The sequence below is a fragment of the Rhinolophus sinicus genome, chromosome 18, assembly GCF_057876585.1.
Source record: "Rhinolophus sinicus isolate RSI-liver-muscle chromosome 18, RSI-T2T, whole genome shotgun sequence".
Taxonomy (NCBI): domain Eukaryota; kingdom Metazoa; phylum Chordata; class Mammalia; order Chiroptera; family Rhinolophidae; genus Rhinolophus; species Rhinolophus sinicus.
This window is the reverse complement of record NC_142518.1, coordinates 81097913-81219808: the sequence shown is the minus strand read 5'-3', so window position 1 is coordinate 81219808 and position 121896 is coordinate 81097913. Positions and strand designations below refer to the sequence as shown.

Here is a 121896-nt window from a genome sequence, read left to right as displayed (position 1 = left end):
TATATATATATATATATATATATATAATTTAATGTTCATAACAACTTATATGCTGTATTTATCAATACCATTTGCTAGATGAGGAAACTGGGTCTCAGAAAAAGTTAATTCACAAAACTAACACATCTAGCAAGCAGAGACACTTATGACCCTTTTTTGGATTGCATTTATACTAGATAATAGGAACCTCTTGTACTAGGAATGTGTTATGACCACATAGTTGGGCACCAAGTCGGAGGAGGGAGCCTTTAATTTCCTGCTCCCTGTGTCTTGTAGAGTTTGCTTGGGCAGTAACCACACCTATCCTTCCATTCTTCATTGGCCCAGTCTGGCTCCAAACATCAAACCTGGTAACATAATGCTCTGACAACATGGCATCCATTACAAAAGTTGAGAAAAGATAATCTGATTTCTGCTGCCCTTAATCTCTCATGTTTCCTGGATCATCTCATTCTGCCTTTTCTGTTTCTGGCCATAGGTGGTAATGGAAGAAGTCAGACTGATTACTTGAGGCATTAACCTCTCACCTTAACAGAGTGGTCAGGGTGCGAGTGTGCAGAATCACGGGGTGGGGTGGGAGCAGTTTGCATAAAGGTGCAAATGGCACAATTCACTTTTTCCCTGCCTTAATCTTTTCACTCTGTCTTATGATACTCCCATACTCACCAAAATATAGTTTTTTTAAAAGTGTACTACCTTTTCTATTGTTTTTTTGATATTTTTCATAACAAACAGTCCTTCAGCAAGTGTTTTCACACATGCTGGCCAGGCTGTGATCCTCAGAACCCTGAGAAGAGGAGGCTAGCTGGGCCTGGCTGTGATGTGCCAAACTGAAAACCATTTCTTCTGAAGGGCTAAATATTATCCTGCCTAAAATTCCAATTCCTAATTGCACTGGGGCAAATTAGAAACACTTATAATTAGATTGCTGAAATGACCACCTATAATAGATTGCAATAAAGGACACTCCTCTGATTCATCAATTTGTTCCAGAAAAATAATTCCTTCAGCCTTGTTCTATGTAACACATAGAAAACGGATTATTTTACTTTACCCTGGCTTATTCCATAATCTATGCCAAATTCCTTAAGTATTTTATACTGTTGAATTCAAACTAAAAGTAAAATGCAATCTGTGAAGATAGATGATCTTACCATGATTCTAAACTTCCTTTAGACATCCAATTGGATAGATACAAAAATGGTTCATGAACTGGCATCAAATGTAATAAAAAATGGTTAAAACAAAAATGGCACTAGTATTGTTACTTCCCCCTAAGTACATAGTAAACTACACCAATAAATAAAGCAACTAACTTCAGTAATGTAACTTAGTTACAAACATACATGTAGAAAAAAAAGTATACAGTAGTGCAAAAAAATAAATTATTAAAATGGAAAGAAGTATGAACATTATTTTACATAATGCCATATAAAACCTGAACCATTTGGAATGAGGCCTCAAGTAAGTGAAATAATGCAGTAACATTATTAGTATCTTTGTTTCACATTTCAACCATACAGTCATTCATAGATGAAAGAGAAAATTAAAGCAAAACCACTTTAAACTTTCAGAAAATTTTATGTCAAAAACAAAAAAAATTCTGGGCTCTCAAATACCTCTGCTGTGCATGTAGTTGTGCAGCACGTCAAGAAGCAGGTCACATTCTTTTCGTCTTTCTACTCAGTTTCTGTGATCAACAGCAGGGTAATAATACCTCTGTTTGACACTTCCTGCTGTTAAGATGTTATTGCAACTAGACATATTTACAAGACGACTCCTGTAGGCAGTGGGGAGGGTGGGACTTCCTCTTCAGCAATCCACTCTAACTAGTTTTGGTTTCGGGATATGAAGGCCAGGACACGCCGAATACCATTCAGTCTATCCTTTAAGGACTTCATTGCTAGGAACGGGAGCTGAGCTCGGCCTTCTAATGGAAGAACTGCTAATGTCCACCAGCACCAGGCTGGACCATTTGGGTTAATCTGCAACAGAGAAACAGAATGGGTCCATCCTATTCCCATGGAAGCGATATCAGTCTGTACGTTTCCAAAGCCACAAGGTAAACATCCCAGGTGGAACTGCTTCTGTGTGTGGCAGAGACTGCTAATTTCCCTTGTATCTATTTCCCCTTATCTTAGCTGGGCATATAGCTACCCAGAAAAAGACTACATTTCTCAGCCTCCCTTGCAGCTAGGTAAGGCCATGAGACAAAGTTCTGGCTAATGAGACGTAAAGGGAAATGGTATGTGCGACTTTTGGTTCATGCCTTGGGAAAGAGGCATGTGCCCTCCACCATCCTCTTTCTCTCCCTTCCCTCTAGCTATAATATGGATATGGTGACAATCAGCCTTCTTTAATCAGGAGGACAAGGGCAACATTCAAAGGATGGTAGAACTTTGTGAGGAAGGAACCTGGCTCTCTGAATGATCTCATGGAATGGAACTGCCCTAGGCCTCCAGGACATATGCCTGCTATCTTGTTTAATTAAGCTAGTTATTTTTGGTAGTTGTTAAAGCAAGCAAATCAATATCCTAACAGATACATTATACTTCTTATCCAGTGTGACTTTATGAGCTGAAATATCTACTACTCAGTCTCTTCCACTTCTAAGGTTCTATTTAAGGCCCTTCGGACTGATGCATACAACATGTGGGCCTTCAATTTCCATGACACCCTTAGGCTTTGCTTGTCTCTTAACTCCATTTCCCTGCTTCTGACTCAAGGCAATATAGTCCACATATGCCATGTCACTATATAGGGCCACAGCTAGCTTCTCCCCTGACACCAAGCCTATGATTCTCAGCCCAAAGCCCAGCAATCCCACTTGGCAAAAATTCCAATTCAAAAACATATTCACATGAGAAATATATTTTGTGTCCAGGTATCCTTTTAATAAAGAGCTTTCCCCTCCCACACAAACCTTCACCAAAATTCTGTCAGCAGCTGCCCAGACACACATTTTAGACATTGGTGACTTATTTCCTGCTAAGCCCAGAATGAGTTTTCTGCCCACAACTTCCCAAAGGTTGGTTTTAGGACTATAGAGAACCACATTCTGGTCAGACCTCCTACATGTGGAATTATTTGCCTCCAAATTGGTTCACCTGATTCTCCCTCAAACCTCATTACCTGCATTGCTTCTTTGTGTCTCTAGCTTCCTTTGGATTCATTTTTGTCCCTCACTTTAGTCTGTAACATGCTCTCCCTCCTATTAGCAGTTCTGAATATTAGATTGACATATTTTGAACTTTCTTTCCCAGAATCATTAACAAAGATATTTAAGCTGATGTTAATATTTGTAGTTGTTTCTAAGACTTCTCCTCCTGAGGCTTAGCACATTCTCATTAATAGGACCACTGGAACTGCAGCATTGAATGGATCAAACTGGATGGAATTTGGGCGGGGGTTGTTTGTTTGCTTGCTTGCTTGCTTGTTTGTTTTGCTGATGCTGCCAAAGCAACATGATAAAAACCTTAATAAAAAAGGAAATGAAACCCAAAATTTCAGCTTTCTGTTACTGAAACTTATGAATCACTCTGTGGCATCTGTGTTTTCTCTTATAGAAGATGCTGTTATCATGGCTGATTGCTATCTTTTGCCTGACTGAGGCAGAATGCTTTCCAGAAGGTGAAGGGGTACATTAAGCTTGATCATGAGCTTGCTCAGAGCTCTGCTGTAGTCCTGAGTCACCATGGCCCAGAGCCAGGAGCTGTGTCACACTGGGAAGCACTAACTGGCCTTTCTTTCTCCTTTCAACATTCACTATGCCTTTGCATGAGGGAAGGAGCCACTTTTGTGGTCTGGAGAAAGCAAGACATTTCAGCCCACTAGGGAACAGACTGGTGTTTTACAGCCTCAGAATGCAAGAGGAAGAGGGGACTTTAGTGAGTACCTCATATACCTACCTGCCTCATTTCAGAGATTGGAGAAAAGTGGAGAAAGGGGAAGGGACTTACCCAAGGTCACACAGCTAGATAGGGTAAGCAGAACAGTCTTTTGGGCAAGGAAGTCAGAATATACATATTCTATTTTACTATTGTGACAGAGTCACAAATGACTGTAAGTAAAGAATCTAGAAAGTTATAGAGTGATGATATAAGAGAGCCAGCTCAGAATGTGGGAAAAGTGATAGTGGGGAAATATTTGACTAGGATATCTCCAGCCTTGTCCTAGTAAGAATGTGTTCTCTGATTTATACCAGGCAAGCAAAGCTTGGTGAAACTTAACTATCTCCACTTTCCTGGAGCCTGATCTCTCAAAGGGACCTGTTACCCCAAGCAATAGACTGATCCAGTAGAACCCAATGAACTGCTTTGTAGTGTAACTCAACCAAAGGTAAATTTAACTATTGGGTCAGTTTTCTCAAGACCCACTCACCCCTGATGAGGACAATGACAAGGGTCGAGAACTACAGGGCTACGCATAGAGGAACTCAGGTGTGAAATATTTCTGTGGTCTTGCAGTTGGAAAACTTTAAGGTAGCTGGCCCTATGTCCTAGCTTCCACAGTAATGGGGGAGAGCATTATGAAGCTCTCTGGAAGTCGCAGCCTTTGGTCTCAGCTCCCAGGATACTTTCTCTTAAGCCTGGACTTCATGTAAATCTTGTCACCCTAACACATTACCATGGTATGAATCTGGACTCCCACTGAAGCTGCTCCTGTTGATGGTATCTGTGTTTCCTTTTCTCACCTGACTTATCTCTCAAAACCTGTCTTGGATCCAAGTTCCTACTGTTGCACTTTAGTTCCTCCAATTCTGACCTTGGATCCTTTTGGTCTTAGCCCTGATGCCCACTGCCCAGACCAACAATACCATATTAGCTCCATATTGTTCTCTGAACCTGATTTGCTAGATGGCAACCATGCACCCATCTAATCACAAACCCTATGCTCTCTCATGTGCTGGGGGCAACCGATTACAAAGAGACATCTTTATATACCTGGGGATCCACATCTTTCTCTGGCATTGGACCAAAGTGATTGAGTATCCGATTCTTCAGAGATGATTTGAGTGAATGAAACCATGATGATGCTTGCTCATAGACACAGTTATGCAATCCCATGAGCTCAGCACAATCCTCTCCTTGAACCTGAAAGTATCAAAGTGGAAGTGAAGCATTCTGTACCTTCTCCATTACTCCAAGAGCCACTGTTGGCACTTGACTCTCTTTGAGCATTCATCCTATCTCCCTACAGGAAAGCTAATCTACTCAGATTTCTCTTGTGTGGTATGTGAAAGGCTCCTTAACCAGATAATGGATTTTGTGTAAATACTGGTGAGGGTGGAGGAAGGAGAAAGATTCAGCTGGGTAAATTAGCTGAAACGAGTCATATATAAAACCAGAGCTATAAACTGGACTGAGTGGAAGTATGCTGTTAAACTGGTTATGCTGGTTTATGCCTCTCAACTTTTCATTTTTTTACATCTGTTTTCTAATTGCTCACTGGGAAGAAAGACATGAATGTATCTGTGTCTCAGTGTATAACTCTATCTTCCAAGTTGAATACATTTTTTCATTGATCAAATACTTATTAATCATGTACTACATAGTAAACATAAATATAAGTGAACATGGAATTATTTACCTGTTCTTCTGTCCATTGGTTCAGAAAAACAAGGATTAACTGGACATGTTATCTTTCTGACTCATGGGATAATGGATTTTGGGGAAGGGCTTTTAGTCAGGATGCCCATTTAAAAATGCAAATGCACATGTGAATTTACAATTATCTCAAAAGTTTTTAAATCTAAATAAATTGATAAGTTCAATACACATGTGTAGACCTCACTCGAGCTCTATCCCTTGGTACCCCTGGCAGAGAACTAAATCCTAGCTGAATGGGCGCCCCAAGATTGGTCTGGCTTGGCATTTTTTATGCATGAATATAACTCAGCAACTAAGCAGGGAGACCAGGATACTGGGAGCTGTCATTGCCATTCTATAATCCAATAGCAGTCGGGCAGCATTCAATGTTGTTGCACCAATTTGATGACAAATCCCAAGCCCTCCAAAAGTGAGGAGAAATCCTTTTGCAATCATCTCCATCTGCCAAGTTACAGGGACTGCCTGGCTTTGAGATTCTTGGCACTGGCCACCCTCACCTTTTGGTCTTCAATGTATTCAATGTCGGCTGTGTTGTAACCATCCCGTTGGCCCTGATGGAGGACCTTGAAGCGCCTCTTGCCTATGCTGTCGACCACTGAACGGCCATCGGCAAAGAACTGAACATTTCTGATCTCTAGGATGCAGCCATATTCTGCAAAACTGTTTAAAGGAAATGGAGTAAAAAAAAAGTGAATTCTTGGTAAGTTGTTTCCCTGGCCTTGCCCCCAGCTGTCTCTGTAACCCCATGTTGTGCCTCGAGGAAATTCTTCCTATTTGCCTGCCCCAGGGTCTACAGCTAAAACTATACAACAGGCAGTGCTTATGTGAAAAAAAAATCTTAATGTATTAGTATAACTGCTACCATTTAGTGAGCACATACTATGTGTTAGGTACTGTGCTCAGTGTTTTGCGTGCATTATTAACTCACCATTCCTCCCAACAAACCCAATGAGGTAGGCATTCTTATTGTACCCACTTTACAGATAAGGAAACTGAGTGACAGAAAGGTTAAGTAACTTTCCCAGAGTCAAACTTGCTCCAATGCTGGAGCCAGAATATGAACCCAGACAGTTTGACTCCAGGGTCCACACTCTTATAAAACAAGTTTTACACTATATACCACCCAATTAATAAAAGATTAACCCTGGGGTTTCTTTATATAGGCTGCTTCTCACATGATAAACAAGGGGTCAGAGGGACCCTGATCATTACAAATGCTCATGTTCATGAGCTGGCTAAGTCTCATGAGCTGTGCCTCCTCATCTTCTGGGAGAGCCCTAAAGTAAAACAAAAATCCTCTCCACTTCCCTTGACTCACATAGCCCCTCACTTACCCTTTGATGGGATCTCCAAGGCACATACCAAATTGTCTTGTGCCTGTCTCAATGCATCTACGAATCATCAGACGGTAACAAGGCTCAAAGATGTGCAGGGGACAAGGAACGGTGGGATAGGCCATAGTACACACGAAAATAGGCACGTTCTTATTTAAGCTGTCAGGAAGAGCAAATGACATGGATCTCAATACAATAAAACACAAGACAGAAAGGTTGGTCAAATGTCATCATATGGTTCCCCCACAGGAAGGCAAGGAGACATCAAGATTTGATGGCTGATAAAAAATATTGAAACATATAAGCTTTCCAGTCAAGAAGGCAGCATAGGTAAATGCTGTGCTTGCCTTCTCTCATGACCACATCAAAATTACAACTAAACTACAAAAAAACTATCATTGAGAATCACTTGAATTCTAACTGAACAGAAGCCCCACAACTAAGGACATACAGAATAAGCCACCTTGAGACTGGTAGGAGAGGGGGAGACAATGAACGGCCTGGTCCCACACCCATGTGTGGCAGTGAGAAATTGGGAGGGATAACTTGGATGTGGAGCTCTCTCCCTGAGGAGCAAGGGGTCCCAGCCCTACACCAGATCTTCAGCCCAGATTTCTAGTTCTGGGAAGGGCAGCCCCCACAACTTCTGGCTGTGAAAACAAGCACAGAGTGTCACTGAGTGAGACTGAGGGCAGCTGGAATCCCGGGCACTCCTCTTAAAGGGCCCATGCATGGACTTACTTGCTGATGAACTCACTTGCTCTGAGCTTCAGCGCTGGGGCACCAGCTCAAAAGGCGCCAGGGACATATGGGGCAGAACTGAGTTATCTAGCTTAAGAGTGATGGTTGGAGGGGCAGCTTTCTCCCAGACAGAAGTATTGGCATAATCCATAATTTTTGTTGAGCCCTCCTCCTTCCCACCTGCATATGCAGGGAGCCACCATATATGAGTCTCCATCAACCTGGCTAACACTCTTTGTGTCATCCTAGTGATTCCCTGACAGCCAGCCCCACCCAACTTGTGGACCTACCCAAGATGCTTCCAGTGACTTTTCCATATAAATGGTCTGACTTGGCTCATGCTGCGGACTTTCCTAACATCTCTTAAAGGTTCACAAAACCCAAACAAGCAGCATCTGGCCTCAGTGTGCCCTTCACCTAGTTCTGAGTAAGTCCAAGCCCAGCACTAGTAGCAGCGAGCCTCGGTTTGTGGCTTGGCCTCTTCTAGGCACCTCGAAGCCCAGTGCGAGTAGCTGCCATCTGTGGATTGCATTGTATCTTGTGCCAGGTGGCTCCGGGTATAACACAGGCTGTGGCTGAACTTCGCCTTAGGCTCCAGGGCCAGCACACCCAGTGGTGGCCAGATTTGGACCAAGCTGGAGCCCCACCCAGCTGCATCCATGGGAGACGCACCCAAAGGGCCAACTGGGCAGCCACTAGAGCCCCACTGAAGCAAATCCTTCTCCATAGGGTCAGATCATGCACAATAGCTCCTCCACTGTGGTCACAGAAAGTCCTCACAACCCACGAGATGAGGGTCAATCCCTCCTATTGATGTGCAAACAGCAACCAAGCCTCAACTACAACTGGATGGCACACACAACCCATACAAGGGACATATCTGGAGCACCCGGCTCAGATGACCAGAAAGACTGGGCCACTGTGCCCCAAAGAACATCTACTACATAAGGCCACTCTACTAAAACTGGGAGATATAGCAGCTCTACTTAATACAGAGAAACAAACACAGGGAGGCAGTCAAAATGGCGAAACAAAGAAACATGTCCCAAATGAAAAACAGAACAAAGCTCCAGAAAAAGAACTAAGCAAAATGGAGGCAAGCAATCTACCAGATGCAGAGATCAAAACACTGGTTATAAGGATGTTCAATGATCTCAGGATCAAAGAGATAGGAAACATAAAAATAGAGATAGAAAACAAAAAGAACCAGTCAGAAATGAAGTATAAAATAACTGAAATGAAGACTACATTAGAAGGAATCAACAGTTGATTAGATGAAACAGAGGATCAAATCAGCTGTTTAGAAGATAAGGTAGGAGAAAACACCCAATACGAACAGCAAAAAGGAAAATAAATCCAAAAAAAATGAGGACAGTTTAAAGGGCCTCTGAGACAATATCAAGTGTACCAACAATCTCATCACTGGGGTACCAGAAGGAGAAAAGAGAACTGAAAACCCCTCTCTTTTAATGACAAAAAAATGAGAGAATGACAGAAAACTTTCTTAACCTGATGAACAAAATAGATGTACAAGTCCAGAAAGCACAGAGAGTCCCAAAACAGATGAACCCAAGGTTGAAGGGAAAAAGAGAATCTTAAAAGCAGCAAGAGAAAAGCAGTTAGTTACTTCCAAGGGAGATCCCATAAGACTGTCAGTTGATTTCTCAAGAGAAATTTTGCAGGCTAGAAGAAGTTGGCACAAAATATTCAAAGTGAAGAAATATGAGGACTTAGAACCAAGATTACTCTACCCAACAAAGCTATCATTTAGAATTGAAGAATAGTGAAAGAGCTTCCCAAAGAAGTAAAAGCTACAGGAGTTTATAATCACCAAACCAGTACTACAAGAAATGTTATAGGGACTTCTTTAAGAAGAAAAAGAAAAAAGAAGATAAAAAATATGAACAGGACGTCATAGAAATGGCAGTGTGAGGTGAGCCTCTTGAAATCTCCCTTGGAATTTACAACAAATTGAACAACTATAATTGCACAAAGGACTCCCTGTGCAGCAAGCAGGCAAGACTAACAGACGTGCAAGTGAAATCATCTAAAGGTGGTCAAATGGGGCAAGCAGGGTAGGAGAGAAGCGGGAAGCGTGGAGACACGGGCCACGCTGGCACAGGACACAGACCTAGCTCAGAGTTCCGAGCTCCCTGCATTCCGGAGCTCAGCAGCCGTGGGAGAGGGAAGAATTCGGACTGCTAGCGGTCCCCTTATGCCCACAGTCCTACCTGAGGGATCAGCATATAACACAGCTGAACCCAACGCTCACAGCAGAAACCTTGGAGCAAAGACTGAGGGAAGAAGGGTGAAAATGACAGTTTAAGACCTCACTGCCTTTTGGTGGAGTCTTTAGGGTTTTCTATATATAGCATCATGTCATCTGCAAAGAGTGATAATTTAACTTCTTCATTCCCAATTTGGATGCCTTTTATTTCTTTCTCTTGCCTGATTGCTCTGGCAAGGACTTCCAACACTATGATGAAAAGCAGAGGTGATAGGGGACATCCCTGTCGTGTTCCTGAACGTAGAGCACAGGGCTTCAGTTTTTCTCCATTAATTATGAGATTAGCAGAGGGCTTGTCATATATGGCCTTTATTATGTTGAGGTATTTTCCTTCTATACCCATTTTATTAAGTGTTTTAATCATAAATGGATGTTGTATCTTGTCAAATGCTTTTTCTGCATCAATTGATATAATCATATGATTTTTGTCCTTTATTTTGTTTATGTGATGTATCACATTGATGGATTTGCGTATGTTGAACCATCCTTGTGCCCCGGGGTTTCTCAAAGAATTACGAATAGAATTGCCATATGACCCAGCAATCCCTCTTCTGGGTATCTACCCAAAAAATCTGAAAACATTTAGAGATAAAGACACGTGTGCTCCAATGTTCATTGCAGCTTTGTTTACGGTGGCCAAGACATGGAAACAACCAAAATGTCCTTCGATAGATGAATGGATAAAGAAGTTGTGGTATATATACACAATGGAATACTATTCGGCAGTAAGAAAAGATGATATAGGAACATTTGTGACAACATGGATGGATCTTGAGAGAGTAATGCTGAGCGAAACAAGTCAGACAGAAAAAGCAGAGAACCATGTGATTTCACTGATATGTGGTATATAAACCAAGAACAACAAAAGAACAAGACAAACAAATGAGAAACAGAAACTCATAGACACAGACAATAGTTTAGTGGTTGCCAGAGGGTAACGGGGGCGGGGGGTGGGGGGTGGGAGATGAGGGTAAGGGGGATCGAATATATGGTGATGGAAAGAGAACTGACTCTGGGTGGTGAACACACAATGGGATTTATAGATGATGTAATACAGAATTGTACACCTGAAATCTATGTAATTTTACTAACAATTGTCACCCCAATAAATTTAATTAAAAAAAAAAAAAAAAAAAAGACCTCACTGCCAAGCAGAGGACAGAAGGAGTAGGTATGTAGCCTAGCCGCCCCCTCCCACCCTCTGCGATCTCGCCCCTCCCATACCCTCCTACCTTTAGAAGCAGAATGCCAATAGCAGTGTCAGATCAAAACAACAGAATATTTGCAGTTCTTAAAATTGCGGCCTGCAGCCACGGACTTACAGCCCAACCAGTTCCAGTGAAGGGGAGAGCGCCCTGGGTGCAGGACGGCCTGTGCTGATGATTGCCCCCGTAGCTCACAGCAAACTCTCACAACTCACACTGCCCACCCCCACCTATCTGGGCGGATCCCTGCAAGGATAAATGGAGACACTGAAACACACAGGCCCTGAACCTGGTGCAGGAAGAGCTTTAGAACTTCAGAAGTTCTCAACATTCCCCAAAGGACGTGGTGCCCTATATCCCAGGTGACCTGTTCACCCAGCATAAGTCCAATTTCCAGGGAATCCCCACAGTGTGTGAGAAGCTAGAACACTGCAGAGAAAATATAACACTACAGTTTGAGAGAGAATAAAAGGTTGCAGTCGGTGAGAAAATAAAATGTTCTACCAACACCTACTGGAAAACAAAACAAAGACCTCTTCCTATCAACCTGTCACAGAACCCACTGCTGAAGACGCCTAGGGAGAGAAATAATAATTTACTAATTGCCATGAATAACCCAGGTAACAAGGCAGCTCAGAAAGAAAATGAAAAGTCTCCAGAAAATGAACTTAAAGACACGGAAATATGTGGCTTAAATGACAGAGAATTCAAGATTGCAGTCCGGAAAAAACTCGACGAGATGCAAGAAAACACAGACAGGTAGTTTAACGAACTCAGAAACACAATCAAAGAACAAAATGAGCATTTTACCAAAGAGATTGAAATTTTAAAAAGAACCAAATAGAATTTCTGGAGATTAAGAACTCAATAAAAGAAATGAAGAATGAAATAGTCAGCTTAGGTAATATAGCTGACCAGACGAAGGAAAGAGTCAGTGACATCGAAAATAGAAATCTGGAAATGACACAGATGGAAAAAGAGAGAGACTTGAGAGTTAAAAGAAATGAAAGAACTTGACAAGAACTTTCTGATTCCATCAGAAAGAGCAATATAAGAATAATGGGCATACCAGAAGTAGAAGAAAGAGAGAAGGGAACAGAGAATATATTCAAACAAATACTCGGGCAGAACTTCCCAAAGTTGTGGAAAGAGCTGGATCCTCGAATCCATGAACTAAATAGAGTACCTAACTACCTTAACCCCAACAGGACTTCTCCAAGGCACATTGTATTGAAGGTGTCAAAAATTAACCACAAAGAAAGAATCCACAAGGCAGCCAGGGAAAAGAAGACGGTAACCTACAAAGGAAAGCCCATTATGCTATCATCAGATTTTTCAGCAGAAACTGTACAAGCCAGGAGAGAGCGGACTCAAATATTCAAACTATAGAAAGAGAGAAATTTGAGCCAAGAATAATATATTCAGCAAAGATATCCTTGAGGTATGAAGGAGGAATAAAGACTTATCCAGACATACAGAAGCTGAGGGAATTTTCTAATACACGACCTGCACTACAGGAAATACTGAAGGAGGCTATTTGACCTGAAACAAAAACAAACAAACAAAAAAGAATACAAAACCATGAGAAGTGTGATGAACAGACAGAAGCAGGAAATGGCAACCCCTGCACAAAATAGGGCACTATACACTTAAACATAACATACATGATAAAGAAGAAAAATGAAATCATTAAAGAAAAGGAGGAAAAGGACACCTTGCTACTGCAGTGCAGGAATCAACTCACAACATAAATACGGATGATTTGTGACAACAAAAACTTAAAAGGGAAGAGGGTAAGTTCTGAACTGGCATAAAGGAATGGAGAAGGTAAGCATGCTGAAGAAAATAGAATACTCTAAATATGAATCATTCCATTACATAAAAATAATGGTAACCAACAACAACAACAGCAAAAATCCAGAACTGAAATACATAACATAATAAAAGAAGAAAAACTGGGGAAAATCACAGAATACCACCACACTGAAATAACAGACAGCAATAAAAGCCAAACAAACAATGGAGATGCAGTCCTAACATAAAACCAAAGTTAGAATGATAGGAAATCCTCATAGGTCAATAATCACCCTAAATGTAAATTGACTGAACTTACCAATAGAATCGCACAGAGTAGCAGATAGGATCAAAAAACTAAACCCAACCATATGTGGCCTCCAAGAGACACAACTACAAGGACAAACATAGACTCAAAGTGAAAGGGTGGAAATTTACACTCCAAGCAAATGGTATCCAGAGAAAACCAGGCGTAGCCATACTGATATCAGATGAAACAGACTTCATAATACAAAAGGTAACAAGAGACAAAGATGGACATTTTATACTGATAAAGGGGACTATACAACAAGAAGACATAACAGTCATTAATATTTATGCCCCCAATCAGGGAAAACCAAAATACGCAACGCCACTATGAACAGAACTAAAGGGAGAAATTGACCAAAACACAATTATAGTAGGGGACCTAAATATATCACTGACAGCTATGGATAGATCATCCAAACAGAAAATAATAAAGGAAAAGCAGCCCTAAGCAACACATTAGATGAAATGGACATGATTGACATTTATAGAGCACTTCATCCTAGAACATCAGACTATACATTCTTTTCTAGTGTACACGGAACATTCTCAAGGATAGACCATATATTGGAACATAAAACAAGCCTCAACAAATTTAAGAAAATTGAAATCATACCAAGCATATTCTCTGATCACAAGGCTTTGAAATTGGATATAACTGCAAAAAGAAAGCAGGAAAAAACACAAATATGAGCAGATTAAAGACATACTTTTAAAGAATGACTTGGTGAAAGAAGAAATAACAGGAGAGATCAAAATGTACGTGAAACACATGAGAATGAAAATACATCCTACAAAAATTGGGGGGATGCAGTGAAAGCAGTTTTAAGAGGGAAATTCATATCATTAAATGCCTAGCACAAGAAATAAGAAAATTCCCAGATAAGTCACCTCATGCAACAACTTAGAGAACTAGAAAAAGAACAAATGAAAACCAAAGTCAGCAGAAGGAAGGAAATAATGAAAATCAGAGCAGAACTAAATAAAATAGAGAACAAAAAGACAATAGAAAAAATGAATGTGACCAAGAGCTCGTTCTTTGAAAAAGGTAATAAATTGATAAACTCACTAAAAAAGAGAAGACACAAATAAACAAAATCAGAAAAGAAAGAGGGAAGTTCTCACGGATGCCACAGAAATACAAACCATTATCCAAGAATACTATGAAGGACTATAGGCCACAAAATTCAATAACCTAGAAGAAATGAACATGTTCTTAGAACCACATGGCCTTCCTAGGCTGAATCACGAATAATTAGAAAATCTAAATAGACCAATCACCAGTAAGGAAATTGAATCAGTCATCCAAAACCTTCTCAAAAGCAAAAGTCCAGGACCAAAACCCTCCCAAAAGCAAAAATCCAGGACTAGTGAATTCTACCAACATTCAAAGAGCATCTAATACCTTTCCTACTCAAACTCTTCCAAAAAGTTGAAGAAGAGACAATAATCCCTAACGTATTTTATGAGGCCAACATTACCCTGACACCAAACCCTTGTAAGGATAAGACGAAAAAAGAAAACTACAGACCAATATCTCTGATGAATACAGACACAAAAATTCTAAACAAAATTGTAGCAAATCATATGCAGCAATGCATTAAAAAGACCATCACGACCAAGTCCGTTCATCCTAGGGCACAAGGATTGTTCGACATACGCAAATGGATCAATGTGATACACCACATAAACAAAATAAAGGACAAAAATCATATGATTATATCAATTTATTCAGTAAAAGCATTTGACAAGATACAACATCCATTTATGATTAAAACACTTAATAAAATGGGTATAGAAGAAAACACCTGAACATAATAAAGTCCATATATGAAAAACCCTCAGCTAATATCACAATTAATGGTGACAAACTGAAGCCCATTGCTCCACATTCAAGAACACAACAGGGCTATTCCCTATCACCTCTGCTTTTCAACATAGTATTGGAAATCCTAGCTGGAGCAATCAGGCAAAAGAAAGAAATAAAAGGCATCCAAGTTGGAAATGAGGAAGTTAAATTGTCACTCTTTGCAGATGACATGATGCTATATATAGAAAACCCTGAAAAGTCATCAAAATGGAAGCGTGAGGTGAGCCTCTGTAAATCTCCCCTGGAATTTACAACTAATAAAACAAACTGAAACTCCACAAAGGACTCCCTGCACAGCAGACAGGCAAGACGAAGAGGCTCACTACTGAATTCACCTAAAGGTGGGCGAATCGTGCAAGCCTAGGACGAGGGAAGGGAGAAGCACAGAGACGGAGCCGCGCGGGCACAGGACGAAGACCTAGCTCAGTGCTCCGAGCTCCCTGCATCCTGGAACTATCACAGCTGTGGGAGAGGGAAGAACTCAGACTGCTAGGGCTCGATTTATGGCCCTCAGGGCTGAGGGGACAGTATATAACACGGCTGAACCCAAGGCTCACGGCAGAGACCTCGGAGAAAATACTGAGGGAAGGAGGCTGAAAACAGTGGTATAAACCCTCACTAACAAACAGAGAATGGAAGCCATAGGAACCGAGATAAGCCCCTCCTTCCTACCCTCCCAGAGCTTACCCTGCCACCACCTGCCCGGTGCTAGAAGCGGAATAGTAGCAGTGTCAGATCAAAAGAACAGAACATTTGCTGTTCTGAGAACTGTGGACCGCAGACACAGATTCACAGCCCAACAAGTTCTGGCAAAGGGGTGGGAGCTGTGGAAACAGAACCGGCTGTGAGGGTGGTCGCTGCAATTGCTCTGGGCCACTTCTCACAACTCACCCCACCCCTGGCCCACCTATCTGGGTGGATCCCTGCAGGAGTAAACAGAACTGCTGAAACATACAGGCTCTGAATCTGGTGCAGGAAGAGCTTTGGAACTTCAAAAGCTCTCCACATACCCACACGGACACTGCGCCCTGAGACCCAGGAGAAATATCAACAGAAGAGAAGCTCGTCTCCAGGGGAATCACCCCATTGTGTGAGAAGCTGGAATAGTGCAGAGAAAACATAGCACTACTGTGTGTGAGAGAAAAAAAGGCTGCAGTCGGAGAGAAAATAAAACAATCTACCAACAAGTATGGGAAAACAAAAGAAAGACCTCTTCCTATCAACCTGTTGCAGAAGCCACTCCTATAGATGTCTACGAAGAGAAATAATAAATCAGTAATTGCCATGAATAACCAAGACAACAAGTCAGCTCAGAAAGAAAGTGAAAACTCTCCAGAAAAGGAACTTAAAGATATGGAAAGATGTGACTTAAATGACAGAGAATTCAAGACTGCAGTTCGGAAAAAAACTCAATGAGAAGTAAGGAAACACAGAAAGGCAGTTTAATGAACTCAGAAACACAATCAAAGAAAAATATGAGCATTTTACCAAAGAGATTGAAATTAAAAAAAAAAAAAAAAAAAAAAAGAAAGAATTTCTGGAGATTAAGAATCCAATAGAAGAAATTAAGAATGAAATAGCCAGCTCAGGTAGTAGAGTTGACCAGATGGTGGAAAGAATCAGTGACATCGAAGACAGAAACCTGGAAATTACACGGATGGAAGAAGAAAGAGACTTGAGACTTAAAAGAAATGAAAGAACTCTACAAGAACATTATGATTCCATAAGAAAGAGCAATATAAGAATAATGGGCATACCAGCAGTAGAAGAAAGAGAGAGGGGAACAGAGAATATATTCAAACAAATTGTTGGTGAGAACTTCGCATACTTGTGGACAGAACTGGATTTTCCAATCCAAGAAGCAAATAGAACCCCTAATTACCTCAATCCCAATAGGCCTTCTCCAAGACACATTGTATTGAAGCTGTCTAAAATCAACGACAAAGAAAGAATCCTCAAGGCAGCCATGGAAAAGAAGATGGCAGCCTACAAAGGAAAGCCCATTAAAGTATCATCGGATTTTTCAGCAAAAACTCTACAAGCCAGGAGGGAGGGGAAACAAATATTCAAACTATTGAAAGAGAGAAATTATGAGCCAAGAATAATATATCCAGCAAAGATATCCTTTAGACATGAAGGAGGAATAAAGACCTTGCCAGACATACAGAAGCTGAGGCAATTTTCTAATACACAACCTGCAGTACAAGAAATACTAAAGGTGGTGATTCGACCACCATCAACAGGGACTATTTGTTGCAATGAAATCATAAAAAGAGGGAGAGTAAAGGCCTGAAGCGGAATATGGGAATGGAGAAAGTAATCGTGCTGAGAAAATGGAATACTCTAAACATCAAAATTTCTTTTACATAAACTTAAGGGTAACTATTCAAAAGACATCCAGAACTGATTTTGTATACATACATACTGTAATAAAAGAAACAGAGGGAAAAATCATAGACTACCACCACACAGAAATAATAGACAACAATAAAAAGGCAAAGAAAAAATGGAGACACACCTCACCAGAAAAGTAAATATAGAATGACAGGAAATCCTCACATATCAGTAATCACCCTAAATGTAAATGGACTGAACTCACCAATAAAAAGGCACAGAGTAGCAGATTGGATCAAAAAACTAAACCCAACCATATGCTGTCTCCTAGCGACACACCTCAGCTACAAGGACAAGCATAGACTCAAAGTGAAAGGGTGGAAATTGACACTCCAAGCAAATGGTACCCAGAGAAAATCAGTTGTAGCCATAATAATATCAGATGAAACAGACTTCAGGGTGAAAAAGGTAAGAAGAGACAAAGATGAACACTTCATAATGGTAAAGGGTACTATAAAACAAGAAGGCATAACAGTCATCAATATTTATGTCCCCAGTCAGGGAGTACCGAAATATACCAAGCAACTACTAACAGAACTAAAGGGAGACATTAACCAAAACACAATTATACTAGGAGACTTAAATGCATCATTGACAGCTATGGATAGATCATCCAAAAAGAAAATAAATAACGAAATAGCTGCCCTAAATGACAAAATAGATGAAATGGACATAATTGACATATATAGAGCACTTCATCCTAAAACATCAGACTATACATTCTTTTCTAGTGTACATGGAACATTCTCAAGGATAGACCATATATTGGGACATAAAATCAGCCTCAGCAAATTTAAGAAGATTGAAATGATACCAAGCATATTCTCTGATCACAAGGCTTTGAATCTGGATATCAACTACTAAAAGAAAGCATGAAAAACCACAAATACATGGAGATTAAACAACATACTTTTAAAGAAGGACTGGGTCAAAGAAGAAATTAGAGGAGAGATCAAAAGATACATAGAAACAAATGACAATGAAAATACATCCTACCAAAATTTTGGGGATGCAGCGAAAGCAGTTTTAAGAGGGAAATTTGTATCATTACAGGCCTATCTCAAGAAACAAGAAAACTCCCAAATAAATAACCTCATGTTACACCTTAAAGAACTAGAAAAAGAAGAACAAGTAAAACCTAAGGTCAGCAGAAGAAAGGAAATAACAAAAATTAGAGCAGAACTAAATGAAATAGAGAACAAAAAGACAACAGAAAAAATTAATGTGACAAAGTGCTGGTTCTTTGAAAAGATTAACAAAATTGACAAACCCTTGGCTAGACTCACTAAGATAAAAAGAGAGAAGACACCAATAAATAAAATCAGAAATGAAAACGGAGTAGGTATAACGGATGCCACAGAAATACAAAGGATCATCCAAGAATACAATGAAGGACTATATGCCACCAAATTCAATAACCTAGAAGAAATGGACAATTTCTTAGAAACATATAGCCTTCCAAGGCTGAACCATGAAGAACCGGAAAATCTAAACAGACCAATCACTAGTAACGAAATTGAATCAGTCATCCAAAACCTTCCCAAAAGCAAAAGTCCGGGACCAGATGGCTTCACTAGTGAATTCTACCAAAACTTCAGAGGATCTAAAACGAATACTGATCAAACTCTTCCAAAAAATTGAAGAAGAGACAGTACTCCCTAACTTATTTTATGAGGCCAACATTACTCTGATACCAAAACCTGGTAAGGACAACACAAAAAAAGAAAACTACAGACCACTATCTCTGATGAATACAGACGCAAAAAAACTAAACAAAATTCTAGCAAATCGAATAAAACAATGCATTAAAAAGATTATTCATCACGACCAAGTGGGGTTCATCCCTGGGGCACAAGGATGGTTCAACATCTGCAAATCCATCAATGTGATACATCAAAAAACAAAAAAACAAAATAAAGTACAAAAATCATATGATTATACAAATTGATGCAGAAATATCATTTGACAAAATACAACATCCATTTGTGATTAAAACACTTAGTAAATAGGTATAGAAGGAAAATACCTTAACATAATAAAGACCATATATGACAAACCCTAAGCTAATCTCATACTTAATGGTGAGAAACTAAAGCCCTTTTTTCTATGTTCAGGAACACGATTGGGCTGTCCCCTATCACCTCTGCTTTTCAACGTAGTGTTGGAAGTCCTCGCCAGAACAACCATGAAAGAGAAAGAAATTAAAGACATTCAAACCGGGAATGAAAAAGTTAAATTGTCACTGTTTGCAGATGACATGATGTTATATATAGAAAACCCTAACGACTCCACCAAAAACCTGTTAGATACAATCAACAAATACAGTAAACTTGCCAGCTACAAAATCAACGTACAAAAGTCCATTGCATTCCTATATGCTAACAATGAAATCTCAGAAAAGGAAATATAGAAAACAATTCCTTTTGTAATTGCAGCAAAAAGAATAAAATACATAGGAATGAACTTAACCAAGGATGTGAAAGACCTATATGCTGAAAAGTATAAGACATTTTTAAAAGAAATTGAAGAAGACACAAAGAAATAGAAAGATATTCCATGCTCATGGATTGGAAGAATCAACATAGTTAAAATGGCCATATTATCCAAAGCAGTATACAGATTTAATGCACTCCCCATAAAAATACCAATGGCATTTTTTAAAGAAATAGAACAAAAAAATCATCAGATTTGTTTGGAACCACAAAATACCCCAAATAGCCAAAGCAATCTTAAGAAAAAAGAACAATACTGGAGGTATCACACTCCCTGACTTTAGCTTGTACTACAGGGCTACAATAATCAAAACAGCATGGTATTGGCAGAAAATCAGACACATAGACCAATGGAATAGAATTGAGCACCAAGAAATAAAACCACATAAATGTGCACAGATAATTTTTGATAAAGAAGCTAAAAACATACAATGGAGGAAAGACAGCCTCTTCAATAAATAGTGCTGGGAGAATTGGATAGCCACGTGCAAAAGAATGAAGCTGCACTGCTATTTGTCACCATGTACCAAAGTTAATTCAAAATGGATCAAAGACTTAAGCATAAGACCTGACACAATAAACTGCATAGAAGAAAACATAGGTACTAAACTTATGGACCTTGGGTTCAAAGAGCATTTTATGAACTTGACTCCAAAGGCAATGGAAGTAAAAGCTAAAATAAACGAATGGGACTATATGAAACTTAAAAGCTTCTGCACAGCAAAAGAAACCATTGACAAAATAAAGAGGCCACCAACTGAATGGGAGAAGATTTTTGCTAACAGTGCCTCCGATAAGGGGCTAGTATCCAGAATATACAAGGAACTCATGCAACTCAACAACAAAAAAACAAACAACCCAATTGAAAAATGGGCAGAGGACTTGAAGAGACATTTCTCCAAAGAGGACATACAAATGGCAAATAAACATATGAAAAAATGCTCAACATCACTAATCATCAGAGAAATGCAAATCAAAACCACAATGAGATATCACCTCACCCCAGTCAGAATGGCTATCATCAACAAGACAAATAGTAACAAATGTTGGAGAGGTTGTGGAGAAAAAGGAACCCTCATACACTGTTGGTGGGAATGCAGACTGGTGCAGCCGTTATGGAAGGCAGTGTGGAGGTTCCTCAAAAAATTACGAATAGAATTGCCGTATGACCCAGCAATCCCTCTCCTGGGTATCTACCCAAAAAATCTGAAAACATTTATACATAAAGACACGTGTGCTCCAATGTTCATTGCAGCTTTGTTTACGGTGGCCAAGACATGGAAACAACCAAAATGTCCTTCGATAGATGAATGGATAAAGAAGTTGTGGTATATATACACAATGGAATACTATTCGGCAGTGAGAAAAGATGATATAGGAACATTTGTGACAACATGGATGGATCTTGAGAGAGTAATGCTGAGCAAAACAAGTCAGACAGAAAAAGCAGAGAACCATGTGATTTCACTGATATGTGGTATATAAACCAAAAACAACAAAAGAACAAGACAAACAAATGAGAAACAGAAACTCATAGATACGGACAATAGTTTAGTGGTTGCCAGAGGGTAAGGGGGGTGGGGGGGGAGGTGTGGGTAAGGGGGATCGAATATATGGTGATGGAAGAACTGACTCTGGGTGATGAACATACAATGGGATTTATAGATGATGTAATACAGAATTGTACACCTGAAATCTATGTAATTTTACTAACAATTGTCACCCCAATAAATTTAATTAAAAAAAAAAAAAAAGAAAAATGGGCAGAGAACCTGAAGAGACATTTCTCCAAAGAGGACATACAAATGGCCAATAGACATATGAAAAAATGCTCACCATCACTAATCATCAGAGAAATGCAAATCAAAACCACAATGAGATTTCACCTCACCCCAATTAGAATGGCTATCATCAACAAGACAAATAGTAACAAGTGTTGGAGAGGCTGTGGAGAAAAAGGAACCCTCATACACTGTTGGTGGGAATGCAGATTGGTGCAGCCGTTATGGAAGGCAGTGTGGAGTTTCCTCAAAGAATTACAAATAGAATTACCATATGACCCAGCAATCTCTCTCCTGGGTATCTACCGAGAAAATCTGAAACATTTATCCATAAATACACGTGTGCTCCAATGTTCATTGCAGCTTTATTTACGGTGGCTAAGACATGGGAATAACCAAAATGTCCTTCCATAGATGAATGGATAAAGAAGTTGTGGTATATATACACAATGGAATACTATTCAGTGATTAGAAAAGATGAAATAGGACCATTTGTTACAACATGGATGGATCTTGAGATTATAATGCTAAGCGAAATAAGTCAGACAGAAAAAGCATAGAACCATATTTAATTGATATGCGGTATATAAACCAATGTGATTTTTGGATGATTTAATACAGAATTGTATACCTGAAATTAATGTAACTTTACTCATAATTGTCACCCCAATACCCTTTAATTAAAAAAAAGATAGAAAACGAGACCTTTGTATATGCTGCCTAAAAGAGACTCACTTCAGATGTCAGAGGGTCTGTAGATTGGGGGAGGTGGCTTATCACTTTGTAAGGGGTGAAATGTCTAACTATTGTATTGTTTTGTACACCTGAAACTAATAAGTAATAAAAAGATGATGACAACCTTAAAAAAGGCACAGAGTGACTCGCTTCATATTGAGAGATAGAAACAGATTGAAAGTAAGTGGATGGAAAAAAATATTTTATGAAAACGAAAAAAAAAAAGTTGGGGAGCAATTCTTATTCCAGACACAATAGACTTTAAAACAAAAGTATAACAAGAAAGAAAGAAGGATGTAGTATTCCCACTTCGTGTATTTATCTGAAGAAACTGAAAGCACTGCTTCAAAGGGACATGTGTATCCATACGTTTGTTGCATCATCATTTACAATAGCCAAGAATTTGAGGTAACCTGTGTGTCCATCAATGGATGAATGAATGAAAAGGTAGTACATACATATAATCGAATATTACTCAGCTGTAAATAAGAATGAAATCTTGCCATCTGCAACAACACTGATGAACCTAGAGGGTATTGTGATGAGTGGAGTACGTCGGACAGAGAAAGATAAATGCCATATGATTTTACTTATATGTGGAACCTAAAGAACAAAATAAACAAAAGAGAAACAGACTCTGTATCTCTTAGATACGGTGTACATTTTGACGGTTACCAGCTAGGAGAGGGTTTGGGGGTGGGTGAAAAAGGGAAGGGATTAAGAAGTAAAAATTCGTAGTCACAAAATAGTCATGGGAATGTAGGGTATAGCATAAGGAATATAGTCAATATTATTGTAATAACTACCATGTTTCCCCGAAAATAAGACCTAGCCAGACAATCAGCTCTAATGTGTCTTTTGGAGCAAAAATTAGTATTTGACTATAAGACCGGGTCAATATAATATAGTATTATATAACATAGTATACTATACTATACTATACTATACTATACTATACTATACTATACTATACTATACTATACTATACTATACTATACTATACTATACTATACTATACTATCATGTAATACCGGGTCTCATTAATTTTTACTCCAAAAGACGCATTAGAGCTGATTGTCTGGCTAGGTCTTATTTTCAGTGAAACACGGTGTGTATGGTGTCAGATCCGTACTAGACTTACTGGTTGATCACTTTGCAAGTTATGTAAATGTCTAATCACTATGTTGTATATCTGAAACAAAGATAATATTGTATGTCAATTGTAATTGAGGAATAAAACAATTATTTAAAAAATATGTATTGAGGAATCAGCAGGATTATTCTAACAGGGAAAAGAATATAAACTTTAAGGAAAACTATAGACCAGTTTTATTTACTCCATAAAGAAACAAAAATTTTATATGTAAGATGTAAAACAGCACAAATTTATATTCATCTATTTAGTTGCTTATGCAATCATTTTCTCTCTAGACCAGTGGTTCTCAATGGGGCAATTTTGCATCTCAGGGGACACTTGGAAATATCTGGATACATTTTTGGTTGTCACAGCTGGTGAGCAGGTGCTACTGGCATTTGGTGGATAGAATTCAGGGATGCTGCTGAACATTCTATGATGCACAGGGCAGCCCCTCTCCTCCACAACAAAAAGTGATCCTGCCCCAGATATCAATAGTGTTGAGTTGGAGAAATCCTGCCCGAGGGGGTGAGGTTGCAATCTAGGTTTTCCTGAAGGCACACACTTCTGGTCGTGCTCCTTTAGGGAAATTGCCATGAGTCTTCTATCTGATGTTTCTCATCTACAGGTAAGGAGTAAATATCACTGGCATATGGAATGTTATGATGTAGAATAATGACCATATGTTTTCACAGCATTTTGAAAATATTAAGGACTATAGAATTGAGAATAATTATGAAAACAATTCTTAAGAGAGTTTGTTCCCATCATAATTTCCAACATTAACACATATTAGAATGAAGGAAATATTAAGTATATGAATGTAAAGATTTCTTAATATTGTTTTATTTATGAAAACCCTAGAAAGTATAGTTTATTGTTAACAACTGAGAGCTTGTCCATGATATACATATAGGGAACAGGGATGGAGTTGCGATGGGGGAAGTGAATCTGTATTGATTCTTATAGGAAATTCTGAGTTTCTTTCAATAACAGTTGTTGATATGAGTGCATGACCATTTAGTTACCAAAAATTCACAGTAAAATTTAGTCATAGTAAAATTCACTTTTACATTTAAGTTGTGTGCCTATTGTTTGTGAAGAAACTTGAGGATCTTAAATATTATAATATAATATATGATTGCATTTCTGATTTTGCAACTTGCTGATTAAACTCTCTACAAGAGTTAAAAATACTAAAATGCAGCTAATGCTGCAGGCTCAGTCCCATTATCAGGTTAGCCTACAGGCTCAAAGATGAAAATTGACATTCTATATCATCTAATTTGGCTCAAGAAGTTCTCTGGTATGTTAACATGGTGGGTGACAGTTATACTTCACTTTTTTTTTTCATGTCTCAACTCAAACAATCTCTACAGGTTTCTTGCTGGCAATATGGCAAGTGTACTGGTAATATAAGTGGACCCAGCTCTCCAGAAGGATGGTGGAAAATTCTCTGCAGAGTCACCCTGAGCATCTCAAATTTGCACAGTCCCTAGAAGATCTGCGTGGCAGGCCCAGCTGGGAAGAGGAGGTAACAATGAAGAGGCGAGAGTAATCTAGCCTCGTGATGCTCAAATATGCCTGTGCATCAGAATTGCCAGGGGCCCTTAAGTCCAGACAACCAGGTTGCAGCACCCCCAGGAACACTGGTGCATTGGTTCTGGAATCAGGCCCGGGCAGCCAGCCCTTCAGCAAGTGCTCATGAAGATTCAGAAACAGACTGAGAGGGAATCAGCAACTTGGCCAGCAACTCCTGGATCCCTGTTCTCTTATTTGTCTAGTAAATCCAATACAGCAACAGCTGAACCTGAAACTACCAATAAATATAAGATCATTTGCCCAAATCTCAAAACGATTAAGTTTAGGATGCCTTTAAATAGAAATCCCTCTAGCATAGTGCAGTGTTTGTTAATGGTTAATGAAACATTAAATTATATTTGAGAGGAGGGCTCAGAGAGATTCAAGGTGAACTTAGGAATCAAAAATAAAGATAAAGGTGACCTGAGCATATTTAATATGAGTCAATAAGGGAAAAAAAAGATTTCATTTCTAGCTTCCCAGGAAAACATGTCCAAAGTAGGAGGCACATTCAGACAAACTGATGGTAGTTTAGAAATAGTTCTCTACAGGGTGGGTACAAAACCAGAACAGCTTTTGCAACCAGGAACCTAGACCTCAGAATGCTGTGAGGATTCCACACCTGGGTTGGGGAGACAGGAGGGCAGCAGTACAAGAGGCAGATATTAGTGATTACCTCCTCCTGCTTTGTCTGCTAAATGAACTGTTCTTCCAGCCAGGCAGAGCTTGGAGCCCTACTTCCATCCCCATCCCTACCTACCCTTCACCTCTCACAATACCTGTGCATGGCAGAGAACGCCTATAACAAGAAGCATTCTTACTATTACCATTATTAAGTGCTTACTATGCACTAGCTCATTTGATCTTCATAGTAAGTCCATAATTATCCCCAAGCTACTGATGAGGAAACCGAGGCCCAGAGAGGTGAAGTGATTTGCCTATGGTCATGAAGTATTCTCACTTTGTGGCAAAACTGGGTCATAAACCCAGGTCTGGCTGACACCAAAGTTCTTAGCACCTCCTTATATATTTGAAAACAGTCTTCTGGACACTTTATCAGTTCCCCTTGATTATGCTACTCCAATTTACTCCTGCCGGTGACACCCAGTTACTAGTGCCAAGATGAGACCTAGTCAGTGGTTTGGCTTAAGCTTCTTCAGTGGTATGCTGACAAATGTTGAACAACTGGCTTTCGGGAGGCGGGTTGTGGGGAGAGAAGCCCTTGTTTATAGCATTTGCAAATTTCCATGGTGTAAATACTCTCACCATGGCCAATTTTAAGCTACCAGCGTGATATCACTGAATGAGGAGTTAGGAAGAAATGTGCACATTCAGCTCTATGAACTGGTATGAGTGAAACTGAAAAGAGAAACATGCATATACATACTTAGAAAGTTCTGCCATTTCCTCTTCATAAAGTTTCCTTCGTTCCTTGAGCTCTTCTGGAAGGAATTTAGCTATTAGCTCTTCCATTATGACATTTTTGCTGTATTTTCTTGATGCCAAGCACTATATGGGAAACAAGGCTATTAGATATTATGCAGTCATCAGAAAAACACAAAGCACTTCTGATGCAATCAGTAAAATAGTCAAATGGCCCACATATTGGAGTAATTTAGACCCATATATTAGCAGCTGATACTATTATAATGTATGTATTCTTTCGATGTTAGACTTTAAAAAATGCAATCAATTACTCTTATAATTAGAAATAAATATTTTAACAAGGAAAAAAGATTTGTATTGATGTTTTAAAAATCTCGTCACTGTCCTAAAACACTTAAATTGAGATCATGTTCCTGTCAAAAAAGGGGTAAAATCCTTTCCTTTCCTATTTCTGATTTTTGTTTACAAGATCACAGAAACTGTCTCCATCTGGGATATGCTGAATGTCTGTGGCCAAAAGGTTCAGGGAACTAAAAAGCAATTTTCAATCATTGATCCTTTCCTTTCCTGCCCAAACTCCACCCCATTCCAATGCTTGGCTTCTGGATATTGCAAGTCTAAATATTTTTCTTCTCTATCTTTAGTTTAAAAAAAGAAGAAAACAAAAACAGCTAAATACTGGTGATGTGTTCATCTATTTGTGTGTTTTTTTTAATATACCATTTAGGTACCACTGAAATTATGTTATAAATCATGATTTCAGAACCGAACTCAGCCTCAACTGTCACTATTACTCTCCTCCCAAACATCCCTAACCCATGCATATCTAGGTATCTGTAAGTAGGGGGCATTTAACCGTGTGGACCAGACAATGGGACTTAAAACATCTGCAGAGAATTGCTTGCTATGGAAGCTACCCACACAGACTCAGCAGGGGAAGCTCCTGAGTATAAAACTGCTGGCTTTAGACAAATTTTCCTTTCCCAGTGTGGGCTATGTCTGTCTATACTGCAGTGAACATGATTGGAATAAGATATTCATTTCTCTGGGAGATGGAGTAAGTGTGACCCTGTGTGAATACAAAGAGATAGATGAGAATATCTTCTAGACCCTGTGTCTGGAACCCCACAGTATCTGCCTCCAGGATGCTTTATAGGACACTGACTGGCTGCCGGAGAACTAACTGCTTTGTCCAGCTGGGGAAAAGCAATGACTCAGGAGGTAGCCAATCCAATAAAGAGATGACTCCTCTGTTGACGCTAAGACAAAAACCCAGGAAAGGCATATACTAAACTGTTAACAGTGATTTTTTCCAGGTGATGAGCAGATTATGGGTAGATTTTTCTTCTTTCTGCTTATCTGAATGTCATAGTGTTAGCACAACACAAATATATTATTTAAGTGTAAAGACTTCTCATCTACAATATGCCAGCAAACCCCACCCCTTTACCTAGGTAAGGTACGGCACTCACCCTCTTCCAACCCAATACACACCCCCAGAGTTATCCTGGATGATTTCACTCCATTCCCTTAGTTTACATTTTGGGGTGTTGGGGAAACTCAACATGTGACTTCTCTGGACTTACATTCACCTAGAGATAGTCTTGCATCTCCAACCTCTAGTCTGGGATGACAGGGGTCAAGTGACCTTAATACTGACTGTAAAATGTGGCACACATGTCCCTGTGGGAGGAAAACAAGATGGATTCCCAGACCCATTGGTGCTAAAGGAAATTCCATTAGGTCCACTTGAAAAAACCAAGGTGGCAATTTGTGTGATTCATTTTAGAAAACCTGAAAGCCTCAGAGCTTTTCAGGTAGCTAAGGATCTGCTAATAAATACAGTGGCTCCTGAGGGGTGGGACAAGGACTACATTGAAAGTCTGTGAGATTTAGCTGAAGCCCTGGGAATGGTCTCTTCAAGTCACAGAATAAACACTGACAAAAAGAGGACACCAATGCTCATCTAGTCCAAGCCCAGAGAGGACACAAGATTCACCCAAGATTACAGTGAATCAGGTGCTATGATGGGATTAGAACCAGGCTACATATTTATCATCAATTTAATATTTTTGTTTCCAACACAAATTAATTTCACTACAAACAGTGCATAAAAAGCTAGCTGTTGCCTCATTTTCTTGAAGGATTTTGTGGAGAGGGGATGGGTGGCTATAAAGTAGGAGAAAGAGATGGATGGTCTGAGGGAGTATTTTGCCCTAGCACAGTGCAGTGGCTTGGAATCCAATAGGACACAATTTCAAATAAGAATTTTATTTAAGAGTCTTAGTACCCAATTCCAAATAAGCTAACCCAACCAAGAAAGAAAAATGTTTTACCTGTGAAAGACCATCTTTGCACAGTGGACACTTCGCGTTGTGATCTAGGCATCTTTCAAGACATTTTAAGCAAAATGTGTGCCCACAAGGTGTTGTGACTGGCTCATAGAATAATCTGAAATTTAGGAATCAAAATGAAAAAAAAACTGCAATAAGACCAAAAAGTAAAAGACAGAGTATTATTTGGAAAATTCTGTGTGTGGGGCAGGATTCTTTTTTAAAAATCCCTGCAGTTGTTTCACTTCAGAAAAGCATTTGTTTTTATTTGTGAACTTGATTTTAAAATAATGCATTTATTAAAGTTTAGGACATAGCTAGATCATTTTGTAACATTAGTTCTAGTCAGTCTTTTCTGGGGCATACCGATTACTTTTACCCTGTCTAGAGATGAATGCCCAGAGTGTCTGATAGATTCCATTCTAAAATATTTTGCCAACCTGCTCACCTGAACACTGTAGTACCTCGGTTTTCAAAAGTCTCAGTTGACGAACATTTTGGTTTATGAACGCCATAAATTCGGAACTAAATGCTTCAGTTTTCGAACACGACTCAGAAGTTGAACATGTCACACGGCTTCCGCTGAGTGCAAGATCCTGAGGCCTAGCTGTCGGCTGTTTTTGAATGTTTCACAACTCGTGGATTACACTCGAAAACCGAGGTACCACACTGTATATGTAAACACACAGATAAACACACATGCGCGTACATACACACACACTCACACATTTACCCATTTAAGTACTTTATATCACATTACAATGGAAACAGACTTGGCTTCTTTGCTAACCTTGAATCCATTTTTCACCTAAGCAATGTGTGATCCTGAAGGATTTTGAAATTGCCCCTGCTTTTTATATGGATAGATCATTTTCCTAGAGGCAATAGAATAATATTGTTAATGTGCTTACTGATACACACGTACATACAAATGTACATATATACATGTATATGCATACATATACTTCATGAGGTCCTATTTTAATTGCTTTGTGGGAACTGGACATTTTCAAAGTAATCTGGGTGTCTTTTTAAAAGCTGTTCTGTACATTCAGAGATTCATGGGTTTACTTTGCTTAAAGGAAGGCTCACCTGCAGAACCACTGGTGGGGGCAGCTGAAGATGATGGTTCAGAAGTGGGGCCTGTACTCACCAAGAGGACAGAAAGAAAGGAAAGATGCTTGACCAGCTTATTTTGACCTCATGAAAGTATTCGTTGAGAGAAAGAGGCTGCCAGCTGCACAGCCTCCCTTGTGTGGCCAGAAGGTGCACAAGCAGCCTGGTCGCACTGCCAGGCTGAGCAGAAGAATCAAAATGTCAGAGTTGAAAAGCACTTGAGAAAAAATGGAACCCACCATCCAGAGTAAAACTGAGGTTCAGAGGGGATGAAGTGGCTTATCTACCTACCTGTATATAGCTAACTGTTGGCAGATGAAAGGCTTTCCAACTTTCACTTTCAGTTGTGTGTTCTTTCTACGAGAACAATGACCCTCAGCCATTGCTGTGCATGAGAATCACCAGGGGAGCTTTTTCTTTAAACAGCTTTATTGATGTGCAATAAACTGCATATACTTCAAGTGTACAATTTGATAAGTTTTAATATATGTGCACACCCATAAAACCATCTCTACAATCAAGTTCATGAACACACCCATCACCCCCAAACATCTCCTCATGCCTTTTGTAAACCCTCCCTCCTGCTCCTGCCCACACCACCCATCACCTGGGGACTTTTAAAAACTACAGATGCCTTGGATCACACCTACAGAGATTCAGATCAGTTGGCCCAGGGTAAGGGCCAGGAATCAGGATTTTTTAAAGCTCCTTGGGTAGTTTTAATGTGCAACCAGGGTTGAGAATTACTGTATTATGCAATCCTACTAATCTCTGCATAGGCAAATCTTCTGCATTTGTCTTCAAACCTAATTGTCAGAGTCACCTGTAGAGCTTTAAAAACATAGACATAGCGAAGCCCCACTGGATAAAGTTTGCGATTCAGCAGGTCAAGGGGAGGGGCAGAGATCTGATATTTTTAACAAGCCAAGGAGGTCTGGAGTAGGAGAGAGACTTCAGATATTCACTTTTGTTCTACTTTTTGAATGTTATAATCCTGTCTTAAAAATAGCTAATTTAACAAAATTAATAAATTTTAGTTATTAAATCAGCCAACAAGTAAAATTAATTAAAAAATATCTTTATGATGGAGGTCCTAACTGGTTCGCTAAGGCAAGAAGAAAAGTAAATAAAAATAAGAGGATTGGAAAGGGAAAAAAAAACCTGCTGTTATTGACAAATGGTATGATGGTAAACTTAGAAAATCTAAAAGAATCTACAGAATGATTATTAGAATTAATAGGAATTGATAGAATTAGCAAGGATGCTTGATAAATATACACACATTTGTATTCTATATATCAGGAACAGACATGAGAAAATACATTTTTGAAAGATGACATTTACAATCGCTTTTATAAATCAAGTACCCAAGAATAAATCTAAACAAAGTTGTACAAGACTTCTTAGTGGAAAAAAAACAAACAAACAAACTATAAACACTTCATTGAAAGTAAAGAAGACCTAAACAAGCACCAATACAAACTCCAACAGGTTATTTCACTTGTTTGTTTTAGTGGAACTTGGAAAGTTGATTTCTACACTTTGTAAGGCAAGGCAAAAGGACTAGAAGAGCTGAGATACTTCTGAAGAGCAACAATGTGGAAGGACTTGCTCTACCAGATGTCAGAACTTATTATAAAGCTGTAGTGATTAAAATAGTGGTAGGACTATCACAAGGGCACACAGATCTGTGGAACAGAATAGAAAGCCCAGCAATAGACCCAGACACAAATTCTTCACTTATGACAACTGTGGTACTTCAAAACAGAAAGGGGATTTTCAGTACATAAGTAGCATTCTCAATAAATGCTATTTGGGATAGTTGGCTAAGCATAGGGGGAAATGAAGTTAAACAATTTCTCACACCATACACAAAAATCAGCTCCATGTGGGCTGTAATAATAAGTGTGAAAAGGAAACAGTAAAGCTTTTAGAAGATAAAATACAATATATTTATGACCTCAGTGTTAAAAGGAAAGATTTCTTAAACAAGACACACACACTAACTATAAATGAAAAGATTGGTAATTTTTACCACGTTAAAATTGGTAAAGTTCATCAAAAGATACCATTAAGAGAGCAAAAAGGCAAGCCACAGAGTGGGAGAGGGTGTTTGCAGCACACATGATTAACAAAAGAAGTCAGTAAGAAAAACAAAGATAACCTAATAGAAAATGGGCAAAGACTCATATGTACCAGTCTACATAAAAATTGGTCATAGCAATGTTGTCCACAGTAGTCCAAACTAGAAACAACCCAAATATCCATCTATAATAGAATTGATAAGTAAACTGTGGTAGATTCATACGATGAGACACTATACACTAATGAAAGTGAACAAACTTCACCTACATGTAATAGCATGGGTACATGTAATACTGAGGGAAAGAAGCCAGAAATGGATATAAATGGATAATTCAATTTATATGAAGTTTTTTAATAGGCAAAATGAAATTACACTGTTTAGAGATGCACACGTGGGTGGTAAAACTATTTTGAAAAGGAAGAGGGAGGTTGAAGAGGGTAGAGGGGGTCAAATATATAGTAACAGAAGGAGACTAGACTTTGGGTGATGAGCACACAATGGAATATACAGATGATGTATTATAGGACTATACTCGAAACATAATCTTATTGACCAATGTCACTCAAAGTAATTTAATTTAAAAAAGAAGAGATAAAAGTCAAGATAGTTGTCTTGGGAAAGGGAGGGAGTCATGATTTGGAAGTGGCATATAGGCAGCTTCTGAGGTTCTGGCACTGTTTTATTTTTTGAACTGAGAGGGGTTGCATGAGTATCCTTTTTACAATAATTTGTTAAGAGATTACATTTATATTTTATGTATTTTTCCACTGTGTATATTTTACAATTTAAAATGCTTTTCAACAGTGTGATTTGCAGCCTGATTTGTGAACCACGACTATGATCTAACTACCATGTTTCCCCAAAAATAAGACCTAACCGGAAAATAAGCCCTAGCATGATTTTTTTCAGGATAACATCCCCTGAACATAAGCCATAATGCATCATTTGGAGCAAAAATTAATATAAGACCCAGTCTTATTTTAGGGGAAACATGGTACACAGCAGCAAAACCAGAATATCTCACTTCCTCAGTAATCTGTGTCCTAGAATCGGAATGCTTTTTATACATTATCTGATGATGCTGAAGATGAAGATGATTAATGAATCTGTATCTGCAAAACTATTTTTCCTGACGATTTCAAAATTGGGCCTTTAGGTCATTTAAGAATGTAATCCACATAAAATAATAATGATATAGCTGGTTAATTAATTGCAATAAATACTGATATTTAATGAGCAGATGAGTAAAACAGACACAAAAGGATACAGCAATTGTTTGCAAGAGTTATGATTAAAATGTCCCTGATCTGAGTGGTCACAAACAAGAATGCTGCCACAGATGCTGCATAATTATTGCTTTCAGCGGTAAGAAAAGATGATATAGGAACATTTGTGACAACATGGATGGATCTTGAGAGTGTAATGCTGAGCAAAATAAGTCAGACAGTAAAAGCGGAGAACCATGTGATTTCACTGATATGTGGTATATAAACCAAAAACAACAAAAGAACAAGGCAAACAAATGAGAAACAGAAACTCATAGACACAGTAAATCGTTTAGTGGTTACCAGAGGGTAAGGGGGTGGGGGGTGGGAGATGAGGGTAAGAGGGATCAAATATATGGTGATGGAAGGAGAACTGACTCTGGGTGGTGAACACACAATGGGATTTATAGATGATGTAATACAGAATTGTACACCTGAAATCTATGTAATTTTACTAACAATTATCACCCCAATAAATTTAAAAATAAATTTAAAAAAAAAGAAATAATTCTGTCTGACTTATTTCGCTCAGCATTACACTCTCAAGATCCATCCATGTTGTCACAAATGTTCCTATATCATCTTTTCTTACCGCCGAATAGTATTTCATTGTGTATATATACCACAACTTCTTCATCCATTCATCTATCAAAGGACATTTTGGTTGTTTCCATGTCTTGGCTACCGTAAACAAAGCTGTAATGAACATTGGAGCACACGTGTCTTTATCTCTAAATGTTTTCAGATTTTTGGGGTAGATACACAGGAGAGGGATTGCTGGGTCATATGGCAATTCTATTCGTAATTTTTTGAGGAACCTGCACACCGCCTTCCATAATGGCTGCACCAGTCTGCATTCCCACCAACAGTGTATGAGGGTTCCTTTTAAAAGCTGAGAACCATGTGATTTCACTGATGTGTGGTATATAAACCGGGAGCAGCAGGGGAATGGGACAGACGGGTGAGAAACAGCAACTCATAGACACAGACAATGGTTTGATGGTTGCCAGAGGGTAAGGGGGGTGGGGGGTTGGGGGTGGGAGATGAGGGTAAGGGGGATCGAATATATGGTGATGGAAGGAGAACTGACTCTGGGTGATGAACACACAATGGGATTTATAGATGATGTAATACAGAATTGTACACCTGAAATCTATGTAATTTTACTAATAATTGTCACCCCAATAAATTTAATAAAATTAAAAAAAAGAAATAATTCAAGGCTCAAATCCTTAGAATATATCACTTTTCAATATTCAATTCACTTCTATATTCTAGGGCTATTCTGCTACTCTCCAAATGCTGACTGAGTAAATTGACTAGAACAGATGGAATATATTTCTCTTGGGTATGTGTAATACTGCTTTTCACATAAGTTAACTTTATATATTAACAGGCAGTAATTATGATTAGATCCATTATACTATTGAGGAAATTAAGACCCGGACAGGTTAAATAACTTGCCTAAGATCATACAGCTAGCTAGTAAATAGCAGGGCTTGGATGTGAAGTCACATCTGATCCCCAAGACCATTTTCCTTCACTATATGACATGGCCACAACTGTGTGTACGTCTATAGTATCTAGAATATCTAGAACAGACATCATCCATCTACATGTAGAAACACACACTCGCACACACACTTTTCCCCCTCCCTCTCTGTTTCCCTCCTCCCCCTCTCCGAGAGAGATGGAGGGAGGTAGGGAGGCAGAGAGAGAGAGAGAGAGAGAGAGAGAGAGAGAGAGAGAGAGAGAGAGAGAGAGACTCTATATAAAGATAGAAATGGATATATACTCAAATTCTTCTCCATTTTATTTACCACTTTAGGTAATAATTTCAGAAAACATTTCAGGGAGGCATTTATAAATCAGAGTAGGGTCAGATTTTTTTCACAAGAAAGCATTTTACATTGTCACAGTGAGGAATTAAACAATAGTAATCATAAATATTTTCAGTTAAATGTCAGCCTGGATACAATGTTTGGCTTATCTGAAAATAGCTATCTTTTGCCAGCAGCTACATCCTTGTATTGTGTTCTTTTGCGCCTATCAAAACGTGAGCAAAGAGAGAGCAAGAAGGAGGGGGACAGATAGAGAGGGGGATAGAATAGAATAGAATAGAATAGAATAGAATAGAATAGAATAGAATAGAATAGAATAGAATGAAATGACTCCTTAACACCCAGGTAGTTGAGTAGCTAAACCTAGGTTAAATGTAAAGCTTTTTATTTCAATTGAAAAAGAGGTCCCTGGGCCATTAGGTAACTGGTTCAAATATCAAACATTCTTGCTCCACATCTCAAAATATCCTTGTCACCCTAATGGTGCTGCTCCATAGCAGTCCCAGAAGTGGCCCCCAATGGCCAGGATATCCATATCAGGTGAATCTCAAAGAAGAATTTCTATTCACTAAAGACTGAGGGGCAGAGTTTTGAGGTGTTGGATTTAGAAGAAACATCCCTCAGTAGATCTCTCCAAATCCAGCAAGGTATACTCGGAGACTGGAAAGTTCCTCATGAATGCACCTGCCAATTATTGTTCCATTCACTCTTTCCACCTTTTCCCTGTGGAATTTATAAGCTGCTCCTGATTTTCTCCCTAGAGTCAGAGTAGATAAATGCACACTCTAACTTGTTTTCTACCAATGCAGCACCACAGGACTGGAGTTCATTCTAGAAACACACAGGAAGTACAACCTGTGTATGTAAAATTTATGACCAGGCAGATTGTTTAAAACTATCTCTACCCTTAGATCCTCTACCCCAAAGACACAAGAGGGTTGTAATAGAATCTAATAATAATGGTAACAATAAAAAGAAGAAAAACACTAAAGAGCAGTGAAAACAGGAACTTTTCAAGACTACAATAATTCAAGCTAAAGCATGTATATGAAATAGCTCCTGTCAACATCCAATTTCTGACTTAGAGACAAACCTTGTTGGAAAGGGAACTACATTTTTCTGACCAAGAGTTACAGTTTTAAGAGCCTTGAGAATTGACTGGGTGGTGAGTACACAATGTGATATATAGGTGATGTATTATAGAAATCTACACTTGAAACCTATGTAATTTTAATTATCATTGTCACCCTAATAAACTTAATTTTTTTAAAAAAGCCTTGAGATCAGAAATGCTCTCTGGACTTGGCAAGGTTCTTTTTGCCAAAAGCAGCTAGTCCTCCTATAACTTCCCAGCCTATATGGTACAACAGCTATTCCAGACAAAGATGGCTTTTTGTTTTGAAGTGTCACTTAGAACAGAGGGGCAGGATAAGGGAAATAATGGCTTTTAAAGTCAGAGTGAGCAAACTAAAAGGGGTCTTATCCTCTTGGTACTTACTTCTTGGACCAAATTTCTAACCCTTCTCTGAAGCCCCCTGTTGAGAGCAGGAACAAACAAGATGAAAGGGAGAAAGCAGAGGAAAGGGAACAAAAGAACTTCAATCTCAGGATTCTTAGTCTTCAGGGAAAACACAACCAGGATGAGTCTGTGTATTTGATTTTGCATCCCCTGGATGTCGAGGGGAATGATAAGTACACCAAAGAGCTGGGCTTTCTGAGCAAGCTGAATCAAGTCTCTCAAAGCCTGACATCTGAAAGACCACAGGTCATGTCACAGACTTAGAGCCACCATGGAGGCCCATTTCTCTGCTGGGAAGCAGACTTTCCTATCTCATACCTTGACTCTGGCATGACCCACCTGCCACTTTGTTGTGGAGGAGTGGGAGGTGGTAAAAGGAGCAAACTCCGTACAGTATATGGAAAGTTTTCCTTGAGTGCTTCTATATCCCATGTGTCAAACTGCTCATTATCAGGCCTGCTGAGCTTATGAGCAAATCTGACAACTAATTTTTTTAAGAGAAAGGAAAAGTACACATTCGGGTAATGGCTGCCTTAGTTATTTTTATTCAGACGACAAGAAAAGTCATCCCAAATACAAATGCATGTGACTGATATGGAAGGCATATGTGCTTGTAAAGGGCAAGAAAATATCTGAGGATCCTCTGCTGGCAGGATCCCAGTGTGTGGTAGACCAAAATATTTTTCTTGATTATCTCTTCTCTTGAATCAACCATCTTAACAACTTTTGTGCAAATATCTGAGCTTCCTTTTAATATTTTTTTTTCGGGGGAAAGAGGCACATTTGAGAATCTACTCAAAGCTGTGGACTTTGTCCTGAAAACACACACACACACACACACACACACACACACACATGTTTTATATACAACATCAGGAGATTCATAGATCTATTAGAATCCATACATGGAACCTCTTCAGGGGTCCACGGACCTAAAATCAAAGAACCTGTGGTCTAGAAGAAAAAAAAAAAGTTAACATTTATTGAGTGCTTACTATATGTCAGAAACAATTCTAAGAGTTAAGTAGATTTTCTCAATTAATCATAACTACCCCAGGGGGTAGAGACTTCTGTACCCTATTTTACTGATGAGAAAACAGTGGCAGAGAAAGTCACTTGCTCCAGGTCAAATAGCCAGTAAGTGACAGAGTCAAGGTTCAAAGCCGGGGCATTTGGAGCTCTTCCTCTCAGCCACAAAGTCACAGCTGTGAACTGAAACAAATGAAAGCTTTTTTTTTTACACAGACCATGATTATAGTTGCTTCCATTTACTTTTTTTGTTGGGGGTGAGCGGGCATATGAATACTTTGCTTCTCCAGAGTTTTGAGAAAGTAAAGATTTGGCACTGGGTGAAGGTGAGATGTTTGGCCAAGAAGTACAAGCCCAGTTTGACGTCATAGGAATGGCGGCAGCGGGGCACACTTTTTGAGTTCTCCTCCGGATCTTATCACAAACGGGACATCTATAACCCATCAAAAGACTCTCTGCTCGTCACGCAAAACAGCTAAGAGACTCATGCAAGGATTACTTGCAGGTGGGCAAATGGGGCAAGCAGGGGAAGAGGGAAGGGAGCGGAGTGGAGACGTGGCCGCACCTGCGGCTGTGGAAACGCAGCCCGCATCTGCGGCTGTGGGGACACGGACCACACCTTTGGCTGTGGAGAGGTGGCCCGCATCTGGGGCTGTGGAAACACGCCCGCATCTGCGATGGTGGAAACCCGGCCGGAATCCGCAGCTGCAGAGACGCAGGGGATCCCAGGACGGAACAGAGAACACAAGAGCCAGGAGGTGGGCTCTTTCCCTGTGTCCCACAGCTGATCTCTCCCACCGAGGGGGCAGCAAATCCATCATTTGAGGCAATAACCTCAGCTGAGACCTCCAGTTGGGCCCTAGGCTAGACAAAGGACACAAGCTCCATACCTGGGCCCCTCCCCCCACTCTTCCAAGCCTACCGCCGCCCTTCCAGAGACCTAAAATGGCCCCTGAACTGAAAAGTAGTATCAGATTACAGAGGAGCCTTAGTGCTCAGGCTCTGGGAAGACTGCAGCTGTGACCCAGGGAAGAGGCTGGGAAGAGTGGGATTTTTGCTGGGCTAGGAGAGAAGGGACTCCTCCACCCCCAGCAACCACCTTTTCTGGCCTGGGGGAAGAGTGTGACACGGCTGGGCTGGGAGAGAGAAGACCCCTCCATCACCAGCCCCCACCCTTTCTGGCCTGCCTAGGGCAGGGCAATTACAACTGCAGAGGCACTCACAGGGATTGCAGCATTAAGTGGCACACACAGCTCTGGGCTTTCAGAAGCTCAGAAATCTCCCGCCAGCCATACACACACACACACACACACACACACACACACAGAAGAAGTGCCCTAAGACTCAGGAGAACTGGACACAGGGCTGGTGGTGCTACTCTCAGTGTGCATATGTGCAGGCAAGAGCAGAAACTGCACTGATTTTGTAGAAACTACCAACCAGACCCCTCAGCACCACACACCTAAATCTGCAGTTCCAACGTCACTCTGGGCACCAGGAGACCGGCTCTGCCTGCACAATACGCAGAGGACTCTTTGGTACAGCAGAGGACAACCTAGAGATTACTTGGTGGGCTTAAGCCAAGACTGGCACTGCTTTTTGTTTTCTTTTGTTTTGTCTTTATATCTTTGATATTTTTGCCTGTGTTGAGTGGGAGTTGTCAGGTTTTTTTACATGTGAAGGTATTTGATTTTTTCTTTGTTGTTGTTGTTGTTGTTGTTGTTGTGCTGGGTGATATGCTTTGTTCTGAAATTGCCCTACCAGGGCCCAGCTTAAGAGGCACAAGATTCAACATACCCAGAGGCCAACTCCAGACCAAACCAGAGTACTACTGGGTTTGACCTACAAGTGACACACCCAGAGGGAATTCTCTATAGGCACAAGAGCCCATAGAGGCCAAACCACATTTAAGTGGTCAACCCTCATGTGACAGAACACCCTGCGGTGGGCAGAGCCAAGACTCACAACTAGTCAGCCTAGGAGTTAACCCCACCTACTCACAAGAGAAAAGCAATTAAAGATCTTCTTTAACAGGACAATATAAAGAACACAAGAGTTGCCTTTGGAGCACACGCAGAGGAGAAGAACGAAGTAGTGCTAGTCAAATATAAAGGACACATACTACATAAGATAACCCAGCAAGAACTAAGAACTCTAGGGGATCTACCTAATACATCGAAGCAAGCACTGAGAGTCAGCCAGAATGGGGAAACAAATAAATATGTCCCAAATAAAAGAACAGAAGAAACTTCCAGAAATAGAACCAAATGAAACAGGTAACCAACTTATCAGAGACAGAGTTCAGAACACTGATGATAAGAATGTTTAAGGAGCTTAGAGATGACATAAAGAAGGATAGAGAAATCATAATGAACAACCAGTTAGAAACAAAGAACACAATTACTGAAATAAAGAACTCACTTGAAGGAATTAACAGCAGGTTAGATGAAGCAGAGGATCGAATCAGCGACTTAGAAGACAAGTTAGCAGAGATCACCCAAACAGAACAACAGAAAGAAAACAGAATAAAAAACAATGAAGAGGGTTTAAGAGACCTCTGGGAAAACATCAAGTGCAACAACATGCACATCATAGGAATACCAGAAGGTGAAGAGAGGAAGCAAGGGATTCAGAACATATTGGAAGTAATAATATCCGAAAACTTCCCTAACCTGATGAAGGAAACCAAAATGCAAGCCCAGGAAGTGCAGAAAGTTCCAACCAGGATAAATCCAAACAGGCCCACACCAAGACATATTATAGTTAAAATGGCAAAGGTTAAAGACAAAGAGAGAATCCTAAAAGCAGCAAGAGAAAGACAGAGGGTTACATACAAGGGAACTCCCATAAGACTATCAAATCACTTTTCTACAGAAAACTTGAAGGCCAGGAGGGAGTGGCAGGAGATACTCAAAGTGATGGAAAACAAAGGCCTACAACCTAGATTGCTTTATCCAGCAAGGCTATCATTTAAGGTTGATGGAGAGATAAAGAGCTTCCCAGAAAAGAATAAGCTAAAGGAATTCATTACCACCAAGCCAGCATTGCAAGAAATACTAAAAGGACTTCTCTAAATAGAAGAAAGATGAAAAAAATCTAACTACAAATTTAAAAATGGCAATAACTATGTACCTATCAATAATCACTTTAAATGTAAACGGATTTCCAATCAAGAGACATAGGGTGGCTGAGTGGATAAGAAAGCAAGACCCTTGTATATGCTCTATACAAGAGACTCACCTCAGAACAAAAGACACACACAGGCTGAAAGTGAAGGATTGGAGTAAGATATTTCATGCAAATGGAAATGAGAAAAAAGCTGGAGTTGCAATACTTATATCTGACAAAATAGACTTTAAAATTAAGAACATATTAAAAGACAAAGATGGGCACTATATAATAATATATGGATCTATCCGACAAGAGGACGTAACCCTAGTAAACATCTATGCACCCCACATAGGAGCACCTAAATATATAAAACAGATATTGACTGACGTAAAGACAGAGATCAACAGTAACATTATCATAGTAGGGGACTTCAACACATCTCTGACAACAAGGGACAGGTCTTCCAGACAGAAAATCAATATGGAAACAACAGTCTTAAATAACACATTGGACCACTTGGATTTAATAGATATTTTCAGAGCATTTCACCACAAAGCTGCAGAATACACGTTCTTCTCAAGCGCACATGGAACATTTTCCAAGATAGACCATATGTTAGGCCAGAAAACAAGTCTTGATAAATTTAAGAAAATTGAAATCATACCAATTGTCTTCTCTGACCACAATGCTATGAAATTAGAAATGAACTACAGGAAAAAAACTGGAAGACACACCAATTCACGGAGGCTGAATTACATGTTACTAAATAATGAATGGGTCAACCAGGAGATGAAGGAAGAAATCAAAAGATATCTCGAGACAAACGAAAATGAAAATACGACGACCCAAAATCTATGGGATGCCGCAAAAGCAGTCCTAAGAGGGAAATTGATAGCATTGCAGGCCTACCTAAAGAAACGAGAAACATCACTAATCAACAGTTTATCTTCACACTTAAGGGGTCTGGAAAAAAACAACAACACAGCAAAATAAACCCAACAGGAGTACAGGGAAGGAGATAATAAAGATCAGAATGGAAATAAATGAAATAGAAACCAGAAAAATAATACAAAAGATCAATGAATCCAAGAGTTGGTTCTTAGAGAAGATAAACAAAATTCACAAACCTTTAGCCAGACTCATTAAAAAAGAGAGAGAGAGAGAGGACTCAAATTAATAAAATCAGAAATGAAAGAGGAGAAGTGACAACAGACACCGTAGAAATACAAAAAATTTTAAGAAATTACTATGAGCAACTGTATGCCAACAAATTTGACAACTTGAAAGAAATGGACAATTTCCTAGATGCATACAACCTTCCAAGGCTAACTCAAGAAGAAAGAGAAAACCTGAATAGACTGATTACCACCAGGGAAATTGGATCAGTAATCAACAATCTCCCAACAAACAAAAGACCTGGACCAGATAGCTTTACAGGTGAATTTTACAAAAAGTTCAAAAAAGAATTATCACCTATTTACCTCAAGCTATTCCAAAAAATCCAGAAGGAGGGAAGACTCCCAAACACTTTTTACGAAGCGACTATCACCCTGATCCCAAAATCAGACAGAGACACCACAAAAAAAGTAAACTAAAGGCCAATGTCTCTAATGAATATAGATGCAAAATCCTCAACAAAATACTAGCGAACAGAATTCAGCAATACATTAAAAAGATCATGCACCATGATCAAGTGGGATTCATCCCTGGTATGCAAGGGTTGTTCAACATCCGCAAATCAATTAATGTGATACACCACATTAAAAAAATGACTCTGGGTGATGAACACACAATGGGATTTATAGATGATGTAATACAGAATTGTACACCTGAAATCTATGTAATTTTACTAACAATTGTCACCCCAATAAATTTAATAGAATAAAAATTAGAAAAAGATCATTCAATAGATGACATTGAAAATCACTTAACTATATAATGACAAATACCAAAAAAAAAGAAAAAGAAAGAGAAAAATCACATGATCATATCAATAGAGGCAGAAAAAGCATTTCATAAAATCCAGCAGCCATTTATGATAAAAATCCTTAAGAAAGTGGGAATAGAGGGATCATATCTCAACATAATAAAGGTCATATATGATAAACCCACAGCTAACATCATACTCAATGGGGAACAGCTAAAGCCATTCCCCTTCAGATCAAGAAAAAGGCAAGGTTGTCCACTTTCTCCACTTCTATTCAAAATAGTGCTGGAACTTCTAGCCACAGCAATCAGACAAGAAAAAAAATAAGACATCCAAAACGGTAAGGAGGAAGTAAAATTGTCATGATATGCAGACGACATGATACTATATAGAGAGAACCCTAAAGACTCCACCAAGAAACTATTAGAGCTGATAGATGAATTTAGTAAAGTAGCAGGATACAAAATTAATATTCAGAAATCAGTTGCATTTGTATATACCAATAATAAAATATCAGAAGGAGAAATTTAAAAAGCAACCCCATTTACAATTGCTCCAAAGTCTATAAAATGCCTGGGAATAAATTTAACCAAAGAAGTAAAAGATCTGTACTCAGAAAATTATAAGACACTGAAGAAAGAAATGAAAGAAGATACAAATAGATGGAAACACATACCATGTTCATGGATAGGAAGAATTAATATAGTTAAAATGTCCATACTGCCTAAGGCAATATACATATTCAACGCAATTCCTATCAAACTACCAACGACGTTTTCACAGAAATAGAACATATAATCCTAAAATTTATGTGGGACCATAAAAGACTCCGGATAGCCTCAGCAATCTTGAGAAATAAGAACAAAGTGGGAAGTATAACAATACCTGACATCAAATTATACTACAAGTCTACAGTAATCAAAACAGCATGGTACTGGCATAAAAACAGACATATAGATCAATGGAACAGAACAGAGAGTCTAGAAATAAATCCATGCCTATATGGCCATTTAATCTATGACAATGGAAGCCAGAATGTACAGTGGGGTAAAGATAGTCTATTCAATAAATGGTGCTGGGAAACCTGGACAGACACATGCAAAAAAATGAAGCTGGACCACCTCCTTACTCCATATAGAAAAATAAATTCAAAATGACTTAAAGACTTAAATGTAAGATCTGAAACCATAAAATTCCTAGAAGAAAATATAGGAAGAAACTTCACAGACATTACCCGGAGTATGATTTTTACTGATATATCACCTCACGCGAGGGAAGTAAGAGAAAAAATAAACATGTGTGATTACATCAAACTAAAAGGTTTTTTCACAGCAAAGGAAACCATCAATAAGGGGGCGGGGGGTGGGGGGTGGGAGATGAGGGTAAGGGGGATCGAATATATGGTGATGGAAGGAGAACTGACTCTGGGTGATGAACACACAATGGGATTTATAGATGATGTAATACAGAATTGTACACCTGAAATCTATGTAAGTTTACTAACAATTGTCACCCCAATAAATTTAATAAAATAAAAATTAAAAAAAGAAAAGAAAAAAAAAAAAAAAAGTAAAAAAAAAAAAGGGATCCTACTGAGTGGGAAAAGATATTTGCCAATGATACATCTGATAAGGGGTTAATATCACAAATTTACAAAAAACTCACTCAACTCAAAAAAAACAAACAACCCAATTAAAAAATGGGCAGAGGACATGAAGAGACATTTTTCTAAAAAGGACATACAGACGGCAAACAGACATATGAAGAAATGTTCAACCTCACTAACCATTAGAGAAATGCAAATAAAAACCACAATGAGATACCACCTCACCCCAGTCAGGATGGCTATCATCAATAAATCAACAAACAACAAGTGCTGGCGAGGATGTGGAGAAAAGGGAACCTTGTGCACTGTTGGTGTGATTGCAGATTGGTGCAGCCACTATGGAAAACAGTTTGGAGGTATCTCAAAAATCTGAAAATGGAACTACCTTATGATCCCCCAATCCCACTCCTAGGTATCTATCCGGAGAAATCCAAAACTCCAATTCAAAAATCTTTATGCACTCCTACGTTTATTGCAGCACTATACACAATAGCCAAGACATGGAAACAACCGAAATGCCCATGGGTAGATGACTGGATTAAGCAACTGTGGTACATTTATACAATGGAGTATTACGCAGCCATAAAGAAGAAAGAAATCTTACCATTTGCAGCAACATGGATGGACCTACAGAACGTTATCTTAAGTGAAATAAGTCAGACAGAGAAAGACAAATACCATATGATCTCACTTATACGCGGAATCTAAAGAAAAATATAAGTGAATGAACTAATCAGAAACAGTTTTGGAGACAGAAAGTTAAAACTGAGGGTTGCTAGATGGGCAGGGGTGTGAGGATAAGGGGAAGGTGAGGGGATTTGAAAACAGTCGGTAACCACAAGATGGCCACGGGGTTTTGAAAATTAATTTGAGGAATGTAATCAATACTGTTTTAAAGATTTTTTAGGGTATCCGATTTACACATGTCCCATTTGGGAAACCACCTCAGGGATGATGTAGATGCCTGATCTCTGCACTGTACACCTGAAGCTGAACAATAATGAATGCCAACTATAATTTTATATATATATATATATATATATATATATATATATATATATACACATATATGTATATATATGTATATATATATGTGTGTGTGTGTGTATGTATGTATACACTTACAAGAATAGGCGTACAGCATTAGGAATAGAGACAGTGGAAATGTAATGGCTCTGTGCGATGTTGGAGGGATAGTGGATGGGGGGAGGGGGGATCACACAGTTTGAGGGATATAAATGATAAATATCTAAGTATTACTTTGTCTTGTGTACCTGAAACTATATATATATAAAAAGAAGTACAGGTCCAGTACTAATCCTGTTCGTGGCACAAAACAAAACCTAGTCAGGCCCTCAGGCTTCCAAAGAATAGGCCTGTGGCATTGACATTAGCCCTTGAGCCAGTATTGATCTTGATCCAGTAGTTGACATTAGTTTCAGGGTAATAAACCTATGTTACCTACAAGGGTCAGGAAAGTAATGGAAATGTGAGACCCTGGCTAGCATAAAGCAATGGGATGGGGGCAGATACCATGACCAGCTGGAGAGTGTGTGTCCTGTCTCAAGACATTCACATTTAACAACAACAACACAAATATCAATAAGGCCAAATATAAGACATTTAGCCTGTGGGCCATCAGTCTGTGACCTTTGAATAGACCGTTTCCTTCCCACTCTCTAGGTATTTCCAAGTCAGGAGTACAGGGAATGCAATCTGTAAACAGGGGACATAAGCTAGCCCATGTGACAATCAACATGATTTCTGTTTTGTTAGAACCATATTTTATGTGCTACCAATCGAGCAGTAGGTCTCTAGCAGAAAGATTCACACACCAGAGATAAAGACCCCCGAGGCAGTAAGTGACAGCATACATCACATACCTCATACATAGGGAGCATTCAAGATCAGATGCGTCAAAAGATGCAAGGGGAACACTGAGAGCAGGTCTGGCCCCCGGATCAGCAGGAGGATCTGTGATTTAGAAAGCAGTAAGTCAGAGCTGGACCAACCTTGGTTTTACAAACAGTATTTCTGAGGCAAAAGAACATAATTACTTTTTCAGTTTGCCACTCTCACCCTCTCCCAGAGAGTTGATTTAGAGACCACCTGACCCACTGAGAGTGGGATACCCTGAAGTAGACACTTGAGGTGTCCAGAAGCCTCATAGAAAGAGAAGCGCAAGTTCAGGAGTCCTGGGGATTTCATTCAAATGCAACAGGCACTTCATTCAGCAGGAGCAGCAGCAGCAACTCCATGGACTGAGCCAGGCTTTCAAAGCTGATACTAAGTCTTGGCACTGCCCACCTCTCTTGGAAAGATATCGAGCTGCAACTGCTGTTTCTCAGATGCCAACCTACAGGAACAGAACTGGGGCCTGATCACAGGGCCCTTGTCCTCCCTTCCTGGAATAAGGGTGGGGTAGGGAGAAGTTGACCTGGCAGGAAGTGACATCATCAAGGGCATCAGATGTCATAACTTGAGACTGTGCTTGATCTTATGGCTTGGCTTTCCATTGTAATTATTATTGAGTACTGGCAGTACACTAGGAACTGTGCATGCTTTCACAGAAACTTCGCAGCAATGCCTGAGGTAGCACAGCTAAGTGCCAGAGCCTGAGGAGCCCTCATATGGAGGTCAAGTAAGTTGCATATATTGGGGAGCCCAGGCATCTCCTCCAAGCCCCTTTCTCCCTGAGTAGAGTAGGTACCTGATTTAGAGGCTTTATTAGGCACCTCTGGGTCTTGGGTTTCAATTTGACAGTGTTTCCTTTTCTTTTCCTGGCATTTGCCAGTCTTGCTGCAGGCAACTTCTGGAGAGGCAGCAGCCCCCTTCTCCTCTTCTCTTTCCTGGTCTTTCATGTTGCCTTGTCGCCCATCCCCCTTTACTTTCGTTGGGTTCATCAGGCTGCTGCAGTCCCCCCTGGCTGCTGCTTCCTCCTGTATAGAACAACGTGGGAGCTCCGTATTTTCCTGGAGGAAGAAAGAGCCAAATATCAGAATCTACTACAGGGGACAGAGAGAGAACTGAACAGCCCTGATCACTCCGTGGACACATAGGTTAACTGGGTGGCATATTTCTCACTTCTGTCCACACAACATCAGCAACAAAAGCATGCCCAGCTTGGGCAGAGTGGGGGGACTTCCCTTGTTAAGGACAGAAGGGTTTGTAGGGGACAGATTCCTTGGGCAATGGTAAAGGGGAGAAAAGTAAAGTGTGGCACCAGTCCCCGCTTCTATGCAGATTATTCCCCAGTCACCACGTTAGGGAAACCAAGTTATGCAGTGATGGTAGATCCTATCAATGCTTCCTCTCACACACCCCACCACTCCAGGCCATCTGCAAGCCTCATAGCCCAGCTCCAAAAGGACTTTTGGTAAGGCTTTGATACAGGTGTGTCCATGGGTCTACAGTTACCTCATGCTCCAGAGGTATATGTCATACTGGTCAAATGAACTAGGGACAAGCTAATCCTTTTACTAGATTTTGAGGAAAAAGTCTGAAAAAGAGACAAAATAATTTGGCAAAACAATCAATAACATCTCTAGCATTTTAAATAATTTTTGTCTAGGAGAGGGATATTTGAAAATGGATCTAGAAACAAATGCAATGACAAGGATTTATGTGAATTTACTTGGGGAACCCCTAACTGCTCTAATTCATAGTCTACATGTTAAAATGCTCATGTTTTTATTCCCCCTCCAGCCCCTACCAAAAAAAAACAAAAAAAAAAACAAAAACAAAGGTAGATAGATGAAAAATGGGAGCATACAGTTGGGAGAAAACAATGAGGTGAGGAGAAAAGTAATGTGGGTTTTCTCATTCTCTAACCTGGGGAGTTCAGGTTTTTTTTCAGCACCATAACGATGCTGCATCCTCAACTTTCCATGAGCCCCAAGCATTGTCTACACAGGACTGCACTGTTTTACAAAGCAAAGTTTGGGTGGAAACCCCATCCCTGTTCCCTAGCTGGCTCTCACTGGAAAGCCAGGGGTGTTCTTCTGCATTTCTGATTGAGCTGCAATTAGAAGTCACTCCAGGCACTTGGGTTCAGTGTTAGTATTCTTGGTCACGTAATCATAATCTCAAACAATTCTGAAATGCACTAGGGCTTCTCTGATTTTAGGAGATCCTCTGAGTTCTACTTACCCCCCTTTTCTTGAATTGGGCACACCTGCATTTTATTCCTTCTCCAAAACAGGGAGAAAAGCTGGGAAAATGTAGGTTTCTACTTGTCAGAGAATCCAACAAGCCGTGGAGAGCCCACAGCTTACAGACAGGAAAGAACATAGGACACACACGGAGGGGGGACTGACTGCTGCCCCAAGGGGCTGAGGTAGTCAGCACTAAACTGCCTTCAGGTCTGGACTTCTGAGCCTCAGCTGCTGCCCACTTGCCCTCTGCTGGGAAAGCCAGGGCCTAGAGACCATCTCTCCGAGATTCTGAGATTCCGTTCCCTTGTTTTCAAAGAAAGGCACAAATACTTGTCTTCCTCCCAGGGACTTAACACTTCCCAAATCGCTTCCCTCTTGTCAGCCTCAAATGTATACCGGAAGTGTACTTATGTGTAAGACATGGTGCAAGAATAGGAAATTACCTCCACTTAGTGATCAAATTGAGCTGTCTTTACTTAAGGAACTCAGCTGCCGCTCAAAGACCAGCAGCTTGAACAAACAAAAACCAGGAAAGGAGGGGCTGTCAGGGGCCCTCTTCCCAGGCTCCACCCCTAGGCTGATAAAGCCACTCTGCTGAATGGCTCCAGGGGAAGTGAGCCAATTTCTTTCTAGTGCTGTCAAATCTCTCTCTCAGCTGGATCTGACCAAGAACGGAAAAATGAATGTAACTAATCATACACACTGAGACCATGCCTGAAATCCAGTTTTATCTTTAAGAAATAACCTTCTAGCAAAGAACACAACCACTAGCAACTACATTTCTTCTTTTTCAGGAACCCCTAGGTTTGCCCACAAAACAGCCAAACAAAGCGTCACGAAGTCACAAACAAACTGGGTGAGTTGAGTTTTACCTGTGACAACTTTGGTAGATTATGGCTGGTGCCTTCAGTAGCCATTGACTTTACATGTTCCTTTAATCTAGGGTGAGGTGCCAACAGCTTCAGGATATCAGGATAATGTTCCTGAGAATCCCCCGGGACTGATGGTGAAAAGAAACTAAGGAGAAGCTGTGACATAAAACAGAAGACTTCACTACTTAAGTTTCTATAGGTGCTCAGGTAAAGGGAGAGGGGTAGGAAGGGGCAGGGGACAGAGCTTTCAGGGCAAAGCTCCAGGGAGGAAGCCCAACACACGGCAGGGGGCCTCACTTCAGCATGAACCAGAATCACCTGGGAGCTTATGAAAACTCCAGGTTCTGAGTACCCACACCCGGCTGCCTAGGTCTGAAGTGTGGCCCAGGAATCTGCATTTTAAAAAGATACCACAGATACCTTTTTCACCCTGGCCAAAGTTAAGAAATCCAATCTAGTGCTACAATTCCGTAGAAATATCTGCAGTATGACTTGAAAACCTATCTAGGAGGAAGGAGACAGAGATGAAAGCAGGGGACAAACATCAGCTGAGGGACCTGGACTCATGCCCATAACACTGCAGTGGGTAGAAGTCCACAACTGTCTTCCAGGTTCCTTGATATTTCTTTCCTCTGCCTGCCCATTTTGCTCCCTCTTCCCCCAAGCATCATCCCTGGATCTTTATTCCCTTCTGCAGTGAAGTGTTATAAAAAGCAGAAGCCAACCTTCCTCCCTCTTTTCCCAGCTTCTCTTCCCTCATGTGACCTTCACTTTCCAGAGAACGTCAGGTAACTTCAAGTACCAGTACTGGGGCTGGCAGGTCCAAGTGTATGGCTGGTTCCCTTGCAATTAGATAAGCCAGTTGAGTGAGAAGATCCAGAAGGAACTGGGAATCAAAGATATGTGTTCCAGTGCAGGCTGCACCATTAGCTGCCCACATTCTTGCTTCAATTCTCCCCTGTGCCAGCAGGAATTATGAACACATGTGTATATCTTGTATGTAACATGTAACACAGGAGCACAGGTCACTTGGCTTCTAAAACACATTCAAGTGTTTATCACCGAGTGGCCCTGTAGTGTTCAGAGACCCACTAAGGGATGCTACACCCCCTTGCTCAGAGTACATAGTCAGGGTATTAATTGATCAAGGGAACCTGACAGAAACTGTGACCAAACTCTCTCCAGTTTGATTTGTTCCCTTGCTAGACCTCGGCAGTTCCTTCATGACGTTCCTTTGGATGCCAGCACTTGCTACATAACCAAACCCTGCTCAGCCTTCAAGGCTCAGCTCCAGTGCTGCCTTCTACTACCCTAGCCTTCCTGATCTCACCTGTCCTTTCATGTTCTTCACTGCACCATAATATAGCACCGTACACTACATAGTCTTGTGTTAGCCTCAAATCGTGTCACAGATGTAAGTCTTTCTCTCTAACCAGATGGCCAACTTTTGGAGGGCACATGACAGAAGTCCAATACATACTCATCACACTGGATGGAATGGAATTAAGACACTAATCCATCCCAGGGCCCACAGAGAGGGTTTGGGTTCAGGCCCAAAGTCCTCAGACAGATCCTTATGTTTCCTTCTAGCTCTGGGAAACCCACTTCCCAGGTCTAAGTTGGTAAAGGACTGAGGTAGGGAGGCACTCACAGTGACCTGGGCCATGAATGCCAGCTTTCAGAGGCCCCTCCTCTACAGGAGCTAAAGTTGGCCCTCAGGAGCCAGTCCCCTTGAGTGGCCCAACAGGCCAACCCATTTCTGAAGCAGTCTCCCTGGAATTCTCCCAAAAAGAGCATGATGCTCTTCAGCAGCAGGCACACAGAATCCTAAGGTACAAGGATAAAATATCAGAGTGTGGAGGGAGGGAAAGTGAGGCAGAAGGGAAAAATCGAAGAAAACAAGGCAGAAACAAATGCAGTATTCTGCTTCTCCCCTTTACTAGCTAAGATCTCATTCTAGGCCTTTCCAATGGCTGGCTTTGGAAAATAGAAGTTGGGGTCAACTCTCAGTGACAGTAATCACTTCACATGAAGGAAAATCAATTTCACTCCATGCCATCCTTAGAAAGGCCCAAATGGGTCAAAAAAAAGGGTTAAAAAAAAGAATCTGAGGTCTGTGGGTATGCAAGGCAGCTAACTAATGTCAAATGAGCCTGGACCATCTCTGTCAAATCTTTAGTCCTGAAAATGGAACAATCCAGTAAATAAGCACTGCTGAGGATGCTGGTCCCCATACATGGCTGCCATGCCCTTATCACACTCAGTAGAATTTTACCTCTAAATTGCCCCAGCTTCAGAACTCCAGACCACTCGTCACGAGCATATGCTTGCATGTATTGTCTGACATTTATATTGTACTGTATAACACATGTAGGATTGTAAGGTCCTTGAGGACTGAGATTGTGGCTTATGCCTCTTTGGGTCTCCAGAGCTTAGCATGATGCCATGTCCCTTCCGGTTAGGCAGTTGTATAAATGACACTAGATGGTCTATAAAAGCAGCTGGAAAGAGAGGTCAACCCAACTGATGATACCAGAGTCTATCAGGCCACCTGGGAAATAAGCAAAAGGTAGTAAAGTAACCACTCACTGCTGGACCCAACACCTGCCTCTTGGCCTTTGCACACTGTCCCCAAAGTCAAGGTTCTTCTAACTTCCTTTGTCCATCCACCCCAGAACTTGATGGTCCCATTGCCACTCTCCACCCAGCCCCAGCGGTGAGTGCTGAGACTCCCAGCATGTCCTCCCTGGACAACAGGATGGTGGAGCAGCTAAGAAGGCAAACTCTGAAAGCAGGAGTTGGGTTTGAATGCTCTTCCACCAATCACTAGCTGTGTGGCCTTGGGGAGCCTCAGCTTCTTAATCCATCTCATCTGTAACATGGGAATAAATAATAGCACTTACCTCCATAAGGATGTTGTGGGCATTAAATTACATCTTCCACAGAGAGCCCTAGCCTGCCTGGTGCTAAGGAAACGCTCAATAAATGTTAGCTATTATTATTATTCACACCATGGACTACATTTAAAGTATGGGGAAGGGTCCAGAGTTTAGAGCAATTCTCTGCCACGAGTGCTCCTTTCAAGAACACCTTGTCAATATTCTCAAACCAGGTCAAAGCAGCTTCCCAGAAAAGAAATCTTCTGTCAGAGGCAGAACCTCCAGAGTTCCACTTCCCCTAGTTCAGTGATTTTGTTAGATTCCTTTCTGGAGCCTTCAGAAACCAGTCCTGTCTCTTGCTCCCTTTCTTCACCTGCCACTGTGCTGAACCACACTGGGACAGAAGCACCTGGGGTGTGGTGGTGACTTGGGGGTGGGGCACAAGGAGAGCACAGGCCACCACTGACTGTCAGCATCCAACTTCGGGCCAATTAGCCAGACACCCTGAGTACACTGCAGGAGAGTAAGCAATGAAGTCCGCGAAGTGCAGGTGCTTGAGCTAATGCTCTCAGTGTATCATGCAACTTTTTTAAATAACCGCTTTCTCCTGGGACTCAAGAGTTGGAATGACTATTTCGATTATATTATGATGGCCTCTGACTTACATTTGTGAGACAGTGTATGTGTTTTATTTCTAGCAAAGGAGCTAACAGCTGGAGTTCTGCATATGGCAGGGGAGATTGGGACCAGCATCCTTTCTGAGGACCTGGCTTCCCAGTGTGGTTGGTGAAGCCGTGACTCAGTCCAAAAAAAGTTCTACAACTGCAGGCAGCTCCACACTCCTGACCTCTCGTCAACAGCCAGAATATTCCTAGTGAGCCTCCATCCCCATGTTATCTTGTTTGGTTTTTATTTTATTTTGTTTTTTGTCCCACTGACAACCCAGACTCTGCGTGAAAGAAGCAAGAACATTCCTCACAGAGTCCTACAGAAATGCAGGAACTACTCAATCTGATTGTATACGCCAAGAGAACAGTGTTTGGTGGCAATCAGTTAGCACTTTTGCCTCCTTCCTGTCCCCTTAACCAAGAGAACTGCCCACTCAAGACCCTAAATGCCAGGGAGGGCAGTTCTCTCACTCCCCTCCCTGGAGAAGACAGAGGGGTGGGAACCCATTGGTCAGCTGGACCTGCTGTCATCTCAACTCACCTGTTCGGCTTCAGATCTTGCTCTTTTGTTCTTTCCATCCAGGGACACACAATATAGAAATTCCCTTAGTGCATCCTCCACTTTGCCTAGAGTGGCTAAGGCTTGTGCTTTTCTGAAGTGTGCCTGGAAGAAAACATTAGCATTCAATCCCATTCTTATTCACCTTCTTATCTATAGCCCTATAATGCAGGCAACTGTTTCAAAGCCCGTTTTAAACAAAACTGAGACCCAGAAAAGTGACTTGCCCAAAGTAACACAGCTGGCAAATTCTGGAATCAGGGTTTGAGCCTGGGACTGACTGATACCAAAGTCCAAATTCTTAACCACTGGCCAATACTACTTCCCCCCATCCCACCCCACCATTGTATTGGAGAGATCACCAAGTAACAAGAACCCTCATTTGAGCACATACTAACCAGCTTTCAGGACCCGCCCAGATATGCCTTCCTATTAACTAGTCTGTCAAGCAGAGGCCTCGTCTACTTTATTGACTTGAGTGACCATTTGTAATTACTGATCATTTCTCAGAGAAGCCCAAGGGAAGGGGCATGACCTCTCCAAGACCCCAAAGGCATAGCTGGAACTAGAACTGTGGTCTAGGACCCCCAGAAAACTCTTCCCCACAAAGCAGACTACTTTTCAGAAGGCTAACCAGGGGCTGAGCAAATGCTTTCGCTCCTGTAGGCTCAGCTCACTTCTGCTCCCTCACCACATCTTTAAGAACAAGAAAGAAATTTTGGGGCTCCTCAAGGCCCAAGTCCAACTTCTCAGGGAGAGAAACTCTAGGGGTAGAAGAGGAGCATACTAGGGAAGAGGGAGGAAGAAGAACAGAGGTGGGAAGAGGGCTGCCCTCTCTCTCTGCCATGGGACAGATGGCCCCTGCAATTCCGCTTGGAGAGCATTCCTCTTGAGTCATCTAGGCTGCCCTTCAGGGCCTGCTCCCCACTCCCTTGCCTCCGCAGCTGGTCCAACATAGTGAAAGAAATGATTCAGGTGGCCGCTGCTGAGCAGTCTCCTGCCTCCCCTTTTAACATGACTCTACAGGCCTGGAGCTTCAGACTCCCTGCCTTGGCTACAGAAGCCGGCTGGAATCTGTCTTCTTGAGCAATGCCTCCTGCTCTAAACCTCTTGGGGACCTCTCCTTGTGTCCCCTACCATCCTCCTGTAGCCTAATCTCAGAAGCTAGTGGATGCCAATAACTTATTGCTCCTCCCACAAGTGTTTACCAGGGGCCCTCTGGAGAAAGGCTTGTGTGACATTACAGGGCAGTTAGAGGGGAATTTTGTTGGAAGACTGGAGAGGCCTCTGGGATCCTACCAATCCTACCAAGTAGCAACCCACACACTCCATCTGCTCAGGGCAGCCAGCTCACCCCACTGAAAGCTGTACCACCTACAGGACACTTTGAGTACAACTGAGCCCTGGCTGGATGGCTGGAATAGGGCTTCAAAGGTGAACCCCTCCCACAGGGACATTTGACATAGAAATTGTGGAAACTATGCAAATCAGGCGGTGAGGTGGTTTTGAATTATATGCATCAGTTCAAGTCTTCTCAACTCCTAAGACAACAGAATTCTCTCATCACTGCCTCTCTGCTTACATTTGGGAAAATGAAACTCCTGTTTAATACTTCCATTGACTCTTCCTTCACTGGGGGAGTCACTTTTCCCATTTCACCCCAAAAGTTCTGCTGCTTACTCAGCCCTGCTTCCCACTGCACTATCCAGGCCCCCAATCTTAGTCCCTAGGTTTAGGGTGGGAGCAGAAAAAGTTGCAAGAGAAGTCCTCTTACTCCCCAGGCAGCTACCTGACCTCCACTGCTACAAGGCCTGAAATGCTCCCACTGAAGCTCCTTTGAATTAAGACATTGGTAACTTTTAGCAAACTATGTGTTCCCTAGGAAAGAGAACACACTAATCCATCATCACCCATGAAAACCTTCTCATGAAAGAACATACGAGATTCACTCTGACATTAATGGCCCAGTATACATGTCCACAAAGCTTTATCTTAAGTTCCCAGATCCCCAAAAGTCTGATAATCCAATATTTTCATAAAATTGACATCAAAAGTTACAAGGTGGCAAAACCTGACTTAAAATGACATAAAGTGTGTTATATTCTTTATCCCACTTAGTGTGAATTCTCATGTAATATGCTGCAGTAATATTAGTGTGCTTGATTATGGGGAGCTGTCCAGAGCTCACTGAAGGTGTTACTTCATATAAGGTCTTTCTGAAATCGGAAACATTCTGGATTCTGAACACACCTGGCCCTACGGGATTCAGATAAGAGATCATGGACCTGGACTTGGATTAGTTGGGTTTCCAAGGAAAACATCCTGGGGTTGTGTAGAGAGAGCACTATACCAAAACCCAGCAAGTGTTATATAGCTCACAGAATGGCCATGCTCGATGGTGACTCTCACTGAATCCCTGTGAGGCGATCAGGGCAGATAACAATAGCTCTGTTTTGCAAACAAGGACACTTGGGGTCCAGAGAGTGAAGAGACTTTCCCATGGCCACTTAGCTGGAAGTAGTAGAGCCCAGGCTCAAATCTAATCTTATAAACCAAATATTGACATGTGGCAAAGGGCCAGTTCTGAGGCCAGACAGAGATGGAGAAGGTGACACTTTGCCTCCTGGCATCCTGAGAGATGCCTAGCTTGTCTTTCTCCCCACCCCTCCATGTGACCTAGATGTTTGTGGATACTGGCAGGCTGACTGACTATATTAAGGACTCGAAATGGCACAACCAGCCAGCGATACTTCCCTTACTCTCTTCTTTCTACTGTCCCTGGAAAATAATGGTGATGTTGATGACAGCAAACACTTATATAATGCTATGTGCTAGGCATTGTTCCAAGCATCTTACATGTATTAGCTCATGTAATTCCCACAACAAATTCTGTTGAGTAGGTGCTTTTAATATCTCTATTTTATAGATGAGGAGATGAGGCATGGGGAGGTTAAGTAATTTGCCCAAGGTCACACAGCTTGTAAAAGTAACAGAGCTGGGACATAAACTTAGGCAGTTGGGCTCCCAAGTCCATGTCCTGGAGTCACAAAGCCCAGGCTGCTCTGTAGATCATCAATTAGAGATCAAATTGGGGAAGAGTCCAGTACCTTTCCAGACCCCTGAATCACCCTTTGTCAAGGGTCCCCCAGCTCCCTTGCAAACCCTCCCAGTTCTGCTTGAGTTCTAGTGCCCCTACCCCCCAGGGTGGAGCCCTCTCTGCCAATTCCTGTCTACAGTACAACCCCTTCCCATCCCTCCCATCCCACACTCACCTTAAAACCCATTGGGCGGAGCTTACATGCTATTTCTGCATCATGCAGTGCATCCTCATGAGACTCCAAGGTGAAATAAATTTGAGATCGGTTGCTATAAAGCAAGTGGTCATTTGGAGCTGCCAAAATGAGGGGGGAAAAAAGCCCTCATTAATGCCCCCAGAACAAACACATGATAAGTCCTGTATGAGGATGGAGCTTGAGCAAATGGCAAGTTTAAAAGTTATCTAGGACTTTTCTACTGGGGATCTAAAGGATTAGGCTCAATTTCTAGCACTCATATTGCCCTGACTACCATGCTCCCAGCCACTCTGGGTCTAAGCTTCCTCAGCTATAAAGAAGTATTTTTGCCGCTCTCTGAAGCAGTTCCTTTAGAGGGCCTGTGGTGTCCGTGTGACTGACATAGAGAAAACCCTGGCACCGTGCTTCATGGCTACGTGTGGCTAGCAACAGGAAGGCTGTGAGGTACCACCCACAAGGTAACAGGCCAGGGAAGGGGGAGAGGGAAGTGGCCAGATGTGACCCCTGACAAGTTTAATTTAGTCTCCTTGTGGCATTAGCAACATCTTTGTCTACAAAACCGAGCGCATATTAAGTTTCTCTGAAGAAAATGGAAATGTATTTGCAAGGCTCCAACCTCTCATCACAGATTTCCAAATGTGAATGAACCCGGACTAGGCTTCTGAGAATAAAGTGAGGTTGGCTGTCACCAACACTCTGAATCAGTAGATGCCAGGGATGGACAGGACTTTAGAAATCAGATGGCTCAACCAACCCATTCTTCAGATGAGGAAAATCAAGCCCAGAGAGGGGAAGGCATTTACTGAAAGTCACACAGCTAGCTGGTCAGATTCATTGCTAACTGGCCAGACTGCATCTGGGGTGGGGGACAGGTTCCTTTTTGTTGAAGGGGGTTACAGTACTTAGAATAGTGAGGAGAGAGTGGCTGTCTTTCAGCACAAAGATACTCTTTGTTGGAAAGATTCCTTTCCTCTTAGAAGGTTGAAGTGGTCTTGGCACTCACCCTGACTACTCTGAAGGTAGAAGGAAAAACCCCAGGGAAAAGTGGTCGCAGCAACAAAGGGCAAGGAAGAGGGCAGGGAGGGGCTTTCCTGGCCCTTCGGTGACAGCTGAAAGGGATAGAACTTCCCTTGGAGACCTAGGCTGAAGTGGCCTCCACCTGTTTCCTTCGTATTGCTCTGTTCTTTCCCAGGGACCTAGATCCAGCTTCTTCTGTGGGAACAGGCTTTGTTGTTTTGTTTTGTTTTTCCCCCAGGGGTGTGCCATGGCTTGCTTGGGTGCCCATTACTTATTCTTACGACGTTAGCAAAGAGTTTACAGTCTTCTCTGTCCCTTCTTTTCTGCAGCACATGCCAGCAGAAAATAATGTGCTTTGCCTGGGCACAGAATGAGTGTGTGTGTGGTGGGGGAGTCCCCCTCTCCCTCAGCTGCCGGTCTTGCCCAGTCAACCCTCGTTCCTCCCCCACCCCCATTACCTGTTGCCCTGCTCAGGTGGAGATTCAACACGTGGAGACTCCAGCCCACCCTCTTCCTCCACCCATCAGAGATGGGCTCAAGGCACCCTCGGATCCCAGAGCCCTGTCTGCCCAGCTCTGCTGCCTCCTCCCCAGGACGCTTCACCAGACTCCACGCCCTGCCGGCTGAGTTCCTGGCAGCCAGCCCGAACTGGGCAATACGGGCCGGCGGCTCAGCGGCCACTTCTTGGGACCAGGTGTGGGGGCATCGGGGAAGCCTCTCCTTGGGGGAACTCAGGTACTTAGTCCTGCCACAGGGGTGGGGCTGCCCACGTTGCCCTTGAACCTGCAAAGCCCACCCATAAGTCCTCAGGTAGCACGGGAAAACGGGACAGAGGCGTGTTCCCTTCATAGCCAGCCCACAGCCCTCCGGATCCCTGAGCAGTGGCCCGGCCGGTAGTATGCCCGGCTGGCGGGGTAGGGGTTCAAGGCGAAGGCGCAGGCTGCTGGCAGCGGCGGCGGGGGTGGGGGGCATCTATTTCAGCCGAAGCCCGTGTGATAGGAAGCAGTGACAGTGAGTCACAGGGCAGCGGGGCGCGAGCGCTACCCCCCCTCGCCCCCAAGGCTCGCGGGATGGTTTCCGAGGAGAGCGTGGCCCACTTCGGTTACCTCAGCCGTTACACAATCCTGCCCGCCCGCGCGAAGGAGGGGCCGCTGGGCTCCGGCCGCTCGCAGCCCTTATGCAACCAGTGCTCTCCTGACCTAATTCCACGCCGGACCCACCCCACCCGGATCCGCGGCCCCGGAAGGGACACCTCCAGGCCGCAACGGCGGCCGGGGCCAGGCAGGACTGCAGACGCAGGCGCGGAGCGAATACCTCGGACTGGCGGGAGCCCAGCGGAGCCGGCGCGAGGGTGGGAAGAGTGCAAAGTTCCCTTCCTGGCAGGGAAGGTGCGGGCAGGTGTAAGAGGGGGTACAGGAGTGAAAAAGCAGAGGGAGGAGCAGAGACAGGGAATCAGAGATGTGACACCGAGCAAGAAAAGGAGTGACAAAGGTGTGAAAGACAGAGAAACAGTGCCACAAACAGAAACAGAGACACAGAAACACAGAACCTAACAAGAGACAGAAAAAGAAACAGAGGTAGAGAGGCAGGGACACAGAGAGAAATTGATAGGGACAGAGACGAAGTCAGAGGCCAAACTTCAGAAACCTGGTCCTCCCCCACGGTCCCCAGCGTGCTTCTCGGCCCCTGTCCATCCCCCACCTCCCTGCAGGTTCATTGCTGGGCGGTGCTGTGGGCTCACCTAGCCTAACTGCCTCGTTGTACTTGAGCAGCGCCGCCTCCACCTGGCGCTCGCGGTACAGCCGGTTGCCTTCGTGCCGGAGTTGCGACGCCCGTGCCGGACCCGGGAACAACTTGCCGAGGAGACCGCTGAGCACCACGTTGACCCGAAGGGGCGGCGGCTGCCCAGCCCGCCGGGCCCCGCGCGCCCGCCCTGCGGCCACCATCAAAGAGGAGAGCTTGACCCCGCACAGCGCACAGCGCCGGTCGGCTGCCCGCCCGCGTTCCAAGCACAGTTTACAAAAGGTGTGGCCGCAGGACAAGGACACGGGGTCTGATAGAAATCCATGGCACTTCCGGCACTTGAAGCCGTCCCACACTTCGGTGGCCTCAGAGGCCGTTGTTACCCCTGCCTCTTCCGCCACCACCGCGCAGCTCACCACGCTGCTCCGGTCCGCCGGTGCAGGCGCCAGCGCCTCGCCTTGCGGGACGTTCTCCGCCAGGCAGCGCACCAGCTGCTCCAGCTGCTCGGCCACCAGCTGCTGCCGCTCTGACAGCTGTCTGTACACCTCGAGGGCTTCGCGGAGGCGCCCCCCGGACGCCAGGGCGTCGGCCTGCGTGAGCAAGACTTTGCACTCAGTCGTCGAAGCCCTTGGAGGCTGCTCCCGCTCCGGCTTCCGCGTCAGTAGAGGTGCGGAGCCTTCTGTAGCCGCCTCCGGATGGGAGCCTGTGTCTACCCGGTCCACTGATGCCGCCGGCTCCGCCAGCTCGAAGTTGTTGCTAACAAGCTCAGTGGGCAAGCTCAGCATCTGTCGAGTCTGCAATGAATCCATAGAGAGAAGAACACAAGCGGGAGGAGGCGTCTAGCGGCCCAAGACCCTGAGCAGGAAGCGGCAGATGGAGGGAATTGGGGCTGCCACTGCGGCCACGCTGCCGCACGCCGGTCCCTGCCACGCCACCGCGAGCTCCATGCCCGCCGCCCCGCGCCGCCTAATAACTGTCTTGTCTCAGCAAAGTGTTATATAAAACGGCACCACGTGACGCACCGCCACGCCGCTCATTGGCCGGCGGCGGGGAAATTGTTACAAAACCAGACAGTTTTGTAACAGTGTTGCGCTTGCTTCTTTTGGCTTCGCTTTTCTTGGCTTCTTTTTGAGGTTGTTTGTGTTTACACTCCACCTTATTTCTCCCTGGCAATGTGGTTCCTTTTCGGAAGAGGGGGAGAGAAAAGAACCCAGTGTCTGCTCCCAGGCTCTTCTGTCGCCAAACCCCACCCCATCCCACCTCCAAACAGGTCCCCCTGACAGCTGTTCGCTAGCGGCCCTCTTCCCCGCCCCTCCGCGGAGAGGCCGGTACCTCGAGACGCGCAGTCCGCCAGGTCTTTCCGGACGCCCAAGGCTCGCCCTTCTGCGGGTGACAACTGCTGTCTGCGAAAGGAAGCGGGTTGGGAGCGCCCCCGGGAAGACCCCCACCCGGGTCCCGACCCCAGCCAGCGAGCCCTGGGAGCCCCGCCCCATCTCCTCACACTTGGGGTCCCTGACCACCTTCCCCGGGAGTCCTCCAAAAATAGTGAATGCGGTTATCCGAGGGCGCTTGGTCTCTCGTGCTGGGAGTGACTCGGAGCAGCGGCCCGGCGTGTGTAGAACTTGGGCGGCGTGGGCTGAGTGGTGGAAGACGCGCCGAGAAGATGCGCTCGCCAACTCCGACCCGGAGGAGGCGCCCCGCGTGCCCTACTCTTCACCTTTCTCCCCCCAACACCGGAGCCTGCGCTGCGGCGGGAGTCTCACTGGAGACGCACCCAGCCCCGCGGGCCGCTAGCTGGATGAGGGCGGCCGCCAGAACTCGGCCTGTGAGGGTCATTAGGTACTCTGGGGGCGTGGGAGAATAGCAGGCAGAAAACGGGACACGAGAGGGCTACTCTGGAGAAAGTACGCGAATCCTGGTTGACTCCAGTGGCCCGCTGAGCTGCCTCCAGGTTCGCCGCTTCAGAACCCAGAGTTCGGACATCCACGCATAGGGCTGCGCACAAGCCGCCGGGGCTTGGCTTACAATGGCTAGGGGATCTCGAGGGTGCCCCGCTTACTTTCAGAAGGCCAGTGTAAACCGCCCACACTCTGTCTCCCGCCCACCCCCACACTTCGGACCCGAGCCACACGCACAACTAAGTAGGCGATGCTTAGAGACCTAAAGGAATAACGCACTTCCCCCACTGTCAAGCTCCTTGGAGTAGGGAGGCGGGGTCTGGGCTTGCCTCTGGCTCAGTCGGTCTCCAGATCTGCGGGCTCTGGGCAGTGTCTGGAGCAGTACCCGGGGCAGAGCGCCGCCCCTGGGGCCTGAAGATCTGCAGTTGGCTCCTGCTGTGGCCACTTCTTAGCTGAGTGACCTTGGGCAAGTGACCTAAAATGTGGGAACCATGTTTGGGCTTCTGAACCAATGTCAGGGATGAACTTAGTTGAGATCAAATCATGTTTCAAAGCTGGGGACCACAGGCTCTGTCCCAGCTTTGTGTTGCTTTAGGTCGTTAATTCCTCCTTGAGTTAATACCAAGGTCACAGAGAACAGGTACTGTGTGGCCATCCTTAGAGCTTCCCTCTGGTGAGACAGGACGGGGGGGGGGGGGGGGGGGGCGGGGGGGGCTAGGGTCAGAGGGGAGAAGGGAAGCTGGCACGTAGGGGAAAGACCAAGAAAAGAAAAACTCAGGATACAGCAGGGAAGGCATAAGGCATGCATAGGAAAACTTGGCATGCAGCCCTGGCTTGGTCATAACTTGGTGTAAGACCTTGGGCAAGACCTCTGGGGAAGCCTTAGTTTCTCTTAATTTCCAAGGTTCCCTCCAGCCCTAACTTTGAGTGGCTTCTATCCTAAGACTAGATTTAATGATACCTACTCAACTGATTAAATACAAAGACTAGTCCAGATACTGTCGGTAGGGGCTTGGCCAGGGGGTGAAGCCTGCAGTAGAAGTGGAAGGGCAGGGGTGGCTAGAGGCAGTCAAGCCTGAGCTAGATTTTGAAGATTAGGGAAGTTAGGGGGACTGGCCAAGAGGTGGAGCAGATGGCTATGTTGGAAAGTTGGGGAGAAACTGAGGCTCCTGGCGACTTGGTAGGGGTGGGAGATGAAGGTAAGGGGGATCAAATATATGGTGATGGAAGGAGAACTGACTCTGGGTGATGAACACACAATGGGATTTATAGATGATGTAATACAGAATTGTACACCTGAAATCTATGTAATTTTACTAACAATTGTCACCCCAATAAATTTAATAAAATATTTTTTAAAAATGAAAAAATAAAGTGAGCGCCTTTTATCCTTCAGTTTCCCCTGCTGTTGAATGGGATCTCTCTTAGTCCATTCAGATTGCTATAACAGAATACCATAGACTGGGTGGCTTGTGAAAAACAGAAATTTATTTCTCAGAGGGATTTATTTCTGGAAGCTGGGAAATCCAAGATCAAGGCTCTGGCAGAGTTAGTGTCCGGTCTGAACCTGCTTCCCGGTTCACAGATGGCTGTCTTTGCTGTAACCTCACATGGCAGAAAAGGGCAAGGGATCGCTCTGCAGTCTCTTTTCTAAATACACAGATGCCATTTATAAGGGAGCCCTCAAGACCTAATCAGCTCCCAAAAGTCCCATTTGCAAATAATATCACATTGGGGATTAGCTTTCAACTTATGACTTTTGGGGGACATTAAGTCTATAGCTGGGTCCCTATTATTATCTGCCTGTCTCTTCTGGCACCAGTAAGGAGGAACAGTATGTGGCACTCACTGGTAAGGAGATTTATGTGAAATGGCCATGAGATGGATAATGATGAAAACTTCTTAATTAAATAGCTTTATCCCTGTGACAAGTTTTAAAAAATAGATATCGGTTACCCAAAATTGTCTTCCAGATGCAGATATGGGATGTGCCTTCCTGCTTGGACCACCTTGACAAGTATGCATTCCCTGGGTTGTTTCCCCTCCCCTGCCAGTCAGGAGTGGAGAGGCAAGGAGAAGGCCAAGTCAGGCAGTGGGTCTCAGTCCTGCGGGCATGGAGTAAAGATGCTCTAGCAGCTGCATGTGTCCAAGGCCGACCATGAACTTGGTCAGGAATGTTAATAGCTGCCAGCCAGGTGATGCAGGGGGCACTGTGGAAAGGCAGCACCATCTACTCACTGAACAGATTTCACAAGAGTTTTACATTGTACTTTCAAATTGGGACTGCTCAAATGGGTTTCTACTGAATACTGAAAAACATTACCACAACGTTTTTCTTTCCTTCTTTATTTAAAGTAAACAAATATTACATCGATATACATCTGTGGACCAACTCACAAATCTCCTACTCAAAACTTCCTCCCCTCTGCCCTTACTAATTGGAGCTCCCCAGAAAGAGGAGAGAGGAGAGATTGACAACACTTTTTCAGATTCAAATATTCTCTTCTGCAGGGCCAGGTTCTTCAAACCTCCACTTATTTGGCTAGGATCCCCGTGGCTAAGGTTAACCAGGAAAAAGAGCAAGAGTTGATCTGCATCTCCTTTCCAACTGACTGCAGTAAGTGTTCCAGCTGGGCTCTGAGGAACATCTCTGTGGCCCAGAGGAGACAATAGGCAGGGCTCGACCCTAACTCCCCTCAGCCAGGGCAGCCTCACATCCACTTGTTTCACTGAAGAAAGGCTTTCCCTTCTTTAAAATAAAAAGTTTGAAAACCCTGGCAATTTTCACATATTTTGATGTATTTGTTGAGCATCTTCTATGTACCAGGCACTGTTCTAGGTACTGGAGATGTGTCAAAGCAGCACTTGGCGCCCAGGTCCTCCCTCACATATACTAGCACATCTTTCCCACCACGTTCTTGTCCCCACTTCCCAGGCAGACTAGAAGTTCCGTGAGGGCAAGGATTAGTGTCTTGTGTCTTTCATCTCCTCCTCAGAGGACAGTATTTGAACAGATCATAATGAACATGGCAATGGACGTTCTGGTCCTGGATGGGAGTGTGCAGAGGGACAAGAGGAAACCCAGTTGGAATGTTGTACCTTTCCACTGTGTCATTCACAGAGAAGAGAGTAGGCATGTACATTATTAAGTGTTGACAGTCCTAGACTTGGGAAGAACTGCTAAACAGCTACGGGGTGGAAGAATCCAGTCAAAACCAAGGGCCTGGGGTGAGGAGTGAGCAACCCATACACACATGCACACATGCCATGCATGCAAGCTTGGCCAAAGCATTTAATTGCTCTTTGCTTGAGTTTCTCATTTTGTAAACTGGGGCTGACCATCAATTAGGCAGCCCTTATAGGAAAAAATAGGCATTGTGGGCGTTAATGGCATTGGCTATGGAAAAGGCTGCCCCTTGCTATCTAGAGTAGCCCAAACCCAGAGTTAAAAGACACTTTACAGATCAGCCCTGGTTTCACAAATGAGGGAATTGAGGGCTAGAGAAAGCAACTGGTTTACTGCAGGTCACAATGGGAGTTTATTACACAGCCAGGATTGGAAGTTAAGTCTCCTGCATCTTTGTTTAAAGTTCTTTCCATGAGATCAGAAAACTTCCTAAGAACACAGAACACCTCCCATAAGTAATAAATTATTCCAGATTTTCCTAATCACAGGATTCGCAAGTCAACAAATATTGATTGAACACATGCTATGTGCTAATGGAGTTGGCATTTGTGGGACAATAAGAGAAGGATATGACACAGTTCTTATCTTCCAATAGCTAACTGAGGACACGAGAGGCAAAGATTTGAAAGAGTTAAATAAAAATAATAGGCAATATGTGAGAAGTACCAAAATTGGGGAACAGTGAGTCCAAGGGAAAGCTCAGAGGGGACAGACTGCAATGCTTTCCATCTCATAGAGAAGGTGCCTTTAAACTAAGTTGGAGAGGATTTAAAGAGAAAAGTTAAAGACCACCCCAATGCTCAACTCAAGGTGGTTCCCTTCACATTGAGGGCTATATCCAGGAGAAAGGAGGAGAAATCCAAGTAAACTTGGCTAGTCAAGGACCAGGAACTTGTATTTTTAAAGCTTAGCCATGTGATTATGATATTCTGCCAAGTTTGGGGTTCACCAGTGTAAAGAATAATGCAGAATAGATTGGATAAGTGCACCCAATCCTTCTTTCCCTGGCTCATCCATTTTCTCTGGGGGTGGGCATCAATAATTCTTGTCCATATTTTACAGAAGGGAAAACTGAGGGTCCAGAGACTTTCAATGATGTGTTCAAGGTCATTCAGCAAAAATTGGGGTCTCTGGTTTCCTGCCAACCAGGAGAAGTAGTAAGATCAGATGATACCATCCCAAGAAAGATTTTGCTTCATTTCTCTGCAAGACAAGTCAGACCCACTTTGTTAGCCAGAGAGTTTGTTGCCCAGAGTACAAAAACAGCAAGTCTCTGGAGCTGCCAGGTGAGTGGGACAGAGCCCAGGGCGAGGTTAGTCGCTGGGAGCTCGGAGTTCTAACTTTGCTGTGTGACTCATTCCAAGCCATTTCCCCTCTCTCTTTGTCTGTCCTTTGCCTATTAATAACGATGCCCAACGTCACTGTTGGGATTAGCTACCAGTGATGGAAAATGCACAGTGCAATTAGTCCCGATGTGATTCCTGAGAACAGAAGGGATCCACAGCCATCTGCTGACTGTTGTGAGCAAAGTATGTGCTGGCTGCCTTCCATGTAAGGCATTTTCTTCCCAGGAGGAAAATGAGCTACAGGCCTGATGCTGGGCCCTGCTCTAGAGATTCCAGCAGAGAGCAGTCTGGTCTTAGGAGGTAAAAGAAACAAAAGGCTGGTTACCTGGAGGGAAAGCAGCAAATCTTCATCAGAAGGAAATTATTGAAGACTTTGGCAGGATTGGGAAATGGTTAAATCTTGGATCTTTTATAAATTGTGGTAAAAATATACAAAACATAAAATTTACCATTTTAACCACTTTTAGGTGTACGGTTTAGTGGTATTAAGTATATTGACATTATTATGCAACCACTACCACCATTCATCTCCAGAATTTTTCTTCATCTTGCAAAACCAAAACTCTGTACCCATTAAACAAAAACTCCCCTTTTTCCTTTCCCTCCAGTCCCTGGCAACCACCACTCTACTTTCTGTCTCTATAAATTTGACAACTCTAGGTAACTCAAATAAGTGGAATTATACAACATTTGTCTTTTTGTGACTGACTTATTTCACTTAGTATAATGTCCTTAATGTTCATTCATGTTGTAGCGTGTGCCAGAATTTCCTTCCTTTTAAAGGCTGGATAATATTCCACTGTACAGTATGTATATACATTTTGCTTATCCATTCATCCATCAATGGACACTTGGGTTGCTTCCACATTTTGTCTATTGTAAATAATACTGTTATAAACATGAGTACAAATATCAGTTCCAGGCTCTGCTTTCATTTCTTTTGGGTATATACTTAGAAATGGAATTGCTGGATTATGTTGTAATTCTATTTTTAATTTTTTGAGGAACTATCATACAGTTTTCCCCAGTAGCTGCACAATTTTACATTCTTACCAGCAATTCATAAGGGTTTCGATTTCTCCATATCATCACCAACACTTGTTCTTTTCTGTTGTTTTCTTTTTATAATAGCCATCCTAATTGGTATGAGGTGGTTTTGATTTGCATTACCCTAATGATTAGTGGTGTTGAACATCTTTTCATGTGCATATTGACCATTTGTGTATTTTCTTTTGGAGAATATCTATTCAAGTCCTCTGCCCATTTTTAAATCAGGTTGTCTGGTTTTTTGTTGTTGAGGTTTAAGAGTTCTCTATATATGCTGGATATTAATCCCTTATTAAATATGTGATTTACATATATTTTCTCCCATTCTGTGAGTTACTATTCACTTTGGTAATAGTGCCCTTATCTGAAGACTTCGGCAGAACTGGGAGAGGGTTAGAATCGATGTTGGGATCTTGAACTTAATGTACCTGGAGTCAAAATCTGGTTATTTGATGTTGAACGAGCTACTTAATATCTTTGATCTCACCTTAGTTTTTTCATTGGAAAAATGGGGATGATGCTTATGATAGGACCTACCTCATAAGATTGCCATGATAATGAGTAAATGAGATCATATATCTAAAATATTACCACAGAACCTGGCCCAGTTTAAATGCTCAGTAAATGGTAGCCTTTATTAGTATTGGGCTTAAGAAGGAACCAGAATGATGTAATTGAAAGGTGATGCTAGTTATCAAATGGGTGAGTAGACCAATAATATTTAATAACCAACTGGAAAACAGTAATATTACATAATGTCTAACACTTGTGTAGCAAGTTTCAGTTTATAAAGCATTTAAACATTCATCATTCATTCAACATGAGTAAGACAAAGTCCTGCAAAACTGAGCCGGAGAAACCAACAAGGGAAAAGGCAGTTTCAATCAGAGTGATGAGAGCTAAGAAGACAGAAGCATAGGGTGCTGGGAGGGGCACAGAGGAGCAGTTCAAATTGGGGAGGGCTTCCCCAGTGGGCAACATAGACAGAATTGTGCAGGATTACAGGGTTACAGGCAGGAAAGAGGGCATTGGAAGGGGCTGAGAGTTCTAGGTAGAGGACTAAGCGCTACTGCAAAGGCTGGAGTTGAGAGATGTTGGCTCACTGGGAAACAGTTACTAGTTTATTTTGGATGTAGACTAGAATTTGAGAGGAGCAGTGTGAAATGAGCCTAAAGAGGCAGACAGATGCCTGACCATGAAGGGCCTTGTAAACCACGGTAAGGAGTTGGGATTTTATCTTGAGAGTAATAAGAAGCTATTGAAGAGTTTTAAGCAGATTTGTGATGTGACCAGCTTTACCTTTTAGAAAGATCTCTTTGGCTGCAATGTGGAGAGTGGAATGAAAAGGACAGACACAGCCTGGAAGAGACCAGGGAAGATGAACTAAAGAAAAAAGAATAAGGATAGAGAGAAGTGGAGGGTTCAAAAGACATTTAGGATGAAATAGAGCAGGTATGGGGACTGACTGGATGACCTCAGTTGAATCTTTGGGAATAATTCAGGTATTAGCATCATTTTTTTGTTTGAGTAACAGACGTTGAAGAAGGTTGAATGATTTCTACAAGTTCCCACAGTTAGAAAGTATCCAATCAAGACTCTGTCTTCCCACCCTGACATCTCCTGTTCATTCCTCCAGAAAATGCTATTAGATGAGTTTCTAGATCTTTATATGTAAATTCACTTTAAGGAATTCAAGTCCTGTTTCCCCTTCAACTGCTTTGCAGCATATAATAATTTCAGAGACACTTTTTTTCTGAGTTTTTATTGGTTGTCAGTATATTATAGCTTTGCACCCTTGGGCTTCAAGACATTCCCTTCCTTCTACCGTGTTTCCCCGAAAATAAGTCCTAGCCGGACCATCAACTCTAATGGATCTTTTGGAGCAAAAATTAGCATAAGACCAAGTACTATATTATATTATATTATGCTATGTTATATTATATTACATTATATTATACTATGCTATATTATAGCCGATTTTATACTAAAATAAGATTGAGTATTATATTATATTATATTATATTATATTATATTATATTATATTATATTATATTATAGCCCGGTTTTATAGTATATTAAGACGGGTCTTGTATTAATTTTTATTCCAAAAGACGCATTAGAGCTGATGGTCCAGCTAGGCCTTATTTTCAGGGAAACATGGTATTTTACTTAGTGTTTAAGGAGTAGCCTGGATACAAACCCTTCCATCTCAGGGAGGCTCAGATGACGAGTCCAGGGTTCAGAAAAAGTGGGTCGAAGTCCTAGGTTTGGCCACTAGTCAGCTGTGGGATAGAATCTCTTTCTTTCTATAAATTCCTGTCTGAAAACCCTGAGACTACAACCAATGCATACACACTCAAATTCAGTAACTTTATGAATCTCTTTTAAAATAAGTATAACTTCAAATTGTGAATAACCATTCTTCATGGTCTGTTTGGTAAATTGGGTTTCTGACACCATAATATACTCATAGATGTGAGGGATTTTCCCTGAAACTCTACTGTTGGCTCACCAGGGAGTATGTTCCTGCTCTGTAATTGCTGAGTGTGGTGTTATCAGACTTAAACTGTCAACCAAGGTGCATGGGTATGTTTGTTTTTTTTTCTCAGATACTTGTACTGCTAATATATATATATATATATATATATATATATATATATATATATATATATATACACACACACACATATGTGGGGAAATTGCAATTCACTGAGCTATAAAACCAGCAGGACAGGAAAAATGAAGACATCAATGAGATGATGAAGGAGAAGTATCTCTGTGAATGGCAAGGCCCTGCACAGGCAGAGGGTCATACAGCAATACTAGTCTTGCTTCAAACCCCACAAGCAAGGTGAGCCTGTAAGTGCAAAGGGGCATCTGTAGGTGCAAACTCGCCCCTGGGACCAGAGCCCACCAGGGCTGCATTTCCTTCTCAATATAAAGGACGGAGCCCTAACATTCCACTCCACTCCCAGGGGGCGGTGCTCCAAGTCACAGGGCCTTGCAGTGAGCCCCTTGAGACATGGGAGGCAACGTCAAGTCCTGAGAGACCAGGACTCCTGACAGTCCCCTGCCCCTCCCGTGGCTTCCATGAACAGCAGGAAGTGCTCAACTTGAGGACCCCACGTTCTTGACCCCAGGACTTTCAGCTCCTGTAGGGAGATGGCACCCCTGTGTGGCTGCTTCTCTTTGGGGAGCACCCACAGCCCAGTCTGGCTGTAACACAGTGGGCAAAGAGGCCAGCAACAGGCCAAGTCACTCCCTGTGTGTGTGGAGGGGGTGAGATGGGTCTCACCTGGGGGGTGTAATCCCTCATTCTCCCAGGCATCCCAGCATCACAACCAGCCACAAGAGCAGAAACCTCATAGGTGGCCGTGTATTGGATCCAAAGAGAGAAACGGAGAGGGGATGGGAAGGCCCTTTGTGGACAGTTGGCCCTAGGCAGATAGAAGAGGAACACCAGGTCTGGATATTCTGCCTCAAAGGCCTGTGCTTTCGTAGAGGAGCTAAACAATGTACACACATATCACTGTAATTCAGTGGGAGTGTGGGAGGCAGATACAGAAAAGAAGGTTTAGCAAAGGCAGTGAGTTGAGGACCAGGCTGTAAAGGAAAGCTCCGGATTGGTCTTTGGGGTGTGCCCCTTGCCACACCGACATTAAATGAAAACCTCTTCAAGTTGTTATGGCCTTGGGTCCTTTCCCCTGATGACAGGTTTACAAAGGGAAAGGAACTCTCCACTTCTTCTGACTGATATAGGGAGTGGGGTGGAGAAGAGCAGTTTTCCCTAAGGGACTAGTTATCATTGTCCAAGTGTATTCTACTCTAGACCATGAACTAGGGCAAGACATGAGTTTTAGGCACCTGTGAATCCCCAGCCCCTAGCAAACTTCCAGTATGTAGTAGGTGCTCAATACATGCTTAGTAAATTATTGAATGACTAGCGTCTGAAGTATTTATCTGTAACTTCAAATAGACAACCCAGCTTTTCATAACCTGGGAAAACACTTGTTTTCCTGTAACAAACTGTCTGCCTGGGAGCATTTGATTTTGCAGTGTGAAAGGAGCTGCATTATTAGTCATTCCCACACCACAGGACTCTCAATCCCCTAGATCTGCCCTCTAACCATGACAGTATCCCTTTCCTTCCCCCACCCCAAGACTCAGGCTTCTCTTACAGCCAAGGACCCTCTGAGGCCTTGTGTGCATTTTAACAAATGCCCTGTGGAGACAATGTCCTGCCTTTACTGACCTATCCAGTCAGGGGATGCTACCATCTTTTGAAGCCCCAGTTCTACCTCCTCACAGAAGCCTTTCCTGAGGAAAGCTATGAATCCCCTCCTGACTCTCTGAGCTACACAGTTGACTGAGTCATTTACTATATTACAAGTAAACAGGCTTGACTCACAGAGATGTTTCACATGCAGCTTTTTCTCTCAAATAAATGGTGAGCTTCATATTGCCAAAGATGGTAACACCTGCTTCCCTGTGCCCAGGAATGTCTCCCAAAAGGCATTGTACATAGGTGTGCAGTAAATTCTTACTGAATAAGGGGAGATCGGAGAACTGATCTGGACCTTTCAGGGATCCTCAAGTTACAGATATTTATTTTGTCTATGACTGGTTAATTAACCTTCTGCTATCAAGATGCCTCAGAAGCTGGAGAGACAAGAAACAATCCTGTCTCAACTTCAGATTAGATATCAGGAAATTTTGGTTATAGTCCTGACTCTGCCACCAACTAGCACAAACTTTGGCAAGCCAGTTAGCTACTTTTGGCCTCAGTTTCCCTAATTGAAAAATAGGGATACTGCTACTTCTGGCTAAGATGGAGTAGTAATAGGATTTGTATTTACCCTCCAGGGTGAAGCAACCAAAAAAGACAGAAAATATGAAGCAACAGTTTTCAAGACACTGGATATTAGGCAACAAAGACAGTGATCCCAGAGAGATGGAATAAAACCCAAGATGAGCTCTATGAATACCCCAGCTTATTTTTTTAACAGTTTTACTAGAATATAATTCACATACCCAACAATTCACCCATTTAAAGTGTATAATTCAATGGTTTTTATTGTATTCACAAACATGTGCTACCATTACCAATTTTAGAACATTTTCATCACCTCCAAAAGAAATCCCATACCTTTAGCTATCTATTCCTTGTTCCCTCCAGCCCCAAGCAACTACTAATTTACCTTCTTTCTATAGATATCCCTAATCTGGAAATTTCAAATAAATGGAATCACATAACATATGGCTTTTTGTAACTGGCTTCTTTCACTCAGTATAATATTTTCAAGGTTCATCCATGTTGTAGCATGTATCAGTAAGGACTTCATTCCTTTTTATGGCAAAATAATATTCTATTGTATGGATATACCACATTTTGTTTATACATTTGTCAATTGATGAATACTTGCATTGCTTTCACCTTTTGGTTATTATGAATAATGCTGTTGTGTACAAGGTTTTGTGGACATATATGAGTATTTTCCTTTCTCTTTTGTATATATACCTCAGAAGAGAATTCCTGGGTCATAGGGTAACTCTATGTTTAAACTTTTCAGGAACTACCTGACTGTCTTCCGAAGTGGCTGCATTATTTTACACACACACATTAGCATTGTACAAGGATTCTGATTTCTCCACATTCTCACCAATACTTGTTATCTGAATTTTTGATTAAAACCATCCTAGTGGGTACGAAGTTCATTGTGATTTTCATTTGCATTTCCTTGATGATGTTGGAAAACTTTTCATATGCTTATAGTCCATTTGTTTATCTTCCCTGGGAAAATATATTTTTATATTCTTTGCCCACTTTTTAATTGGGTTATTTATGTTTTTATTATTGAGTTGCAAGAATTCTTTATGTGGTCTAGATATAACTCCTTTATCAGATTAATGATTTGCATATATTCTTTCCCAGTCTGTAGGTTGTCTTTGCACTTTCATGAGTGTCCTTTAAAGTGCAAAAGTTGTTAATTTTGATGAGTTTCAATTTATCTATTTTTTTCTTTTATTACTCGTCCTTGTCATGTAATAAATAAGAATCCTTTTCAAAATTGGAGATCATGAAGATTTACCCTTATACTTTCTTATGTTTTATAGTTTTAGCTTTTATATTTAGGTTTTTGATTCATTTTGAGTTAATTTTTGCATATGGTGTGGGACATGGTCCAATTTCTTTCTTCTACATGTGGATATGTAGTTGTCTTAGCACTATTTGTTGAAAAGACTATTATTTCACCATTAAATGGTCTTGGCACTCTTGTCAAAAATCAGTTGATCTGTGAGAGGCAGCTAATGCTTTTCTGGCTCCAACCAGCCCAGAGCTATCTCACCCCCACAGCTCTTTCCCTATTGCCACAGCATGCATCTGCAGGACCGTGGCTCCAGTTCTCAGGGGTGTAGATATTCTGTTCTTTAATCCAACACTGCTACCGTTTCTTCTGGATCCTGCTTCTAACATTGGGAGGGTGGAGATAGGGTGATCTCTGGGAAGGGGGCGTGGAGGCAGCCAGGCTCTGTGTCTTTGTTTTCTGTTTTCTGCCTGGTAGTGAGGGTTTAAACCAGTCTCACCTGAGGTCTCTGCCCCGAATGCTGGGTTCAGCTGACTTATGTGCTTATCGCACAGGCAGGACTGTGGGCCACAGGGCATGCGCCTTCAGCATGGATTCTTCCCTCTCCCAAGGCTGCAGCGAACTCCGGTCTGCATCCTGGGGCCCTGGGCCCCGGTATCTGCTAGTCCAATTTTCCGACCTTCAGGTGATTCAATATGCAGGTCTGTCATGCATTACTGTGTGATGAACAGGGAATCCTTTGTTGAATTATAGCTGCTCAATTTGTTGTAACTTCCAGGGGAGATTTCAAGAAGCATGCTGCCATTTCTGTGAGGTCACTCCTTAAAAGTTTGTTTTAAATGAAGAAGCTCAAGTAGGGACAGATTTCTTCTTAGGTAAATAACACTGAGTAAATACTTACATTATTTGTTTTTGCTTTGAAACAAAAAAGCAAAAGTGATGGCTTCTTTGAAAGCCATCACTTTCCATCATTGGGTAAACCTATTTTGAGTTCCTTTACTGGTATCCTTCACTGGTATCATATATATATATATATATATATATATATATATATATATATATATATATATATATATATATATGTCAAGTTAAAACAGTTTTTGTGAAGATGGACATCTAGCCTCTGGAAACTTGCTACTAAATACGTGGTCTATGTATCAACAACATCAGCAACTTCTGAAAGCTTTGTAGAAATGCAGAATTTCAGACCCTCCCTGGATCTCCACAATCACATTTTAACAAGGTTTCCACATAATTCTTACACACATTAAACTTTTAGGTTCATACTCCTCTGGAAAGTGCCATTATCAAAGGAAAACCAAGTAATGATCCAGGTTTACCTAGAGACTCACGTAATGTTGAAGAGCCTAGGCCTAGATTTTGATTTAGAGAGCAATATGGAAAGAAGATGGGCTTAACCTAGAGTGGGACCTGACTTAATTCACCAGACTATAGCAGGTAAACTGAACAGGACAGAAAGGGTTGGGCTGCGGACAAGACTAGAACTCACAGCAGCTGAGACACAGAGAAAGACCTCCAAGAGAAGCAAAGATTGTGCGGTGGCAGTGGAAAAATAAATAAGGGAAAAGCTAATTTTAGAAGGATACAAATATTATAATATCATTTATATAGATTTTAAGAACATGCAGTAAAATTATTATGTGTGTGTGCATACTATATATGTTTATATAGTACACACGTATACTATCTATCTATCTATCTATCTATCTATCTATATATATATATATATAGTATGTGTGTGTGTGTGTGTGTGTGTGTGTGTGTGTGTAGGCATGCATGGGAATGATGTATACAAAGACATGTAAGAGAATGATAGCACACTTAGGATAGTGGTTACCTCTTGGAAGGTGTATTAGTTATCATGTGGTATAACAAATTACCCCAAAACTTAGCTGCTTTAAATATACACTTTTAGGAATCCAGGCATGGCTCATCTGGGTCCTCGACTTCAGGACCTCTCTCAAGGCTTCAATCAAGGTATTGGCCAGGAATGCAGTCTCATCTGACAGCTTTACTGGAGAGGAACTTCTTCCAAGTTCATTCACATGATTGTTGACAGAATTCACTTTTTCACAGCTGTTGAACTAAGGATTTGGTTCCTCATAAACTGTTGGCTGAAGGCCTCCCTTGAGTCTTTGCCTTGAGAGTCTCCCAAAACTATCGAACAACATGGCAGTGGGCATCATCAGAGCAAGTGAGTGGGCAACAGGGAGTGCCAGCATAATGAAAGTCACAATTTTTTGGAAACTAGTCACAGAAGTGACATCACCTTTGTCATATTCTATTCATTAGAATCAAGTAATTAAGTCCAGCCCACACTCAAGGGGAGGGTGTGAATACCAGAAGATGGGGCTCATTGAGGGTCATCCTTGAAAGCCTCTCATCAAAAGCAGGGGGTGTTAGCAAAAGAGGAAAACTTCAGTGTGTGCCTATGCAGGCGGCTTCAACTATATCCGTAATATTTTATTTCTTAAGTTGAGTGGTGAGTACATGTATTTATTTTAACGTTTTATGCACCTTTTTTATTTCCTGATAAAGAAGACAGAGAATAAAGTTTAAAGGTAAATGCTCCCAATCTCTGAATATGTTTAAGAAAAAAAAAAGTATTAAGGGGTAATTGTTCAGGAAAAGGGATGAGAGAAGCGGAAGGCCCAGAGGTTTGACAGTTTACAGCCTTGTTTCTATATTTAGTTAAGGCTTCCTAGATGTTTTCTAGTTAGTTTTAACAATTTCTTCTCCCATATTGTATGGTAGCACATCTCGTAATCTGTCTTACATTAATATTATGTATGTGTTCATGTATCTATTTATTCCCCTACCATAAGTATTGTCAGGTTCTAGAAGGTTCATATCGTACAGGATTTTATTTATCTTCCTATCCCATATCACCTAGATCTGTGCTTTGCATATAATAGGTGTTCAGTAAATGTTTGCAAACCAAAGTGGACTTAATACTTCCCCACCTCATGTTGGCATTTGTGTTAACATTTTACAATATATCTTTGCATTCATTAAGGCCATAACCATAGGGTGAAAAAGGAGGCATAAATCCTTTTGTCACCATTATTAAACATATAGAGGGAAAAAATAAGCAGTTACCCATCTAATGTGGTGAAGTATCACAAAAATCTTCCCCTAAATAATATATTCCCCACCATGGAGCCTGCTTTTCCTTTATTACAGAACAATTTTTTAGGTTAAGAGATTATTTCCAGGAAACCTCTGTTAAAATATAAATAATCTTCAAATAGAAACTATAACTATATACCTTAGTGCAATACTTCTTAGTATTTGCAGGAATACTGACCTCTTTGAAAATTTGAAGAAATCTGTGGACACTCCCTACTCCAAATGCATAACATTTCACAATTTCAAGTAAGGGTTCATGAACTTCTACCCTTGCCTTTCCAAAGATCGAATTAGGACATTGAGGGAACAAATCACCACTTGTGGATATTTTAAGGTTGAGGGACCCTAAAGGAGGGACTGTGATTGGAAAGTGGGCACAGTGCCGGGAAAGGGAAGACTTAGTTGGAGCATTTCAACACAGAAAGGGCAGCCCTGAGGTAGCATCATAACTGAAAGTGCCTGCGTGCAGGGGACCCAAGGGAAAGTAAGGAGGAAGGCAAGTGGCTCATAAGGGTGGGGGTCAGGATGTCTTGAAATATTATGACAGAACAACATAATTCAAATTGCCATTGAAGTCCATCTTGGATCTTTTTTTAAAGATCTTGATAGAAGTGCAACACAGATTATAGTAGCTGTAGTTAGTGCAAATTTCATTTTCACAACCCTTAGGAAGTTCCAGGTGAGGTTGGAAACTCTAGGCATCATTATTAGTGTCCAGAAAGGGTTTTTTTTGTTTTTGTTTTTGTTTTTGTTTTTAAGATTTTATTGGGGAGGGGGAACAGGACTTTATTGGGGAACAGTGTGTACTTCCAGGACTTTTTTCCAAGTCAAGTTTTGTCCTTTCAATCTTAGTTGTGGAGGGCGCAGCTCATTGATATACCTTATGACTGCTCTACTCATGATCCACAGAGCATAACAAAATCCTTCACTTTAGGGCACACTGTTAATAGCCTTTTGGGGAAAATGAAGATGAGAGCTACGTGCTCATTCTATACAATTCAGAATGGTATATTGCCCATCCCCAAAATAGTAATTACAATCTTTAAGCAGAAAATTCAGTTCAACTAAGCAATTCTGGAACAAATGCCAAATACAGCATGTGGCTCCAGTTACCACTGCCATATTCTCTCTCCCTTTCTTAAGAAAACACATCTGTGGCGCCATCACTGGTCTCTTAAAAATTGGCATGGTAACCTCACTTTCTTCTCTTGTGAAAGAGAAACCTTTCAATACACACCCTACGCCCTCCTTGCTCCTGCCCTTGGGCCCAGAAGCACAGAACATGCCATACTGGAAGGGTTACAGGACCATGCTCTTTCTCTTTGCAATTACTTTAATTCCCCAAAACAATCCCTTGACTTCTTTGAACTTCTCAAAAGAGAAACTGAAAAGATGAAGAGAGGATAGGAACACATATATAACCCCTTGTCACACACTATGCTTATTACCTCAAGCCCATTTTCTTCACAAAGTGAAACTTCTTCAGAATTCATAATGGAGGACCTTAAACAAGCTCTGAAAGGATTTTAAAGTACATAAAAGTTCACAGAAATAGGATTTACCAAATGTTCAAAAATAATTGTGATGAATCACAATTATGAATAAACATTTTTCTGTCTTTATTACAAAGTTATTTTTAAAGTGTTTCTCCATGAATCATACAAAATAAATGACTGCAACATAAATTGTCATCTTCATAACTATTTCTGAGAGAGGAAAACTACTTTAAAAAAAGACAACCAATATTTTATGTTAAAAATCTATTTCCTGTGCAGTAAATGGTACAGCAATGAAACAATATATTCCTCAAATGTAAATTATATCATTATTTAATGTTACTATTCTTACATTTTGATTCAATTTTTAATCCATAGTAAAGCTCTAAATTGGTAAAATGGCAAGTCCATCTAGATCATTCCATTCTTTCAGGATTGCAACAACATTGTATCTTTGTTTTTGAAACTGGAACCAATTTTTTCAGAGTCACAAATTGATGATAGACTCTATGAATTCTCTGTCCAGACTGGTTTCCATTCAAAGTAAAGAGAGGAAAACTGAATACTTTCAAAGGCATTAACACCAGATACTATTCTTTTGTTTATAAAAATGGAAGTATTTTAGTAAAAGAATGTTATCTGCAGTCACAGTTCCTTCTGTTCTCATCACTACCATGAATATCAAGCATCTGATTATATTGACGTTCATATTCTCAGGACACAATGTTCTGAATTCAGTGGTGATCATTCAGTGCTTATAGAATTGTACTGAAATGTTATTGCTACTAGACCCCTCTCCATATCACATGTTTCTCCCACAATGTCAGCATTTCAGAGAGCACCCACTTAAGTGATAAAAATAAAATTATCACTTAAATTACATGTCTGTGTTTACAATTAGACTGTGAACTTCCTGAGGGTAGGGATGTGCCTTATTTGTATCTTTCATATTATCTGACCCAGTGCCTCAAAGATTGTTATGAGGATAAAGACAATAATAATAACTCTTATTGAACACTTACTATGTACCAGGCCCAATTTTCTAAGCACTTTATGTGATTGACGCAATTAATCCTCACAGTGACCCTATGTGAAATATATTATTTATCCCCATTTTACAAATGAGGAAACTGAAGTACCAACAGGTTGAATAACTTGTCCAGTAACTTAGTTTGCAGAGCCAGGATTTGAACCCAAGCAGTCCAGCTCCAGAGTAATATTCTTATCCTCTAAACAGTGTGCTCTGCTCCCTAGTATAGGTGTTCAATAGTTTTCAAGACAGATATTTATTTATTTTTGTCTAAACACATATTGGACCTTAAGTATATAAATGAATGTACAAGTAGTATTTCAAAGACATAGCCATGGGAAGCTTCTACTGCTCAAAAACTTTTGTAATTCCTTCTTTGGAATTGTTTTCAGAGCCAATTTATGAATCACAGGAGAAAAGTTGTCAATACATTGTGATCACAGCTCATTTTTAAATACAGACAGTGTTATACAGTTTGAGGAATACCTTATTTGTCCAACATATTTCTGAATACCACATGTTCTCCAAAAATAAAAAAATCACATTGTTCATTAAAAGAAGAACAATTTGCTATCATTGAAGGTGGTCCAAAAATACACTGCAGAGATATTTTTCAGTCAACTAAAAAACATTGACTAAGCAACTTGTCCTGTACATGCTTGGCCCCAGAGATAAAAAATCAAACAAGACATCCCTTCCTTCAGGGGGCATTCAGCCAGGTGAGACAGACAATCCAGTGTGACAAGTATATTGACAGATGTAAGCACAGGATGCCTGGGGATCCCAGAAGAGGGAAATCAAACCCAAACTAAAACTAATTTTAGTACCCAAAGATAAATACTTGCCGCCACACTAACAGAACAAGGGCACAGACTCTCAAGATGGCTAAACTAACTGGGAGATTATGTCTTTGAATGGGTACACCTTCTCAGGTTTATTTTCAGAAAATAATCATATTATTTTATGTTCATACATGGTACTCAAGGTGTTTTTGCCTTTAAATTAAATCTGGAAACACTTGTGAATGGTAGTTTAAAAGTTGCCTAATTTTGAGTATGTTTGATTATTGTTTATTTTTATTACTGAACAATTTGCAATTCTTCACATTTCCCTGAAGAATTTTGCTAATGAAGTAAACAAAACAAACCAATATACTAAGGAGGTCACTGTTATCAGAATCTACTTGTACACAATGGGCATATGATGACCGTTTGTTTGATAAACAAAGGAATTAGTAAATCCTTAATACTGACTCAATAATTTAAACAAAATAGTTTGTTTCCTTCACTTCCTGTGAGCCAAGGTAGAACAGTATAACTCCTACATGGAGAGAAATGGCTGCTCTGGCAGAGACTTATGCTCTTCTCAATATATCAATTTGGATGACAGTAACTTTGAACAACGAGCAGTAGAAGATACAGTGATCCAAGGACAGACTGTGCTTAGAGAGGGGGAAGGGGACTTGGCAAGTGGGCAAGGACTGTCCAACATGGTTGGTCTCAGGGCTTAGATATGATAAGAGATGGTGGGAAGTGTTTCTACCCTAGTTACATGCTGAGGCAAGAGCTTAAAGGCTGTATTCTCTGTAATCCTCACCCCTAGATAGCCTGACCCTAACTCTGTAGAATTGTTATAGAGAGCAAGAAATAATGAAGTTTAGGTGAGGCTTAGGAGAGGTCTCAGGCATGGGATGCTACCTGGGTAGAACAGGCCTTTCTGGAATTTGAGAGTGAAATGATCTTGGATAGGAGAATGCACCACTGGGATAAGGGAACACCTGGTAAGCAAAGGCACTAAAGATAAATTTGATCTGCTTCACAAGTCTGTCTGAAGCCAGGCCCAGTGAGCTCAAAGAGTAAGGGGCAAGAGATAGTAGGAAGGAAAAGATAGCTGCCTGCTTACCATTTATTTACTCATTTAGCACAGTTTCACGTGTTTAAAGAACTGGGATAGGGAGCTGAAGGAGCTACAAAAAACAAAGCAATATAGTTCCTTCCTTCAAGCAGTTTGTAATTCCAAGTGACTCTGAGGCTATGCAGAAATTACAAGGTGTGATCAACTATATAGTGAATGCTGCTGTCAAATGCCATCCAACGGAAAGGCAGGGATCTTCAATGTGGGAAGTAGTGTAACAGTGTGTGACTAGTTTCAACTTGTTGAGTGTAGTCAGTCTGGTGTTAGCTATAGTTGAGAGAAGATGTGTTTTAAAGTGTGCCGTAAATCATCCTCCATCATGACAATACTCTGTGTCACATATCACTTCTGGTATACAGCAATTTCTGTCAGATAAAAATATTACAGTGTGTCCTCATCCACCTTATTAACAGGATCTGACACCATGTGACTTCTGGCACTTCCCCAAAGTAAAAATGATTCAGGACTTTGAGGCAGCCACGACAGCATAACTAAAGACATGCACAAAAGAGGACTTTCAAAACTGCTTCAGAAAGTGGCAAAAAAGTGTGTTCAAAGTGAAGGGGATTAATAGCAATGTGTCTTTTACTGTCATGAATTTTTTTAATTTTAACATTCACCATATGTTTTCATCACACCTCATATGTCTTGTTGTTAAGACATAGAACAGTGAGAGAAATGGTAGAATGTCCTTCTACAGACCTACCACACCTCCTTCCCACCACTACGATCCCTAAAGGCAGAAGGTGAGATTACTCGTCTCTGGAAAGTTCCCTTTGAGTCTTATAACTCTACTTCTTTTGAAAGGCTGCAGAATAATAGCTCTCAAGCACTAGTCTGGGAATCCTCAGATTCTAGAGACAATTCCAATGACTGGGGGACATTTGATGAATACTTCCCCCAAATCATGATATCATTAGGCCCTAAAAGGCTATTTCATCCCATCCACCATTAATTGTCCCAGACTCATGAAAATTTATAAGTGTGGATTTTACAAAGAATGCAGAAATATTCTTTCAAAAGCTTTCCCTGTGTGTTTCTAGTACATCGGTAAATTTTTTAAATTTTAAATTTATATTCAAATTTTCAATAACTTACTACAATAGTTAATTTCATGTGTCAATTTGACTGGACCAAGGAGTGTTGAGATTAAATGCTATTTCTGATTGTGTCTGTGAGGGTGTTTCCAGATGAGATTAGCATTTGAAATCAGTAATACCCTCTCCAATGTATGTGGGCATCATCCAACCCTTTGAAGACCTGAATAGAACATAAGGGCAGAGGAAGGAGGAATTTACCCCCTTTGCTTCCTGTCTGCCTACTTGAGCTGAGACATTGATCTTCTGCCCTTGGACTTGAATTTATACACCTAGCTTCCCTGATTCTCAGGCCTTTGGTTTGGACTTGTATTGCAATTACACCACTGGTTTTCCTGAGTCTCCAGCTTGTGGACAACAAATGTTGGGACTTCTCAGCCTCTATAATCATATGAGCCAATTCCTCATAATCTCTCTCTCTCTCCACATACACACACACACACACACACACACACACACACACACACACACATTGGTTCTATTTCTCAGGAGAACCTTGACTAATACACCTGCCTATTTTATATAGTGTTAGTCAAATTTTTTTAGGAGTTGAATTCTTTTATCAAACAAATTTCACAGAAAATACCCACACACAAAATATAAAACAGCAACTCTGACTGACGTAGGGCGAGGGCCAAAGCTTTGACTTCCCAGCTCTCTTTTATCCATTCTCCAAGAAGACCCATGAAACACCTCATTGTGCAGAACATAGTTTAAAAACCACCAATGTAAATATATTGATTTGTATAAAATAACTGATTAATCAGGTTAGCAAAAAACATAGTAACCTAAAAACACCCTGGTGCTCTAAATAACATTTAAGAATATTTACATGACATAGTCAACCTTCAATTTTCCACCTAGAAAAGAGGAAACAAAAGCATATGAAATCCCCAAATCAATAGCATTGAGTCCTGGAGAGCACAGTATTATGTTCAGGGGCAGCACAATAGTTTTACACTTCTCTTTGAGCTCAGATTAAGCCAGGGATTCTCATTCTCAGCACTACTGACAGTTTAGGACAGATTTTTGTTGTTGTTGTGGGGTCCTGTACATTGTAGGATGTTTAATAGCATCTCTGGCCTCTACCCACTAGATGCCAGTAGCAAACTCTCCCTAGTTGAGACAACCAAAAATATCTCCAGATACTGCCAACTGCCCCTAGTTGAGAATCACTGATAGAAAACTATGTGCCTGACTGAGTAAACAAAAATTCCTAGTATTATAGGTGGCATAAGTAATGCAGATGGTATTTTAATGGTGATAAGAATAATTTATATCCAAATAATGAAAAAGTTGACCATATTAAGTATTAGATCTGGTCATAGTTTTCATGGCATGGTTTTCAAGGAGAGTCTGGTCATGGTTTTCATGGCATGGTTTTCAAGGATAGTCAATTTAGTCATCCTTCAACATGGTTTCATGCAGAGATTGCTTTTTGAGCTAGGTTGAGGCAACCTAGTAAGTAACCTCCCTTATGAATATCTCCTTTATTGACCCTACCGTGATACCTAAAATACATGAATTACTTTTTCTGTTCAGGAACACACTAAGCTACCATAATTCATTAACAATGAGCTTTGATTACTTTTTAAGATAAATATTTGTCAAAAAAGAATCCCAAGAAAAAGGGCCACATCACAGTGTAGTATTGACAAGGAGACAGAAAAAGAAATACTGTGGGAGGCTACTGCTGAGGTAAATAGCTCTACGTGCTTAAAGGATGATGATGAAGAATGAATAAAAGGAAATAATATCGATTGAACACCTATTATTTATCAGGTGTTCTCATATATCCTCACAAAAAACTATGGGAAGGACATATTACTCTCTCCAATGTTACCTGGTAACATTCAGAGGATTAGAGTGATTAAGTAGTTTGTTTTTAGAGCTAGTAAGGGACAACTGAATCCATGTCATTAGGATTCAAAGTACTATCAGAATACTGCCTTGATAGTAAAACTGCCTGAATAAAAGTATCAACCTGTGTCTAATCAGGAGAAAGAAACTACATGAGCTATCTTATCAGAGAGAATTTATATAAATACAAATACTGTATAATTGTGCTTACGTGAGGTACTAAAGTAGTCAAATTTATAGAGATATAAAGTACAATGGTGGTTGCAAGAGGCTGGAAGGAGGGAAGAATGGGGAGTTATTTAATGGGTATAGTTTCAGGTTTGCAGATGAAGAGTTCTGGAGATGGATGGTGGTGATGGCTGAACAACAATGTGAATGTATTTAATGCCACTGAACTATACACTTAAAATGGTTTAGATGGCAAATTTTATGTTATGTGTATTTTACGACAACTTTTAAAAATTAAAAAAAGATAAAATCAAAATATTTTAAACATATACAAGATTTTTAAAGTCATCACCAGAAGACATGATGTAAATGTTAGAGGATATCCTTCAAGCAGATAAAAGATGACACCAAAAGGAAATACGCATCTACACAATGTAATAAATGATATTAGAAACAGAAACTTCATGAGTAAATATATTTTTCTTATTTATTAAATCACTTTAAAAGATAATGGACTATTTGAACAAAAATAATAAAAATATATTGTGGTCTTTACAATTTATGTATAAAAAAAAACTACAGTATAACAGCCAAGAAAGGGGAAATGGAGGTGCACTATTATAAAGTTTTTGTATTATTTGTGAAGTGATAGAATATCACTTGAGGAGACTCCATCAAAATGGCGGCGTGAGGTGAGCCTCTGGAAATATCTCCTGAAATTTACAACAAATTAAACAGCTATAACTCCACAAAGGACTCGCTGCACAGCAGACAGGCAAGATGAAGAGGACCACTACTGAATTCAAGTAAAGGTGGGCAAACTGTGCCAGGAGGGGAGGAGGGAAGGGAAAAGTGTCCGGACAGAGCAGCGCAGGCGCAGGACGCAAATGTAGCTCAGTGCTCTGAGCTCGCTGCTTCCCAGTATTACTGCAGCTGCGGGAGAGGGAAGAACTCAGACTGCTAGGGCTCCATTTATGCCCACATGGCTGACGGGCCAGCATATAACATGGCTGAACCCAACGCTCACGGCCACGGCAGACACCTCGGAGCAAAGACTGAGGAAGAAGGCTGAAAACGCTGGTTTAAGCCCACACTGCCGAGCAAAGAACGGAAGCCTTAGGCACTGAGACTAGCCGCCGCCTCCCTACCCTCCCAGAGCTCGCCCAGCCCCTACCTGCCCAATGCTAGAAGTGGAACAGTAGCAGTGTCAGATCAAAAGAACAGAATATTTGCAGTTCTGAAAACTGTGGTCCACAGACACAGATTCTCAGCCCAACTAATTCCGGTAAAAGGGAGGGAGCTGTGGAAGCAGGACCGGCTGTGGTGGTGGTCGCCGCCATTGCTCTGGGCCACCTCTCACAACTCACCCCGCCCTTGCCCCACATATCTGGGCAGATGCATACAGGAGTAAACAGAACTGCTGAAAAACACAGGCTCAGAATCTGGTGCAGGTAGAGCTTTGGAACTTCAAAAGCTCTCTGCATCCCCAAAGGTACGCGGCACCCTATGACCCAGGAAAACTGTTAACAGAGGTGAAGCCTGCCTTCCAGGGAATCCCTCCATTGGGTGAGAAGCAGATATAGTGCAGAGAAAACATAGCACTACCGTGTGGGAGAAGAAAAATAAGCTGCAGTCAGAGAAAAAATGAAACATTCTACCAACAAGTACTGGAAAACAAAAGAAAGAACGCTTCCTATCAACCTGTTGCAGAAGCCACTCCTGTAGATGTCTAGGAAGAGAAACAGTAAACCAGTAATTGCCATGAATAACTAAGAAAACAAGATAGCTCAGAAAGAAAGTGAAAAATCTCCAGAAAAGGCACTTAAAGATACAGAAATATGTGACTTAAATGACAGAGAATTCAAGATTGCAGTTCTGAAAAAACTCAATGAGATGCAAGAAAACACAGATAGGCAGTTAAATAAATTCAGAAAGACAATCAAAGAAAAACATGAGCATTTTACGAAACAGATTGAAATTAAAAAAACAAACAAACACCAAATAGAATTTCTGGAGATTAAGAACTCAATAGAAGATATCACACAGTGTGAGGGATATAAATGATAAACGTCTAAATTTTGCTTTGTCTTGTGCACCTGAAACTAATTAAAAAAAAAAAAAAAAAGAATGAAATAACGAGCTTAGGTAGCAGAGTTGACCAGATGGAGGAAAGAATCAGTGACATCGAAGATAAAAACCTGGAAATTACACAGATGGAAGAAGAAGGAGACTTGAGACTTCAAAGAAATGAAAGAAGTCTACAAGAACTTTCTGACTCCATCAGAAAGAGCAATATAACAATAATGGGCATACCAGAAGGAGAAGAAAGAGAGGAGGGAACAGAGAATATATTCAAGCACATTGGCGATGAGAACTTCCCAAACTTGTGGACAGAACTGTACCCTCGAATCCAACAAGCAAATAGAACACCTAATTACATCAATCCCAAAAGGCCTTCTCCAACGCACATTGTATTGAAGCTGTCTAAAATCAACGACAAAGAAAGAATCCTCAAAGCAGCCAGGGAAAAGAAGACGGAAACTTACAAAGGAAAGCCCATTAGATTATCATCAGATTTTTCAGCAGAAACTCTACAAGCCAGGAGGGAGTGGAACCACATATTCACACCATTGAAAGAGAGAAATTATGAGTCAAGAATAATATATCCAGCAAAGATATCCTTTAGATATGAAGGCGGAATAAAGACCTTTCCAGACATACAGAAGCTGAGGGAATTTTCTAATACACGACCTGCACTACAAGAAATACTAAAGGAGGCTATTCGACCACCATCAACAGGGACAATTTGTGGCAACCAAAACATAAAAAAAGGGAGAGTAAAGGCCTGAACCGGAATACGGGAATGGAGAAAGAAAACATGCTGAAGAAAAAGGAATGCTCTAAATATCAAACTTTCTTTTACATAAACTTAAGGGTAACCACTCAAAAAAAATCCAGAACTGAAGTATATACTGTAATAAAAGAAGAAACAGAGGGAAACATCATAGAATACCACCACACAGAAATAATAGACAACAACAAAAAGGCAAAGAAACAATGGAGACACAGCCTTACCAGAAAACTAAAGACAGAATGACAGGATATCCTCACATATCAATAATCACCCTAAATGTAAATGGACTGAACTCACCAATAAAAAGGCACAGAGCAGCAGATTGGATCAAAAAATTAAACCCAACCATATGTTGTCTACAAGAGACACATCTCAGCTACAAAGACAAGCATAGACTCAAAGTGAAATGGTTGAAATTGACATTCCAAGCAAATGGTACCCAGAGAAAATCAGGCGTAGCCATAATTATATCAGATGAAACAGACTTCAAGGTGAAAAAGATAACAAGAGACAAAGACGGACATTTCATAATGGTGAAGGAGACTGTACAACAAGAAGACATAACGGTCATCAATATTTATGCCCCCAATCAGGGAGCACCGAAATATACCAAGCAACTACTAACAGAACTAAAGGGAGAAATTGACCAACACACAATTATACTAGGGGACTTAAATACATCATTGACAGCTATGGATAGATCATCCAAACAGAAAATAAATAACGAAATAGTAGCCCTAAATGACACATTAGATGAAATGGACATAATTGACATTTATAGAGCACTTCATCCTAAAACATCAGACTACATATTCTTTTCTAGTGTACATGGAACATTCTCAAGGATAGACCATATATTGGGACATAAAATCAGTCTCAACAAATTTAAGAAGATTGAAATCATACCATGCATATTCTCTGATCACAAGGCTTTGAAATTGGATATCAACTGTAAAAAAGAAAGCAGGAAAAAACACAAATACATGGAGATTAAACAACATACTTTTAAAGAAGGACTGGGTCAAAGAAGAAATTAGAGGAGAGATCAAAAGACACATAGAAACAAATGACAATGAAAATACATCCTACCAAAATTTATGGGATGCAGCGAAAGCAGTTTTAAGAGGGAAATTTATCTCATTACAGGCCTATCTCAAGAAACAAGAAAACTCCCAAATAAATAACCTCTGTTACACCTTAAAGAACTAGAAAAAGAAGAACAAGTAAACCCAAGGTCAGCAGAAGAAAGGAAATAACAAAAATTAGAGCAGAACTAAATGAAATAGAGAACAAAAGACAATAGAAAAAATTAATATGACAAAGAGCTGGTTCTTTGAAAAGATTAACAAAATTGACAAACCCTTGGCTAGACTTACTAAGATAAAAAGAGAGAAGACACTGATTAACAAAATCAGAAACGTAAAAGGGGAAGTTATCACGGACACCACAGAAATACAAAGGATCATCCAAGAATACTATGAAGGACTGTATGCCACCAAATTCAACAACCTAGAAGAAATGGACAAGTTCTTAGAAACATATAGCCTTCCAAGGCTGAACCATGAAGAACTGGAAAAGCTATACAGACAGATCACCAGTAACGAAATTGAATCAGTCATCCAAAACCTTCCCAAAAGCAAAAGTCCGGGACCAGATTGCTTCATTAGTGAATTCTACCAAACCTTCAAAGAGGATCTAATACCAATTCTGCACAAACGCTTCCAAAAAATTGAAGAAGAGACAGTACTCCCTAACTCATTTTATGAGGCCAACATTACCCTGATACCAAAACCTGGTAAGGACAGCACAAAAAAAGAAAACTACAGACCAATATCTCTAATGAATACCGATGCAAAAATCCTAAATAAAATTCTAGCAAATCGAATACAACAATGCATTAAAGAGATTATTCATCACGACCAAGTGGGGTTCATCCCCGGGGCACAAGGATGGTTCAACATCCGCAAATCCATCAATGTGATACATCACATAAACAAAATAAAGGACAAAAATCATATGATTATATCAATTGGTGCAGAAAAAGCATTTGACAAGATACAACATCCATTTATGATTAAAACACTTAATAAAATGGGTATAGAAGGAAAATACCTTAGCATAATAAAGGCCATATATGACAAGCCCTCTGCTAATCCCATAATTAATGGAGAAAAACTGAAGCCCTTTGCTCTACGTTCAGGAACACGACAGGGCCGTCCCCTATCACCTCTGCTTTTCAACATAGTGTTGGAAGTCCTTGCCAGAGCAATCAGGCAAGAGAAAGAAATAAAAGGCATCCAAATTGGGAATGAAGAAGTTAAATTATCACTCTTTGCAGATGACATGATGCTATATATAGAAAACCCTAAAGACTCCACCAAAAAGCTATTAGAAACGTTCAACGAATACAGTAAAGTTGCTGGCTACAAAATCAACGCACAAAAGTCCATTGCCTTCCTATATACTAACAATGAAATCTCAGAAAAAGAAATACAAAAAACAATTCCTTTTGCAATTGCAGCAAAAAGAATAAAATACCTAGGAATAAACTTAACCAAGGATGTGAAAGACCTATATGCTGAAAACTATAAGACATTTTTGAAAGAAATTGAAGAAGACACAAAGAAATGGAAAGACATTCCGTGCTCATGGATTGGAAGAATCAACATAGTTAAAATGGCCATATTACCCAAAGCAATATACAGATTCAATGATATTCCCATCAAAATCCCAATGGCATATTTTAAAGAAATAGAACAAAAAATCATCAGATTTGTTTGGAACCACAAAAGACCCCGAATAGCCAAAGCAATCTTAAGAAAAAGGAACAATAATGGAGGTATCACACTTCCTGACTTTGGCTTGTACTACAGGGCTACAATAATCAAAACAGCATGGTATTGGCAGAAAAACAGACACATAGACCAATGGAATAGAATTGAGAACCCAGAAATAAAACCACATAAATATGGACAGATAATTTTTGACAAAGAAGCGAAAAACATACAATGGAGCAAAGACAGCCTCTTCAATAAATGGTGCTGGGAGAATTGGATAGCCACGTGCAAAAGAATGAAACTGGACTGCTATTTGTCACCATGTACCAAAGTTAATTCAAAATGGGTCAAAGCCTTAAGCATAAGACCTGACACAATAAACTGCATAGAAGAAAACTTAGGTTCATTAACTTATGGACCTTGGGTTCAAAGAGCATTTTATGAACTTGACTGCAAAGGCAATGGAAGTAAAAGCTAAAATAAACGAATGGGACTATATGAAACTTAAAAGCTTCTGTACAGCAAAAGAAACCATTGACAAAATAAAGAGGCCACCAACTGAATGGGAGAAGATTTTTGCAAACAGTGCCTCTGATAAGGGGCTAGTGTCCAGAATATACAAGGAACTCATGCAACTCAACAACAAAAAAACACACAACCCAATTGAAAAATGGGCAGAGGACTTGAAGAGACATTTCTCCAAAGAGGACATACAAATGGCAAATAGACATATGAAAAAATGCTCAACATCACTAATCATCAGAGAAATGCAAATCAAAACCACAATGAGATATCACCTCACCCCAGTCAGAATGGCTATCATCAACAAGACAAACAGGAACAAGTGTTGGAGAGGCTGTGGAGAAAAAGGAATCCTGATACACTGTTGGTGGGAATGCAGACTGGTGCAGCCGTTATGGAAGGCAGTGTGGAGGTTCCTCAAAGAATTACGAATAGAATTGCCATATGACCCAGCAATCCCTCTCCTGGGTGTCTACCCAGAAAATCGGAAAACATTTAGAGATAAAGACACGTGTGCTCCAATGTTCATTGCAGCTTTGTTTACGGTGGCCAAGACATGGAAACAACCAAAATGTCCTTCAATAGATGAATGGATAAAGAAGTTGTGGTACATATACACAATGGAATACTATTCGGCAGTGAGAAAAGATGATATAGGAACATTTGTGACAACATGGATGGATCTTGAGAGAGTAATGCTGAGCGAAACAAGTCAGACAGAAAAAGCAGAGAACCATGTGATTTCACTGATATGTGGTATATAAACCAAAAACAACAAAAGAGCAAGACAAACAAATGAGAAACAGAAACTCATAGACACAGACAATAGTTTAGTGGTTGCCAGAGGGTAAGGGGGTTGGGGGGTGGGGGATGGGAGATGAGGGTAAGGGGGATCGAATATATGGTGATGGAAGGAGAACTGACTCTGGGTGATGAACACACAGTGGGATTTATAGATTATGTAATACAGAATTGTACACCTGAAATCTATGTAATTTTACTAACAATTGTCACCCCAATAAATTTAATAAAATAAAATTTTAAAAAAAAGAAGTTTTGGTATATATACACAATGGAATACTATTCGGCGGTAAGAAAAGATGATATAGGAACATTTGTGACAACGTGGATGGATCTTGAGAGTGTAATGCTGCACAAAATAAGTCAGACAGAAAAAGCAGAGAACCATGTGATTTCACTGATATGTGGTATATAAACCAAAAACAACAAAAGAACAAGACAAACAAATGAGAAACAGAAATTCATAGACACAGACAATAGTTTAGTGGTTACCAGAGGGTAAGGGGTGTGGGGGGTGGGAGAAGAGTGTAAGGGGGATCAAATATATGGTGATGGAAGGAAAACTGACTCTGGGTGGTGAACACACAGTCGGATTTATAGATGATGTAATACAGCATTGTACACCTGAAATCTATGTAATTTTACTAACAATTTTCACCCCAATAAATTAAAAAAGAAGAAGAAGCAAAAAACACACAGTGGAGAAAAGACAGTCTCTTCAATAATTGGTGCTGGGAAAATTGGAAAGCCATGTGCAAAAGAATGAAACTGGACTGCTTTCTGTCACCATGTACCAAAATTAGTTCAAAATGGATCAAAGACTTAAGCATAAAACCTGACAAAATAAACTGCATAGAAGAAGACATAGGTACTAAACTTATGGACCTTGGGTTCAAAGAGCATTTTGTGAATTTGACTGCAAAGGCAAGGGGATAAAAATAAATGAATGGGACTGTATCAAACTTAAAAGCTTCTGCACACCAAAAGAAACCATAGACAAAATAAAGTGGCAACCAACTGAATGGGGAAGATTTTTGCAAACAGTGCCTCCCATAAGGGGCTAATATTCAAAATATACAAAGAACTCATAGAATTCAATAACAAAGAAACAAACAACCCAATTGAAAAATGGGCAGACGACCTGAAGAGACATTTCTCCAAAGAGGACATACAAATGGCAAATAGACATGAAAAAATGCTCAACTTCACTAATTATCAGAGAAATGCAAATAAAAACCACAATGAGATATCACCTACCCCAGTCAGAATGGCTATCATCAACAAGACAAATAATAACAAATGTTGGAGAGGCTGTGGAGAAAAAGGAACCCTCATACACTGTTGGTGAGAATGCAGACTGGTGCAGCCGTTATGGAATGCAGCGTGGAGGTTCCTGAAAAAATTACGGATAGAATTACCATATGATCCAGCAATCCCTCTCCTGGGTGTCTACCCAAAAAATATGAAAACATTTATCCATAAATACACGTGTGCTCCAATGTTCATTGCAGCTTTATTTACAGTGGCCAAGACATGGACACAACCAAAATGTCCTTCGATAGATGAATGGATAAAGAAGTTGTGGTATATATACACAATAGAATAGTATTTGGTGGTAAGAAAAGAAATAGGATCATTTTTGACAACATGGGTGTAGCTTGAGATTATAATGCTAAGCAAAATAAGTCAGACAGAAAAAGCAGAGAACCATATGATTTGACTGATATGTGGTATATAAACCAAAAACAACAAAAGAACAAGACAAACAAATGAGAAACAAAAACTCATAGACACAGAAACCTTGTTTAATTTTGATGAAATCGAATTAGTCAATTTTGCCTTTTAGGGATCATGCTTATGGTGTCAATCCCTAAGAACTCTTTGATGACACCTAGAGCATGAAGTGTAAAGTTTTACACTTTAAGTCTGTGACCCATTTTGATTTAATTATTTTATAGTGTGAGGTTTAAGTGAAAGTTCACTTATTTTGCCTATGGATGTCTATTGTTCCGCACTATTTTTTGAAAAGGCTGTTTTTCCTCCATTGAATTGTTTTAACACCTTTGTCGAGAACCAGTTCAACAAATTTGTGTGGGTTTATTTTTGGTTTCTCTATTCTGTTCCATTTATCTATGTTTCTACCCTCTACTATTACATGTAACTTTAATTACTGTAGCTATATGGTAAGCCTTTACATTAAGAAGAGAGATTCCCCTGAGTTTATTCTTTTAAAAAATTTAGCTACCCTAGGTCCTTTGCCTTTCCATATAATTTTATAATAAGCCTATCTATGTCTACGGAAATCCTTGCTGGGATTTTGATAGGGATTTCATTAACCTATAGATAAATTTAGGCGAATTGACATATTTACTATGTTGAGTCTTCCAGTCCATGAACAGTCTCTCAAATTACTAATATTTTCTTTGAGTTCTTTCATCAGTGTTTTGTAATTTTCAGCATACAGATCTTATACATGTTTTGTTAAGTTTGTACCTAAATGTTACATTTTCCTTGGAGCAATTATAAATGGTATTGTTTTTTATTTAGACTTCCACAATTATTATCTAAAAATATTATCTAAAAATGTGATTGATTTTTGTGTGCTTATCTTGTATCATATGACCTTGCTGAATTCAATTATTAGTATAGAAGTGATGTTTTTGAACTTCCTTGTGATTTTTTATGTAGACAATCAAGTGTTTTGCAAATAGAGACAATTTTACTTAATTCCTTCAAATATATATATATATATATATATAGTTTCTTTTTCTTGCCTTGTTGTACTTGCTAGAACTTCCAGTATAATGTTGAATAAGGGATAAGAGCAGACATGCTTGCCTAGTTCCAATCTTAAGAGGGGACGCATGCATTAAGTATAATGTTAGCTGCAGGTTTTTTGTAGATGTTCTTTATGAAGTTAAGGAAGTTCCTCTCTACTAGTGTACTGAGAGTTTTCATCATGAATAAATGTTGAATTTTGTCCATTTTTTCTGTTAATTGATATGGTCATATGATTTTTTTCCATTTAGTCTTTTGATATGGTGGACTACATTGATTGATTTTGAAATACTTAACCAGTCTTGCATACCTTGAATAAATCCAACTTGTTCACATGGTATAATTCTTTTATATATTATTGGATTCATTTTATTATTATTTTACTGAAGATTTTTGTGTCATGAGAGATATTGGTCTGTAGCTTCTCTTTTTGTACTGTCTTTGTCTGATTTTGGGTTTTTGGGGGACTTTGATAATATAAATGTTGGGTCTTTTGTTATTTTCCACAGGTCTCTGAGGCTCTATTTATTTTTCAGTCTTTTTCCTCTGTTTTTCATATTGAGTTAATTCTACTGATTTATCCTCAAGTTCATTGATTCTATCCTCTATTATAATCTCCACTATACTATTGAACCTATTCAACAAGTATTTCAAAAAATTTCTGTTACTGTATTTTGCTGTTCTATAATTTGTTTGGTTATTTATTATAATTTGTAATTCTTTGCTCAGATTTTCTATTTTTTCTTTCATTTATTTCAAGAGACTCTGCAACTGCTTATTGAAGCATTTTTGTGATGTCTGCATTAAAATCCTTGTCAGATAAGTCTAACATCTAGTTAATCTCGGTATTGATGTTGGTTGTCTTTTCTCATTCGAGCTGTGACTTTTGGGTGATTTTTCGTTGTATTCTGGACATTTTGGCTACTATGTTAGGAGACTATTTAAATCTTGTATTTTAGCAGGCACACAGGTCCTGGCATACTTTTGTAGGCTGTGATTTTAAAGGCAATTTACTTTTCAGAGCCTCTGTGGTACTATTTTGGTCTTCTTGGTTAATGTAGTGCTGGTGGGGCCCCAACTGGTACTTGATGGTGCCGTCTGATGGAGCGGAAGGTGCTTTACTAGGAGAGGTTGCCTGATGCCTCTAGGTGAAGGAAGTGAGTCTCTAGTCTGTGGAAACAATGAATCTTCCCCAGCTTTGCTTATTCTGGTGGAATTCCCATTGCTAGTGCTGTACGCCCTCCTGGAATCTCTCATGAGAAGAGGGAATCTTCATGACCACGGGGACAAAGGCTTCCTGGGCCAGACTACTTGTTGTGGTGGGATTTCTCCTTGATGATGCGCTGGTTGCACAGCATCTTTTAGTGGGGTAAGGGAGTCTCTGGCTTTGTGGGGAAGTCGAGCACTTCTCCTGGCTGCTTATTGTCAGTGGGGCTCCCTGCTAGATTTGCTTCGCTGGAGTTGCCGTGCTCACCTGGTGTTGTCAGCAGGACTCCCATTTAATCCAGAAGAAGAAGGAGCCTCCCTGAGCCACGTTCTGTTGGGGAAATAGTGGTCCTGGGTAGCCTTCTTCTGTTGGATGGGGAGTCATAAGGCACCCTGCTGTTACAGTATTCCTCCAGTCCTGGGGTTCCTAACCATTCTGCCTTCCTCTTTATACCTTTCAGAATTCCATTTGGTTGCCTCTTGAATTATTTATAGGGTTTATAGTTCGCTGAAAGGAGCAGGGGGAAATGAGTCTATACTATCTTCTCCAGACTGGAAGTAGAAGATCAATTTTGTATTGGTTTCTGTTGTAGGAATGACTCAGGTTTTCCTGCCACCCTTCCCTGGGTAAAGAAAACCTCAAGAGGCTTTACTTTGGTTAATATAACAAGTCCACATTTTTTGTTTGTTTGTTTGTTATTGTTTGTGTGTGCATATTTTTGTTTGTTTACTTTTGAGAAGAATAGCTAGTAGAGATCAGCCCTGAAATAGCAACTGTGTCACAATGGGGCAAAAACTCTGATAGGACACTCTGTTAGTTGTGGGTTTGTCTTGCCTATAAGATGCTCCTGTGCCACTATACTTACAGAATCACATTTTAAGGAGTTAGAACAAGGAAAATTTTCTATTCCCAGACAGGGATACAGTGTGTGATGTACTCTGTGCAGCACTGGTCCGAAGGTAAACAAGATGCCTGTTCTGGTAGGCTGAATCATGATGCATCAAAGATGTCCATGTCCTAATCCTTGGGACCTGTGAATATGTTACCTTACATGGTAAAAGGGACTTTGCAGGTAGGATTAAATTAAGGATATGGAGATAGGGAGATTATGCTGGATTATTTAGGTGGGCCTAATACAATTAAAGAGTCCATATAAGAGAGAGGAAGAAGGGTCAGAGTCAGAGAAGGCAATGTGACGACTGAAGCAGACGTCAGAGAGTGAGAGATCTGAAGATGCTCTGTGCTGGCTTTGAATACAGAAGAAGGGGCTAAGAGCCATGCAGGTGACCTCTAGAAACTGGAAAATGGCTGATTTTAGACTTCTGGTCTCCAGAAATGTAAGATAACAAATTTGTGTTGTTTTAAGCCATGAAGTCTGTGGTAATTTGTTGTAGCAGCAACAAAAAACTAATACACTGACAGAAGGCAAGTGATATGATCAAAGGTGGGCAGTCAGAGGGTATTGCAGAGTAGTAGAGGCATGGCTGCTGTACAAGGACATGCTAAAAACGTGACACTCCAGTCTAGAGGAGAAACCTGAGAGGAGACTGGCTCAAAGCCTAGAGAACCGCTGTCTAACAGAACTTTCTGTGATGATGGAAATGTTCTATATTTGCACTCTCCAATACAGTAGCCACTGGCCACATGTGACAACTAAGAACTTGAAATGTGGCTAGTGCTACTGAGGAACTGAATTTCAATTTGATTTACGGAATTTATACTTAAATTAAAAAGCCACATGTAGCTAGTGGCTACTGTATTAGAAAGAGCAGGTCCCTACTATTAAAAGTGTGAATAAGGTGAATACAAACTTATTCATTAAATTCTTCAATGCTAGAAAATTAGCTTGCCAAAAATAGCTTATATCAAATTAAAGAAGCACCAACACTTCTCTGGAGGTCAGATTTCTCATAATCTCTGCCATAATATAATCACAAGCTCAGAAGAGAAAAAAAAGCATCTAAACAGCATGTAAAATTGCTATCATAAGACCAATGAACTTCACAGGAGATGCATGGCATCGATCCTTTTTTGGTCAAACTGTACAATAGAAGAACCTAGAAAACATTGATGTCAGCTTCACACCAAAAAGAATAAAGCTGGAAATTGAAGGAATTAGAATTTCAAAACACAGAAATCTGGGACCCATTTAATAGAGAAAGACAAATTCATACATGCCTCAGAGGTCCAGAGCAAAAACAGATGGTCATAATGGCCACTCTGAGTCACAAAACAAGGTTATATGTTCTGAATCATCTGTTTCAGAAGGCAAAGCAGTGAATGATGTGATCTTAAAAAAGGGGGAAAAAATCAAAAGAGGAAATGGGTAAATGCAAAACAAAACAAAACCTGTCTTTCTGTTGTCATGCAAAACCTGTGTTTTCAGGGTTTCAGCAGCTATGCTATACCATCCACTCCAGCTCTTTGTCACTGTCACTTATGCAGGATTGATATGCACCAGGGTTGATAACTCACTTCAAGTACCTCAACACTGTTCTTCACCTTATCCTTCTGCCTTACCTGCCACACAACTTCCAAATCTGGATGGATGCCGTCATCCACTACTGCTATTTCTATTTCTAGGCTATTGAGCCATGGGGAGGAAATAACACAATGGTATAGACATCTTGAAAAGCATGGTCTGTGTGGAATATTACATAGCAGTTAAATATGCAAGATGTCTATATGTGTCAATATGGAAAAACATTTAAAGCATGTTAAATTAAAAAGTAAGTGATATCATACCCCCTAATATGGCTATAATAGAAAATACAGATTCTAACAAGTATTGGTGAAGAGGTAGAGAAAATGGAACCCTCATATGCTGCTGGTGGAAATGTAAAATGCTGGAACCACTTTGGAAAACAGTTTGGCAGTTCCTCAAAATGTCAAACATAAAGTTACCATATGACCAAGCACATACTCATAAGCATATATTAAAGAGACATGAAAATACATGTCCACACAAAAACTTGTAATTGTATATTCACAACAATGTTATTCATAAAAGCCAAAAAGTGGAAACAACCAAATTTCCACCAACCAATAAATGGATAAACAAAATGTGGTCTATACGTACAATGAATACCATTCAGCAATAAAAAGAATGAAGTACTGATACATGCTACAACATGGAAGAACCTTGAAAACATTGTGCTAAGTGAAATAAGTCAGTCACAAAAGACCACAAATTACATGCTTCTATTTGTTTGAAATGTCTAGAATGTGCAAATCTATAGAGACAGAAAGTAGATTAGTGGTTGCTTAGGGTTGAGGTGGATGGGGAATAACAGGGCAATAGCTATAGGGTATAAAGTTTCTTTTTGAGGTGATAAAAATGTTCTAAAATTTATTAAGGTGGTGGTTGCACATATGTGTAAATATACAAAAAACCATTGAACTGTACAGTGTAAATGGGTGAATTGCATGGTATGAGAATTATAGCTCAATAGAGCTGTTATATTTTTAAAGCAAGTGATAGAATAATGCATGTTCTATGAGCTCATTTTATATAAAAATGAAAACTACATATGCATGTAATATAAACATTTGTAAATGCATGAAAATATATAGAAGACGATTTGGAAGGTTACCCACCCATCTGTTAGCATTGGTTACTTTTGGAAAGGGAAGTGGGATTGCTTTCTGTAATATCATTTTCCTGTTTCTCCCCCTACCACTCTTGTTTTTTCAAGTTGCTTTTGTAGGCATCCCTTCCTCTGCTCATCCCTTTCATGATACTAAGATGACACATTTCCCATGACTTCAACAACCTCTATCCATATCCTGACTCACTCGTTCAACAAATATTCATTGAGCTCCTACTACTAGGCACTGAGCTGGAATCCAGAGACTCAGCAGGAATGAGGCAAATAAAGTTGCCAAATTATATAGCTGGGAGCATAGAAAACAAGGAGGACAGGATGGGATGAGATCAGAGACTCAGGCAAGAGCTATATCTTTTTAGGTCAAAGAGCTTAGATGTTATACAAAGTTTAATTGGAAGCCCTTGGAGAGTTTTAAAAGCAGGGAGAGAGATATGATATAATTTACATATTTAAAAGATGACTGTGGTGTGGAAAATGGCCTGTGGAAGCAGGGAGAACAGGGAAGAGACTGCTGCAATGATCTGGGAGAGAGACAATAGTGGCCTGTATTATGGTGAAGGCCAAGGACATGGAGAAAAGTAGAGAGATATGAATATGTTTAGCGAAGATAGGACTGGTAGGATTTGCTGATGGATGAGGGACAGGAGATGAGGGAGAAGGGGGAATCACAGATGACCTCTGAGTTTTTGGCGTAAGCAACTAGCTAGATGGTGGGTGCCATTCACTGAGATCGGGGAGGACCAGGTGGGGGTGGAGATTGCGTCAAGAACTAAGTTTTGAGCACGTTAAACTTGAGATGTATAGTAGTCATCCAACTGGAGATCCTAAGTGGAGGGCTGGTAATAGAGGTCTAAACCTCAGTGACGTGGTCAGGGCTAGAGATGAAACTTTCTAAATTTAAATTCATCAGCATAAACACAGTATTTAAAGCCCTGGAAATAGATAACCCAAGAAGAAAGTGGAGAATGAGAAGAGGGCCTGATGCAGAGTTATGATGTCTCCTACCATTGTATCTCTAGTCCTAACCTCTTCCTCCCATATTTCAGAACCACATATCAAATTGCCTTACATAAACCCAGCATGTCCCATAATGACTCTCAGAAACTGGTCCTCTTTCTGTACTATCATTTGCTCATCAGTCAACAAGATCTCTTCTTAGCATCTCCAGTATTGTTCCCCTCCTTTCCATCCCCATGATAGTTACTTTAGTGACGCATGCTTAGATTACTACAATAGCCTATTCACTGGTGTGTCTGCCTCCAGTCTTGCCCTTCACTGCTGCCAGTGGGTTCCTACTTGATCATGGTAGCTCCTTACTTAAAACCCTTAGATAGGTTCCCATTGTTTAAGATAAAATACAATTTCTTAAACCTAACTTAAAAGGCCTTTCAGGATCTGTTTCCTGCTGACCTTATCTTCCACCTATTCCCTCTCCTTTACATCCTAGACATACCAATTTATCAATTGCCTTTAGTTCTCTGGACTTATTATCCTTGTTTATATCTGCAAACATGTACCTGCAATGCTCCCCACTACCACTTGTTCTCCAGTTCTATGAAGTTTCTAGATTGTCCTCCAACCAAGCCAACTTGATCTCTCTTCTTTCTTGATGTCTCCTCACTATCCTGTGCATGCTTCCATCTTCGTTGCCTGTAACACTTTATTGTATTTATATGTTCATGTATCTTTCTCCCTCTACTAGCCTATTAGCTGAATGAAGGCAGGGATGGTACTTATCTTTGATTTTTGGGCACCTAATATAGTACCTAGCATATAATAATCACATCAGCCAATATTTACCAAGTGCTTATCAGTGCCAAGTAATTCTGTAAATGTTTTACATGTATTGACTCATTTAATCTTTACAATAATGCTACAAGGCAGGTACTAGTATTATGCCCGATTGACAAATAAGGAAATAGAGACAGAGAGGTTAAGTAACTTGCCCAAGGTCACACAGCTAGTAAGTGGTGGATACAAGCCCAGGCAATCTAGCTCCAGAGTCTGTGCTTTATAATCACTAGTCTCTCAGTAAAGATTCAGTAAATGCCTGTTCCATGAATGGGAAATTGGCAATGTGGGGCATGGGATTTTTTTTCCACGTTATTATTCTGATCTTGACTATTTCATCTTTTCTTTCATTTTAAAACCTCATTTTCTTCAGAGCTCAGGCACAATAAAGCTGCAAAATCAAATAAAAGATCCTTTGCTATGGAGCTCAAGGAGTCCATAAGGACAAATGTCATTATCCTCACACCTCTAGGCACTAGCAAGGTAGGTTGATTTATTGGTGCTCAGTGACCAGGGCCAAAGCACAGGAAAATAAGACAAGACTAAACATCATAGTATCTCAACATCAAAACATAACAGCAACCATTTATCAAGAGCTCCACAGATGCCAGGCACTTTTTAAGAGTTTCACGTGGATTACCGTGTTTCCCCAAAAATAAGACCTAGCCAGACAATCAGCTCTAATGCATCTTTTGGAGCAAAAATTAATATAAGACCCAGTATAATATAATATAATATAATATAATATAATATAATAATATAATATAATATAATATAATATAATATAATATAATATAATATAATATAATATAAATACCGGGTCTTATACTAATTTTTGCTCCAAAAGACGCATTAGAGCTCATTGTCCGGCTAGGTCTTATTTTCAGGGAAACACGGTATCTCATTTAATTCTTCCAACAGCCCTCTGTGATGTAGACACTATTATAATCTTCACCTTGAAAATGGGAAAATGAGCTCAAAGAGGTTAGGTAACTTGTCCAAGTTTGCAAACCCAGATTTATGGGGCTGCACACTGCAGAGTCTGGACTTTAAATCACTGTGGGAGACCGCCTCCATGCGCCTGTGTCAACTGTGACTCTAGAGCTGCACTGTCCCCCATGGGATAGCCACTAGCCACATGTGGCATGGTAAATTCAATAAAATTTTAAATTCAGTTCCTCAGTCACACTAGCCATATTTCAAGTGCTTGAAAGCCACATGTGGCTAATGACTACCTTATGAGAGAGTGCAGACAAAGACTATCTCCTTCATCACAGAAAGTTTTATAGGACAGTGCTGCACTGGAGTGCTCTCTCTAAGCAAGTGTTGTACCCTTCTCTCCACTCAGCCAGTCTGGCTCTTCTCACTTCAGTCTCGGATAAACATTGAGGCATATATCAAGGTAATAACTTTCATTATTGACCCTTCTCTCATTTACCTCCTGGGCAATATCACCCTTTCTATCCACTGCCTGCAATTCATCCTCATACCCCATCCCAGTTGCCTCTCCCCTCTCCAGTTCTGGGAATGCAGAGGTTCAGTTGTTATTCATTCTCATTCTGCCTCCAACCCAGATGATTGGATAGGGGACAGACACTTCACAATCACCAGTATGAAAGGTCCCCCACAAGTGAAAATCCCAGACTGTTGTCTGCAGCTATGCCCTGTCTCCCCAGCAGCTGCCTGCTCAGCTCTCCAGAGGGAAGGCTCACCCTAACCCTGGCCCAGCTGGACTGAGGAGTTGAGGTGCAGCTTCTTATGGCTACTGCAACTCCAATATGATTTTGGAGCTGGTGAAAAGGACCTGGAACCTTTTGAAAATCCCATGTTACCCAATGTAAATAAAATTTGATAGGATACTAGAAGGCAGGCTGGTTACAATCTGCTCTGCACACAGGGACGAGTGAGGAAGAAAGAAGACAAAGCACACAGGGATAGGAGAGCTGAAAAAAGACACACACAATTACCCATGGTCATGGAGAACAGACATTGCAGGATATTAAAGCCAATAGATAATCAAAAAGGCACTCTGGAATACATTTCTATGACCCATCCACACCCTTCCTCTGAGCCCCAGCAGATTTATCAATCTAATAGCCTTTTCTCAGATTGATTTTAAAATGAGTATATACTTGTATTTTCCAAGCTGACTGTGGTTGATGGCTAGAGGAAGTGGGCAACAACATAAAGACTGGAAGGGTAAGGACAGCCTAAAATGATCAATTAGCCACAGAAAATCTCAATGCAGGTATCTGAGGTCACCTCTGTACACTGCCCAAAGAGGGATTCTGCCTGTCAAGGCAACTAAAGAGTTGAGTCACATAAGACTCTTCTTGGAGGCCCACACCACAGGTATATTAAGTCAAGTCAGGTGTCTCAAGCTGGATGTCTTACAGTCCCTAATGCTGCCAGTCTCATAGTATAAGGTGGCCAAATTCAGAGACACTCTGTTGATTCCCAAAAGATTCTCATGGAGAAGAAACTTTACTCTGGCTCATGTCACTTAACAATGAGCTGTAGTAGGGAAAGGAAGGCTGGGACAGCTCTGCCCCCAGTCCTGTGATGTGTGGGCCATACTACTTCTGAGAACACAGCTGTAAAAGGGGGACAATAAGCAACACTCAGGGTTCTGGTTCAGTGACGCTTGAAGATGCTATAGCAGAGTGATAAAGGAAAAGGACTAGGGGCCGGAAGACAGAATCAATGTTCCTGAAAGCAAGAGTCCTCGCTGGACATATTTATTGGTTTCCATCTTCCTTCTGAAGGGGAGAAAGTAGGTAAAAACATTCAAAGAACTGTGACCGGGAACAGTAGGTCTGAGAGAAAGTCATTCACTGAGCCCTGCCAAGATAAAGCAGTAAAAGACATGCCTTTTATTTTAGGACATTTGGCTGAGGTGGCCTGGCTTTGGGAAAACCTCAGGCTGTTCATCCCTTGGTGTGTATTTCCTGCAGGCCCCAGGAGCTGGGTGCAAGGGGAAGCTCACATTTTAAAACCACATTTCAATGGTTGGCTAGCATGAGATGGCAAGCACAGGAATGTTTATGAGCAAACTGTGTGCCTAGTTTGGCTTTCAGACAAGGTGGACAAGGCTAGGGGCAGCTTGGCTAAATATAGACAGTACAGGGAGGCCTAGGAAGCAGGAAAGCTAAGTTTCATTCCCAGGTCTCTGAGTGAACCTTGGGGCAAACTCCCTGAGTGTCTTTCTTTCACATACTGATTTGTTCTTAGTAAGGCAGGAGTATTGAATAAGTTATCCCAGACCTAGAGAAGGGTTCACACTGAGTCTGCTACATTTTTTTTGCCTCATCTTCTCTCAAAAGATCCAAGTTTGGGGAAAAGACTGGCTTTGAGGGTGGAGTAGCTGATCTATTTATGGAAACAGTTCAAAGTTATGATGGCCCACTGAGAGCCACAAGTCTGATTAAACTATTCAAGGTTACTGCCTGACCAGAGCCAGGCTACCTGACTCTCTGGTATGGAGGAGAGGTGGCAGAGAAGCATATAAGAGGTGCCAAATGAGAACTCCTGCTCCATAACACATGGCTATGAGGCAAGCAGTGTGAAACACGGGAATTTAAGCAGGCAATTTCAGTAGGAGATTCAGAAAGGAGGCAGTTCCTACCTTTTGTCACTGCCCATACGCCATTCCCTTCTTCAACATGATTCTACTTGTACAGAAGCAAGAAACCCAAACCAAGGCTGCTTTCCAGGCTGTAGTTAGGTGGCAGTGTTCTTAAGAGAAACCTGGACTAGTCATGGAGCAGAGGAAGCCGAGCCCAAGGAAACTCTTTAGTATTTCCTGACTCAAGACCATTGGCCCTACCCTCATTCCTGGACCCTTCCACCAGAAGTCAGTGTGTCTCTGTGTGGCAAGAATATCGGGGAGGAGCCACTATTACTTTCCTGATTATAAAAATAATGAGTGGTTATTTCATATAATTAAGAGCATAAAGGAAATTCTAAAGTAGAAAATAAAAATCACTATAATCCCATCACCTAAAGATTACTGCTGTTAACAGCCTTTATGTAAATTTGGAGTATTCAGGTCTAGATTCAAGCCCTGGATCTATTACTTACTTACAGTGTGACCTTGGGCAAGTTATTTAACCTTATTGAGCTTCACTTTTCTCATCTGCAAAATGAGAATAACCATAGTATTCACCTTAACGTGTTGTTGTAAGGATGAGAGAATTCATGTAAAGAAGTTTAGTAGTCCCTGACAAATAGTCAGTGATCAATAAATGTTGGCCATCATCATTATCATTATTCTATGTGCCTATATGCAAAACCATCCATATCGACGGCTGCATATTTCTACTTGCAATTGTACTATTTCCCTATCATTAAACATTTATGTTGCTTCCAAGATTTTACTATTATAAAACTGCTGCAAGGAACATCCTTGTACATATATCTACTTGTACATCTCTGATGATTTCCTTAACATAAATTTCCTAGAATTCAGTTTACTGGGGAAAAGAGTATAACTATTTATGAGGCCCTTGTTACACATTATAAAACGGTTTTCCAGACAGATTATGCTCATTTACATTTCTACCAGCAGGGCACGTAATTACCCGTCTCTTCATGCTTTCACCAACACTAAGTAATAACATTTATTTTTTATTTTTTTATTAGTTTCAGGTGCACAAGACAAAGCAATACTTAGACGTTTATCATTTATATCCCTTACACTGTGTGAACCCCCCTCCCCCATCCACTATCCCTCTGACATCGCACAGAGCCATTACATTTCCACTGTCTATATTACTAATGCTGTACTCAGCTTCCTGCAACCATACACACACACACACACACACACACACACACACACACACACACACACACACACATATATAATTATAGTTGGTATTCATTATTGTTCAGCTTCAGGTGTACAGTGCAGAGATCAGGCATCTACATCACCCCTGAGGTGGTCTCCCAAATGGGACATGTGTCCATCGGATACCCTACAACATCTTTACATTATTGATTACGTTCCCCAAATTAATTTTCAAAACCCCGTGGCCATCTTGTGGTTACCAACTATTTTCTAAACCCCTCACCTTCCCCCTTATCCCCACCACCCCACCCATCTAGCAACCCTCAGTTTTTCCTCTATGTCTCCAAAACTGTTTCTGATTGTTTCATTCACTTATTCTTTGATTTAGATTCCATGTATAAGTGAGATCATATGGTATTTGTGTTTCTGTCTGACTTATTTCACTTAACATAATGTTCTCTAGACCTAGAGAACATTCCATCCTCTAGTCCATCCATGTTGTTGCAAATGGTAAGATTTCTTTCTTCTTTGTGGCTGCGTAATACTCCATTGTATAAATGTAACCACAGTTTCTTAATCCAGTCATCTACCCGATGGGCATTTCGCTTGTTTCCATGCCTTGGCTATTGTGTATAGTGCTGCAATAAACATAGGAGTGCATGAAGATTTTTGAATTGGAGTTTTGGATTTCTCCGGATAGATACCTAGGAGTGGGATTGCTGGATCATAAGGTAGTTCCATTTTCAGATTTTTGAGATACGTCCATACTGTTTTCCACAGTGGCTGCACCAATCTGCAATCACACCAACAGTGCACCAGCGTTCCCTTTTCTCCACATCCTCGCCAGCACTTGTTGTTTGTTGATTTATTGATGATAGCCATTTTGACTGGGGTGAAGTGGTATCTCACTGTGGGTTTTATTTGCATTCTCCGATGGTTAGTGAGGTTGAGCATTTCTTCATATGTCTGTTTGCCATCTGTATGTCCTTTTTAGAAAAATGTCTCTTCATGTCCTCTGCCCATTTTTGAATTGGGTTGTTTGTTTTTTTGGAGTTGAGTTGAGTGCGTTTTTTATAAATTTGTGACATTAACCCCTTATCAGATATATCATTGGCAAATATCTTTTCCCAATCAGTAGGATCCCTTTTCCTTTTATTGATGGTTTCCTTTGCTGTGAAACAACTTTTTAGTTTGATGTAATCCAACACGTTTATTTTTTCTCGTACTTCCCTCGCACGAGGGGATATATCAGTAAAAATCTTACTCCAGGTAATGTCTATGACGTTTCTTCCTATATTTTCTTCTAGGAATTTTATGGATTCAGATCTTACATTTAAGTCTTTAAGTCATTTTGAATTTATTTTTGTATGTGGTGTAAGGAGGTGGTCCAGCTTCATTTTTTTGCATGTGTCTGTCCAGGTTTCCCAGCACCATTTATTGAATAGACTGTCTTTACCCCACCGTACATTCTTGCTTCCATTGTCATAGATTAAATGGCCAAATAGGCACGGATTTATTTCTGGGCTCTCTATTCTGTTCCATTGATCTATGTGTCTGTTTTTATGCCAGTACCATGCTGTTTTGATTACTGTAGGCTTGTACTATAATTTGAAGTCAGGTATTGCTATACCTCCCACTTTGTTCTTATTTCTCAAGATTGCTGAGGCTATCTGGGGTCTTTATAGTCCCATATGAATTTTAGGATTATATGTTCTATTTCTATGAAAAATATTGTTGGCAGTTTGATAGGAATTCCGTTGAATATGTATATTGCCTTAGGCAGTCTGGATATTTTAACGATATTAATTCTTCCTATCCATAAACATGGTATGTGTTTCCATCTATTTGTATCTTCTTTCACTTCTTTCTTCAGTGTCTTATAATTTTCTGAGTACAGACTTTTGCTTCTTTGGTTAAATTTATTCCCAGGTATTTTATAGTCTTTGGAAAAATTGTAAATGGAATTGCTTTTTTAATTTCTCCTTCTGATGTTTTATTATTGGTACATACAAATGCAACTGATTTCTGAATATTAATTTTTTTTAAATTTTATTTTATTAAATTTATTGGGGTGACAATTGTTAGTAAAATTACATAGATTTCAGGTGTACAATTCTGTATTGCATCATCTATAAATCCCATTGTGTGCTCATCACCCAGAGTCAGTTCTCCTTCCATCACCATATATTCGATCCCCCTTACCCTCATCTCCCACCCCCCACCCCCCTTACCCTCTGGTAACCACTAAACTATTGTCTGTGTCTATGAGTTTCTGTTTCTCATTTGTTTGTCTTGTTCTTTTGTTGTTTTTGGTTTATATACCACATATCAGTGAAATCACATGGTTCTCTGCTTTTTCTGTCTGACTTATTTCGCTCAGCATTACACTCGCAAGATCCATCCATGTTGTCACAAATGTTACTATATCATCTTTTCTTACCGCCGAATAGTATTCCATTGTGTATATATACCACAACTTCTTTATCCATTCATCTATCGAAGGACATTTTGATTGTTTCCATGTCTTGGCCACTGTAAAAAAAGCTGCAATGAACATTGGAGCACACGTGTCTTTATCTCTAAATGTTTTCAGATTTTTTGGGTAGATACCCAGGAGAGGGATTGCTGGGTCATATGGCAATTCTATTCGTAATTTTTTGAGGAACCTCCATACTGCCTTCCATAACGGCTGCACCAGTCTGCATTCCCACCAACAGTGTATGAGTGTTCCTTTTTCTCCACAGCCTCTCCAACACTTCTTCCTAATTGTCTTGTTGATGATAGCCATTCTGACTGGGGTGAGGTGATATCTCATTGTGGTTTTGATTTGCATTTCTCTGATAATTAGTGATGTTGAGCATTTTTTCATACGTCTATTTGCCATTTGTATGTCCTCTTTGGAGAAATGTCTCTTCAAGTCCTCTGCCCATTTTTCAATTGGGTTGTTTGTTTTTTTGTTCTTGAGTTGCATGAGTTCCTTGTATATTCTGGATGCTAGCCCCTTCTCTGAGGCACTGTTTGCAAAAATCTTCTCCCATTCACTTGGTGGCCTCTTTATTTTGTCAATGGTTTCTTTTGCTGTGCAGAAGCTTTTAAGTTTCATATAGTCCCATTCGTTTATTTTAGCTTTTACTTCCATTGCCTTTGCAGTCAAGTTCATAAAATGCTCTTTGAACCCAAGGTCCATAAGTTTAGTACCTACGTTTTCTTCTATGCAGTTTATTGTGTCAGTTCTTATGCTTAAGTCTTTGATCCATTTTGAATTAACTTTGGTACATGGTGACAAATAGCAGTCCAGTTTCATTCTTTTGCACGTGGCTATCCAATTCTCCCAGCACCATTTATTGAAGAGGCTGTCTTTGCTCCATTGTATGTTTTTAGCTTCTTTGTCAAAAATTGTCTGTCCATATTTATGTGGTTTTATTTCTGGGTTCTCAATTCTATTCCATTGGTCTATGTGTCTGTTTTTCTGTCAATACCATGCTGTTTTGATTATTGTAGCCCTGTAGTACAAGCCAAAGTCAGGAAGTGTGATACCTCCATTATTGTTCCTTTTTCTTAAGATTGCTTTGGCTATTCGTGGTCTTTTGTGGTTCCAAACAAATCTGATGATTTTTTCTTCTATTTCTTTAAAACATGCCATTGGGATTTTGATGGGGATTGCATTGAATCTGTATATTGCTTTGGGTAATATGGCCATTTTAACTATGTCGATTCTTCCAATCCATGAGCACGGAATGTCTTTCCCTTTCTTTGTGTCTTCTTCAATTTCTTTCAAAAATGTCTTATAGTTTTCAGCATATAGGTCTTTCACATCCTTGGTTAAGTTTATTCCTAGGTGTTTTATTCTTTTTGCTGCAATTGCAAAAGGAATTGTTTTTTGTATTTCTTTTTCTGAGATTTCATTGTTAGTATATAGGAAGGCAATGGACTTTTGTGCGTTGATTTTGTAGCCAGCGACTTTACTGTATTCGTTGATTGTTTCTAATAGCATTTTGGTAGAGTCTTTAGGGGTTTCTATATATAGCATCATGTCATCTGCAAAGAGTGATAATTTAACTTCTTCATTCCCAATTTGGATGCCTTTTATTTCTTTCTCTTGCCTGATTGCTCTGGCAAGGACTTCCAACACTATGTTGAAAAGCAGAGGTGATAGGGGACAGCCCTGTCGTGTTCCTGAAAATAGCGCAAAGGGCTTCAGTTTCTCTCCATTAATTATGAGATTAGCAGAGGGCTTGTCATATATGGCCTGTATTATGTTAAGGTATTTTCCTTCTATACCTATTTTATTAAGTGTTTTAAACATAAATGGATGTTGTATCTTGTCAAATGCTTTTTCTGCACCAATTGATATAATCACATGATTTTTGTCCTTTATTTTGTTTATGTGATGTATCACATTGATGGATTTGCGTATGTTGAACCATCCTTGTGCCCCGGGGATGAACCCCACTTGGTCGTGATGAATAATCTCTTTAATGCATTGTTGTATTCCATTTGCTAGAATTTTATTTAGGATTTTTGCATCGGTATTCATTAGAGATATTGGTCTGTAGTTTTCTTTTTTTGTGCTGTCCTTACCAGGTTTTGGTATCAGGGTAATGTTGGCCTCATAAAATGAGTTAGGGAGTACTGTCTCTTCTTCAATTTTTTGGAAGAGTTTGTGCAGGATTGGTATTAGATCCTCTTTGAAGGTTTGGTAGAATTCACTAGTGAAGCCATCTGGTCCCGGACTTTTGCTTTTGGGAAGGTTTTGGATGACTGATTCAATTTCGTTACTGGTGATCTGTCTGTATAGCTTTTCCATGGTTCAGCCTTGGAAGGCTATATGTTTCTAAGAACTTGTCCATTTCTTCTAGGTTGTTGAATTTGGTGGCATATAGTCCTTCATAGTATTCTTGGATGATCCTTTGTATTTCTGTGGTGTCCGTGATAACTTCCCCTTTTACGTTTCTGATTTTGTTAATCAGTGTCTTCTCTCTTTTTATCTTAGTAAGTCTAGCCAAGGGTTTGTCAATTTTGTTAATCTTTTCAAAGAACCAGCTCTTTGTCACATTAATTTTTTCTATTGTCTTTTTGTTCTCTATTTCATTTATTTCTGCTCTGATTTTTGTTATTTCCTTTCTTCTGCTGACCTTGGGTTTCTCTTGTTTTTCTTTTTCTAGTTCTTTAAGGTGTAACATGAGGTTATTTATTTGGGAGTTTTCTTGTTTCTTGAGATAGGTCTGCAATGAGATAAATTTCGCTCTTAAAACTGCTTTCGTTGCATCCGAAAAATTTTGGTAGGATGTATTTTCATTGTCATTTGTTTCTATGTATTTTTTTATCTCTCCTCTAATTTCTTCTTTGACCCAGTCCTTCTTTAAAAGTATGTTGTTTAATCTCCATGTATTTGTGTTCTTTCCTGCTTTCTTTTTACAGTTGATATCCAATTTCAAAGCCTTGTGATCAGAGAATATGCATGGTATGATTTCAATCTTCTTGAATTTATTGAGTCTGATTTTATGTCCCAATATATGGTCTATCCTTGAGAATGTTCCATGTACACTAGAAAAGAATATATAGTCTGATGTTTTAGGATGAAGTGCTCTATAAATGTCAATTATGTCCATTTCATCTAATGTGTCATTTAGGGCTACTATTTCGTTATTTATTTTCTGTTTGGATGATCTATCCATAGCTGTCAATGATGTATTTAAGTCCCCTAGTATAATTTTGTGTTGGTCAATTTCTCCCATTAGTTCTGTTAATAGTTGCTTGGTGTATTTCGGTGCTCCCTGATTGGGGGCATAAATATTGATGACTGTTATGTCTTCTTGTTGTATAGTCCCCTTCACCATTATGAAATGTCCATCTTTGTCTCTTGTTATCTTTTTCACCTTGAAGTCTGTTTCATCTGATATCATTATGGCTACACCTGATTTTCTCCCGGTACCATTTGCTTGGATTGTCAATTTCCACCCTTTCACTTTGAGTCTATGCTTGTCCTTGTAGCTGAGATGTGTCTCTTGGAGACAGCATATGGTTGGGTTTAGTTTTTTGATCCAATCTGCTACTCTGTGCCTTTTTATTGGTGAGTTCAGTCCATTTACCTTTAGGGTGATTATTGATATGTGAGGATTTCCTGTCATTCTATCTTTAGTTTTCTGGTAAGGCTGTGTCTCCATTGTTTCTTTGCCTTTTTGTTGTTGTCTATTATTTCTGTGTGGTGGTATTCTATGATGTTTCCCTCTGTTTCTTCTTTTATTTCAGTATATGTTTCAGTTCTGGATTTTTTTTTGAGTGGTTACCCTTAAGTTTATGTAAAAGAAAGTTTGATATTTAGAGTATTCCATTTTCTTCAGCACACTTACTTTCTTCATTCCCATATTCCGATTCAGGCCTTTACTCTCCCCCTTTTTGAGTTTTGGTTGCCACAAATTGTCCCTGTTGATGGTGGTCGAGTAGCCTCCTTTAGTATTTCTTGTAGTGCAGGTCGTGTATTAGAAAATTCCCTCAGCTTCTGTATGTCTGGAAAGGTCTTTATTCCTCCTTCATATCTAAAGGATATCTTTGCTGGATATATTACTCTTGGCCCATGATTTCTCTCTTTCAATAGTTTGAATATTTAGTTCCACTCCCTCCTAGCTTGTAGTTTCTGCTGAAAAATCTGATGATAATCTAATGGGCTTTCCTTTGTAAGTTACCGTCTTCTTTTCCCTGGCTGCCTTGAGGATTCTTTCTTTGTCGTTGATTTTAGACAGCTTCAATACAATGTGCCTTGGAGAAGGCCTTTTGGGATTGAGGTAACTAGGTGTTCTATTTGCTTCTTGGATTCGAGGGTCCAGTTCTGTCCACAAATTTGGGAAGTTCTCATCGACATTTTGTTTGAATATATTCTCTGTTCCCTTCTCTCTTTCTTCTCCTCCTGGTATGCCCATTATTCTTATATTGCTCTTTCTGATGGAGTCAGAAAGTTCTTGTAGAGTTCTTTCATTTCTTTTCAGTCTCAAGTCTCTTTCTTCTTCTATCTGTGTCATTTCCAGTTTTCTATCTTCGATGTCACTGATTCTTTCCTCCATCTGGTCAACTCTACTACCTAAGCTGGCTATTTCATTCTTAATTTCTTCTATTGAGTTCTTAATCTCCAGAAATTCTATTTGGTTCTTTTTTAAAATTTCAATCTCTTTTGTATAATGCTCATGCTGTTCTTTGAATGAGTTTCTGAGTTCATTTAACTGCCTATCTGTGTTTTCTTGTATCTCGTTGAGTTTTTTCAGAACTGCAGTCTTGAATTCTCTGTCATTTAAGTCACATATTTCTGTATCTTTAAGTGCCTTCTCTGGAGATTTTTCACTTTCTTTCTGGGCTATCTTGTTGCCTTGGTTATTCATGGCGATTACTGGTTTACTATTTCTCTTCCTAGACATCTACAGGAGTGACTTCTGCAACAGGTTGATAGGAAGACGTCTTTCTTTTGTTTTCCAGTAATTGTTGGTAGAATGTTTTATTATTTCTCCAACTGCAATTTATTTTTCTTCTCCCACACGGTAGTGCTATGTTTTCTCTGCACTATTCCTGCTTCTCAAACAATGGGGGGATTCCCTGGGAGACGGGGTTCTCCTCTGTTCATTGTTCATCTAGGTCACAGGGCGCAGTGTCCTGGTGGGTATGCGGAGAGCTTTTGATGTTCCAAAGCTCTTCCAGCTCCTGATTCAGAGCCCGTATGTTTCAGCAGTTCTGTTTATTCCTGCAGGGATCCGCCCAGATAGGTGGGGTCAGGGGCGGGGTGAGTTGTGAGAGGTGGCCCAGAGCAATGGCGGCAACCACCACCACAGCTGGTCCTGCTTCCACAGCTCCCTCCCCTTTGCCGGAACTAGTTGGGCTGTGAATTTGTGTCTGCATTCCACAGTGCTCAAAACAGCAAATTTTCTGTTGTTTTGATCTGACACTGCTACTGTTTAGCTTCTAGCACCGGGAAGGTGGGGGCGGGGCGAGCTATGGGAGGTGAGGGAGGGGGCGGCTAGTCTCAGTGCCTAAGGCTCCATTCTCTGCTCGGCAGTGCGGGCTTAAACCACCTTTTTCTGCCTTTTTCCGTCAGTCTTTTCTCCAAGGTCTCTGCCGTGAGCTTTGGGTTCAGCCGTGTTATATGCTGTCCCCTCAGCCTTGTGGAGCCCTGGTGGAGCCCTAGCAGTCCGAGGTCTTCCCTCTCCCACAGCTGCGGTGGTTCCGGGAAGCAGCAAGCTCGGCGCACTGAGCTAGGTCTGCGTCCTGCGTCCACGCGTCTCCATCTCCGCGCACTTCTCCCTTTCCTCCTCCCTCCACTCGCGCGAATCTCCCACCTGTAGGTGATTTCAGTCAGTAGTGGGCCTCTTCGTCTTGCCTGTCTGCTGTGCAGGGAGTCCTTTGTGGAGTTTTTGTTGTTCAATTATTTGTAAATTCCAGGGGAGCTTTACAGAAGCTCACCTCACGCCGCCATTTTTCCAGAAAACTCCTCTGAATATTAATTTTGTATCCTGCTACTTTACTAAATTCATCTATCAGCTCTAATAGTTTCTTGGTGGAATCTTTAGGGTTCTCTCTATATAGTATCATATCATCTGCATATAATGACAATTTTACTTCCTCCTTACCAATCTGGATGCCTTTTATTTCTTTTTCTTGTCTGATTGCTGTGGCTAGAACTTCCAGCACTATGTTGAATAGAAGTGGAGAAAGTGGGCAACCTTGCCCTTTTCCTGATCTTAAGGGAACTGGTTTTAGCTTTTCCCCATTGAGTATAATGTTAGCTGTGGGTTTATCATATATGGCCTTTATCATGTTGAGATATGATCCCTCTATTCCCACTTTCTTAAGGGTTTTTATCATAAGTGGCTGCTGGATTTTGTCAAATGTTTTTTTTGCATCTATTGATATGATCATATGATTTATATTTTTCATTTTATTAATGTGGGTTCACATTAATTGATTTGCGGATGTTGAACAACCTTTGCATACCAGGAATGAACCCCACTTGATCATGGTGTATGATCTTTTTAATGTATTGGTGAATTATGTTCGCTAATATTTTGTTGAGGATATTTGCATCTATGTTTATTAGCAATATCAGCCTGCAGTTTTCTTTTTTTGTTGTTTCTTTGTCTGATTTTGAGATCAGGGTGATAGTGGCTTCGTAAAAAGTGTTTGGGAGTCCTCCCTCCTTCTGAATTTTTGGGAAGAGCTTGAAGAGAATAGGTGATAATTCTTTTTTGAACATTTTGTAAAATTCTCCTGTAAAGCCACCTGGCCCAGGGCTTTTGCTGGTTCGGAAATTGTTGATTACTGATTCAATTTCCCTGGTGGTAATCAGTCTATTCAGGTTTTCTGTTTCTTCTTCAGTTAGCCTTGGAAGGTTGTACGCCTCTAGAAAATTGTTCATTTCTTACAGATTGTCAAATTTGTTGGTATATAGTTGCTCATAGTAATTTCTTAAAATTTTTTGTATTTCTGCGGTGTCTGTTGTCACTTCTCCTCTCTCATTTCTGATTTTATTAATCTGAGTCCTCTCTCTCTTTTTTTAAATGAGTCTGGCTAAAGGTTTGTCAATTTTGTTTATCTTCTCTAAGAACCAACTCTTGGATTCATTGATATTTTGTATTGTTTTTCTGGTTTCTATTTCATTTATTTCCGCTCTGATCTTTATTATCTCCTTCATTGTACTCCTTTTGGGCTTATTTTGCTGTTTTTTCTCCAGATCCCTTAACTGTAAGGATAAACTGTTGATTTGTGATGTTTCTTGTTTCTTTAGGTAGGCCTGCAATGCTATCAATTTCCCTCTTAGGACTGCTTTCGCAGCATCCCATAGATTTTGGGTCGTCGTGTTTTCATTTTCGTTTGTCTCGAGATATCTTTTGATTTCTTCCTTGAGTTCATGGTTGACCCATTCATTATTTAGTAACATGTTATTTAGCCTCCATGAATTGGTGTGTCTTCCAGTTTTTTTCCTGTAGTTCATTTCTAATTTTATAGCACTGTGGTCAAAGAAGGCAATTGGTATGATTTCAATTTTCTTAAATTTGCCAAGACTTGTTTTCTGGCCTAACATATGGTCTAATTTGGAAAATGTTCCGTGAGTGCTTGGGAAGAATGTGTATTCTGCAGCATTGGGGTGAAATAGCCTGAAAATATCGATTAAATCCAAGTGGTCCAATGTGTCATTTAAGGCTGTTGTTTCCATATTGATTTTCTGTCTGGAAGACCTGTCCCTTGTTGTCAGAGTTGTGTTGAAGTCCCCTACTATGATAGTGCTACTGTTGATCTCTGTCTTTATGTCAGCCAATATCTGTTTTATATATTTAGGTGCACTTATGTTGGGTGCATAGATGTTTACTAGGGTTATGTCCTCTTTTCGGATCGATCCCTTTATTATTATATAGTGCCCATCTTTGTCTTTTAATATGTTCTTCATTTTAAAGCCTATTTTATCAGAAATAAGTATTGCAACTCCAGTTTTTTTCTCATTTCCATTTGCATCAAATATCTTACTCCAACCCTTCACTTTCAGCCTGTGTGAGTCTTTTGATCTGAAGTGAGTCTCTTGTATACAGCATATACAAGGGTCTTGCTTTCTAATCCACTCAGCCACCCTATGTTTCTTGATTGGAGCATTTAATCCGTTCACATTTAAAGTGATTATTGATAGGTACATAGTTATTACCATTTTTAAATTTGTAGTTAGATTGTTTTCATCTTTCTTCTATTTACAGAAGTCCTTTTAGTACTTCTTGCAATGCTGGCTTGGTGGTAATGAATTCCTTTAGCTTATTCTTTTCAGGAAAGCTCTTTATCTCTCCGTCAACTTTGAATGACAGCCTTCCTGGATAAAGCAACCTAGGTTGTAGGCCTTTGTTTTTCATCACATTCAGTATCTCCTGCCACTCCCTCCTGGCCTTCAATGTTTCTGTAGAAAAGTCATTTGATAGTCTTCCCTTGTATATAACCCTCTGTCTTTCTCTTGCTGCTTTTAGGATTCTCTCTTTGTCTTTAACTTTTTCCCTTTTGACTATAATGTGTCTTGTTGTGGACCTGTTTGGGTTTATCCTGGTTGGAACTCTCTGCACTTCCTTGGCTTGTATGTTGGTTTCCTTCATCAGGTTAGGGAAGTTTTCAGACATTATTACTTCAAATATGTTCTCAATCCCTTGCTTCCTCTCTTCACCTTCTGGTATTCCTATGATGCGCATGTTGTTGCGCTTGATGTTATCCCATAGGTCTCTTAAACCATCTTCATTGTTTTTTCTTTTTTCTTTCTGTTGTTCTGTTTGGATGATCTGTGCTAACTTGTCTTCTAAGTTGCTGATTCAATCCTCTACTTCATCTAACCTGCTGTTAATTTCTTCAAGTGAGTTCTTTATTTTGGTAATTGTGTTCTTTTGTTCTAACTGGTTGTTCGTTATGATTTCTACATCCTTCTTGATGTCGTCTCTAAGCTCCTTAAACATTCTTATCATCAGTGTTCTGAACTCTGTCTCTGATAGGTTGGTCACCTCTGTTTCATTTGGTTCGATTTCTGGAGGTTTCTTCTGTTCTTTTATTTGGGATATGTTTCTTTGTTTCCCCATTCTGGCTGACTCTCTGCGTTTGCTCTGATGTATTAGGTAGATCCCCTGGAGTTCTTTGTTCTTGCTGGGTTATCTTATGTAGTATGTGTCCTTTATATTTGACTTGCACTACTTCATTCTTCTCCACCACGTGGAGGTGACACTCCAAAGGTGACTCTTGTGTTTGTACATTGTCCTGTTAAAGAAGATCTTTAATTGCTTTTTGCTTGAGAGTAGGTGGGGTTAACTCCTAGGCTGACTAGTTGTGAGACTTGGCTCTGCCCACCGCAGGGTGTTCTGTCACATGAGGGTTGTTGACCGCTTAGATGTGGTTTGGCCTCTATGGCCTCTTGTGCCTGTAGAGAATTCCCTCTGGGTGTGTCACTTGTAGGTCAAACCCGGTAGTAGTCTGGTTTGGTCTGGAGTTCGCCTCTGGGTGTGTTGAATCTTGTACCTCTTAAGCTGGACCCTGGTAGGGCAATTTCAGAACAAAGCAAATCACCAAGCACAACAACAACAACAAAGAAAAAAATCAAATACATTCACATGTAAAAACAACTAACAAACCCCCACTCAACACAGGCAAAGATATCAAAGACATAAAGACAATACAAAATAATACAAAAAGCAGCGCCAGTCTTGGCTTAAGCCCACCAAGTAATCTCCAGGTTTTCCTCTGCTGTACCAAAGAGTCCCCTTCATATTGTGCAGGCAGAGTTGGTCACCTGGTGCCCAGAGTGACGTTGGGACTGCAGATTTAGATGCGTGGGCCTGAGGGGTCTGGATGGTAGTTTTTACAAAGTTAGTGCAGTTTCTGCCCTTGCCTGCACATATGCACACTGAGAGTAGCACCACCAGCCCTGTGTCCAGTTCTCTTGAGTCTTAGGGCACTACTTCCGTGTGTGTGTGTGTGTGTGTGTGTGTGTGTGTGAGTGTGTGTGGCGGGCGGGAGATTTCTGAGCTGCTGAAAGCTGGGAGCTGTGTCTGCCCCTTACTGCTGATCCCTGGGAGTGCCTCCGCAATTGTGATTGCCCCGTCCTAGGCAGGACAGAAAGGGTAAGGGCTGAGGATGGAGGGGTCTTTTTTCTCCCAGCCCAGCCATGTCACAGTCTTCCCACAGGCCAGAAAAGGTGGTGGCTTGGGGCGGAGGGGACCCCTCTCTCCTAGCCCAGCAAAAACCACACTCCTCCCAGCCTCCTCCCTGGGCCAGAGCCGTCCGCCAGTCTTCCCAGAGCCCGAGTACCAAGGCTCCTCTGCAATCTGACACCACTCCAAAGTTCAGGGGCCAGTTCAAGTCTCAGGAAGGGCGGGGGTAGAATTGGAAGAGTGGGGGGAGGGGCCCAGGTATGGAGTTTGTGTGTCCTTTGTCCGGCCTAGGGCCCAACTGGAGGAGGTATCAGCTGAGGTTATTGCCTCAAAGGCTAGATATACTGCCTCCTCGGTGGGAGAGATCAGATGTGGGTCACAGGGAAAACGCCCACCTCCTGGCTTTTGTGTTCTCTGTTCTGTCCTGGGATCCCCTGCCTCTCTGCAGCTGCAGGTGTCGGCGGTGTTTCCACCGCCTCAAATGCCAGCCGTGTTTCCACAGCCGCAGATGCGGGCCGCGTCCCCACAGCCACAGGTGCAGACCGCGTCCCCATAGCCGCAGATGCGGATCGCGTCTCCACTCCGCTCCCTTCCCTCTTCCCCTGCTTGCCTAATTTTCCCACCTGCATGAGTAATCCTTGCACGAGTCTCTTAGCTGTTCTGCGTGATGAGCAGAGAGTCCTTTGATGGGTTATAAATGTCCTGTTTCTGATAAGATCCGCAGGAGAACTCAAAAAGTGCACCCCACTGCCACCATTCCTATTACCATGACTGTTTTTTTAAGTCTTTGCCAATTTGTAGGGGGAAAGAGTGTCTCCTCTTCATTTGTCCTGTTAAAGAGGATCACTTAAAAATGACTTTGATTATAAGGAACAATAAATCTTTTAAGCTAATTTTCTGTTAAACTTATACATTTGCTCTCAGACACAAAAATCCATAACAAAGACTTCAGGGATCCTGAAATGAAAACACATGGGGGACAGTCACATGAAAATAATTCCCATTTGAGGAGACATCATCAAAATGGTGGTGTGGGGTGAGCCTCTGTAAATCTACCCTGAAATTTACAACAAACTGAAAAGCTTTAACGTCACAAAACACTCCCTACACAGCAGAGAGGCAAGATGAAGAGTCTCACTACTGATCTCACCGAAAGGTGGGCAAATTGTGCAAGCAGGGAAGGAGGGAAGGGAGAAGTGCGGAGACGAGCCACATGGGCTCAGGACGCAGAACTAGCTCAGTGCTCCGAGTTCACTGCATCCCGTAACAACCATAGCCGTGGGAGAGGGAAGAACTCGGACTGCTAGGGCTCCGCTTATGGCCCACAGGGCGGAGGGGGCAGCATATAACACGGCTGAACCCAACGCTCAGGGCAGAGACCTCGGAGAAAAGACTGAGGGAAGAAGGCTGAAAATGGTGGTTTAAGCCCTCACTGCTACAGAGAATGGAAGCCTTAGGCACTGAGACTAGCCGGCCCCTCCCTACCATCGCAGAGCTCGCCCCGCCCCCACCAGCCCAGCACTAGAAGCAGAACAGTAGCAGTGTCAGATCAAAATAATAGAATATTTAGAATTTTGACACTGTGGTCCACAGACACAGATTTGCAGCACAACTAGTTCTAGCAAAGGGGAGGGAGTTTGCAAACAGGACGTGCTGTGGTGATGGTAGCTGCCATTGCTCTGGGCCACCACTCTCACAACTCACCCCGCCCCTGTACCCAACTATCTGGGCGGATCCCTACAGGAGTAAACAGAACTGCTGAAACACATGGGCCCTGAATCTGGTGCAGGAAGAGCTTTGGAACTTCAAAAGCTCTCCACATCCCCAAAGGGACACTGTGCCCTGTGACCCAGGCGAACTGTTAACAGAGGAGAAGCCTGCCTTCCAGGGAATCTCCCCATTGTGTGAGAAGCTGGAATAGTGCAGAGAATACATAGCACTACAGTGTGTGAGAGAAAAAAAGGCTGCAGTCGGCGGGAAAATAAAACATTATACCAACACGTACTGAAAAACAAAAGACCTCTTCCTATCAACCTGTTGCAGAAGCCACTCCTGTAGATATCTAGGAAGAGAAATAAGTCATTAATTGCCATGAATTACCAAGGCAACAAGACAGCTCAGAAAGAAAGTGAAAAGTCTCCAGAAAATTAACTCAAACTTACGGAAATATGTGACTCAAATGACAGAGAATTCAAGATTGAGGTTCTGAAAAAACTCAACGAGATACAAGAAAACACAGAAAGACAATTTAATGAACTCAGAAACACAAAGAACAACATGAACATTTTACGAAAGAGATTGAAATTTTAAAAAAGAACCAAATAGAATTCCTGGAGATTAAGAACTCAATAGAAGAAATAAAGAACGAAATAGCCAGCTTAGGTAGTAGAGTTGACCAGATGGAGGAAAGAATCAGTGACATCGAAGATAGAAACCTGGAAATGACACAGATGGAAGAAGAAAGAGACTTGAGATTTAAATGAAAGAATTCTACAAGAACTTTCTGACTCCATCAGAAAGAGCAATATAAGAATAATGGGCATATAAGAAGGAGAACAAAGAGAGAAGGGATCAGAGTATATTCAAACAAACAGTTGCTGAGAATTTCGCAAACTTGTGAAAAGAACTGGATCCTCGAATCTAAAAAACAAATAGAACACCTACTTACCTCATCCCCAACAGGCTTTCTCCAAGACATATTGGAGATAGAAGCTGTCAAAAATCAACTACAAAGAAAGACTCCTCATGGCATCCAGGGAAAAGAAGATGATAACCTACAAAGGAAAGCCCAAAGATTATCATCAGATTTTTCAGCAGAAACTCTGCAAGCCAGGAGGGAGTGGATTCAAATGTTCAAATCTATTGAAACAGAGAAATTATGAGCCAAGAATAATGTATCCAGCAAAGATATTCTTTAGATATGAAGGAGGAATAAAGACCTTTCCAGACATACAGAAGCTGAGGGAATTTTCTAAAAAATGATCTGCACTACAAGAAATACAAAAGGAGGCTATTTGACCACCATCAACAGGGACAATTTTTGGCAACCAAAACATAAGAAGGGGGAGAGTAAAGGCATGAACCGGAATATGGGAATGGAGAAAGTAAGCGTGCTGAAGAAAACGGAATACTCTAAATATCAAACTTTCTTTTACATAAACTTAAGGGTAACCACTCAAAAAAAAATCCAGAACTGAAACACATACTGTAATAAAAGAAGAAACAGAGGGAAACATCATAGACTATCACCACACAGAAATAATAACAACAACAAAAAGGCAAAGAAACAATGGAGACACAGCCTTACCAGAAAACTAAAGACAGAATGACAGGAAATCCTCACATATCGTTAATCACCCTAAATGTAAAAGGACTGAACTCACCAATAAAAAGGCACAGAGTTGCAGATTGGATCAAAAAACTAAACCCAACCGTATGCTGTCTCCAAGAGACACATCTCAGCTACAAGGACAAGCATAGACTCAAAGTGAAAGGGTGGAAATTGACACTCCAAGCAAACGGTACCCAGAGAAAATCAGGTGTAGCCATAATGATATCAGATGAAACAGACTTCAAGGTGAAAAAGATAACAAGAGACAAAGATGGACATTTCATAATGGTGAAGGGGACTGTACAAAAAGAAGACATAACAGTCATCAACATTTATGCCCCCAATCAGGGAGCACCGAAATATACCAAGCAACTATTAACAGAACTAATGGGAGAAATTGACCAACACAAAATTATACTAGGGGACTTAAATACATCATTGACAGCTATAAATAGATCATCCAAACAGAAAATAAATAACGAAATAGTAGCCCTAAATGACACATTAGATGAAATGGACATAATTGACATTTATAGAGCACTTCATTCTACAACATCAGACTATACATTCTTTTCTAGTGTACATGGAACATTCTCAAGGATAGACCATATATTGGGACATAAAATCAGCCTCAGCAAATTTAAGAAGATTGAAATCATACCAACATATTCTCTGATCACAAGGCTATGAAATTGGATATCACCTGCAAAAAGAAAGCAGGAAAGAACACAAATACATGGAGATTAAACAACATACTTTTAAAGAAGGACTGGGTCAAAGAAGAAATTAGAGGAGAGATTAAAAGATACATAAAAACAAATGACAATGAAAATACATCTTACCAAAATTT

General features: G+C 40.8%; 1 protein-coding gene across 2 annotated transcripts; it reads right to left on the bottom strand.

The window, feature by feature from the left end:
* Positions 1-697: 697 nt before the first annotated feature.
* LONRF3 (LON peptidase N-terminal domain and ring finger 3) lies at positions 698-60643 on the bottom strand. Of its 2 annotated transcripts, XM_074323600.2 has the most exons (12): positions 59667-60617; positions 56888-57006; positions 53598-53720; positions 49510-49665; positions 47194-47455; positions 46367-46457; positions 28987-29101; positions 26652-26773; positions 6944-7102; positions 6107-6269; positions 4944-5093; positions 1694-1985 (listed from the first exon to the last, which is right to left on the bottom strand). In XM_074323600.2, exons 1-12 carry the CDS (start codon positions 60475-60477, stop codon positions 1830-1832), a joined length of 2427 nt encoding a protein of 808 aa, XP_074179701.1. In that variant the 5' UTR covers positions 60478-60617; the 3' UTR covers positions 1694-1829. The 2 variants fall into 2 exon arrangements, with proteins under 2 accessions (XP_019572604.2, XP_074179701.1); XM_019717045.3 differs by lacking the exon at positions 49510-49665 and having other exon boundaries at positions 698-1985; positions 59667-60643.
* Positions 60644-121896: the final 61253 nt, after the last annotated feature.

Excerpts from the sequence above, each read along its gene's own strand:
- LONRF3 (XM_074323600.2), bottom strand. The coding sequence starts at position 60,477 with ATGGATTCATTGCAGACTCGACAGATGCTGAGCTTGCCCACTGAGCTT. Across the intron at positions 47,456-49,509 it reads ATCTACCAAAGTTGTCACAG|GAAAATACGGAGCTCCCACG; the intron begins GTAAAACTCAAC and ends TTCTTCCTCCAG. Across the intron at positions 7,103-26,651 it reads GAAATGGCAGAACTTTCTAA|CTTAAATAAGAACGTGCCTA; the intron begins GTATGTATATGC and ends TCTTCCTGACAG.